The sequence below is a fragment of the Alligator mississippiensis genome, chromosome 13 (assembly GCF_030867095.1).
Source record: "Alligator mississippiensis isolate rAllMis1 chromosome 13, rAllMis1, whole genome shotgun sequence".
NCBI lineage: Eukaryota > Metazoa > Chordata > Crocodylia > Alligatoridae > Alligator > Alligator mississippiensis.
In genome coordinates, this window is record NC_081836.1 from 53,182,066 (window position 1) to 53,290,567 (window position 108,502).

At 52.2% G+C, this 108,502-nt stretch overlaps 2 protein-coding genes and 1 long non-coding RNA gene across 4 annotated transcripts; all 3 read right to left on the reverse strand.

Moving 5' to 3' along the window:
- Positions 1 to 23,405: 23,405 nt before the first annotated feature.
- FBXL18 (F-box and leucine rich repeat protein 18) lies at positions 23,406 to 73,801 on the reverse strand. 2 transcript variants are annotated; one of them, XM_059716449.1, is made up of 5 exons: positions 73,665 to 73,801; positions 72,785 to 72,985; positions 64,968 to 66,511; positions 62,610 to 62,828; positions 23,406 to 24,882 (listed from the first exon to the last, which is right to left on the reverse strand). In XM_059716449.1, the coding sequence occupies exons 1-5, from the start codon at positions 73,680 to 73,682 to the stop codon at positions 24,858 to 24,860; spliced, it is 2,007 nt and encodes a 668-aa protein (XP_059572432.1). In that variant the 5' UTR covers positions 73,683 to 73,801; the 3' UTR covers positions 23,406 to 24,857. The 2 variants fall into 2 exon arrangements, with proteins under 2 accessions (XP_059572432.1, XP_006266033.2); XM_006265971.4 differs by lacking the exon at positions 23,406 to 24,882 and adding an exon at positions 44,596 to 50,853 and having other exon boundaries at positions 73,665 to 73,800.
- Positions 73,802 to 79,815: 6,014 nt separating this feature from the next.
- Positions 79,816 to 84,944, reverse strand: ACTB (actin beta). Its single transcript, XM_014610638.3, has 6 exons — positions 84,837 to 84,944; positions 83,022 to 83,154; positions 82,483 to 82,722; positions 81,448 to 81,886; positions 80,944 to 81,125; positions 79,816 to 80,558 (listed from the first exon to the last, which is right to left on the reverse strand). Exons 2-6 carry the CDS (start codon positions 83,142 to 83,144, stop codon positions 80,415 to 80,417), a joined length of 1,128 nt encoding a protein of 375 aa, XP_014466124.2. The 5' UTR covers positions 83,145 to 83,154; positions 84,837 to 84,944; the 3' UTR covers positions 79,816 to 80,414.
- A 10,947-nt stretch (positions 84,945 to 95,891) lies between these two features.
- On the reverse strand, positions 95,892 to 101,834 carry LOC109284884 (uncharacterized). Its single transcript, XR_002092492.2, has 2 exons — positions 100,888 to 101,834; positions 95,892 to 96,411 (listed from the first exon to the last, which is right to left on the reverse strand). It is a non-coding gene; the product is annotated as an uncharacterized LOC109284884 (long non-coding RNA).
- Between the last annotated feature and the right edge of the window lie 6,668 nt (positions 101,835 to 108,502).

Sequence of the window (108,502 nt, forward strand, 5' to 3'; positions counted from 1 at the left end):
GCCCAGGATGGACACAGGAGCAATGATAAAAGTCAGGACCAAAGTACTTTCTCAAGCTGACAGAAGGAGCAGAATCGGACTAATGCAGCCATCCCCAATCCCGACAGGGAGGAAAAGGCCCCTTTGCACAAGCTCATGCCATGGGGATGAGGGAAAAGGCAGCGGAGAGGCATAGGTAGGGGCAGGAGCCCCAGACGCAGGCTGCCGGGGTTTATTACTGCTGCTAAGCTGCTTTCTCGGCACTGACCATTTTTTTTGACATCTTCCAAATCACCACCTCTGTCAAAAGTGCAGTAATTGTGCTTGTTGCAACAACCCCTGAGACAACCCGGCAATCAATAGTGCAAATATTAAAAACCATAAATCTACCCAACCTTCGACACTGGGCTGCGGTTTGCCGATCTAACCCCACAGCCGCGATTTTTCATCTGGGGAGTAATGCAAGGGGTTACCGACGACCTCGAGATTAAAGGGTCAATTTATTTTAACACTGCTTTTTCCCGGCAATCTTAGCTGCCCCCTTTGCACCCCCCTTCCCCTCCCTCCCCATCCCCCTCGCAGCCCTGTGTTTTCATCTCGTGTTTTCATTTTGGCATTTGATTTTCTGAACGGGAGAATCAATCAGGAGGGATTGAGTAAGGAAAAAAAAAAGGAAGAAAAAGCTCTGGCAGGGCCCCAGCACACTCAGATACCAAATTATGGGGGAAAGCTGTCATGTGAAAAGAATGCATGCAGGCAAGGATGGGAGGCGGATCGCGTATCAGCTCCAGAACCGCCCTGTAACCAGACTTATGTAGTTGGAACAATCACAGCAACACAAAGCTACAGAAAATATTCCCTTCCCCAGCTCGCCTGGAACAAAAATATGCTGCTGCATCAATACTGAGGCTGCACAGACATCACTGTTCTGCAGGGGGCTGGGGTTGCCGGAGCCTGGAGAGGGGACCCAAAAAGGCAGAAGGAGAAAGATGCCCCAGAGACTTCTGTGGGACTTTTTCTTTTCAAATTAAACTTTTTTTTTTTTTTAAATAGACATGATGTTTCTCCCCCCGCCGTTTATTTTTTCCTACAGGTTCTGACCATCTCCGTGCGTTTGTGCGGAGCTATCCAGTCGTATCTGCTGGGGCAGCGCAGCTTTAACAAAGGCTTCCTTTATCCAAAGTGTCGATTGGTTATTTGACTTAAATGTTAATTAAAAAAAACAAACCCTACTGAATGGAAATGACCAGGCCCAGTTCTCCATATGGAGATGACTGATGGGAGGCCCTTAAATCTTGATTTGGACCTGATTCTTAAACCTTGATGGAAGTGGGAACGGCCAGCACTTTCTGCTCTCCGGTGGGGGACTGAGACAGGGTGTGTGCACGCACCAGGAAACAACATCTTGACCCCTTGGAGAACCAGATGAGAGCAAGACCCCCATAATAGAGGGAGGGGATTCACCCAGCTTCACCCCGCTCGTTCAAATCCAGAACAGGATGGCGATGAGCGGAAAGGGTTCCCTTCCCCAGCAGCCTGGATGCAACATAAGCAGGGGCCTTACCTTAGTGTCTCTTCACACCTCTCCTATCCTCCGAGCCCATCATCCCCCCAGCCACCTCTTCGAGGGGGGAGGACAGCTCTCCCGATACCAGCAGCAGCGCGGGGAAGTAATGATGTACTCAAGAGAACAGCAGGTCAAGGCAGAGCAGAGCTGCTTGTGTCCCGACTCTTTTCATAAGCCTCGGCATTACCTGGATTCCCCTAAAAATTAAAAGAGAATTGGCTGCAGGCCATTCAGGGGCTCTTCTGGCCATTACGTTAGGACCTGGCTTGGGTCACAAGCAGGCTGACAAGGGGCCGCGGCTGCAACCAGCCACACAAGGGCCTCCACAGTTGTATTTCCATTCTGGCTTTGCTGCTTCTATTTTCAGGGCCTTTATGCCTCTAACCACAGGATTCGGGATGTTACAAGTCTCTGAAGCTAGGATCTCCCTTCCACTCAGGCTTCCTCTCCCTCTTCCCCAGCTCCCTGCGAGACCCAAGGAAACGGGGGAGCCTCCCACCTCCGCGGTAGCAAGTGTCTCAGGATTATTAACAGGGCAGCAGCTTCCGCGGGCACCGATCCCCAATGCACCGGGCTCTGCATCAGCACGGAGGTCCCTGCCCTGAAGGGCTTACAATTTAATTAAAGACACCGATGTACAAAACAACTGGAAGGAAGGATGCCGGGGGGAGGCTTGAGAGGTAGAGGAAACACAGCTGCTCCCCCCTGGTTTGTCTCCTCTTCGGAGCGGTGAGTCCCGTGGAGTGATTGATGGTCACGGCTACCTGCATCCAAAGATCCCTGCTTTAAGCTGGACGTGGTAGAGGCATCCAAACGGCCATCTCTCTACGGTAAACCCCTCCTCTGGAAAGACCTGCCAGGCCTCCGGCCAGGGGCCCAAACAGCTTTGATGTTACCTGGCGGAAAACAACGGCCCTCTTTGGAAAGAATTTAGACCACACCTGGGGATTTCTCCAAAGCCCTGGGCAGTAAAGCAAAGCCTTTCTGTCCACTTCACAAAGCTTTGGATCAGGCGCCCGGTCCCACCGCCCTTTACTGGTGTTCAGGAGAAGAAAAAAAAGAGAACAAAACTCCAAACATTATTTGCTGGCTGCCTCTGATGTGGGAACAAGTAGGAACACGGCTGTTTGGAAGGGGGCTGCATGGGCACGGCAGAAGGCAGCGGGAAACCTTCCCCACCCGCTCTTGGATCAGCTCCTAAAGAGGGGTTTTGTTTGGTTAGAAACGGCTTTTAATAACCGCCCAAACCTGCGGTTGATCTGTATCTTTGTGACAAATTTCTCCACACTCGCGCTCTCCTTCCCCTCCGCCCCTCCAACAAGAGTCTGCTCTTGCTCCAACGAATGCTCGTCTCTGCAGGAGGCACCGATTGCTGGGAAAAAAAATCCCAAGCCCCTTTCTAGGGCTCCCGGGCCTGAGGGGTTACAAGCTGAAGCAGTTAAACATATGACCCCCTTCAAAGCCTCCCCCTCCTTCACGCTATCTCTGGTGGATCTTTAGCTAGAAATAGTTTGTGCTGTCCCTGGAACCAGGCTGCTATTTCCTCTGCTCTGTGGCTTTGCACGGACATTTGGGAGACGCTGGGGTCTGTTTCTTCCTCCTCAAATCTCTGTGTGTCAGGCGCTCTGGCTAATCTCATCCTAAAGAGGGCATGATGGATGTCAGGGAAAGGGTCCCCCAAGGAGAAGTGTTCAGGCACTTGCTGCAGTCCATCCCTCAAACATCCCATGAAGCTACAGACAAAAGCCCAGGGCACCTCTGCACTGTGCTTTTACCATCGGTGCCATGCTCAGCGTGGCTCGGGGCTAGTCCAGCGGCTCCCGTTGCTGAAGCTACTCGGGTTTCCCCACCACTTGGGGTCGGGGTGTCTGCAGCCCCTCCGGCAGTTCGGAGATCAGGCCTTCCCGCAGCCCCTTGCTCTTTCCCATGGCTGGTGCACCTAGCACAGGTCAGAGCCGCTCCTCTATTGCCTCTATGTGTGATGGGAGGATGCTGGGGCCACATGAGCCGGGCTGCACAATGCCCCTCCAAGGCGCTGGCCACCGGCTGGCTCCGTGCGCCAGCAGCATTCGCTTGCTGAAATCTCCTTCTTGCACTTTGCTTCCTGCAATTATCTCTGCGGCCGATCAGCTTGATCCCGCTCCAGGTTCTGGAAACAAATGAGGAATAACTCACGAGGTTGTTTCTTTTAACAGGTCGGGCCTCCCCCTGCATTGGAAGCCCCCAGCGTAGACAGAGGAGTGTGTGTGTGTGTGTGTGTGGGGGGGGGTATGTGTATGTGTGCACACACACACCCCGCAGCCAGTAATAAGAGCACTGAGAGCCAAAAGAGGAGTGACAACCGCATCCCCCCTGCGATGATTAGCATCTCAGCTAAGAGGCTGCTTTTAACCTGACGGCAGTACACGAAGCCTCTCCTGGAATGTCTGAAGTGGCACAAAATCCCTCCAAATTAACACGTCTTGTTGGGGGGGGGACAGTGGTTAACGAGCCAGGTTTCGATTCAGGCTGCAAGGAAGGGAAGGAATCCAAGACAAAGATGCAGATGCTTTCCCCGACACTTTGAAATGGTTTCAGCGCTGTGCGTTTGGTTAAGAGAGGCCAGGCTTTGTCTGTTGGCCACTCCAGCTCAGCTGAATTCAGATTCGCCTTCCCACCCCTCTTAAATTTCTTTTGTTTGTTTGCACTACAAATCTCCCCCCCCCCGACTTCAGGAACTTGACTGTAATCCTGCTGCGTAGGACCAGGGTCTGAGCAGGGAACGCTATTCTCCATGCCTTCTTAAGGCTTCTTGAATCCGCCCTCCCAGCTTCCTTCCTGAGCCAGGCGATGGGACAATGACTAATTTTGGTGAACCCCACGCCGCGTCCCCTATGAATCACAGGCCACGGAGATTAGCTCGCCTAACAGGCACTTTTATGCCTGTTTGCAAAGGAAACATGCTTTGCTTACAAGACTCAGAAATGAGGATCAAGCTCCCTTCCCCTCCTCGTACATATTAGGCAAGGCAAATGCTATTTACTGTCCCAGCTAGAGTTTTTAAGTAATCCTTTCACTTCTGCATCTCGCCCTACATGGGAAAGGATGAGATTTGCGAGGAAGGAATCTGAGCTCTTGCAGCGAGCTGGATTTGTAGCCTTCCCCCACTCCTCTTCAGGCCTCCCTTTTTAAACCGCTGCGGAGCACGGTCCCGGGGTTTGCGTGAACGGCTTCGGTTCGGATTCAGCATGCACTGAAACTCAGATCTGCTCCTGTCCGGCGCCCTGGGTTTAAACCTTCCACATGCTTAATATTCAAAAACAATCATTCTTCCCTCTGTCACTAAGACTTTCTATTAGTACCTCGGGCAGGATTTTTGAAATCTCCTTTCATTTCCTCCTTCGTGTGGCTTCTGTTTATTTGTGCACCGTTTCATCAGCTTGGACAGGCATAAGTACTGGAAACTCCGTTTCACTGCTGTTTAAAAGCCAGCTTCTCGGCCATTTCACTAGATCTCACACACCCATGCTACAAGGAACTGCAAATGCTGCAGGAAATCTTAAATATGTATTTTTAATGCTTCCCAATGGGGGTTTTTTATATAAAAAAACAAACCTGGGGAAACATTTTTGTTGGTCTTTGGTTTCGTAAAAATGTATTTTAAACAAGACACCTGAAATATGAGGCTTAAGCTGACCACGAACACATCTTGAAGAAACTCGCTCTCTAGAGCTGGCTTGTCCCTGGATTTCGTGGTGAAACCACTGCCTGGTTATCACTGCCCTTAGCTGGGCGAGGTATTAGCTGGGGGTTTGTACCTCTGCTGCACAGCCCGGGGCTCAACTATTGCATGGGGCGGTCTGGCATTTTGTACCCCCGCCACCATCCAGAGTTGAAATCCATTTGTGACCCAGAGACACGACTGGAATTCACTGCACAACAACCCCACCGCTCTTCGGAGGGGCAAAGGTCAGGACTTTTATTGTTTTATTTGGCATCCTCGGTGATTTGTGTGCACGGCATTTGACATCGCATCCATGCTACCTGCAGGTAAATTAGCGCCACTGCAGAAGATGGAAGTTTGCGTGGCTATTTTTCTGTCAAATTTGCATGGCAAAAGCACAGCAAACACAGAAGCAAAATCATTTCTACTTACATTCAAACAGACCCTTTTCAAATATCTTGCTGTGCTCTAATATATGTCCAGGCAAGAAAACACCATGCAAAAAAGAGAGGCAGGGAGAGAAGAAAAATACCAAAGGAGGGTAATTGGCAGGCCGCTTCATGTTTAAAAAGAACTGCAAACCGCATTCAAAGTGGGGTGAACTGGGATGAAAAATAGAAGCGGCGCCATCCCTAAGTGCAGATACTGTTCATGAAAAAAACACTTGGGTAAGGGACCTGGGCAGCATTCAGCCCAGATGTTCATTTGTCACTGGAGGGGGCAGAGAGCTGGGAAAGCCTTTAAATTAATCTTTACAACTAGAAAGGAGCTTGTAATACACACCATATGGGGAGAAAAGTCCTCTGAAACCCCCTACCAGAGCCGGGTGTTTGGAAGCTGGCTGCAGCTAGGAGATTTGCAGCTGAGTCGAGGGCTCTGTCACTCCGCCTGAATTGCGTCTCCCTCGCTTGGGTCCCATCCCTCCCATCACAGCTTTGGCCTTGGAGAAAAGAAAAACAACAGTCCAGCAAATAAGCAAAAAAAAAAAAAAGAAAGGAAACACTTGCCCTTCTCACGTTGCACAGGCACTGGGGTGGTTTCCCCTTTCATGGGATGAACCAGCTGAGCCGTGGGGCTCAGCTCAGCTTCTCCCTGTCAAGTCCCACGGGGAGCTCTCCAGCCTATATTGCTGTTGCTTTCTACACCAGAACTTCTCTCTTCACCAAAAACATAACCTCTGTCCATGGGTGATTTCTCAGCCTTCCCAGGTGTTCGCTGGGGCAGAAGCAGGGGTGTATTAATCATGATCTATTTGCATGAATTAATGGAGCCAGGTGGGAAGGCAGCGGACAGGATCACTCCAGAATGGACCAGTGTGGGAGGCTGCATCCTCGATGGATGCCCGAGCCCTGGTGAAGGTGGCCAACCGTGGGTGGGCAGATGGGCATGCCCAAGATACCGCTGCCCAAGTGCTGAAAGCCAACCAGCCTGGCCTGGTCGCTGGGAGCTGATCCCCCTGCACGCACTGGGCACAGCCTTGCCAAGCTCTGGGGCAACAACTCCCTCCTCCTGCTGCCAGCGCTCGGAGAGCCACAGGTGACTCAACTGGGCTTGGGCTTAAGGAGCTTTTGATGGTTGAAAGCCAGTGCACACATGCATGTACATACATTCATACATATACACACGCACAAACACAGGCACTTACAAGCAAATACACATACACACACGGAGTGTGGCAGGACTCAGCAGTCTCCTGGCTGCAGACGACTTTGGTTTGGAGCCTCATCCTCCCAACTTGGTCCCTTCCTAGCGACTTACAAGTGGAATTTGCTTTCTCTAATCCGCTCCTGAAACCATCCGAAGTTAAGGCTTCCTCCTTCCCTCCCTCTTTCACTGGGGGGGGAAAAAAAAAGAAAACAAAATCCTCCAGCACATTTTTGCAAGAAGCCTGTTGCTGTGGGTGCCCAGAGATGCCTGCATGTCTGCTTGATAAGGTACCAGTCAAAACAAGTTTTCTGCTCCCTTCAGCCCTGCAGGGGCTGGGGCAGGCAGCCTGGTTTCTGCTATCCCAGCCGGAGCAGAGTGGAGGGAAGGCAGGCAGCCAGCGGGACCAGGCAGGGGCCGGAGGCATGTGAGCCCAGAAAACAAAGATGCCCAGAAACGTTCTGGATGGGGGTGTTAAGTGAGCTCAATTCGGGGAGGGCTGGAAGCAAGGGTTTAAAAAGCACCTCCCTTCCTAATACCCTGAGAGCAACTCGGATAGACCCCAGGCACACGCGATGCTCTCCGGTACGTGGTAACTGCGGCAAGACCTATCCCAGGGAGCACCTGTGCCAGGCACCCTCTTGGCCTATGCACCGGGATGGCTGTTGCTCTAGGCGTGAGTCTCCACTGCTTGAGAAAACGGAGAGTTATGTTGCAGCCCTGGTGGTCCAGGAATTATGCAAGAGGCAAGGATTTCTTAGGGAAGTATCTTGTATTGGACCAACTCCAATTCTGTGCTAGCTATGGAGCTGGTTCAATAAAAGGTATCACCCCAAGGAAGGTCCCTGAAAGAAGAAAGGCAGGGTAGGGTGGCTATCCTGTGGCACGGGCAGCGTCTGTGTGTGGTACATGGCAGATCAGGGAGTAAATCTGCAGCTCACGTGGGGAGAAGAAAGCAGAGCAGCTGCCTGGGAAAGGAGCACAGGGCAGGGAGAAGAAAGGAGAGTAACCAGTCAGGCAGGGAGCAGAAAGCAGAGCAGCAGATTGGGCAAGAGAAAGGGATTGGAGACATGACCCTTCTCTACTGGGCTCACAGGCCAAGAGTTTTAAAAACCCATATCCTCTGTGGGCAAGTACAGTAGGGTGCAGAACACACAGCCATCAATATATCACCATCGGGTAATGAATAGGCCCCAGTGCACATCCATTGCTACCTCCTGCTGGGCCTACCTGACTGTGTGTCCTGGCCCCTGCACTGCCAACTGCTAATGGCCATTGTGGGTCTGAGCAGCAGGATGCAGCATCTTCCCTTTGCAAGGCTGGGGGAATCCCAAGCGGATGGCCCTGGCCTGTAGCAGGACAGTAACTGCAAGTGTCCTGGATGCAAATGTCAATACCTGAAATTCGGGTGAATTTTCTGGCGAGAGCTCGTTTTTTAAGTGGAAGTGTTTTCTTGGCAGGGTAGAGGGCAGGGGGGAAAGGTGCCAGAATGAGTCGGTCCCCTGGCTGGACGTCCTGCAGTCAGCCCAAGACCGTAAAGCCCTGCAGCAAGCAGATCTCCGAAGCTGGCGGCAGAAAGGGACCTCATCAGGCCGCACAGTCCCAATCCCTATGAGGCCAGGCCTGGTCCCGGTCACCTGTCACTAGTTTGTCCCATTCTTTCAGTCAATGGCATTCAACAGCCTCTGTTGCCAGAATAGCTGAGCACTTCACACCCTTTATTCTGCTTATCCGGCCAGCTGCCCCTTCAGGTAGGCAGTGCTGTGGTCCTGTCTTAGATGTGGAGACCGGACGCTGAGGAAAGCTGGCGTTTGGTCCTACAGGGAATTTTGGAGCCCCCGTCACTGGGCGAGCCTTCCCCTGTCCGACATACCCCACGTGACGTGGCTCCATCCGAGACAGCGGGCACCCAGCCGACCTCGTCACCTTGCTGAGCTGGGGGTAGAGCAGAGCTGAGCACGCTGCACCCCGTCTCCTACTGTCTAGAGCAACATGATAGGGAATCCCTGGCTTTTCTCTACCCACATTTTAAAGGAAGAGGAGACAGGCACCTCCTGGCTGGGAGATGACATCCAGGTGCTCCTAACATGGGGCAGTCTGCCCCCAACCTTGCTCACGGACCCGCCAGAAGACCTACATGGGTCCAGCTGGCAGGATCGTGGCCTATATCCACAGCAGATATCACTGCCTCCCTGCCCAAGGCTAGCAGAGCACCCCAAAACCAATAGGTTCAGGGATGTGACACAAGAGGATGGATCTCAATCAGCCTCGAGCACCCGGGAGGATAAAGACAGAGACAACGGCCACCAACGTGGACACTGTGGGAGTGAGGGCTGAAAGGGTGGAGGAAGAACAAGAGGAGGCAGCAGCCACGGTTACAGCCAGGGAACTGGAGTGAGATTATCTTTTACTTGCCACCTTCTGCCAGAGCAAAGGATTATGAAATATTGAGAGGCCACCTGCAATGCCAGGCCGAGAGATCAGGGAAGATCAAAGTGACGCTTGCGCTACGGGCCGGGGCCCAGTGGGACGAGCAGAGAGGAGGGTGTCTCTCGCTCGCCTCCTCAGAGGGAAGGAGCTCTGCTCTTTTGAAACCGCACATGGAAACAGATCCAGTCCGTGTCACACGAGACGAGAGGGCTTCGCAAACCAGGTCACGGGGGAGGCAGGGCCGCGGAGCAGCCAAGGTGGCAGAAAGGAGGGCATCTTGACAGCAATGAAAGTCCCCCCCGCAGAAGCATGATCCTCCCCCTCAAAGGAAGGACACTTTGAGCAGCAAAACCCAACCCTCAGCAAAGGGGTTTGCTGTCGCCCTTTTGCCCGTGGTCAGGACCCTTTTATTTTTGGGAGCTCTGCCTCACCGGGGCATTTGTTCTCAAGGAAGAAGAAAGCAGCAAGGAAGGGAACGGGACCGCAGCCTTTGCTGTGAGCCGCAGGAGTGCAGGGCACGAAGAATTCATGGCTTGTTGGCTGCTTTTGAAGCAAGTCTTCGAGATGGGGCTATTTTCCAGGAATAGATCTTGTATAGGATCTTAACTGTTTATGCAGGTGTTAGCCCCAGAATGGCTGAGTTCTTCATAATGTGCAGAAGACCGGGGCAAAGCATTCACGTCGTCCTGTGCAGCGGTTATTGTTCTGTTTTGTATCCTAAGTGGTCAATTCTGCGCTCTGCTCCATTACAGACAGCGCGGCGAGTTAAGCATGTAGGTTTAATGTGCACATACACTGAGCCTGCAGAGTGGGGCACGGGCTTTTAGCTCAGCTAGCACCAGCTTGCTCCTAGTATCTACTCTTTCTGGGCTCCTTCCTCCCCAGCTCTCCCCTATCCCAGAGATGCAGGTCAGCTGGAACGAGGCAGACTCAGGGCGCCAGGCCCGTAGCCAGGGTCAGACAATTAACACCACCTGAGAATCTGATGAGGGGTGTCGAGTTCATCCCTGGGGTAACTCTTCTGAGCTCCGTGCAGGTATGTCGGGGACGAACTTGTCCCCTGGTGTGGACACAAAAGGACACGTTACAGCCTCAAGTCAGGCATTTTACTTCCCCTCCCCATGCCACGTTGGCATAACAGCTAATTCTTGCCTATATAAAAGTATTACACTGTGGGCAAAACTGCCCATTAACTTAACGGGGGCTGGCGGCTGGTCCTGCGGGAATGCCTCCCCATGCACGCCTCACCACGCAGATGCACACAAACACACCCCACACTTAGAAGCAATCGAATCTGGGATCTCTTTGAGCTGCCCCAGAAAAGGATCCCCTGACAGCAAGGTTGACATGCTTTAAAGGGTCACATCAGCTCAGTCCCCACCAGCGGAGGTTTCTTTTTCTTAAAGGTTTTACCGAAATGACCAGGAAGGAAAGAGTTTCCATGGTTATTTGTGTTGAAGTGGAACAGGCCGTGCAGAAGCCCAAACACAACCAGCCTGCGTCGCTGCAGCAGCAGGGCAGGGTGGGAACATGTAACCGAAGGCCAGATGTGGCCCAGGGAGCCGCAAGATGAAGCCCCTGCTTTCCCAGCCTGTAAGGGTCAGGCCAGGACAAAAAGCGGTTATTACCGGGCATTTCTTTGCAATTTAAAGGCAATCAGGAGCAGGCTCCAACACTGCCCTGGGCAACCGGTCAAGTGCCCAGCCTGGCTGCTTGCCCAAGTGCACCCCAAAAAAGCCAGAGAGGCAGAGAGAAACACCAGGGAAAGGACCAGGCCGATGCTGCAGCTGTGCGCAAGAAGGGTAGGAAGCAAAGGACGTGAACTCCTGAGGAGGAGCCTGTTAGTCACATCTGTAGAGAGATTTCTTATCTCCACGGTGTCCTTTTCACCTTGTATGTTCCTTTGAACATGTCAGCTTCATGCCTCTCCTTTCAGCATCCCTGAGAGCCTCTGCGCAGGGAAGGATGCCGGGTCCTAACGCCCCGCGGCGACATGCGGGGGCACAGGCTTGCTGGGGGAGACGGCAGGGCGGATAAGCCCGGCTGGGATGTGATAAGCTACAGCCAAGTGGAGTGAGCCGGCAGAACCACCCTGACAAGGCATCTGGGGAGGTGCCGGACGTGCCTCCCCTGCCACAGATTGTTAAGGCTCATTAATCACCCTTGCCGCTTCGGGTGGGTGCAGGGGAAACAACCCAGCTTTGGAGGGAGGGGGAGGGAGGGGTGTCGCAGGACCGATCCCTATGACAGATGCACCGTGCTCCCTGAAGACTCCTCCATGCTCGAGCGTCTGGTCTAACTTGCACAGCCAGCCTGACTCAGAAAGGAGCTCCTGGGTTGGCCTCAGTTGGCTGCAACTGAGCCAAATCATCTCCCCCATCACCAGCATCCCTGACAAACCCTGCAGAGAGAGACACCTCTTTGGAGGCTCTGCTGCAAAGCAAGGAATGAGCTTGAACCAAACCCCAGACCCACCTCTCGGTCCCATCTCCCTGCCAGCCACTGCAGGCCCTATTGGCCATAGTCTTAACCCACTCTTCACTGAGAAGAGACCAAGCCTACAAGGAGGTCAGTGGGAAAGATGCTAATGACTTGAAGAGGAGGTAACCCCAATGGAAACTCCAGGGGAAAGCTATGCCACGTTTATGAGGCCAACCCAGCTTGGGGACAGAGTGAAGATCCCCCTTGGCTCCTGGCTTGTTGGCCACAGCCACGTTGAGCCTCTTCAAATTCCCACCATAGGATTGGCAAAGACCTGCCCACCTTAATGGGGTGCTTTAAGATTTCCTTCCTCCAGGGGAGGCTCAGAGGCTCCACAGAAAACAATCCCCACTCTTGGGATAACATTCACAATACCTTCTTCGCACTGGGCACACCAATTAGCTTTTAACCCCTGGGATTCCCATGATGAAGACTCCCCTAGAAAATTAACTTAACCAGCCCCTTGAGGGAAACCATTATTCCCAATCACATAGCTATTAAGCATTCATTTGCCATTAAAAAAAGGAAAAGTAACTTGATTCTTAAAGGGGAGCTGTTCAGTGCATTTCTGCTTCCCAGTTACTTATAGCATCCAAGCCCAGCTCGGCCAGTTTTAAGCAGCCATTCCAGATCAGTCCCTCTGGAAATTCCCCACCCTTGCTCCGTTTTGCTTTCCTCAACCCCATCTAGCCAAGAAGGAAAATACAAGTGGGTGCAGCTTCCCTCCGGACCTGCCCTTGACCTGCAAGCTGGGAAACCATGTTCAGTCCAGACAGATCCTCAACTGACAGAGACCAACGTCACTCCATTTAAGTCGGCCGAGTGCAGCTGGGGAGACGGGCCCACAAATGTGTGTCTGTGTGCGCATACATGAAAACAGTGTGTGAAATAATCCAATCAACCACCATTTTCTCATTTGTTGGTCTTCAATCTTCCTCCATGTCTCCAAGGATGTGCTCTTCTCCCACCAGGACCCTGCGATGGATGGAAATGGGTCTGCAGCGGGGAGGTGGTAGGCAGAGGACCAAATGAATGGTGGAGTTTGCTCAGATTTGGGTCTCTCAGTCTAAGGGATTCTGGTTCAGCTATTTCCATTCCACGGAGATTTTGCAACCTGGATTTGGATGTTTGCACACCCCAATGTTCAGGCATGTCTCACCTGAAGTTTGTTTCAGATCTATATCTGGACTAGCTTCAGGGTGGGACTTCTAAAAGCTCCCAAAGGAGTTAGGTGTCTTTCAGTAGAAGTTTGGTACCCAACTCTATTAGATGTTTTTCAAACTCTCATCCACAGCATCTATGCTTCTGTGATCCTGGTTAGAAAGGACCTAACCTGAGTGACTCCCAAGAGAAATGTCTTCTCCATGGTAGTGAGAAATCTCTCAGCTCACAGCCTCTTTACATGTGATCGTTACTGTGCACAAACTAGAGCAAAAGTTAACATTTTTTTGTTTTTCATTCATTAACTGGTCTCTTGAAGGCTGGAGAATGAAGCACAGATATGCAAGTACAGCTTTGGACCAAACCCTCGCAGCGAAGCTCAGAAGGCCAGAGGATAAGGACAATTAAGACCTATTATTAGTATTTCTATACATCCTTGCACCACTCACCAGGAACAAATCTCCCCTTTCAATACAATGATATTGTAAGCCTGATCTAGAAGACAGAGTTGCAGAAACACTGGTTTGCCCAAGCTGACAACAGTAATTCACACCAGTTAGGAACTGAGCCCAGAGTCCTCCCGAGTCCTCATCTACTCCATCAACCAGAAAACAATCCTCCATCCTTAAAAACAACTTGTTAACGACAGCGTTGAGCAAGACCCAGCACGTGATCCCTGAACGTGCCAGGGTCCGTCCTACGTCCGTGTCCGTGTCCCGTCCCGTCACAAACATGGATTTAAAAAAGAAAAACAAACCTTAAATTTTCTGCCTATATAAAACTAAAGCAACGATGATTACAGAAGGTTCTCATTTAGGGAAACGTGAAGTCAGCACTTCTTCCCAGAAGGCAATGAAGTGTTCAGAGAATATCAGTCTCTCTGTGTATTCGGGGAGAGAAGGGAGGGGAGGAGCAAAGAGCTGATGATTCAAGTCCCCAAGGAAGGAAAATAACATGTTCTTTCACCGTATCTATTACCTGCAATCTAACGCCAACGTTCAGGGGAGCACCCTTGCTCCATAGTCAGCCCCACTCGACTCAGATGCAGCTTCAGTCGCTGAACCATTTTAATGCCATTTCACTGGTCACGAACTGGGAACCAGAGTCCTTCTGCTCAGTTATGCCACACAGAACCAGTGCCCAAGCAGTCTGCTACACTGGAATATGCCCAGTGTCTGCCTCTACTCTGAAAGGTGACTGTGGGCCAACGGCACAGCCAGATCTTGGGTCTCTCCAATTTCCAAGCTAAGTCTGCTCAGTCTGTTAGTAAAAGGATGCTTTATTTCCTCTTTGCCAGCCCTGCAAGCACTAAGCTGACTCCAACTCCCAGTAAAGGTGATGGAAAGATTCCCAGTGACGCCAGTGGGGTTGGATCAGGGGACTTGCCTACATATCACAACGTTTCCTAGAATACCCAGTTGCCTTGTACTCAAGTGCTGACCTCTGGCTGGGTCCAGCTAAACTGGGTTCTTTCTTCCACTATATATATATCGTCACTGGTGATATAAATATTCTGCAGGCCAAATTAGGAGCCCCAGTTACTCTTTTGCAACACCACAGTCTTTGAATTAGGCCATGCTTGTGCAAACCCCCTGGTCATCACAGGGCCAGACTCGTGTGGCTGGCTGTAACTCAGGCCATGCATATGCTAGCAATGCTTTCCCAGTACAGCTCTGCCAGTCTGCTTTAGTCATACCAGTATGACATAGCACTACATCGGGCAAACCTTTCTCGCGTGAACATGGCATGTTGGAAAGCCAACACTCCTGTCCACTTTATTTGTTCCTAGAGCCTGGCAAAAGGGCAGTTCTGCTCGTATAACTGTGTCTACATCAGGAACAGGAGTCTGGATGACAGATCACGCCTCACCACACCCCAACCCATGCGGCTCTGTGCTGCTAGCAAAGACTATAGCATGAGTCCACAGTTCAGGGGATGATGCCCAGGCAGGGCCCACACACAGCTCACCTCTCTGCAGCCAATCTGCTGGGAACTGTCAATGGATGGAGCAACGTCAGCGCTGTACCAGCTAACACCCTAGGACAGATGCACTTATACCGGCACAAAAGTCCTTTTGTCTGGGTGGGTTTTTCTGCTTGCTGGACTGATACAAACTAAACTGGCACAAAAGCACTCTGGGGCCAGTTCAAGCTGCACGTGCTGGTGTAACTACACAGGTAAACCTTTCCTAACACAACTGTGTTGGCTCTGCAAGGTTAGCCAACCTCATCCAGGGTTAGCCAAGCCACACACAAATGGGAGCAATCTTGCCTTTGCAAAACAGATTGGCCCTCCCAGGTTCCAGCTCAAATTCATGCTAAAGTGCACCAGACCCTACCTCCCTGCACCTTGATGGGGCAGCAACTCCATGCTCGTGGCCACACGGGATTCATGCCTATCACCACGCTGCAAGCCAGAGCCACCCAGGAACTTGATGTACTGGGACAGCATTGCTAGCATAGGCATGGCCTGAGGTCTAGTCAGCCACGCCAGTCTGGCCCTGCGATGACCACGGGGTTTGCACAAGCATTTATGATTGCCCAGTTCAACAACTGTGGTGTTGCAAAGGAGTAACTGGGGCTCCTAATTTGGCCTGCAGAATATTTATATCACTAGTGGTGCTATATAGTGGAAGAAAGAACCCAGTTTAGCTCTCAGACCCAGGGAGCCGGGACGAAGCCCAGGGTCTTCTGCTCCGGAAACACGCCTGCCAAGGACTTGAGCTAAAAGCAGGTCTGTCTCAGGGTCTACCGCGCACGGCCAGGCAGCCGGGATCCCTTATATCAGGCAGTCGGGAGGCCCTCCGCACAGTAGCCAGCACATTCCACTGCAATCTCTGTGGTACGGGGTGGATAGCAATCCAGCCTCAGCGAAAAAGGCCCTTACTTTTCTTGGGCTGAGTCAGAATATAAATGCCCCCTTTGAGGTTGGCGGGCATGCCTCTTACTGCCCAGAATAGTCTCAGAGGGCTGGCCTGGTGGCAGGGTCATTTGATGGAAACTGGACCAAGCCCAGCTCCCCGCCTCTCGCTCCCCAGACTCAGGGCACGTCCCAGCCCTGCAGAGGGGAGCCTACGTCACACTACCGAGGGCCCCCCATGCAGTCCGGGATTGCTGCTGACTCTCTGGAGGAATCCTGACCCAGCCCAGAAGAAGGGCAGCTTAGAGACCCGAGCAGGCCATTTGGAGGGAAGGAGCTGTGCCCACAGCTGGGAGGATAGCGACTCCTCCACCGCCGCCGAGTAAAGAGCGATGCACACCAGCCAGATGGATTCGTGGCAGAGGTGACTGCAGCCTCGAAGGAGACATCCACGTTCCCTTCCTGAACGGGGCTGCCCGAGGGGGACTGACCCGTGCTGCCGTGTGGCAGGAATCTCGCCCAGCAAGTACCAGAGATCTCTGCCCCAGCTCTACCTGGAGGATGTCTTGGGCAGGACCCTGCAATTTCTTTAGCAAAGCAGATACCCAGGGGAAAGGGGACCCTGCCTGCCTTCTGACGGCTATTAAAGGGTCAGTGCAATACCTGCTGAAGCCAGGGGCCTGGTAACAGGCATTGCTGGCCTGCCACCACTTTGTCCCGTCCCCTCGCACCCAGGGCTTAGCACAGACATCCCTCTGCTATAACAGAGGCTGTAGTGACATCTGCTGGACTCTCCCTCTGCAAGTGCCTCTGCAACGTGGGCGAGGGCACGGGGGGAACCTGCTGCCCTGGGGCTGCTGGACAGAGGGTGCTGGGGAAAGAGGGGGGCTTTCTCCCAAATCACCCTCCAGTGACCAGCATCACCACCATCTTCAGCCAGCAGATTGATGACTGCTGCACCAGAGGTGAGCTGATGAGCACACACGCACGCACGCCAAGTACCTCCAGGCCTTAAACCAGGACCAGTTTGTCCTAGCTGGCAACCTCGGTATTGGATATAACCAGCAAGCCAGCCGGCCTTATTGACAGCGTCTCTCTGAGCCCAGGCAGCAACCTGTGTTTACTACAGATAAGCCCAGAACTGGCACCCACCTATTTGTGTTACCTTTCTTCTCACTTAGCCCTCAGCCAACCCAGGAGAGAGCCACCCCTTCTGCCCAAACCAGTCCACACACTAAGTGCCTAGGGCTAAAGGGAGAGGAGACAGAGATCGCAGCCCCAGAGAGCTTGAAATTGGCTCATTTTAGAAAACAATTCTTGTTAGGGATGGAGAATTGGGACAACTCAACGTGGCCGTTAGATATTTTACACCGGGGCAGGCTAAGAAGACATGCCATACCTAGAGTGGGCTTCACAAATACTGTCCATCCGTAGGTGGTAACTGCGGAGAAGATGGGAAGGGGATGGAGAAGCAACCAGGGGAACCGACTGAGGTCGCAGGGGGTCTGGAGGGATACAGCGTAAGTCCCAAGCCCTGCGCCATCTCCAATACACACAGTATAACCAGATGGAGGAAACATGCACCCATGCCCTCACCCAAAGCATAGCTGGCATTCAAGAGGGGAACCCCTCTGAACAAAGCCCATATGAATGGTCAGGTCCCCAATAGCTCCTCAAGGAGCCCTGAGCCCCCGGCTCCATTGCTTGTCCACCCAAAAGTGGCTGCCACTGGGACAGACAAGCCAGTTTGGTGATGCCCTGCTAAAAGGTTGGTTCAATAACGGTGATGCAGGTGGCATAGGCTTCCTGGATGTACAGTCTCCATCCTGAGCTCAGTCTGGGGTGGCACTGGGAGCCATGACAATGCTGGGATACCTGTGCTCTGAAGAAGCACCTTAGGCATCAGCATGATCTAACCTCAGAGACAGAACAAGAACAATGCAACCCTCGCTTAGACCGTGACAGTGCACCAGATCTACCTCCATCGGCACGTGTAAACGCATACCTCCTCCTTGCCCTAAAGATCACTGGCTTTAAAGGAGCTCAGATTCACTCAGAGCGTATCCAGGTATGGCAACAAACACAGTCGACAACCATTTTCCCTACTGTAGATGCCTCAACATTTAGCCATCCCCATAAAAGGTACGGTGGCGTTAGGTCTGGCCACCCTTGGTGGCTGCAGTTGTGGCCAAGGCTGGTTTGATCTGGAGTAACAGCAAGGAAAATGCTAACATCACTGCTCACGGACACTAAAAGCTGCAAACCTGCAGTTATGGCAGGTTGTAAAAACATGCAAACGCTCTCTCCCTGTCTGTACACTGGGGACTTTTCCAGATACTGAACCAGCTCCATGCTGAGACAAGCGGTGCTTGCATTAGAGGCCCGAAACCTGCTAATCAGAGTTTTGCAGGAAATTAATGTGTGTGCGCGTGTGCGTTACTGTATTTGCCATTCCTCCACCACGGCCTGCGTAAAAGCTGTGTAGATGAACACCAGCCTGTTTGAAGCGTGAAGCCGAATCCTGTAGAGGTTGATGGGACCTTTCCATTGACTGGGGGCTGGATGAGGCCCTTTAACCTGTCTCTTGAGTAACTGCCGATATAATCAATCAGGAGCCCAGGTGGCTGTGAGCACAGGGCCTGCAAGCTAGACAGGTGGCTCATCTCCCTGCTCCCTTGCCATCGCTTCTGACACTGCCGCCTTAGCCCCATGGTTGGGGTCGACGCTTAAAAAACACTTCCAGTGCTTTCCTTCAGGCAGGAGAATTGTCGAGACAGATTTTAATTCTTCCTGACAGCCAGTGGTGAGTGCTGCTCCTTTGAACCCTTCACTCTGAAACATTTAGCTCTGGTGTTATAGTTATTAAAAATGATTAATGCAGGGAACCCAGGGCGGTTGCCTCAAGCTCGCACCTTGAGTTTAGACTCGGAGCAAAGATTTCAACACCGTTTCTGGGCATCGGCGCCTGCACCTATCCCGGTGTAATCCCATAGAAAACATCCTACCCTTCAGGCCAACTTCCGAGGAGGGGAGGCAGAAGGTGTGGTCAAGTGGCGCGTCTTCTTGATGGGGAGAAGACGGTAGCCAAGACTCGGGAAGAACGGGGAGCTGGAAGATTGCATTTAATATTAGAAAATGATCAAATTAGGAGTGTGGGGGGAAGGGGGGAGTTGTTTATCTAGAGCTGATTTTGATTTTCTTCTTTCAAATATCAGCAGGATGCTGAGCCCAGCTTCATTATGCAAATAGAAGCAATTAGAGCTCACCCAGGCTCTCACCATGTGATGCAGTTTATGGTACTCTCAGAAATTCTTCCTGCTACATGAGAAGAATAACAAGGCGTTTGTGTAGCTGGGCTCCGTCTTGTTCTGTGACTCAGACGATGGTAGATGTTGCCATTTGGGAAAGTAAACACTTTTTTATTTTACTTTTTTCTTGCATAAAGAAATTCTCAGATCTTAGAAAGTCTCTTTAATCTCCATCCTTAGGGACCGTCCTTTTAAAAAAGCTTTTGAAAACACAACTTTGGGAAGAAAGTAGTACTCAGGGGAGACAACAGTCTTGCCTCAAACTCATTTTGCAAAGTTCTGGCACTAGCGAGTGGAGGTGTGCGGGGATTTTTGAATGAAAAGGAGAACGGCTCCCAAACTCATTTTATGACCATCGTGGAAACAGGGTAATTTGCCCCCCAAACACACTGTTACGCCCTGGTGCTTTCTTAACAAGCAGATTTGCACCAAAGCCAAGCTGAAATCCATGAGGTTAGCATGGAAGAAAAGTCAACTATTTTGTCTTTGAAATGAACTGAAACTTATAGGTAACTCATAGGAAAGTCCACAAGAAAGCGATGACAAATCTTGTAGGAAAGTCCAGGCTGTGTCTACACAAGACCTGCACCAGTTTAAACCAAAGGGCATGTCTACACTGCAGTCAGAGGCATAATAGTGGCATCTCACGCAGACATAGCTGAGCCAGCTTTAAATCAGGTGACTTCAAGCTGGGTATTGGTAGCATTGTAGCTGCAAATCCCCCCGCCAGAGACCATGGGTAAACACGCAGGCACTTACCCTATGAGGGGCTAGTTAGTCCCTGCTGCAGCAACGTTAACAGCAGTGTAGATGCACTCTGATTTCATGCAAAACTTGTCTGACTTTCTTCTACTACTTTAGTTTAAAACTGGTTTACATCAGATTCAGCAGCCACGCAAGTTTGCAGTGGTTTAATGAAATGAGTTTAAAACCTCAATTGCCCTTAAACCACCACAATTTTGCATTTAATCCAGGATTTAGAGATACTCGGCCATGGATTGCAGATAAAAGCTGGCGAAAGACTGACAGCAGGGTACAGAATCCTATTCTGAAGAACACATCACACTTCCATGAGTTGATCAGAAACCAGAAGACCTGCTCATCGGGGGCCCAAACTCTGATCTTAGTTATAATGGCAGAAATCTGGAGCAACTCCATTGACCTCCTCCTGATTTGCATCAGTGTAACAGATCAGGATTAGATTTGTGTTCGTGTTATTTTTACTGCAGATGACTTCAAAACGAGGAAAAATGACACCAGGTGTGCAAGAGTGGTGGTATGCAAAGTACATCCCGCAGGGTAACAATATGGTTTTACTCCTGATCTCTCTCCAAAGTGCCCTTTGGATGCTACTCGAGGTTAGCGAGTTGGTCAGGATCTGCTGCACCAAGCAAACCTTGTGGCTTGAAAGAAGAGGTTGGGTGGTTTTGTTATTTTGCCTTTGCGGGTAGTTATCTATTTGCAGTCATCGGGTGTAAAGTCGACACACAAGGCCTGCAGCTCACAGGTGCCAGGGAGCACACCAGCACAGCGTAGCACAGCACAGCAGCTCTTGTGCAGGAGACACTAGCCAGAGCCCCTTCATGCTAATCCCACCACGAACTTCAAGGTAAAAGCAGTCTTGAGATAGTCTGCTATCAGACATTGTGACACCAGGCTTGCTGGCCAGGAATGGCAGAGTGCTGCCCAGTAGACTCCTCCAACGGGATTCGAGTCACCCCAAGACGCAGTCAATACCCCCTTTTCTTAATCAGGTCAATCCATACCCACACCAATATGAGAAAACCCACTGAGCTCCAGAGCCAGCTCATATACCAGATGCACCCAACGTCTGCCAAAGCCTTAGGAGCTCAGAGGAATATCAACTCTATGCAACCTTTCCTCCCAAGAGACTCTTATTCATCTGCAGCTGAGGTCATTGCTGAATGATCTCAAAGCTGCTTTCTGGAGACAGAAGCCCTCAAAACCACGATGTCCTCAAGCATAGCTAAAAGTCACTCCTGGCTCGTTAGCAGGGCTGTGGTGGGACCCCAGGGAATGGGGGATTGCTCTCCACACCCAAAGTTCAGCAACCCATCCCCACCCACGGTTTGTACACACCACGCTTGGATCTAGCCAGACCCACAAGCTCATCAGACTCACGAAGTGCGACACCTGCCAAGATCACCCTCTTTCCCCAAGTCCGGATGGTGATGTATCTGGGTCCATGCCGCTGTGAGTCCTTATCAGAGCTGCCGATTCCTTCTCCGCTCTTCGGGAAGTAGGCGACACTGCACGCACCAAGCAGGAAGGCACTTGATGTAAACCAACTGCATGGGGGCACAGAGAGCTTTGAACTTGAGAGAAAAACCCTGGTGGATGCTGCCTTTTACAGGGGGAGAGTTCAAGGGTGAGGTAATTAGCAATCCTGCTGTTAACCCATTAAAACACACAAGTTGGGAGAATACAGCCGGCTGTTATTTCCTCTCCTGCCTGCCTTTGCAAGATCCATTGGGAAGCTTCTCATTTAAAGCAGCCTCTGTGTAGCTCCCCTTGAGTCCACAAGTGCTGGCCAGAGGGGGGATTTGGGCACTGTCCACCCTGTTTGAGTAACTATTCTTGGGATCAAAACTTTCCCCCGTGGCTTGGTTGCTCTTTAAACCGGTGGAGCTGGCATAGGTTTTACCAGTTCACCGCAGTAGGTTTGAAAGTAAAAATAGCCGCTTCCAGCGAGAGACATGCACCAGCACAAGCAGCCGGGCAGTACAGATCACCCAACGCCAGTGGACCCAGCGCCAGGCTGCCAACAAAGGGCTTTGTTTTCCTGTTTCCTTTCTATTTTTTCAGCCCTTTACTCTGAGCCACAGCCGTGTGGGACTTGCCTAGTCTTCAGCAGGGCATAAGTCAACCCTGCAATCGGTTGTGCAGCTTTGGGGCAGTCCCAGTGTGGACAGGTGGAATTCAGCATACGCGCAACTCCAAGCAGGATTGGGACGTTGGCCAGAAAACAGCACGAGATGCTAATGTAATTCTGGGTCCTGACAAGCATTCCCACTGCGGGTCAAGCACGTTCAAGCCCTCATCCCACACCTCTGACGAAAGCCGACGGGAGGAGGATCAGGCCCCCACTGACTCAACAAGTCGAGACTCGTTACGCATGTTCCTCTCCTGCAGAGCAGCTGCACTTGCAGAACAGTTAAGACACCTGGAAGGTTGAAATCTGCTTTCAGTGCAAATTTTAACCTTCTTTTGTTTTAAAGGGCACCTTTAAAGGTTAGAAAGAGCGGCAAAAAAAAAAAAGTAATTTGTCCTTCTCGGTACAAACACTGCATTTACGTGATTAAAACTGAAAGGCTTCCTAAAGCCTGATCGCCTTTTAATTACTCGTGACATTTGTCCAACCTGAACAATGTGCAAAAAAAGCAATGAAAAGCGACAAGCTGGTTTTGGTGCCTGGTTTTCTTGTCGTACACAAAAGTGCAGTGTTTGATGTGTAAACAGTACAGAAGGGGGGACTTTAAATCAAGGGAAAATGCCTCTGTTCCCTTTTTTTCCTCCCCTGAATTCCAGGGGTGCATTCCTATTAGTACCAGGCCTTATCAGCCTGTACACCGAACCTCTGTTACGGGCCCCAGCACCCTTTCACAGACACCAGGCGCAGGCGTTAGGACCCCACAAGCCAACAGAGCGGCTCCATTCATCCGGCGGGTTGAGATTCGACTCGGAAGCAGGTTAGCAGGGGCGCCTGGTGGGTCGCATCCCACCACCCGAGAGCACTGAAATCCCCGAGTCTCTAAGACCCGGCAGGAGCCTTTTCTGAAAACAGCTGATTCAGCTTCAGTAAAGTCATTCTGTGAGACAGACCATTTGGCAAGCAAAGGTTGGGAAGAAGCTATTCTTCAGCAACTGAGCTGAGCGAATAATTCATAATGAATAAATTATTCACTATGAATTTAGCCTCTCTCTGCTAGGGAGCTGTCCGTGAGCTGTTTACAATTTTTCCATATTTATTTGCTATTCAGAATTTTTAGCTAAATAATTTAGGCTAATCAGAGTCCAGGTCTGTAGATTATTGAAGAGAAGCTCAGAGAGACAGTTTAATACCTGCATTTTTTTTCCCCCTTTTTTTTTTTTTAAATCGGCTGTCGGTTACTTCTGATCGGATGCAGGACACTGTTGCTGCTGTTTAACATGTGTAGGGTGTAGTGCCAATAGCCCAGAGTCGCACAGGACCTCGTTGTGGGAGGCTCTGGGAACATGTAATAAACAGGACTGGATAACTCGCAGAATAATCAGGTTTCCAGGGCAAGCATGCATGATCACAAATTCACTTCCAGTGACTGTTCTTAAATCATCTGTTTCCCACAAAGCATTCCTGCTGATTAATGCACTCACTGGAAGATTTGCAGAGAGGACTGTCAAGGGATGAGAGCTGAAGCAAAGCAAATTCAAGTTTCCATTTGAAGGACTATCCACCAAATTGTTTTAATCATATGTAACTCTCCCTCGCTCTTGCACACACACAAAACCACTGCGTGGCAAAACCATATTCATTTGCATTAAGATGCATCTGTTGCTACTAAATCTAAAAGGTCTAATTCTATATCCTGCGTTCAATCAAGAGTGTAAAACCATAAACCTAGCTGCATAATAAACTTAAAGAAGAGTTTGGGAACATTTGCATTTCAAGTGGACTATGTGCATTCTTGCCTGAAACATGGGACCAATTTGCAAACAAAGAAGGGGATGGATGCATGAGAGCACATGCGTGGATTTTTTTTTTTTTTTGTTCCCTGGGTCTGGACAATTTAAGTCATTATATACTAAGAGAAAGAGAAAATAGGGTGGCTGGGGCCCCTTTATGGGTAGGATTGTTGAACCAACTGATACGTACAAGAAACAGAAGGCTTCACTCCTCCTATTTCCAGAGCAGAAAGGGCCTTTACAATGCCCGTTTGGCAGTAGCAGCTAAGGAGACCCAGACAGTTCGGTCAACTCTTCAATTTAAAGAGAAAATATTACGAAGTGCCAAAAAGACTTAAAACAAATACTCATTCTGAAACATCTGGTGCTGCCAACTGTCATAATTTTTTTATGGAACTTGCCATATTTGGTGCTTTTCTCAGTGCTCCAGCTCCTGTAATCGGGTGATTTTGTGCGAATCTCAGCTTTTATTTATTGCTTGAAAAAAAAAAAGGAAAAACAAAAAGTTTTCGAGCTCTCCTTGTTGCAGAGAGGAGCTTGGAAACCGAGGCCTCAACCACTGCAAAGCAGGCATGCAAATAAAAAGCATCAAAAATGTATTTGATTTTCTAACAAAAATAATACATCTTGTTATTTTAAGTCAATCTCATGATGCTGGGACCTTGCACTTCATTACCGAATGCCTGGCACTGACAGCGGGGTGCGTTCTGGCTATCGTGTCCTCTTCCAGCTGGACTCAACAGCATGCCTGTAATTTCCAGTCTGGGAAAGCAGCTTACAAGAGTAAAGCAGAGCCTGGGGCCCAGCTACTACAAGCACAGAAAGCCACAGGGCTGTAGTGTTAACTTTCCTGGCACTAAGAGAGCGCCTGCTGGAAAGCTGGGCATAATTTTCCTTCACTCTCCTGAACGCTGAATAAATAAAGTCTCACCTCTTTCTGGTGCTGCGTTCGGTTGTTATGTAGAGCTGCTGCTGAATATTGCGATGTACTGGCTGGGGAGCAAGTGCATCACCACTCTCCACGCTGTGGACTCTGAACTGCTCAACCATGTGTCCTCGTCCCTGTCCTGCAAACCATAGATGGAGATTCTCCATTAGGTCAAATGGGAAACATCCTTAGATGTTATTGAGCTCTATCCCTGGTCCTTTCAAGTGGCAACAGCACAAGCACTATCACAGAGCCTATGGCATCCAAGGCTTTATTCCAATACATCCCCTGGCTGCCTCAATCGACAAAGCAATGGGTCTTTGGAAGTACTGGTGTCACTACTGTCACCCTGTGCAGAGTGAATGAAGGGTCCTCCAGATGTACAAGCTGGATCATCTCTCAAATCTGGGAGCTGTAAGAGTTATCCCCTTCAACATTCAATGAACAGGTGTTTCCGGCAAGACGGCACCGGCTGCAAGCAACCTGGTTCCTATAGAGGCAGGGGGCTCCAGGCTGCAGGGGGTTAAAATTCAGTCAGAATAAACTAAAGAGGTGAAAAATAAGAAAAGAAAAAAGAAATCTGCGTGACTATTTCCTGACAGATGTTTCATTATACACAAAGAACCCACTTTTTTCTGCTGTATTGATATTCTGAATAATAATCACCACTTGTTCAAAATACATTCTTTTCCTTGATTTGTCAGTCGCACATAAAAAAAAAATTCATAGGACTGATCACACCAGGCCCACATTAACATGGCACATGGGGTCACTAATAGGGGCAGGGGGCACTAATAGGAGCAGGCTACTATGGGAGAGACAGATAAACAGCACTTGGGCATAGCAGGCTAGAGCAATCCACCTTCCAGAGCTACAGCAGCCTGATCCCAAACCCTGCTTAAGCCAAAGGGAGTATTTTCCATTGAGTTGAACAGGCTTTGGATGGGGATTAAAATAAGCATAAGCTCATTTGGATGGGAGATACTGATGGAGCTTAGGGGTGCATATGTAGGTGGGGGGGAGGGTGGCGGGGGCGAGCAAGGCTGGCTGGGCTGGAGTACAAAATGTTCGATACTGCAAGGAACCCCGATTGATGTGGGAACGTTCCCCAAGGCACACACCGGGAGTGCAACACCCTGCGTTCACACACATGCTTGCAGCGTCTAGATACAAGCTCCCAGCTGCGTGTCCCACAGCACCTTTCCTTAGACCCATTACCTGCAATGGCAAACAAAGGCCAGGCCAGTAGTTGGAACAGGGGACCCCTCCCAGGGATGGTGAGGTGGATTCAACGTTTGCAAAGGACCCCCTAGTCCTTGACTGGATACAAATGCAAAATACCCATTGGGACAAGCCCACAAATCCCAGCCACAGCACCCGCTGCTGCCACTTCTGCTTACTCGCACAGTTGAGTGCCAGATTCCTGTCCCAAAGAGCAACGAGGAGGGACAAACTCAGTGACAAAGGTAAGCATGGGCTGCTGTAGTGGGCACTGCAGAGGGTGGGAATGCACTGGTGTGAGATGATGCCCCAATCCCCTGTGCCACCACAGACTGGACCTGATCTCTTTGCAGGCCAGATCTGGTCCCCGGGTTATAGGCTACAGACCCCTGACCCAGGGGATCCTGAAGAACACGAACAAACTCAGCTCCCCAACAGCCCCGGGGGGCAGTGAGCCTTCCCACCATTTTACAGCTGTGCAAACAAAAGCAAAGACAGGTGAAGTGACTTGTCCAGGGTCACAGCAAAGCAGGCCCTGGACCCTGACTGCCTGCTTCCTCACCACACCTGGTATCAAGACTGCCTGGCACATGCACAGAGTCACCCTGTCCTTGTAGGGCAGAGCCCTCTTTTTTTTTGGCATCTTGGAAAAAGGAGGGGCCCAAAGTTCTTCAAACATGCATCCCTTTACGTCCACAGTGGGGACAGCATAATGGCCACAACCATCTGACAAGTAAATCCACCCAATAGTTGCTCAGTTAAGTGGAAAGAGGAGCTGACTACCAGCCACCCACTGCAGCAATCCCGAAGCGTTGGACACCTGCTAGGGATCCACACAGAATGCAAGTACTTTGCAGACGCTGGGAGCGTCTCCCTCCCTTTCCAGTTTGTCCCAGTTCGTGCTGTCAGCAGCACCGCAGGATGATCGCAGGTTCCTGAGGTCACATTACAAAGCAAGACGGGAAAAACAGAAACAGGTTCTCTGTGGCCGAGTTAAAACCAAGCCCCTGGCATTTATCACATCTGCTGCCAGTAGATGCTGGGGTGCAAGGTATGGTGGTTACCCCCTGGTGCACGTTCTCCACTTGGACAGGTACCAGCAGCACTGCCCAGGTAGGCAAGAGGGGAACTCCAAGGCTGTGCTCCTCTGTGCCCCGGGATGATGGCCGCAGAGGGCAGCTTCTCTAAAGGGATTCACAACTCCTCCTGGCCTCTCCTTGTAAAGTATCAGAGGCCTTCATACCAAAAGGAGCCTCTTTTCTATCTGCCTTCTAAGCAAGCAATGTATACATCGTCTTTGAATCTGCCCTTGGAGCTCCTGTACACGCTAAGCCCAAGTAGGGTCAGTCTAACTGAGGCTGGCACCATCTCCAGCTCTCGATTCACTGGGCCATGCTCTCTCCAGTGCTCAGGTGCTGTTAATACAGGCTCATGTTGTGAACAGTCTGCTTGGGTGGTAATGCCAGATTAACCCAGGAGCATGTCCCGGTGGTCCTCTGCCACTCCCCGACAGTAGGGTAAAACGGGCATCTCAGGTGACAACAGCAAATGCCCAGGAGAGCCTATGGAAATGCCCCCACCTATTATAGCAGCTGGGTCACATCGCCGTTGTCTTTGCACATCTGCAATGAAGGCCCTGTTTGATGGCTGCAGGGGATCCAGCCCTTTCTGCCCGCAGATTTATGCAGTCTTTGCAGTGTCACGAGGCAGAAAAACATGAGGGAAGAGGAGCATATAAAAATGACACTTCCACTGTCAGCACTTGCACTGCCTCCCATGGGGGGAATGCAATTCATTTCTCTCTAACACCTTCTCTACCAAGGGCACTGCGTGCCCACAAACAGAGCACCGAGGCACGCTCAGCAACAGCCCAGACCTCAGACTGGCACAAAGCTCGGTAGCTCACAGCATCAGGATTCCCATGCAAGAGGACAGCGAGGCACGAGGCCTTTGGCAACCACTGAAGAGATCTCCTTTCCACATGTCCCCTGTAAGTGTGCAGCTCCCTTCCAGCACCAGTAAGGCGCAGGATCTCACCTTGGGCCTGGGGCTCAAACCTGCGGTGACATTCAGGATGTGATCCGGCTTCCCAAGCAGGAGCCCAGGCCACACAACCTGGCTCCTGGTCTGGACCCTTCGACCTGTGGTTTAAGACAGGGCCCTTCTCTCATGCTGCCCAAGCCAAGCTGGGCTCATAAGCCAGGAGAGCAGCATGCACCCACCGGGGTAAACACTACTTCCCATGCATAATGAGTCCAGCGCGGAGGAATCGATACGGCTAGCCCCTTTCGCTCCATCACCATTAGGAGCCGCGCGTTCTCCTAGGGAACCGGCTGGGGAGGAATGCTCCACGTCAGCACTTAGCAAATAATAAATAATGAAGGAATCCAACATTCTTGGCCTAAAAGATTGGCCGGCGTTCCCTTAAGAGAGACAGGAAGAACTCAGGAGAGGCATGCGTCCTCCAAACCAGGCCTGGAATTATAGGCAAGGGGAGAGGTTTGTTCTTCCAAGCATTCATCCCCCCACCAGGTAGGGAATGGGGCGGCACAGAGGCCACGTGTATACCTCGGCTGTACCATACAGGCTGAATCGCCTCCGGATAACGCACTGGATGATGCGGGGGTCTTCGGGGAACTGCGATTCCAGCCCGCTTGACAGCCAGCGTCAAATGGAAACTCCATGGCCTGGACAGGATGGCCCTCTCCATCTCCGTGTTTGACCGGCTTTTTATGTCTACAGGTAGAGGAAGTCCATGTGGTTTCCCCTCCCGTCCTTTCCACGGGCTCGGCCAACTACATCCCTGGCACGAGCCGATCCTCTTTCCATTGGCACGAAGGGGATTTGACTCAACTTCTTAGCAGCACGTCCACCCCTGGGGGCACCGTGTACACTGCCAGCCGCCTCCTGCACGTGCCAGGACCAACACCTCCCTGCTCTTCCTGCCCCGGGTGGGGAGGACTCTGCAGAAATTCAGACGGGGCAAAAGGAAATGGCATTCGAGTCCGGCTACCCTACGTCCTAACCCAGCCATCCTACAAACCCCTCCGGGAAAGCGCTCACAAAAAGAACATTGTAAGCGACAACCCGGCGGATGGACCAAAAACAGCTGGGGCTTCTCCGAACAATGAGAGAGGGGGAAAGACAAGTGCGGTTAAGCCGAGGGCCTCCTATCCGTTCACAGTTGTCAGCTCTTTGCTGGGAGCGGGCTGGGAAAGGGAGGGGGAACGTTAGCCATCAGCCAGACCGAAAACCAGACAAAACTATTTCCACATGCCAATAAAACACTTCACGTGAAGGAGTTTCTGAACGGTTTGAGGCCCCCGCGCTGCATTTAAAACAAAACAGGAGGGGTGGGAAACTCACCCCAGGAACGGCTGAGGTCTGGAATGAGCCGCGGTGGTTCGGCTTGGCCTTTCTTCTCCTCCCAGAGCCCGTGGGGAGCTGGAAAGGAGTCTCCTGTCTTGCCAGGCCCTTCCTAGCCTCAATCAAATGCGATTCCTAGAAAAATAACTGTGCGGTGTCTGGGTTAGCGTGCAGCTTGGTTAGTTGGCTGGCTGCCTCTCTCCTGAGCAGCTCCACCGTGACCGGTCCCGAGAGCTGGTGGTCTCAAACACCTCTCCCTCGGGCAGGCTCAGAGTTGTGGGAGGGGAGGAAATCCCAAAGGGTTAAAAAAAAATAATCATTTTTGCTGCCTCTGAGAAGCTGAATGGCCCCGCTGGTTTCACTGGGTTGCATCCTCTGCCTCAGTTTCCTCCCAAGAATGATCATGGGTTCATGGCTCAGGGGCTTTTATTTCACCTGGCTGGTTTGCTTCTGGTAGAGTCCATGGAGGGGGCAACTGCTGGGCCAGCCAGGCTTGGTCAAATGCAGGGCAGATCATGCTGTTTGCTCCTCCTTGGCCGCCCCGTGGTGGCTCCTCTCCCTTTCCTCAGGTCAAAGAATGGAGAAAAAGGCTTTGCAGGGAACGGACAATGGGGCCAATTCAATCCTGCTCCTCTTGAAGCCAGAAGCAGCTTTGCTCTTCCCCTCCTCTCTGTCTGAAGAGTAAGGGGTGATTCCCACTCCTGGGCCAGGGGTGCAGCCTTCAGAGAAAAGCTCTGTGAAAAACCAGGGGGCTTTGTGCTAGAAATGGATCTGACTGGCTGCAAATGCCCTGGTGGCCTCAGGGTGCAGGTTTCGCGGATGGTGCGATGCTGAGCCAGGCCCTTGCACTGCCTCAGTCTCCATCCCTCCATCAAGCACAACCACGTGGTCCTGGGCCTGCCTCTCGCTCCGTGTTACTCAAGCGCTCGGCTCCAAAGGGCTCCTGAACGTGGCCGAGGTCTCTGGGTGCTTGCAGGAGACAAACGATGAATGCACGTGCGCGGGGGGCTCGTCTGCAGGGCTGCGCCGAGCGGGGCTGGTGACGGCCGACAGAGCGGGAACCTGCACCCGGCGCTGACGTGTTGAATGGCAATTTGCAGAGACAGGCATTTCCTCCCGGGGACTCGGTGCCTCGCGGCAGCTCATGTGAAATTGCGAGAGGTGACGCGGGGTGGCGAATTCCCCTCCACCCGCCATCTGGATCTTCTCACCTCTGCCACGCGGCACCTGCCAGCTCTCGCTGCTGCCTCCAAGGGATAACCGTGTCTGCCCAGAGCTGATGGCAGGGGTCTCACTAACAGCTGGAGGAAGCGTGGGGCAGTGAAAAGGGGCATGCACTGGAAGAAGCAGGAGAGCCGGGTCCGAAAGCTTGCTTAATAAATATTCTCCAACTTTTTGGGTTGGTCTAATAAAAGATATCAAATTCACCCAAGGAACCTTGTCTGCCTGGGTCCTATTTCATGCTTTTCTCTTGTTAAGCACCTTGACTGGGGGCAAGTTGCTTGACCGCTGTGTTCCTGGGAGGGATCCTCCCTTCTCTGCTCCAGCAGGATCCCTAAGGGTCCTGTGGGGCCAGTGGAGAGTCCCTGAAGTGCCACCACCCTGCTGGGGCAAAGGTATGAGGGAGATCTGAGTCCTGCCCATCTTTCTGGGCAGTTTGGGGTCTTTGCTTCACTCTTCCACAGAGCCCAATCAGCCCTGAATGCAGGGCTATAACAGGGACTTGAAGTCACCTACCCCCTTGGCAGCACCTGGGAGATCTTCTGCCTGGTGGGGATCCAGCACAAAATCCCCTCTGCTGCTTGCAATACAGAAGAGGACACAACTACCCCCTGGCTGCCCGGGGGGTCTCACCTGCTTCATTCACAGGAAACACTTCTTGATCCTCGAAACAGAAGAATCGAGATCTATCTGGCATCGCTGCTGTTATCAACAAGCCGAGGCCCGAGTGGCACCCGGTGAGACTACGAGGCAGCGGGGCCGAAGCCACCCTCCTCTTTAACAGCAAAGTCTTGCCTGCAGCAACAACCGGCATTAACACGCAGCCAAGCTGCTGGGATCCAGCTGGAGGATTGCATGCTCGAGCTGAGCCGCAGTGAGCAACAGTAGGAAAGCCTTGGCCAAAACAACCCCTGGCTTTGGAACAAAGCTTTATCCCCTCCCATGGCAGACAGATTAACAGAAGGAAAGGCCATCGGCTGCCCCAGCCCTTGGCTCCCAGGCCCCTAGTGAACGCACAGGCAGTTTACATGCAGGTAGAGGAGTGGAAAACCAGGTTGTTCAGCAGGTCCAAGTAAGGACTTGGAACAGGAAAGGGTCTTGTGTTCCTTCTAATCCAGGCTGAGCCCTGATGCACTGTGACCTTGGGCAAGTCATTTAAACTTCCCCATAGCTTAGTCAAACCAGCTGTAAAATTATGTAAAAGCAAAAGACCTTGCTGGAAAAGAAAACAGATGCTGCCCCCGAGCTCAGCAGCTATAAATTGCTGGGAAGAAAATTGAGGCCCCTACCCTGTATCTCTGTAGCAGTAAATCTCAAAAAGCATCAAGCGGAGAAACTTGTGTGCAAGCCCTGGCCCCCCTCCCAGTGTGAGCGCTGCCACCATATCACACCACAAACTCAGCTCCCACCCCATCCCATCCCGGGGAGGTGGGCCTGCTTTTCAGCGCAGCCCCATAGCACGGCAGAAAGCCCCGATGCCATTCCAGTCCCTGGGCTTCCCAGCACATCTCCAGGAGAAAAAAGATACCTGTTTAATATTTACCATGATCAAGGCTTGTTTCCTTATCAGATTGGCACAGGGTGCTCAGCACCTGTTGAGCTTCACACCACCTTGGGCATTTAGCTAACCCTCCATCTAATTGCTGCTTTAATAGACCCTGTAATGAAATGCCCCCTGCCCAGCAGGGCGATCGGAGCCAGGGGAAGCTACCCAGCTGCTGAGGGAAGGCTCCAGGCACTCGGGGCTGGGATTACACCAACTGGCAATGGTCTTCCAAAGCAAACTCCAACCCCTCCTCATACAGCTGATGTCTCTGGGAACCCGATTGCTGCCTCTCCCTCTCTCTCTCGCTGGCATTTCATCTCTTCCCCCCTCACCCACATGCGCGAGCGTCTCTTGCTGCATCCCTTCCACTCCAGCTTGGCCATGAAATATTTAAGTGTAACACAAGCGAGTTTCCTTTGCCCTTTGAAGTCATCAGGGATAAACCTGGATCAATCAACCCCGGCTCATGAGCTCCCAGGCTTCCAGGCAACAGCATACTTGAGCTTCCAGTCCAGGGCATTTTAGACACGCTGGCTCTGTCATTTCAGACCCTGGTTGTAACCCACAGGTTGCAGCTGTGACCAGGGCTCCCTGCACCAGGCACTGTCTGCACGTATTACAGATACTTGCTTCCCCAAACAGCTCACAGGCTAACCAGAGGAGGCAGACATAGGCAGAGAGCAGGAACGATCAGTGTCATGCTTATCGAGGTAGGAAACTGAGGCACAGAGCAATGAAGTGACCCACCCCAGGGAACATCAAAAACTTAGGAACAAGTACAAAACCCTCCCAGTTCTCACTTAGCATCATTATTGCCCTTTTGGGGGGTAAGGGGGCTGAGACAGTGCAGAGAAAGGCTAGGTGACTTGCCAGAGTCGCACAGCAAGTCAGTGGCAGAGTTGGGACCAGCACCTGGACCGCCTGCCTCCTCCTTGCACCTCAACAATCTCATCTTCCCCTTCTTATGTCTGGCCTGAGGCATGTCTCAGGCATGGTACATGTTCCCGCACCTCTAATTTGAACCAGAAGCCTTGCTAATCACAAGCTGCAGCTTCATCAGGTGAGGCGCCCCAGTGTCCCCGACACCTCAGGAGGGGTGTCCTCTGCCCCGGCGGTGGCAGCCAGGCTTGGGCCAGCTCAGCTGGAAGGCCCCTTTTTGCAGGCCTTCCAAACTAGCAAGTCATAACGGCTCACGACCCTTGAAAAGCTGCAATGCGCTCACCTGGCATTAGAGTAACGGGCCGCAACTCACTTTCAGCAACCACTTTCAACTGTTTCCTTGGCACGGGCACTGGGGAAGTGGGAATTTAAAGGGCTTCAGCTCCAATGGCATTTCTGAGCATCGCTTGCCATCCCCTGATCTCTCCTCAAACAAGCACCAACGTCCATCGTTCCTGGGAAGCCTCCAATTTGGGTACATTAATTAACACCCTGGAAGAAGGATAAAGTGCCTTCCCCTGCTCCGTCCCATCACTCAGCCATGGCTGGGGTGAGGTCTGAGCTCCGTGGCTCCAACCATCTGAAGCAGCCGTCCTGCACTTCCCCAGCTCGGCGATTTTTCAAATTTCATCAGAAAGCGACAAGAATTAATCTCCTTTGAAATGCTCTCCCTGTGCCTCCCCTTGCGTTCTCTCTCTTTCATTACTTCTATGCTGCTCTATTCAGGTTCCTCCGCTGTGCTCATCACCATAGTATCCGAGCGCCTTCCAGTACCGCATTAAGCAACGTGACTAACATCTGTCACATGTTTGTTTTCTCACCGTCTCCCAAGGGGGAGAAGTATGTGCAGCAGAGAGGTCTGTTGGGGAATGTAAGTGGTACGTGCGAACATAAGTGCACGCACGCACACACACACCCTGCTATACATTCACATTAGATAGGGCAATTTCAAAGAAACGTGCCTCGCGCTGGGAGAGATCAGAGGTCTGTGATGGGCCCCTGATCCCGAGAGGCTCCGTCCACATGGTAGACTTACCGCGCTCCAGAGCAGTGTCCTCAAGCAGGCCGTGCTGCTCTGCGTGGGCTCCTTCCTAAACCAGAAGCAGTGAAGTGTGTAATGTTGTGGACGGGTTAAGTAGCACCGGGGCAGGCTGACTGGTGCTGTCACTCAAGCTGTGCTCTTTAGGCTGCTTGAAGCACTGTGCAGATATGTTGATACCTCTCTGTTTGAGGGCCAGGTAAGTGTAACATGTAGGTGTAGCCAGAAAGCATAAGCCACCATCCTGGATTAGCCCCCTGAGAAAGTTGTCTCCCCGACGCAGTGAAGCTTTACCTGTGGCAGCTGGCGCAGATACTAGAGAACAGGTCCGAGAAGGTAGGGCTGCTTGTGCCATTGCATCCTGCAGTAGCTGGAGTGCCCTGAGCCTTCAACCAAGCCGTAGGCCATACACAGGCCATATGGTAGTAAAGACCTGAGGCCAGGTCCTCATCTGCTGTTAAGGAACAGTGTCTCCTCATTCACTGGAAATGACCCATTGTGCGACCTGCAGATACTGCTAGGAGAGAACAGACATCAGGGAAGAATCCCAGAGTGCTTCTAGCACCCCGGCAATCAGGACTTGTGGTAGGGGTGATATCTTTTATTAGACCGACTAGATTCTTGCAAAAAAATTGCTTTAATTGCAAGCTTTTGGGCGCAAACACCCTTCATCACGCATCAGAGAAAAGATTGCAAAAGTTCTCCCGGGTAGAAATGAAATTTCATATTTTATAGGAGTTCGCAGAGGAGTCAATAGATGGGATACTGTTCTGGGAAGGCATTTCTTATCTGTTAAGGTGTCTCTGAGCTCTGTTGGGAGGCTCTGTGATGATGTAAATGACCTTGAACAAAGGCAGGAGCAGTATCTCCGATTTCAGATGGTCAAAGTTGCTTCCTCCTTGTAAAATTATGAAGCTTTCATTTAAAAAAAAAAAAAAAATCAGCTAAACTTCGATTATCTTCCATGTGTCAGGTATCCAGGTTGTAGCCGTATTGGTCTAAAGGAAAAAGCAATCAGGACTCGTGGTAGAGGTGATATCTTTTATTAGACCAACTAGATTTTTGCAAAAAAATTGCTTTTTCCTCTAGACCAATACAGCTACAACCTGGATACCCTCTAGCAACCCAGGGTACTCCAGTGGAGATCTTCTCCCCAGTGAGACCACATTGCAGCTGCCGACTTTCCATAGCACCCTCCTCTGCCCCCCCCAGCATCACCGCTGTCTTGCTCAGATTCAGCATCAACCAGTTGCTCTGCACGCACAAGCTGACTGCACCCAAGTGTGACAGCTTGTGGAGAGGGACAGGTGGAGCTGTATCATCTGCATATTGCTGACCCTTGAGTCCATATTGTATGGCACATGATGGAAACCTCTTTGGGAAACTTCTCCGTAGAGTTTATGCAAACTTCTCAGCTGGACAGAGGAGCCCTCCCTTCTTTGAGCAAAAAAGGCAATGAATCAGCCTTTGCCTCCGAGGGCTTCACCCTGCCTGGGAGAAACATTCCAGTCCAGATTATTGACCTTTTCCCTCTTTAAACAAAAACAACCTAGGAAATTCCACTGAAATAAATCTAAGTCAAAATTGCACAATGAAGTACTTAAAGGCTGCATGCAAAACAGTAGCTCTCCCATCCACGGCATACGCGCAAGAAAAGCCTACTTGTATCATTGCGTGTTCTCTCTCAAATAACACGACACAGTTTTTAATCTGGCTTTGAAAGACGTGTCTTGTAAAACGGGGAGTGATCAAGGCAGGCTGAAGCCAGAGCCCCTACCCAGTTCGCTATGCTTTTCTGTAAGAAACTCATCACCTTGATAAACCTAGCATACACAGAGTGATACAAAGGTGCAAGTGGTATGGGCAGCTAGTCTCAAAAGAAACCTGCAGGGTGGTCTATTATTTCCAAGAAGTAGTATGTGTTTGCTAATTAAAGGCTGTATCCTAAAGCCAAGAGGCAGAGAAGGCTGCACGGGGAACCTTTACTCCAGGATTTCTTGACTTTTGAGCACTGACTTGGTGAAACCTTCGTAGCAATCACCAGGGTTCAGTAAACACAGGCAAACGAGAGCAAGAACTCAACAGCAGGTTTTATTCTGGAGCAGTAAGCAACCCCTGCAGACCCTATATCTGTCTCTGATTGACTAACAGCTACTTAACTGAAGGACCATCTTCAAATTACCAACTTCCTCTAAAGCAGAGAGTGCCTTTAAATCATAACTTTTATCACTACAACCCTTAATGTTTTCTTGCTAGGGCTGTAAACAGAGCTGGATTCGCAGAATTAACCCTATCCCTGGGCTCTGGGGCCATTCCTGCATTTTATACTGTTACCAAAACAGCTCCCCTGAATAGCTCACTCACTGCAGCCATTGTGCCAGCGGTTCTCAGCCTTTTCAGATATAAGGCAGCCCTCAGAAAATGCCAGCTCTTAGCTGCCACTCATTCTTTGGCTACAGAAAAATAATACAGCAATTCTTTCATTGCAAAGAACTGAGAAAGACCACAATAGGTTTTATTTGACACTATGGATTCCTGTTGGCAAGCTCCAGGTGTCTTGTGTGAATGACATGTAGGTGCTTGCACACTTAACAGTGCTAATATTGCACAGCACCCTTGAAAGAATCTCACAGCACCCCAGGGTGCAGCAGTATCCTGGTTGAGAATCACTGCAACGGGAGGGAAAACCGCTGTTGGTCTCTCGTATGCATCCCTCCCCAAGGGCGTGTGCCACTTGGACATATTCATATACCTCTCTAGGATCCTCTGAACGGCGTTGAAGGGAAACAGGCACGTGACCCAGTTTAATGCAGTCAAGGTGGGGGCTCTGGATAATCTCTATCCTAGAATCCTGAAGGAAGCAAGGCATGAAATTGCAGCTCTGATAGACACCAAACGTCCTTGCTAACAGGTCAGGGGAGAGGTGCTGCATTGTTGGAAAACAAAACGTAGCTCTGGTGCCTAAAGAGGAGGGGGAAAAATAATGGTTCAGAAGCATCTTGGGGAAGAGAATAAAGACCTGGAGGTAAATGGAAAAAAAGGGGTAAAATAAAATTCAGTGTGGGTATATCAAAGATTGATCCACCAATCTATCCCAAGACCTTATCTTTGGTAAGAGAATGGATTATCTAAAAAAAGACATGCAGAGGCTCCAGTCTAGCTGGATTTCAACTAAACATCAAGTGTAGCACTAGAAATCAGAGAGACAGAAACAGAGACTGGACGCACACCTTGATCCCAGCAGTCTTTCCTGCTCAGAGGAGGGAGGCTGGGCCCGATGATCTCACAAGGTCCCTTCCAGCCCTAAACTTCTGTGAATCTGTTAATTTAGCTGGAAGAGATGAAGTTTAGTAAAAGAACTGTAAAATGGTTAAGGAACTACTAGAGGGAAGATGAAATGGGTAGCATTAAAGGGTAACTACTAGATGGATGGGTGGCTAATTTAACCTAATTTAACATATTCTGATTAGTGACATTGGTGCAAAAAATAGGAGAGCACTAATGAAATATGCTGCAGACACAAAGCTGGGAGGTGTCATCAAAGCGTGGAAGTGGGATGTTACCTGGCAAGAACAAGTGACCATAAGGGCTGGTGTAATGAACACCGCCCGTGTGCACGGTTACTGTCCTGCTCCTCCTCCAGGGACTGGGCACCAGAGGTTGAAATGCCCTCGAGGTTGCTATCAGGCTCTCAGCAGATCTAAATGTGCCCAATGCTAAAAAGGGCCATTTGACAGTGAAAGATGATCGTGCCACACAAACACACCAGGCCAAAAACAAAATAATACCCTGCGCTTAGAGAGCAGGTGCCAGCTGATGGGCTTTGCTCCAAGGCATTATCACACTGATGTAAGAAACAGGCCTACAGAGGGGATGAGCCCAAAGTGGCCCAGCCAAAACTTCCTACATGCTAGTCCTGTGCCCAGCTCCCACGGCACAGTCCAGCACTGCCACGTTACACTGAACGGCATCCGAGGTGAAAGGAAACAAGGTAAGTGATAGGGCCAGGCACCAGAGCAAAGGGGTTTTCCCTCTAGCTATCAGCACATGCCGCAAACCAAGACAAAGCCGGCAACGTGGCAGCAAACACACTTAAAGGACAGCGCTGTAACGAGGGACGTGTAGGCTGAGCTGAAGCACAGGGCTAGCAAGCAGCTGGTGGGATGGGAGATTGGGCTGCAGCAATGCAAGTGCCAGCGTGACGGCACCTGCCAGTGCTGAACACGCTTTGGAAGACCCAGCCCAGATGCCCAAGGTCATGCCATCAGCCCTGCACCCCTCCCCAGAGCGCTGTGCCATCTCACGCCTGCCTGCTGTGACCCAATGCACAGCAAGAGGGGAGGGAGCAACCTGTGCCCCGACAGAAGCAACAGGCTAGACTGATCTCTGCTGACTCCAATGCAGTAATCTAGCACCGCAGCACAGCCCAGCACCCCCTCCCGGAGGGGCAGAGACCAGTGTCAGAGCTCGCTCCCTATTCAGACATAGCCATTCCTCATCCCACGTGCCACCCACTCAGCCAGCTCCCCAGTCTTCAGCTCAATCCCTTGATTTCCAAGGCACGGCTAGCTCCCACCTCCAGCACAACAGACCCCAGGATCCTCAACATCACACAGCTCGTTTAAATTGCCCCAAGACCAAAGGATTTCTTTCCAGAAGGGGCCATCACAGATCTCGTATTTATACTTCAAAACAGCTTGTTTGTGTAATTGCCAAAAAAAAAAAAAAAGAAAGAAAAAGAAAAAAAATCGCTACAATGACTAATTAGCCAGCTCCTACTTTGTACCCTGTAAACAAATGTATTTGTAACCAATTTGCAAGCACTTTGCATAAGGGGCCCAGAACACTCATGCCTGTTTGATGCATTTTGACATTAATTTGATAATAGCGGCTTAACAAGGAATCCAGGCTCCCTGGCTATAAATATGCCGCTTTTCCGTTTCCTTTTATCTGCACAGTGAAATAATGTTGTTTTTCCCCCTGCTGCAATAACAACCAGCCAGCCCTTTCATGAACGCCCTTTATGTCCTTTAGCATTTGCAAGGCATTTGTTCTGGAGATGGCAAAAGGCTTTTTGTTTTGCTTTGTTATGTTATTATTATTATTACTATTTTTTTTTTAATTCCTGAATATTTGGGGGGATGGCGGTGCTGCTCAGAGATAATGGGGCTTTTGGGATGCAGCGATGAGAGCCGTGTGTGTTCAAAGGGAAATACTTCTCCATCCATCCATCAGCGCTGTGTTGGTGCTATTAATCTCGTCTCTCCTCTCCCTCCCCACTTCTCATTTCATCCGCCTTCCTTTCTTGTTTAAGGCTCTACCTAGCACATCAGAAAGCAAACAAACAGGAGAGGACTGGGGTCTACTTTGATGGGGACTGGAACAAGAAACCAGCACATGAGAGTATGGGATGACGGGTTTATGGAAAATCGCTTTGCACGAGAGTCTCTCACACCTGGTCGATTCATCTCAGTCGCTGGAGTGCTTGAGCCTGGGGACTGGATCTATCTAGCAGATCAATAGGGAGGTGAAGTGAAGATCACTCCGCGCCGCACTGCAAGCAGAGCCCAACCATCTCTAGGGGCTTCCTGCTTCACAGCCAGGCACTAAAAGCAGCCCAAAATGAGGAGGGCACCAAACAAGGTTGTCTGTCTCCTTTCATGCTAAGCCACCGCTGGCATTTTGGTCATCGTAGGGGGTTGGAGCAAACAGCCAGCCACATCCTCCTCTCCCCAGTCTCTACTCATCCCCTTTCAATCAACCTAACCTTCAGCTGCCAACACTGTCTCTCTCTCCTGATACTTTGAGCTCGTCCCTGCGCTGGCTTCCCCTCCCCTGGTCCTCTTTGCATCGTTCTCCTGCACTACCCTTTGCTCCCTTCTATTACACAGAAAACTCCTATCTGTATAATCTAAGTGGTTCCTCAGGACTGCAACCAAAATGTGGGACCCTGTAGAAGATGCTGTCTTTGCACAGAAATAGTCCCTGCTCATGTTGGGACAGCCAGGTGGAGGGAGAAAGCAAGCGTTGCCACCTCATAGTTGATCTTCTGGTCTCATCAGAACAAGTCCCTCTAATTTGTTCATCCTAAAAAACACCTGAAATCAAAAAAAAAGGCAGATGGAGGGTGAACAGCAAAGTCTAAAGGACACAATGTAGGTGCAGTAGGAAGCTTGAAGCACAGGAACCCATTGCAGACCGTACACCGAGCTTTATCTGCACAGTCTATAACCAGGCAGGAGAATGTGGCCAGTTATTAGGGTCCAGCCAGCAGCGTTTAAGTGGTGCGTGGTGCTTTGATGCCGTGGCAATTGGCATCAGATCAAGAGGGATTCATTTACAACATAGACTTCAACACTGGGAGAGGTTGCACATACGTCCTCTCTGAAGTCAGCTCAGAAGCTCCATCTGATGTAGACCACAGCCACACGCACCCATTGCAGGGCACGAGCCAATGATGCAGAATTGCTGCAAAGGGTGAGGTCACAGGAAGCACGTGTGGGTGAGTCAGTGGATCTTGCACATAAAGCTTGCTCTCAGGTGTCTGCAGCAACTTCTGGATCCAGGTGGTGGCAAAGAACGACTGTGGTGCTGATCACCCATTCGAAGAGACCATCCTCTGAACCCGTAGTATATCACAGCTATTGATGTGAGCTGGGAAGCCCCTGCCATCAGATCCTACGTATCAACAGTACGGTCCGAATTTTGCCCAAGTGTAATTTCACTGATTTCACTGGCTTCCAACCATGGCACAGGGGCTTTCCTGGCCGGAAATCAGTGTCTGAGATACTGGACCACCAATGGTGATCCGTCAGAATACATATCTACCAGCCGTCAAGGCAGGACCCATTTGTTTCTGCTGCCCATCTAATTCTGTCTTGGTAATTTTCTGTATTATGATTTTTTGTGAATCCGCTGTGGTGAGTGACAGGCCCTACTCGGGCGTATCGCCCCTCACTTTTGTAAGCACTCCCAAACCTAGAGCACTGCTCCTCTGCAGCCGTACACACCACACGGCCTCAGTATGGTCAGAGATAGCAGAGCAGTTTCTCAGACTGCCCGCTAGACGAGTCAAACTAACTGGCCCTAGAGTCGAGGATTCGGACCCGATTGACAGAAGAAACACACATCAAACAGCCCAATCTCCTTACCAAGAAGGGCTTGTTACACAACTGTTAAGAAGCAGCTGAGCTGTGCACAGACAGGCTCACCATCATTGTTGAATGAGCGCTAGACATTTTTTTTTCCTGTCGAGGCTTTGCTGAGTTTTCCGATCTCCTGGCAACCAAACCTCTACGAATACTGCTCTTCGCATACTGACCTCCCCCTAGATCCGACAATGTAGGTTTTAAGTTACTGTATCTCTGGTAAGAGAGCCCATGTCTCAGGTAGGTGGTATTCGTCGCCCAATTAAACAAGGCAGCCCTCAACATTTGGGAGATGTTCATGCTTTGCACAAAGCAGTAATTATAAGCGAGGAGCAGAGGGGTGAGAACTGGAATGTGGGACCAGGCTGCGGTCAATCTTTGATGGGGGCACTTCAAACAGAGGAGTGAAAGTTAGTGCCCCAACCTGACCGATCCAAGATCTTCCCCTCTCTGGAGGTGCGAAAGGGGCTCCACCTTCTTCTCTCCACACTCCCTGCTGCACATGCTCCAGCTACTTTGTTTGGGGAGTGATGAAAGATTGCAGGGCCTTTGCTCCAAGTGGCTGCATATCCCAGATGCCTGTGCATTCCTCCTCTATCACCCAAAAGCAGCTTAGGCTAGCAGACAGTGAGCCAGTTGAATGCTGATCTTCAGGTGGTACCAGTACTTGGCTCCATGTTCACCTTTCCATGCCATTTTCTCCTCCCCATTTTGGCTTGGATTCAGACTCCAATAGTGAATCTGGAGCCCTGCTGGACATTTTATTCTCTGACCTAAACTGCAGAGCGTGTTTTATCCCTATCTGTTCTCCTCTTCTTCACAAATACCTCCAGTGCTCTCAGTATCTTCCTTGCCCTAACTCATCCGACTGACACTTGCACAGAGCTGGCTGGCTGGCTGGATAGCCCAGTGCTTAGAGCTCATTTCCAGTCACCGAACGCCTATGCCCTGGAAACATGGGGAAGTCCTAGGGATGAAAGGGACCTCAAGTCACATTTTCCAGGCCCCTGCAGAGATACAAGATTTGCTATTTATAACCCACCCGAGAGATGCCTGGCCAGCCTCCTCCCAAGCATCCCACCTTGCTGAAACCCTCCTAGACACTGATGAAAGGCAGGAGAGCACTACAAAATGCAAAAGCGGCTGCTTTTTTGGTCTGCATTTCAGCTTGGCGAGACTTCTTCCACTGGCCCATACACCTAATGCTAGAGTTGCAGGATAAAATGGTTCAGTTGTTTTCTCCTTAAATTCCCCTCTACGCTCAAATTATTAATGCTGAAACAATGCAGCAGCATGCCCGTGTTAACAGTTGGCATTTTGCAATGGAGTCAGAAAGCACATTCCTTCCTCAGCCTCCTCCCTGCTTATCTCTTCTCCCTCCCCCAAAAGCACATCAAGATAAAAGTTATTGGAACAATAAAATCCATAACTGAAGCATGCGAGAGCAATGGAATGGGGTGGGCCTCAGAGGTCCCATTTGGAGTCCAAATGGCAAAAGCAGCCACAGCAACAAAGAGAGTCACAGAAACCACAAGCCACTTTTGGGAGACCCAGGAGTGCGGTTCCTTAAAGCTATTCCCGACAAAAGATGTGCGATAGTCTATATTGACAAACCTCTCCTTACACCAGTCTAATTAAACTGGTTGGTACAAAACCCTGTGTCGCTTCACTTAATAAATCACCAATCTGCAGCAGTAAGAGAGACTGCTCCTGTTATATTTAGCCAAGGGAAGCCAGGGTTTTCAGCCGCTTGAGCATGCCCCTGTGCAAAGCTGCACTGAGTTTTACTAAACTGTGTTTAGAAAGAGAAAAAAATACCACGCTTTTAAATAGGTGCAACTGCATGTGAACAAGGCCTCAGGCTTCTTTGCAAAAAATTCATAGCCAGTATTCGCTACTGGAGCAATGAGAGCTGTACGTCTGGGCAGGATGCAGCACTTTTACCCCCTCTGCTCAGAAGTTACTAGTTTTGGGTTTGTTTTTTTTTATAGTAGGCAAATCCAGAGGCTGTTGCCACTGCTGCTCTTACCATACCCAAGGGCAATGCACAGCACTCCACACTCACCCTTCCAGAAGGCTTCAATATTTAATAGCACATATGCCTTTGTGAACAACACTGCATGCCCCTCACAAAATGACAAACCAAGTTTCCATCTGAAGTGGCAAAGAGGCGACGGGACCTGCCGGTGCTGATCCACGCAGCTGTGGGGAAGAACAGCCAGCACTGATTAGCCAGGATGCAGATGCTGCTTTTTGTATGTTCACCTTTTTGCAGCATACCCTGATTTTCTTTATTTATACTACTTAACCCTCTGTCCCGTCCCCCCCCCAATCTCCAGCACTGCAGTGAGATCAAGGCATAAACTTATCTGTGAAATCAGGGTCCCTGTAACTTCACCTCAGCTATTCAAATTCACATTTAACAACCTCTGTTTCAATGCTTTGCTGCCATCAGATTGGTCAGCTCCTTCTTCTGCTAGCAAGGATGCTTGCTGGGGTGCTACATTATTAAACGGGTCTTGCAAAGCAGTTCTCCCCTCCAGCCCTGGTAACCAATATGAAGGTCCCTGAAAGTCTGCATTATTTATCTGACAGTAGTGTGAAGGGCCAGCTAACTGTGACATTACTTACCATGCCCAACCATCCCCCCAAGACCTCGGGCTTAGATCCACGGTAAGCTGAGCTCCTATTTAAGCCTGCCTCAGGCTGGTGCCAGACAGACACCCAAGGGAGCACTCTCAGAATTGTGCACATGAAGCCACTGTGCGCAATACTGGTGTTTGTACAGAGCACCCATCAGCCCCAAGTCGAACAGGCCATTTCGCATACACAGAACCACAATCTTGTACGTTTTTTGCATTAGCAATTCTGAAAAATCCAGTGTAACCTTGCTGAGCAGAAGACCGGGAGTCAGATAGAGATCCCAGGCTCGGGCAAAGCAAGTGATGCTGGGGCAAGCCATTTCAGTTCTCCAAGCCTCAGTTTATTCATCTGCCAACTAGAGCTGACAGTTCCCTTATTATGAGCTTTTAGTCACCGTTCATCAAGAGCTTTGAGATGCAAGATGAAAAAAAAAAAAAAGTGATGCAACATAAATACAAGGCACTTATCCTCAGTGGACACAACGGAGCCCAGCCACGCTAACAGTATGGATAGGATTACAATCTATATCAGAATTGAGGTAGGTTAGCAGAACCTTATAGGGAAGCTTATTACACCCCCACCCACAACAGGTTTACAGACAGCCAGTCCTAAACACACCTTCCAAGGCTACCATTATAAATTCAACATAGAAGCCTATCCATCAAAAGCATGTTTCGATTTCTAGGGGTGGGGAGGAAGGACCTCAAGAAGACGGACAACAAAGCTGACTGGTTTTAAAATCAGTTTCACTCTTTATTTGAATTTTTACATGCCACAAATGTACACGAGTTGCACATCCCAACCAGGTGGTTCGTGACTAGCGACAAACAGCCAGCTGTAAACACAAGTGTAAAACAAGGGCACAGATGGGGCTGTTAAAAATTGAGGAGTTTGTCAGTCATTTGCAAACAGGTGGCATGAGTTCCTGGTGTCATTTAGCCCATTACAGGGTCACACCTTGAGATTTGGAGAGCCATTTTCTCCAATCATCCCGTAACGGGTGGAACTTGTATATGTTCTCTTCCGTATCAACACGATTCGACAGCCTAGAATGGCTTTGGTAGCAGTTATATACCAAGAGAGGAGTATGCAGAGACCAACTGGCCCTTTAATGCCTCTTTTTTTTTTTGGCAATCGCTATTCTTCTCAATGCCAGTAGTTTTTACAAGTGGTGGGGGGGACAATTCATCTCCTGTTTATATAGAAGGGAGAGGGACAGGGACTCTCATGCTGGCATTTATTTTCAAAGAAAGTTTTGATAGACAAACGTTTCCTCAGCAGCCTTGGGCAGGGAGTTGCAGCTTCCACTTCAAAGGACAAACTTCAAAAACGCATCCAGTGTCCTAATGGTTTTGTGCTACATTACTTAATTGTCATACAGCTAATTAGCCATGCCTGATTTTGCATTCTCAGTGCAGAGATGAAGTTCACACAGGAGGGGCGACTTACAAAAATAAATAAATAAAACAAGGCACCAGGCATCCCAACTCCAAGGGTACTCACATAAAAAAAACCCCACCACACACTTACCAGTTTAAAAGCTAAAATAAAAATAAATAAATAGAAAAAACAACATAGCAATTAAACCTATACTGATCCATCTTCCCTCTGATCTGGGAGCTTTGAATTTCCACGGGGCGTAGATACAGTTTTGGCTGGCGCATGGTAGGACTTTCAAAATCCTAATTATTTCCCTATCACCGAGAACGAACGGGATCAATAGATGCTGCCAACTGACCCCTTTCCTCCAGTGTCAGGGGGAAATAAAAAAAAAAAAGGGAGAGGGTGGGAGAAACGAGGGTGTCAGAGGTCAATGCCACTGGAAACAATAGATATCGATGTCTCCATTCATTTCAAACAGCAGAAAGGTCAATGTCTCCCTTGCTTCATGTTTTATGGCTGAAATCCTGCTGCTAACAGCAACAATGTTAATAGTCAGGCCCCATCCATCCATTTTTATTATTATTATTTCTAACCAGGTTGGCCATTTTGAACATTCAAAGAAAGCTGGAAAGCAGCCGTCGGGGGCGGGCAGAGGGAGCTGGCCTGGAAATTAATGGAAGAGCTGGTTTTCATTAGTTGGAAAGGCTATGTGTCCCCCTACCTGTGCTCTGCTCCGTGCTGCGGTGTCCCTCGCTGCCCCCTAAAAAATGAAAAGGGCCCGAGGCAACATCCCTTCGCTATTAATCATTATTCCCCGTACAACCTCCTGATTGGTTTCTATGGAAATGATTCTCCTGCTAGAGTGCCCCGGCTGCCTGTGCCTCCGATCGAACGGGGAGGAGACCCTGCAAAGAGAGAGAGAGAGATTTTCCTCTGCAGTAGCTCAGCACCGCTTGTAACGCTTCCTTCTCTGTGGGTTTATACTTCTCCAGGCAGGGGGGAAAAGCTTTGTCTGGACAGGGCATCAGCCAGGATCAGCATGTAGTGGGCTGAGACGCCCGTAAGCAGATCAGACAAACCTGCTGTGCTGTCTGGGACACTCATTTTTGCTAAGTGACTAGGATGTTTGTGCAGCGGGGATACCGCAGTGCGAGAGTTACGGAGGCGGCTGGATCCAGGAGGAGGTGGAAGTGGGCAGAATAGGAGGGGAGAGCACTGGTACCTGACCTCCTACGAAGGACTCCCAGGACTCCCAGCCCTCCCACCTTGGACCGGGAGAGCGAGGGGAGGATTCCCCCGGCCCTGCTCAGGGACAGCCTGCTGTTAGCGGGACACATCCCAGGAGGGGAAGATGAACAGCCCCTGCCTGGGATGCTCCCTAAGGCCCTTAGTGTTTTGCATCTCTCTCCTTCCCTCCCAAGAAAGACGAATTTCCATGCGGACGGCAGCAGGCAGTGGCAGTGCCCTCCCTCCCTGCCAGGCCAGGCTGAGCAACTGAGCCCTGCTCCCATCACCCCCCAGGACTCTACCCTAGCTGCTGCTCTCAGGCAGATCCGGCTTTCCAGCACCCTGCCCTGGGCTGATGAACATGCACCCCTATTTTACATACAGGGCAAAGCGAGGTGCAGGACTGAAACACTTGCCCCAAGTCGCACAAGAAGCCAGTGGCCCCGCAGTCTGACCACTGACCCGCGCTCTCTCACCTTCCCTTTCATCTCCTCCTCAGGTGCCAGTCTACAGGACGACAGCTGAGTCTCTCGGAGCACTGGGAACCTGGCTATGTGGAGGGTGATGGCATCACAGCACCCCATCAGGGCTGGTGCTAGGGGGCATGACGACAGCTAAGGAAAGCCCAAAAGGGAGGAGAAGCCCCGTGCAGGTTCGCGTCCCCCAGTAGGCACCTTTCCAAGCTCACTGACCCAAGCACTAGCACAATCTCTCTCGCTCTCACACACAAACCAAGTCACCTCTGACGGCTGGAGCGTGCAGGGCTGCTGGACTTTGGAGCCCCTTTGCTACACCCGCTCTGGCACAAGTGAGGTTACAAACAACTCCTTATTTCCACTTCTGCCACTTCCTTAGCGCATGTGGGCATAGAGGTATCTAAAGAAAATGGTGTTAGTGGGCTCATATCTCATCCAGACACTCCCAGAGGGCAGGGAAGGGCTGCAGGGGATGGGGAAAGGAGAGACAGAACTTGGTATTAAATAAGAACCAGGAACAAGAGGGGTGGAGTGGGGGATAAATAAATAAAACACAGGAAAAAAAAACCCAGTCCCTCTATTCTCTCCTCCCCAACGTGGCACGTTGGAACCTCTGCGCTGACACGGCTGCGAGCCCCATATACTCCTCTGTACAGAGCATATGGTGCTATGTTTAATAGCCCAGCTCTGCCAATTGGGGACTATTAGGGTGGGTTCTTTTCCCAGTGTAAATGTTGCAGAATATAAATTGTAATTAACACCGATGCCAAAATAGCACTTAGAGAAAATAAGCACATTATTAACATCTGGTGAATCCTGCCTGGAGTGCACAAGCAGCGGAAATTCTCACTTGCAGTAAGAGGATTTGTAGAGGGGATGCTGAGCACAGGGCCACAGGTTTGGGGGAGTGGGGAAGGGAGATTTTTTTTTTGGTCTCCTTACTGCTTCTTGAGGTACCGTCTTTCCTACCTGTTGCTGGTCTAGTTAGGATCGTCACTGCTGCTATTAGGAATGATGACCTGCTCCCATGAATCCGCTCGAATGACCCCTTTTCAGCAGCTGCCCCAGATCTGAACAGGATCCAGCAGGTGCCACTGAAGCCACCAACAAGAAGGACACAGGAGCTGCTGGCTCCCTCGGCACTGGAGCTCATGGAGCCATCCCTCATAGATGCACAAGTGCACATCAGAAGGGGAGATCCTGGGTCGAGGTGGGGAAGGGTTTATTTTGGAAACATTCAGGTGCCAGCAATAAGCTGATGCAGGACATCATTAGCGCATGGGATCCATCCCTTTATGCATGAAGTGGAGCTGGCTCCATACCTTTAACCCCTTTGCATTCCCTCTCCAGCAATGATATTGCAGGCAATGGGGATACAGGTAGAAAAGCATCCTTCGGCAGAGCTTCAAAAGTCCCTCCTTGCCTCTCCCCAGTAATGCATGAGCAGGAAGGAAGCAAGCCAGCAGCTGTGCAGAGATAACATGGCCTCAGCTTGACAGGGCAGTGGCTTACATCCCTTCCTAGAAGTCTACCCCATCTGGGAGTTAGGGGATGCTGCAGCTTACCTTAGAAGGCACAAAACAGATAAGAGATAGATACAGGATGGGTAGAAAAACTGGGAGTTCTGGGAGTGCTAGACAATAAACAGTGGTAGGGCACTTGGCGAAAAGGGCAGTTACTCCTTTCCATGCTCTTGCTTAACCAAAAACCAAACCACAAGTCGGAGACGGTTCGAAAGTCCTATGTAGCACTGGAGCACCCTGCTAGCAGCTTGGCTGATGCTGTGCTGCAGGACACCTGCTTGAAGCAAGGGCACAAACTCTTGACAGCATCTATTAGATGCATGGTCAGAGGCTTAACACTAGGTCCCCTTCTCTGGGCAGCTGGGCTTGAGGGGAAGGAAGATGTTAAATCCCCATTCCCCAGGGAAGGACAGGGAAAAGTCTGCAGAAAGGCTAAACTGTCCGACTGGAGCTCCTACCCATAAAGAGAAATGCAAACATGCACGTACAGGTTCATTTAGTAATGCATAGTTGCACCGTTAGGCTTCTGCTGAGAGAAGTCTGGAAGTGCTCTGCGACTGTGCCCTACTTGTAGGTATTAGCTGGGGCTGGTCCAGGATTTAACATGCAGAACAGGAGCTTCCAGACTTATTTAGCCAGATGCTGGCAAATCAGCAGGGATCCTGGTTTTCTCCGATAAAAAAAAATCCAAAATTCTCTGACTTAGCAAAAAAAATCCACATTTTCCATGATTAAAGCAAAATGCCATTATATATTATTTGGATTGACAAAAGCATTTTGTTTTAATCATGGAAATACATGGATAGGGGGAGGGGGTTAAATCAGGGAATTTGGATTTTTTTTTTTTTTAATCAGAGAAAACCAGGATCCCCAGCAATCAGAGTAGGGAAAGAGTAGCTGAGGTTTGATCCATGAAGATGAAGTCTGCTTTCAAATCTATCCCTCTGAAATGATGACACGATTCCCAGGAGCAGCTGTGCACTGGACAGCACATGCAGCTATGGCAGTACTGTGTGGGAAATACTGGCCAGGAAATGATGATGCCACCTGGAGAAATATTGGGTTTCCTTCCAGGAATGATGTCACAGCACATCTGCTTAGCTCATCATCACCAAGCATTCAAGAAACTCTGGTGGATAGCCTGTACCACAGAACTCTCCACAGAGCAGGATTTCCTATTGCCACCTGGAAAACTGACTATAAGAACGTGCATTTTGGCATCTGGCACAGCTGTCTGCTGCTTCAGAAAGTGCTGGATAAATAAGGCAACATGAAGATGTGACGCAGGCCATTACACACTCCTAATGACATTCAGTGGAGCAAGTGAGCCTATTGAAATGGCACTTGGAAAAATACTTCATAGGGTCTCTAAGCCAGCATGGACTCCAGCACACCGTGTAGAGACAGAGTAGGAACACCAGAGCCGCAGCTCCGCTGCATGGTGGAAAAGCCTTTTCACTGGGTTTAAAGCTCCGGTGACGGCCTCAGGATAGGTGGGCCCATGCCAGACACTTGCTAACACAGGGTTTGAGAAAGCAGATTTCCAAGACAAAACGAGGAATTTCTGCCGCCAAGGTCAAGCAACCGGAACACCAAAGAGCAAGGAGAATGTAACGATGGCTGCAAAACGTGAACAGTCATAATTGGTTATTAAAAACAGATTCTTTTCTCAACAGAAAATATGCCTAAATACACTTCACTGCACACGGGGCTATGTATGCATTCACAGCGCAAGAGAGGTGCTGCATTTCACCTCAACAATACACCTTGGGGTCCACTTTAACTAAAGGGACATGAATGCTCCCCTGAAATCAGTCCTCCTCCTTGCCAATAACAGACTCAAGCAAAGGACAGGCACCAAGAAAACAACAGAGCATACTGCCAAAGTACACAGACAAACGCACCAGGCAACGAGAGGTGGAGGGAAAGGGAGTCCGTTACATTAGCGTGGCTTACCTTAAACTAACACAAAGTAACAGGAATTCATTATTAACCGCAGGGAAATACACCCACATGGTTCCAGAGACCTCAAGACTGGATTTTCAGGTGTAAGCACTACCCGATACAGAGTCCAAGCTCTTTTTTGCTTTGCAATTGCACTGAGTTAAAGTGACTGTCCAGCATCCAGGCAGGCGGCCTCGAGGTCAGGAAGGGACAATGCAGGCCAACAAGAAGCTTTTTTCACAGGTTCGCTCCCACCGTCCTGCACGTGATGGCAGGGTCACCACCACAGGTTCGGAGGCTCTTCAGCCACTCTGCTTTTAAACAAGGTAATTTCGTCCAAGTGCATCATGGGGACATCTCTGATGACTTCGGTCAAGTCCTCATGGAGCAGAGGGAAAATGACGACATTTAATGCCGGGCGCTCGGCCTGGAAACTGAATCAGATACAAGCGATTAGCTGAGAGGCAGAGCTAATTCCCAATATGGCTTGCAAGGAGCTGGTACTGCAGGCACAGGGGGAAGGGGAGGCTCACTCACAGTGAAGTGGACAGCCCGAACCCAGTTCTCCCACCTACATCTCATATGTGGACGAAGCAGCCCAGGGCCCACTGCAAAATTATGCGTTTGGCTGAACAGAAAGGAGTCCTGAGCTTGAGGGGACTGAGAAACTGCACCATGCAGGTCTTTTGCTGCTTTGTCCAAGGTATCCCTCCGCCTGGGAGCAGCAATTCAAACCCTCACTGCCACCGGTGACTTTTACAGCCAGTAAAAACAAGGACAAAGCTATGCAGACAAAGCTACACAGCATTTCCTCTAAGCCTGAGCTGGGATGATGGCTTGGGGTACGGCACAGGAAGGGAGAACACTACAACTGGAGGGGGGGAAAAAGGGAGAGGCTGAGAAGTTTTCAATCTGCAGGAAGATGTAGGGCACGTTGGCACAATACACCAGCAACAGCTTCATTTCCAAAGGCCACAGAACCTGTGACAGGTGCACGCAGCCCCAGCTGGAGCAGGCACAAGCAAACCAAGACACCACTAGAATTTTGATTTCCGGCACTTTTGATGTACTACACTTTTACTACCACTTTTTACAACAATCTTTCTTTCCCCCTGTAACTCCATCCCCTTCTGCTCCCAAATATTTTGCCGCTCCACTCTACCTTCAGCAGAGGACAACCATCACAGACCTTTAAACTGAGAGCGGGTTGATGTGACAACAGGAGACAGGAGCAGCAGGGTGGCAATTACAGAACAAGAGAAGAGAACAGCAGAGTTAAAACCATATACACAATGATTGTTAAAAAAAAAAAAAATTAAAAAAAAAAGGCCGAACCCAGGCAGCAAGGGCTATGCACAACAGCTAGCCAAGGAAGAACAAGCTACGAAGGAAGGGAAATTAAGTGCTGTAAAAAGAACAATATTCATAGAGGGACAGTGAAATCTTTTAGTGCTGGGTGGACAATGGAGAAATTCATGCCATACCCACATAGTTGGTAGAACAGGTTTTAAACCACAGCTGTTGCTAGCAGGGCTGTGGCCATCTCTCTGAGGACTGCATGACCAGAGTTTACATCTTAGCTGTTTTAAACTAGACCAGACAGATCCAACTCACAGCATGAGCCCACAGAGACCGAATCTAATTCAGCCTGTGCGCCGTGTCTGAACTGTAGAGTCCACTGGAGATGAAGCTTCTTGACAGCACAATTCTGAGTTTATCAATAGCACAGGAAGAGCTCCCGTATCATAGAAAGGCAGGAAGGGAGGGCCGTAGGGCAGCCCAATGTCCAGGTACTAGTAGCAGTAAAAATTAAAATCCAGGTGCTAATAGTAATGCTATAGTAATTATGGACAATTAGAAGTTAATGCCAACAGATATCCTGCTGAAGATTGGCAAGTACCTAGCTTTTGTGGCTCTAAGATAGATCTAGCGAGCCCCTCCCATAAACAGGAGCTTGGTTATTTAGGCACTGCTTCCAGTACTACCTCGTTTACAGCCGCCTTGGGGGCCTCTACCACTACTAGCAAGCTACTTTGAGAAGCAGGTACCTCCAGGCTGCTGTGTCTAGGTTGCCTCTGCTACTTCCAAGCCGCTAGTTCACAGCCTCTGCACTGTGTCCCCCACTTCCCCAAAGAGTTATGTAAAGCACTTCTCTCAGAACCCCCTTCTGCAGTGATGCCAAGAAGACCTGAGCCAATAGCTAGCAGCTAAATAGAGAAGCATCCTGGTCAAATGAACAGTGAAAGTTAGATAAATAACTGAAAATACAATACAATAGGTGAGTACAACCTGATATTTTCCCCTACCCCTCTCCCCCCAATATAGATGTCTTCTCCAAGCCTTCACTCCTACAGAGAAAGCCATGCAAGTAGACCAATGGCACTTGGGGGCAGGGGAGAATCTGCCCATGAACTTGGTAAAATTTTGGCCTTCTGATATAAACTGCCCAAAGTATGAAAAAACATCTGCCTATTCCTAGGCAAGTGCAACACCCAGCACAGCAAATCCCCACTGAGGTCTGGGTGCTAGCATAACCACATGCAAGGTTGTCAGTCATAAGCAGCCTCTACATGCGGCAATAAAAACAGAATCTAAATGGGTTTTCGCAATAAATGTGCTACTAAGACAACTTGGGGAAAAAAAACAAACAAGCTGCTTATAAATTCCAACTGTCAGGGAAGTGATGGAGACATTTTGGAAGAGGTCTGAACGGGAGCAGCCACAAAGATGGGCAGAATTAATCTCGGCTTTTTGCAACCTTTTTTTCAAAACTGTATGGTACTGTGAGCCTTGTAAGAGACCTATCGTAGCAAGTTTACGAGCATGGGAGGAATTATCAGGCAATGAAATGCACATGGTTCTCTCTCTTTCACACACCCCCTCTCCTCCAGTGCCCATTTCAAAACTGTGTTGAACAAGCAGCTGTCATAACACTGAACTGGGATTAGCAGTCCCCCAAACAGGCTCCTCTGCAGACTATATCCGAGAACTGCAAGAGTCCTCTGCCGGAAGGCAATTCCACTCTTGCTCCACCTGTCCAGGTGAGCCAGATTAAGTGAGAAGCACTTAGTGCAGTAACAAGAAAAGACCCCAGGCACAGGATGGAGATGGAAAGCTGGGGAAAGGATTGAATTAATGAGTTGCAGAATAGCTACCATAATCTTGAAGCCTCTTTACTTAGTCCACACCTGGATGGACTTCAAAACTAGCTCTACCTCTGGAAGGGTATAATGAAAGCCTGCAGGATAGATGGGGGGGAGGATGTGGATCGGGAAAGCCCAAAAGAGTTGCAGTTCTAGACATGAATCCCCGTCTTATTCCAAGGGACACAAGCCAAAGACACATTCACGTGTTTCCTACAAGGATCTCCACGTTTAATTAATCAACAGCAAGTTTTCCATGCAGCTGACTATATTGCAGTATTCATCTTTTACTCAGGGGTGATTGCTGGGATAACAAAAGGTGGATATTTTTTGCAGTAGCCACTGGTCTAATATGTGTAACCTCAAACCAACAGAAGTCCAGTGGTTCATTTTACAAGCAGGTTTCTGAAGAGGTTGCATTTCCATATGAGCTCGTATATTTATGCTGGCTTCAGTAGCTGGCCACAGTCATCCATTGAGCTAACTGATGGGGAATGCACTTAAGGTTCATTTTGGCATCAGCAGAGGTATGACATGATGCTACAACTAGACCTACCACCCTGCAGGAGACCAAAGAAGAGGAATCGGACTTTGCCGCCTGCCCCACAACAGAATGGATGTGGACTGGGCACAGCAAGAGCATTTTCAAGGCAACAGCTTGGTAAACAACCTACCCACTGATCTCAGTTGCTTCCAATTGGGATGTCAGGATCCAATGTGTAGGTCATGGAGAAAGCCAAAGGCAGGAAAAGTTGAGAGCACATCTGTATTTCAATCAGACTGCCTTGATTTTTGTAGGACAAGAGAGTCACTACATAGAATTCATTACTTTAGGCAAATACACACGTGTGCGTTCTCAAGATGTACTTGAGAAGACGGGACCAGATGAGCCCCTTAGAACTCCACGGGCTGAAGCTGGCAAAAGGGAAACAGAGACCAGGTCCAGTTTAGATGGTATTCACCAGCAGGTTATCAATAATCCAATTCATTTATTCACGTTACAATAGCTCCCCCAAGACAATAATTAGGAAAACAGCCCTAACACACTACCTCCTCTCTCGGTTCTAAGAAAGTGCTTTGAAAGGGCAGGGTGACACCCTGAAGTGAAATGAGTCTTCTTCTTCTGGAGATCTCAGGAGGAACTTTCAGGTGATGTAACCGTCCCACTTTATGTAAGCTGGGATGGTCATCTACAGATGGTAAATTTACAGAGGATGGGAGAGGTGTGTATTGAGAAAAGTCACCAGGATTAGCACCCTCGCTGGGAATAGACCCACAAATTCAGGGCCTGGGTTGAGGGCAAGGAGAGAGAAGACCATATCTAGTTCCAGGGCTGCACCATCAAGGAGTTTTGGACCCCTCCGTGCAGAGGAAGGAGTTAGCTGTAGCAGAGAGCCAGAAGTGCCTCCATTTGGGAGCAGGTGCTGACTCCATTAAGAATGAATCCCATTCCCATGGCACAGACTTTCCTTCTCCACACCTTAGTGGGCAAGCTGCACGGCGTGGACTCTTCCACATTCACATTGCCCCTGGAGCTCTTGTCTAGAATGAACACTAACTAACCAAGAAAGGGGAACTCAGCATAGCTGTAATTCTGCCCTATATAAATTATTTCAGGTTTGTGCACTGTTCAGCCTCAACCCAACCCATTGGGCGTTCTGTTTTCATTGGAAGAGATGCTTGCGTCTTGGATTTAAACGTGGTTGAAGGCGGATGCCAACATACAAGCCCTGGCTTAGGATGTTCATGTTGCTGAAATGTGGCGTGGCAGAAGCTACAAAGAGCACCTGGAGCACTGGGGCATGCAGGAGCTGCAGCCACAGATCAGAGTGGAGCAACCAAGGGTGATGAGCTGGAACGGCAGACGTGTCAGCTTTTGACACGACGTAGATGCACGTCTTTCTTCTTTCCAACATAGTCAAACACATTCAAGAAGGTCACTTCCAGCGTAGTGCATGGGCGCTATGAATCGCAAGCATGCTTCCCTCTTCCAACATTCTCCAAAAGACACAAGGTGACAACTTGTACAGAGCCCATGGGAACCAGAGAAATACCAACGGAGGTTATTCCCGAGGTGCCTTCTTCCGGGAGACTGAGTGCTCTGCTGACATCTCCTTGAGGAGGGGTTATGAAGCTGCACTGAAGACGCTATATAAAAGCAGACCAGGTCCCCACTGCTGCTCTTGCTCCGGACCCCTGTGGGACATGAGCAATCAGCAGACTGCAACCGAGATTCCTCAACGTAACAAGCCTCCATTTTCAGGGTACCTCTCAGCTGTGGTGCTTTTCTAGCAGAGACTTTTCATACCCATGATGGCAACCTAGGGACCCCTGTTGCTTTCATCATTTTAAATTCCCTTTAAAACCTCCAGCCTGAGACTGAGAAGCATGGACAAGACTCTGGAAGTGCTGATACTTTTCCTAGGAAGGCAAGGATGGTCTGGTGTCTCGACAACACAGGGCATGGGATGCGTTATCCTCACCCCCTGAATGCAGGCAAGTGACATTGCTCAGTTTGGCCGATTCTTTGTTACTCCACGTGAGTGCTATAAGGCCTAGATGAAGAGTGCTTTGAGGATCTGAAGTGAGAGCCACTGTGCCTGCCACAGTGCATACAGAACAGCCAAGTGCACATGGCCAGCAGGAGATGAAGAGGGAAGAACAGCAGGAACGATGCCAAGCACCCAGCCCATAGGTCTTGGAGAAGTGCTCTGCCAGAACAAGCCAAAACACACTGGAAAGAGCCATTTCCTAACCGCCCCCAACAAGTGGAAAAGTTATTGCAATAATTGTTTAATTACGTTTATTTTTTTTATTTTGGAAACATATTAAAGCCATGGTTAATGGCTCAGCTCAGTCTCCTTCGCGCCCACACCCATTTACACAAAAAGAAACCAGGGCAGAGATTCCAGCAGGACTTGGCAGCTGGGAATGAGGAGATCATGCTGCGCAAGAGACGGAGATAGATCCACATTTGTGAGGAATGCATCCAAATGAGGCTATCCTCCAGGAAGGACTCCCCACCGAGTTCCTACCACGGCACACGTTCAAGTGGCGAGGAGGATGGGTTTGGGCAAGTCTCTGGAATGCGACTGAGAAGGGAATCGAGGAAATGTCCCCAAAAGAAAACAGTGAAAGTCCATCAGGAATGTACCTACACACCAAATGGATCCTCATCTCACTTGTGACTGAGGCAGGTGGGACTAATGAAGGTTCTCTCACTGCTCCCAAAACACAGTTGGATTTCACCAAACACTTCAATGAGACCTTGGGTAAGCTCACAAGGATGCACTTTGTTATTCAGCCTGGGACAGGCTGATTCAAGGGTTTCTAAGAGCAGGAAATGAGACAGACAATGAAAGCTGGAACCAGACTCTGATGATTCACTACACCAGGCTAACGATACATTAAGCCCTCTGTAATCGGAGGCAGGGGCCGAGTCCACAACATGCTTAGGCTAGTGAAGTGGGATTGGTAGCTAACGTGCCAACGCTGGGTTTGCAGAGAAAGGCGATCTACAAGGAGGTAGTTTTTCAAGGTCAGAAGGAAGGAGAGGAGGTGGGGGGGAGGCAATAAGCTGCAAGTGATAATACCAGCTTTTTGCAATGTCAGTGCAATTGTGACAGCCAGGTGGGCTGTGCGGAAGGGGGAGGGGAGGATTCGAAAGAATTCAAAGAGGATTTTGTACTAGCTTACAGCCCTCCAAATCGCCTCCCATCCCTGCCGGCTCCAAACCTCCAAGCCAGAGGTAACAGCCACAAGAAATCACTCAGAACTCAGGCCAGACTTTGAATTAAGGAAGAAGGATCCAGCAGGCCCCATCTGCACACTACGAAGCTGTTGACAAACTGGAGGCACTTTCAGAGAAGGGCGACTCTAATGGTTAACGAAGTGGAGGGCCAGCTTCCGAGCAGAGCAACAACTACACGGCTATGGCTAGACTAAGTGACAGCTAAGGGCAGAGTTGGGGGAGGGGGAATTGGATAATCGTTTAGGGGTAGTTGCCATCACAAAGAAAAATAAAAAAAAATTAGGATTAAATTAATCCCAATTAAACTGAAACACATTCATGGGAGCCGGTTGGAAAGCTATGACAGGAGTCGTTCCAAACAGGCAGCACGCCAACACCACCCTGCCCCAACAGGGATAGGAGTGAATAAGACGGTGCGTCTCTTCCCCCAACCTCCAGCTCTTGGATTTGCAGGCAAGGAAGAGAGTGGTGTTGGGAGCAGTCAAATGGCAGCACTGGCTGATGCTAACTAAAGCTGTAAACACGTGAAGTGCTACACAATCTCCACGGCCTCCCCCTGCAGATAATACAGGTCGGGAAGAGGTGGACTTGTCCAAGGTCACATGGCAAGTTAGTAGTAAAGCCAGGACGGAAAGCCAGGTGCACCTGGCCCCCACCCCTGCATTACAGCCCCTGGACCACCCTAGGGCTATTGTTGAGAATGCTTCTGTATAGCACTACTGCTACCCGGCAGCTTTCAATACAAGTAGCAAGCATCAGGGAACTGCAACAAGCACATCCTAGAGACACAGATAAGTGCCACACAGCACAGTCACCACCCTCCATCAAGTACCTCCTCACCACACTGCGGCTGCTGCCGGCGTTCCAGCCCTGCGTCTCGATTTTGATCACGTTTCTATCCACCACAACTGAACTGCATTCCTTGACATTTTTTCCTTTACACAATAAGAATCCCTGGCGATTGCTCACTGACGGAGATTTGTTACGGCTGGCTTACTTTTTTGACCTGTTTCTACGGTGACTTTTCAGGGACTTTCCACAGGTTTCCACTGTTGTGTGCCTGAAATCACTGCTGCAATAGGCACCGTGTAAATACTTAAGCTTTTAGACCACTGCTAGTTACAAAGGAATAAACTTTAAAAAAAAGAAAGAAAGAAAAAACCCTTAAGATTAATAAGATACTTGCCAAACATGTCATAACACAATCCTTCCTGCAATCTGTGCAAGCTCTATATGGTAAGGAGCTTCTCCTAGGCGTCTGTGAAGTATCATACCAACTAACAGTGCCATACAGGAGTATTATACAAGCTTTCTGGCGACGGAAGGAACAAGGCACATAGACAATCTGAATATTTAACAGGCAACCAGCAGGGACAGGGAATTGCATCTACTCTGGACCACGGTGCCATCTAGTGGACATTTATAAGAAACATGCCAGGTCCTTTCCAAAAATAAAATAAAAAAAAGCTTGAAGCAAGCAATCCCTTAACAGGATAAGATTGTCTGGCAGTGCTGGTATTTGACAAATCAGCCATGGACAACTATTTAAAAAATTTCCAGAAAGAGTCACTGAAACAAATCCAGCAGAGAAGGATTTAGGTTTCACCTCCTGAGGAAAATATATTTGTTCCATAAAAGAATTGGTTTTGCTTGGATCTAAAAGCAGAGTTTGCTCTTCACTCACCAGCAATATTGACAGTATGTTTCTAGAATTAACACATGGAGCAGTTTGTGAGGGAACATCTATTTAAGTCAATTTAAACACCCATCTGGAGTGAAATATTTCGGTAGTGTATTTACGGTCTTATTAACATGCAAGTCAATAAAGGAAAATGTAGGTCTCTCGTTAGCCTCGCTTGTTTCTTAGGTGCTTACAATGCCGCTCCCCCCCAAATCCCCCATGATCGCGGAATCAGAGCACCTCGCCTCCATTTCCCGTGGTCAGACTGCCTGGGGACCCTCCAAGGGGTTGAGAAGTATCATCTTTAAACAGATGGGGGCATAGAAAGAACATCTGTGGCAGAGCTGAGAGTCCAACCTGGGTCCCCACATCCCAAACTAGTGCCGCAAACAGCAGATGACCCTTCCCTTCCTGGGAGTGCACTGTGTGCTGGAAACTGTTACCCCCCCCACCCCCACCCTCCCCAAAACACACACATCTGCATTTGCCCACGGCTCCTCTGCAACTCACAGGATGGTCTTATGACCATGCTACTTGCCGATGAGAGTTGCAGAGCAGTCCTGCCATGCCTATGCCTTACCACTGCAGCTAATGCAGGCTGCACCAGAGGGATTTACCAGTTTAAATGCGAAAGCAACTTCCCTGAAAGCTGACGCTTGCAAAAGTTTGAAGGAGCCGCTGCAAATTCCTCTGCCTGCAGCCTCAGGAAGTTCACCACAGAGTTCATGCCAGACAAAGTTGGGCTACCTGGGGCCCAGCCTCCAGCAGTGAAAAGACTAGCAGATAAAATGATGTCTCTTTCCACAGCCAATACTGGTCTGGGCTCCCCTCTAGCCAGTCAGCTAGGGAGCTATGTTAAGAGTATCCCCATTTTATAGATGAAGAGGAAGAACGTTCAAGCACTTAACTGAGGCCTTCAGCCCAGTCTCTGGCCTCGCCTCCCTGGGCTCTCTCTGCCAGAGTGAGGGAATTCTCCAACTTCACAGCATGGAACACATTTTAGCATCTCATAGACAATAATCCTCCTCTTCTGCCTCCACTGATAATCAGCCAACAACCCCAGGGCAGAGAAGTTGCATAGCAAAGTCATATAAGGAAAGGTGTTAAAGGAAGCTCACAAATTCAGCAGCCAAAATCAGAAAAGTGGCACTAAAGGATGCCAGGTTGCCCTCCCCAGATCTTGGGTGCCTGCTACTTCTGTGGATCAATGCCTTGGGGGTGGGGGGGAAAAAAAAAATCACTGCACTAAATTATGTTTTCATACACTCCAAACTCCACAGGCTGCAGCAAGAGCCCCTCTCCAAGTTCAATACTGAGCCATAGCAGCTCTTCACTCCAAATCTTTAAAAAATGAGAAAAAATAAAGCTTGCTAGAGAGGTTGCCTCCCACATGCAAACAACCCTGGCCTGGCTCCTTCAACATGAGCAAAGTAATCTCCATAGCCAAGACAAGAAGTGGCTAATAGTGACTTAGGGCCCCAGAGGGAGGGAAGCAAACAAAGATGCTCAGCTTGGACACCCCCACTGCATCCCCACACACACTAGCCATCACATCAGCTTCTTTTGCATGTATGCGGTAAATCATTCCAAGACAAAATTAGTGTTACTCTGGAACATGGGTGTTCTGCCTTGCATATTTGCTGCCCAAGCATTTCTTGCAATATCAGGACGTTAGATTGAGGGGTACGTGACAAGCATGTCTCAGAAAGCTGCACCGCACAAACAAGCTCTCATCTAAGGTTCAGCCAGGAGCCAGCTAGCAGGAAAGCCTTCCTTTTTCATGGGTTTTACTGCCTCTCTATTTGCCCTTAGAGCAACAGATAAAATGCAGTCAAGAGAAAGTCAATTTCTGACCCCGTTTCGAGGCAAGCATGCACAAAGGGCAGGCACGAGATCGCAAGCAGTCACGTGGGTGAAGAGTTCACTGGTGTTGCGGCGCTCTGCTTACACATCATTTTCTGTATTTCGCCCATTGTATTTTATTGCTAGAGACAGTTGCATGAGAACGGGACCTTTGTTGCTTAGGAGAGCATCTGCTCCTGCTCCTTCTCCTCCTCCTGAAGTCATAATCTTATGTGACATCAAAATCATTTCCAGAGCCACCAATTATAAAGTCATAGAGGATTATGACTTCAGGTAGGGAATTAGCAACAGGAGCAGATGCTCTCCTTTTTAAAAAAAAAAAAAACCCCAAAGATCCTGTTTTCATACAAATGTCCCTAATAATAAAAAGCAAAGGACGAAAAGAAGATGACAAGCAGAATGGTTGCTAAATATAAAACATTTTTTTCATGTTTTTCCAGGAGAAAACAGCTGGTCTCTGGAAGTTTGCTGGGTTTTAATTATTAAGAGGTACAGAGCACGTGGAAAAGGCACGGGCATGGAAGAGAAAAACAGGAGGGAAAGATTTGTAAAGAGGGTGAGAAGTGCAGCACAGAAGAGTACTCAAAATTTGGCCAGAGCTGTAGTGACACCTTGAACAGGCCTGGGGAATGAGAGAAATGGGCTGGGGGGAAATTCATCGATCTCTCCAAAAAAAATCTCCACAGCACAGTGCCAAATTTGATCCCAGATGCTTTTACAAAACTGTAAAAACATATCTTTGACACATCACAGGGACTCCGATGACTCATTTACTCAGATGTTTCCAGCAACCACTATCCCGAAGGAGGAGGCAGGAATAAGCAGTCTTGTACATAGTTTGACAGGTAGCTAATACAGTCACAGGCTTCTCTGGATTTAATCCTAGGAAACAAGCCAAGTGGAATAAGTCAGTCTAAAGTGGACAAGGGGGCTGGACCAATGCCTCAGCACAGTATTAATGCTGTTGGATTTGAAATTTTTATTAGAGCCTAATAGAGGAGAGCAACAGTAGTTGACTGATGGCAGAGCAAAGGCCTGGTGGGGCAGCGTGGTGAGGAGGCAAACAAGAGACGCCGCAGAAAGACTGCTGAATGGGAAATATTTTGCAAGGTGGTCGCCACTCTGAGAAAGTTCCCAAACGCCAAGCTGAATTCAAAGCTATATTTTCCAATGCAGCTCATGGCTCTCACACAACTGTTTCCCACCATGTGGGCTACAGAATGCTGCAATGGGCGAGGCCAGGTGGCTTTAAAAATGGCCAAACATGCAAAGGCTACACCAAAAAAAAATAACCCTTAGACAATTAGAAGGCTTTGAACAGCTCTATTGGGGAACTTTCAGTTAGCAACGTTTACTTGTGATTAGAGGATGGTGAATGAATGTAGTCACTCATGGGAAAGGAGGAAAACCTCAAGGTCAAACATCCCCAGCGCTTAAAATGCCGCCAGATGTTTTGTTGACACAAAGCTGTCACTTGATTTATGATGTAACTGTATAATCAAAGCTTTGAATCCATCACGCGGGAGGAGGGGAGGAGGTTTAAACACACATACAATACCTGGCAATGTCCCACTGATTGCCTCTTGCATTAGTAGGAGGCCAGTTTGAGCTCCAAGGAGTTACATTTCACCTACTAGCTTCTCAGGACACTATGCAGGCATGAGTTCTCCAAGACTGTGCCCACATGAACAAAGGAAGTAGAGGTAAACCTCAAAGGGCCCTGGAGCACCCCCTCGTCTCCCCCACTCTCACCTCCGCACAATCGACTGCTGAAGATTTTTGCAAGCTGTAAGCGATTCCCCCGTAAACATGTGGCACATGATGACCTCAAGGCAGCTGGCCATGAATGACATCACTGCATCAGACTGCAGAGTCCCATTCCGGGAGATGATACACAGCCGCTGGAGAGAAGAACAATGACTCAATGCCTGGAAGAACTGGGCATTAGCGCTGAAGTATGGCTGCTCTAGCCTGCGGGGAAGACAAAAAACAAGCCAATGGACAGACCTGCAGACATGATGCTTTAAGCCACGAGGGGACATAGCACTCATGGGAAGCTGCAAGTGGAGCAAAGATTTTGCTGGTTCAACCACGTGCTGCTCCCTAGGGCTCGTTCTACAGTACAGACATGACATACAGGATAATTGGTGTTGGTACCACCTCACAAACCCCGGTGATGGGCCTAACTCAGTTCTCCTGCCTTTAGTGAGCTGTCAACCAATAAGCAGTTTGTGAGACAGCAACAGAGGCAGAGCCACACCCCAGCTGGCTAACTGGCACCAGCTCAGTGGACAGGTGACCGGTCCGGAGCCCAACAAAGCTAGTCCCACCAGGGTGATGGGTTAGAGCAAGTATAAATGTTCTACAATGCTCACCTGCCAGCCAACATCTTATGTCTCGTAGCTGGCAGGGTGAATACTTCCAAGTCCTCAAAAGCCAGAGCTGCTTCCCCCACCCCAGTGGATGCAGTTTTTATTCTCCCAGCCCTTTATTTTAATTACTTCATCCTGGGTGGAGAGCCGGCCTGGACTTAAGTAACGGAATTAAGCAGGCTGCAGCAAAGGAACCAGTCCAGAAAGCAACACGTCAATTGGGAGATTCACACCAAACAGGACCAAAACCAGCATCCTGCCCTGTGTTCACCCTCTGCTGTCCGTATCCAAGGTGGCAATGGCATTTGTGGGCACCAATCGGGGTCAGAAAGCTCTGGGTCTGGATTCCCGTATGATGGAAACTAGCTTCACTGCCAAAGGAGAGTGTCACAAGGAAGATGTGGCAGCTCAGGCCACATTTGTGACAGGACCTCAGCACAGCTGAAGTTCCACACCCTGGTTCAGAGCCAGCTACTGCGAGGAAGGTAATCCATTAGAGGGTAACAAGAAGCCAACCCCCAATGGGATCATCTGTCTGGGTTCCTCTAGTACGTCAGAGGATCTGAACAGCATAATCCTATCTATTCCTAAATCATGTTTTATAGAGTCCCAGCCTACAACTGCCCATCAGGTAAAGGCTGGCAGTAATGGTGCTAGTGGCAAGCCATTTTATTCAACAGTTACCCAGAGAGTCTCTCATCTAAGGTGAGCAATACCTGGCTGCCAGGGAAGATCTTGCTTCTCGCTCAGTTTTACCCAGTTAACAAAAGTCACAGGGAGATCAGAACTTTGGCTGGGTTTTCAAAGCTTGTTCACCCTACCATGAACGATTCCCCTACAGGCTGGCTCCCACCCCTCTTGATTTCCTGGATCCACCTCTTCAGTGGACAGGGAAGTGGCAGGAACGTGTGCTTGCAATACTCAGTTTTATTCACTAGGTGACAATGTTGCTTTGCAACATCACCTGACATTAGTTTTGATGGCTGGAGAAAAAGAGTACTGGGGAAGTCAGCTAAAGGCAGGCAAATCTATTGGAACTTATTTAAATGCTAGGTTTTGGATGTGTAGCAGTTCCCCCAAACACAAGCTTCTCAGAGGCCGTTAGGAAAGTTCTCTCTCAAGAAAACTCGTCTCCTGTGGCGATCCTTTTATATACAGCCTCCCCTAATACATCCTTCCAAACAGGTCCTCCTGAAGGCTGGCACCCCACAACCCAGATGTCTGGGTGCCATCCTCACTCCAGGCCAAATCCTGCTATTCCTAAAGATTACAAACAGTTCTTTAGAAGATGATTAGCTTCTGGAAAGCCAAGCTGCCCACCTCCTGGCACTGCCCAGATTGCACTGCTCCATAGGGAGTACATGCCAACCAGGAAAGTCACCAAACACAACCAGGTTGTATAAGCAAGAATGGTTCTTGGCACCCAAGTGCCCTCTACAGGGCTCATACAGTCTCTCTCAGCCATGTTTGTGGAGCTCCCATCATGTCACTTCTACTATTACTGTTCAATTACAGTAATGTCTCAGGGGAGAGATAGAGAGAGACCTCCAGGATAACACAGAACATTCCCACCCTCCACAATCCTGCTGCTCGGGAGAAACTGAATCTCAGCCTTCCCAGGGAGCTGCCTGCCTTTGGAGGGAAAGCTCCCATCTTGTAATTTCCCTGTAGGTTCCCTTAAATTACAAACGTCATTAGACACCTATGAACGCACTGAAGAGGATATGCAGCCCCTCACCTGAGATCCCTTAAGTGCTTGCAGTACTTCAGCATGTCCATGAAGGCAGACAGATAGACCACCTTCCCCATCATGCCCAAGTTGGCCAAGGAGAGCGTCCGCAGATGCTGGCACTGTGCTCCAATCCTAATGAGCCCAGACCCAGTGAGGATGTTGGGCAGCTGGGCTAAGGTGAGGTTTCGCAAATAGGTCAACTGGCTAATGGCAGCTACCTCTGCATCCCCCACGTGCCGAGCCCGGCTGCAGGCAGGGAGCGAGTTCCGAATGGCCGGCTCATTCCGGGGCATGGCAGAGGAGAAGTTGGACCCAATCAGTTCCAAGCTTTCCAAAAGCAGCAGGCTCTCCAGCAGAGTCCAAAACACCGAGGTCTGCGGCTTTGTGTGGCCCTGCTCCACACTCCTGGAGTAAGTCTGCACCCCAACACGGGCTTTCTTCCCAAACCCTTGGGGCAACATATTAGTCACCGACTGCATGGGCGGTTTGTCCGCATTTGCGGTCCCATCTGTGATGGAGCACACTGGCAGTGCCAAAGACAGCAGGCGTTTCAGTCGTGCCAGGAGCTGGCACAAATGCTTGCCCAGGTTCTCTGAGCTGTGATGGTGAGCAGCAGAAAGGTTCAGGTGTCTCAGATTGCAGCAAGACACCACCAGACTTTCCAGGATGCTGCTGTCAATATCGTCTTCTGCTTTGCGGAAAAAGGAGTCCGGAGCCAGACAGTGAATGCAGCCGCTGAGATTCAGACTGGTCAAGCTTTTGAGGTCCTTCCCACCATTAATGACTTTCTGAACCAGATAACTACCAGAGAGGGTACAGCGGCTGAAGCTGAAGTAGAAAGGGTTGTTGAACTTCACGTGCTGTAGGAGGCTGAAGCCGTTAAGCCAGGATTTGGGCAGTTGCAAGGCATCTAGACAAACATTTCGAGCCATGGAGTCCAAGAGATTTTTGGTGGCTCCAGTCTCTGCAAAACTGCCAGGAGCAGAAATGAGGAAGACATGAAGGTTCTCCGGAGTCCTGTCGCTTAACACTGCCAGGTACAGCCTCACCACCTCCTGATTGACATAGCCAGGAGCCAGCCTAGCATAGAAGACACGGAGGTTCTGGTAATGGGGGACGTTGCTCTCACCCACCATCAGCTGGCCAGACAGAATAAACCCTTCTCGGGATCGGTCCAGGATCTCGAAATAGAGCAGCAGCTTCTCAAGGCTGGTGCAGCAGGGGACCACACCATATGAAGGCGTGTACAGGGTCTGCTTGAGCTCCAAGACCCGGCTGAGCGTGGCTTTGCATTCAGTGCTCAGCTGACTGGCATCAAAACCAGGGTTCACGTCAATCGCCAGTGAGCGCAGGTTCTGGAGGACAGAGAGCATCTTGGAGAGGCGGAGGGAGGTCAGGTGGCACCCAGACAAGTTCAGTTTCACCAGGTTTTTGCAGCGTAGCACATGGTCAATAGTGGAGCTGGGCAGCCAGTAACAACCAGCCATGTTCAGCTGGAGGATCTCCTTCCCAATCTCCTTCAGTAGCTGCTTCACTTTGTCTTTGCTCACCTGCATTCAAGCAAAACCAACCTCAGGAATATTCTACTGCATGCTTAATTATACCTACTTATTTCTACCCCAGGGTCTCCCACCTCAGAATGGGGATAATGGCACTTGCCTCTGCTAGAGTTTTCTGAGGCCTCTGGATGAACACAAACAGTACAGCCCTTTCTCTATAAGCCCTGCCTACTTGCCCCTGCTCAGATACTCAATAGACAGCAACTGGCAATAGTAGGTGGCTTGGGAACAGCCTGAAGCAGACCTGCACCAGAGACAAAGCATGAGCTCTGATGTATTACACTGTTATTACTGCTGGCAGTCTGCTTTACCCACCACGCTTTGGCTATAGAAGGTGATCATTCATTCAGCGTTCAGCTGATCTGAGTCTGCATTGCTGATTCTGGGGCTGAATTTAAAGGTGCTGGGTGACAGTGACCTCAGTAGAAGTGGAGGGTATTCACCATTCCTAAGCATGAACCTCTTCTCCCTGTGCACCTCTGCAGCAGGTTGGTGCATCTGTGCAAGGGCTTGGACTGATTAAGGAACAGCTACTACCACTTGGCAGATCATTTCAAATGAGATATACTGTGCCTTTCCCCCCTCGCCTACAGACAGAGTCAACTGAAAAGCCAACTTCATCTGCAGGCTGTTCTTTAGCTTTATGATCTATTGTTACAGCACTTGAGAAAGTTTCTCACTAAGTGTCTGCCGTGGTCTAGATCTGTGCACGACAGCATCTCCTGTATATTTTCCTGTTTGGATAGGCCTTTTCATGAAGCAAAGGAAAAACTGTTTCACAGCAATGATCACAGGCTGGCAGAGGCAATCAAAGCTATGTTTTCGCTGTCAGTTTCCATCCCGTCACTGTCCTTTTTGTCTCTCACCTCCTGATATTTTATAAGATCTAGGGTACCTTTTTTTCCAACTAAGCGCTCTGGTACACAGCTGATCAGTGATGATACAAAAGAGCCCTATTGCTATTTCTAGTTAAGGATATAAAACACTGCTATCCATGAAGTCAAACGGAAAGCCAGTGTCATGACACTGCCTCTCTGCACTACTTCCTGAACCACAGGACACTAGATATCCAGAGCAGCCTTACTCACCACCTTAGCTCTGAAAAAAAGCTTAGGACCAGTGGGATAACACTACATCTATGCCTTTCAGTTCATAAATGGCAAAGTCAGTCTGTCTTCATACCATACGGATGTTGCCCAGTCTGGCAACGTGATAGTGTTCTCATGCCCTCCACAAACTGAGCACCAAGAAGCCTTCTCTTCCACCTGCTACTGCCCAGTCTGACCATCAAGAAAAGCTTCCCCCACCTGCTATACCGCCCAGTCTGACCATCAAGAAAGCTTCCCCCGCCTGCTATACCGCCCAGTCTGACCATCAAGAAAGCTTCCCCCGCCTGCTATACCGCCCAGTCTGACCATCAAGAAAGCTTCCCCCGCCTGCTATACCGCCCAGTCTGACCATCAAGAAAGCTTCCCCCGCCTGCTATACCGCCCAGTCTGACCATCAAGAAAGCTTCCCCCGCCTGCTATACCGCCCAGTCTGACCATCAAGAAAGCTTCCCCCGCCTGCTATACCGCCCAGTCTGACCATCAAAAAAAGCTTCCCCCGCCTGCTATACCCCCCAGTCTGACCATCAAAAAAAGCTTCCCCCGCCTGCTATACCCCCCAGTCTGACCATCAAAAAAAGCTTCCCCCGCCTGCTATACCGCCCAGTCTGACCATCAAAAAAAGCTTCCCCCACCTGCTATACCGCCCAGTCTGACCATCAAAAAAAGCTTCCCCCGCCTGCTATACCGCCCAGTCTGACCATCAAGAAAGCTTCCCCCGCCTGCTATACTGCCCAGTCTGACCATCAAGAAAGCTTCCCCCGCCTGCTATACTGCCCAGTCTGACCATCAAGAAAGCTTCCCCCACCTGCTATACCCCCCAGTCTGACCATCAAAAAAGCTTCCCCCGCCTGCTATACCGCCCAATCTGATCATCAAAAAAAGCTTCCCCCGCCTGCTATACCGCCCAGTCTGACCATCAAAAAAGCTTCCCCCACCTGCTATACCACCCAGTCTGACCATCAAAAAAAGCTTCCCCCACCTGCTATACCGCCCAGTCTGACCATCAAGAAAGCTTCCCCCGCCTGCTATACCGCCCAGTCTGACCATCAAGGAAGCTTCCCCCGCCTGCTATACCACCCAGTCTGACCATCAAGGAAGCTTCCCCCGCCTGCTATACCGCCCAGTCTGACCATCAAGGAAGCTTCCCCCGCCTGCTATACCGCCCAGTCTGACCATCAAAAAAAGCTTCCCCCACCTGCTATACCGCCCAGTCTGACCATCAAAAAAAGCTTCCCCCACCTGCTATACCGCCCAGTCTGACCATCAAAAAAAAGCTTCCCCCACCTGCTATACCGCCCAGTCTGACCATCAAAAAAAGCTTCCCCCACCTGCTATACCGCCCAGTCTGACCATCAAAAAAAGCTTCCCCCGCCTGCTATACCGCCCAGTCTGACCATCAAAAAAAGCTTCCCCCGCCTGCTATACCGCCCAGTCTGACCATCAAGAAAGCTTCCCCCGCCTGCTATACTGCCCAGTCTGACCATCAAGAAAGCTTCCCCCGCCTGCTATACCCCCCAGTCTGACCATCAAAAAAGCTTCCCCCGCCTGCTATACCGCCCAGTCTGATCATCAAAAAAAGCTTCCCCCGCCTGCTATACCGCCCAGTCTGACCATCAAAAAAGCTTCCCCCACCTGCTATACCACCCAGTCTGACCATCAAAAAAAGCTTCCCCCGCCTGCTATACCGCCCAGTCTGACCATCAAGAAAGCTTCCCCCGCCTGCTATACTGCCCAGTCTGACCATCAAGAAAGCTTCCCCTGCCTGCTATACCGCCCAGTCTGACCATCAAGAAAGCTTCCCCCGCCTGCTATACCGCCCAGTCTGACCATCAAGGAAGCTTCCCCCGCCTGCTATACCGCCCAGTCTGACCATCAAAAAAAGCTTCCCCCACCTGCTATACCGCCCAGTCTGACCATCAAGAAAGCTTCCCCCGCCTGCTATACCGCCCAGTCTGACCATCAAGAAAGCTTCCCCCGCCTGCTATACCGCCCAGTCTGACCATCAAGGAAGCTTCCCCCGCCTGCTATACCGCCCAGTCTGACCATCAAGAAAGCTTCCCCCGCCTGCTATACCGCCCAGTCTGACCATCAAAAAAAGCTTCCCCCGCCTGCTATACCCCCCAGTCTGACCATCAAAAAAAGCTTCCCCCGCCTGCTATACCCCCCAGTCTGACCATCAAAAAAAGCTTCCCCCGCCTGCTATACCCCCCAGTCTGACCATCAAAAAAAGCTTCCCCCGCCTGCTATACCCCCCAGTCTGACCATCAAAAAAAGCTTCCCCCGCCTGCTATACCCCCCAGTCTGACCATCAAAAAAAGCTTCCCCCGCCTGCTATACCCCCCAGTCTGACCATCAAAAAAAGCTTCCCCCGCCTGCTATACCGCCCAGTCTGACCATCAAAAAAAGCTTCCCCCACCTGCTATACCGCCCAGTCTGACCATCAAAAAAAGCTTCCCCCACCTGCTATACCGCCCAGTCTGACCATCAAGAAAGCTTCCCCCGCCTGCTATACTGCCCAGTCTGACCATCAAGAAAGCTTCCCCCGCCTGCTATACTGCCCAGTCTGACCATCAAGAAAGCTTCCCCCACCTGCTATACCCCCCAGTCTGACCATCAAAAAAGCTTCCCCCGCCTGCTATACCGCCCAATCTGATCATCAAAAAAAGCTTCCCCCGCCTGCTATACCGCCCAGTCTGACCATCAAAAAAGCTTCCCCCACCTGCTATACCACCCAGTCTGACCATCAAAAAAAGCTTCCCCCACCTGCTATACCGCCCAGTCTGACCATCAAGAAAGCTTCCCCCGCCTGCTATACCGCCCAGTCTGACCATCAAGGAAGCTTCCCCCGCCTGCTATACCACCCAGTCTGACCATCAAGGAAGCTTCCCCCGCCTGCTATACCGCCCAGTCTGACCATCAAGGAAGCTTCCCCCGCCTGCTATACCGCCCAGTCTGACCATCAAAAAAAGCTTCCCCCACCTGCTATACCGCCCAGTCTGACCATCAAAAAAAGCTTCCCCCACCTGCTATACCGCCCAGTCTGACCATCAAAAAAAGCTTCCCCCACCTGCTATACCGCCCAGTCTGACCATCAAAAAAAGCTTCCCCCACCTGCTATACCGCCCAGTCTGACCATCAAAAAAAGCTTCCCCCACCTGCTATACCGCCCAGTCTGACCATCAAAAAAAGCTTCCCCCGCCTGCTATACCGCCCAGTCTGACCATCAAAAAAAGCTTCCCCCGCCTGCTATACCGCCCAGTCTGACCATCAAGAAAGCTTCCCCCGCCTGCTATACTGCCCAGTCTGACCATCAAGAAAGCTTCCCCCGCCTGCTATACCCCCCAGTCTGACCATCAAAAAAGCTTCCCCCGCCTGCTATACCGCCCAGTCTGACCATCAAAAAAAGCTTCCCCCACCTGCTATACCGCCCAGTCTGACCATCAAAAAAAGCTTCCCCCACCTGCTATACCGCCCAGTCTGACCATCAAAAAAAGCTTCCCCCGCCTGCTATACCGCCCAGTCTGACCATCAAAAAAAGCTTCCCCCGCCTGCTATACCGCCCAGTCTGACCATCAAAAAAAGCTTCCCCCGCCTGCTATACCGCCCAGTCTGACCATCAAAAAAAGCTTCCCCCGCCTGCTATACCGCCCAGTCTGACCATCAAGAAAGCTTCCCCCGCCTGCTATACTGCCCAGTCTGACCATCAAGAAAGCTTCCCCCGCCTGCTATACCCCCCAGTCTGACCATCAAAAAAGCTTCCCCCGCCTGCTATACCGCCCAGTCTGACCATCAAAAAAAGCTTCCCCCACCTGCTATACCGCCCAGTCTGACCATCAAAAAAAGCTTCCCCCACCTGCTATACCGCCCAGTCTGACCATCAAAAAAAGCTTCCCCCGCCTGCTATACCGCCCAGTCTGACCATCAAAAAAAGCTTCCCCCGCCTGCTATACCGCCCAGTCTGACCATCAAAAAAAGCTTCCCCCGCCTGCTATACCGCCCAGTCTGACCATCAAGAAAGCTTCCCCCGCCTGCTATACTGCCCAGTCTGACCATCAAGAAAGCTTCCCCCGCCTGCTATACCCCCCAGTCTGACCATCAAAAAAGCTTCCCCCGCCTGCTATACCGCCCAGTCTGATCATCAAAAAAAGCTTCCCCCGCCTGCTATACCGCCCAGTCTGACCATCAAAAAAGCTTCCCCCACCTGCTATACCACCCAGTCTGACCATCAAAAAAAGCTTCCCCCGCCTGCTATACCGCCCAGTCTGACCATCAAGAAAGCTTCCCCTGCCTGCTATACCGCCCAGTCTGACCATCAAGAAAGCTTCCCCCGCCTGCTATACCGCCCAGTCTGACCATCAAAAAAAGCTTCCCCCACCTGCTATACCGCCCAGTCTGACCATCAAAAAAAGCTTCCCCCGCCTGCTATACCGCCCAGTCTGACCATCAAAAAAAGCTTCCCCCGCCTGCTATACCGCCCAGTCTGACCATCAAAAAAAGCTTCCCCCGCCTGCTATACCGCCCAGTCTGACCATCAAGAAAGCTTCCCCCGCCTGCTATACTGCCCAGTCTGACCATCAAGAAAGCTTCCCCCGCCTGCTATACCCCCCAGTCTGACCATCAAAAAAGCTTCCCCCGCCTGCTATACCGCCCAGTCTGATCATCAAAAAAAGCTTCCCCCGCCTGCTATACCGCCCAGTCTGACCATCAAAAAAGCTTCCCCCACCTGCTATACCACCCAGTCTGACCATCAAAAAAAGCTTCCCCCGCCTGCTATACCGCCCAGTCTGACCATCAAGAAAGCTTCCCCTGCCTGCTATACTGCCCAGTCTGACCATCAAGAAAGCTTCCCCTGCCTGCTATACCGCCCAGTCTGACCATCAAGAAAGCTTCCCCCGCCTGCTATACCGCCCAGTCTGACCATCAAGGAAGCTTCCCCCGCCTGCTATACCGCCCAGTCTGACCATCAAAAAAAGCTTCCCCCACCTGCTATACCGCCCAGTCTGACCATCAAGAAAGCTTCCCCCGCCTGCTATACTGCCCAGTCTGACCATCAAGAAAGCTTCCCCCGCCTGCTATACTGCCCAGTCTGACCATCAAGAAAGCTTCCCCCGCCTGCTATACTGCCCAGTCTGACCATCAAGGAAGCTTCCCCCACCTGATAGTCCTTGTGCAGCACCACGGTGTGGGTTAGACTCTTATCAAGGCAAAGCATCGCGAGCTTCCTGCAGGCTCTCTTGACATTGAGGACGAGGTCTGTGCTAGGGACATAGCTTAGGATATGCAGAAGAATCTCGTCGGAGAACCCCATCAGGTCCATGACATGGCAGTCCTCCCCGCTCTCCTCGCCCAGGATGTCCTGAAAGCAAAAAGGAGCAACTTGACTTGGAAACACCTGGCGGAGTCAGAGAAGAGCGGGGACAGACCCCGTCCGACCGCGAGGAGCGGGCATACGGCTCCTCAGGCACCGAGCTGCGCGCTCCAGCCGCCCGCACAGTTACGCTTCCCTCTAGATCAGCGGTTCCCAAACCGCGGTACGCAGACAACCTGTCAGTGACGCGCGTTAACAGATTTATTATCCTTTCTTTATAGGGCAGTAATTTGGGGGGTACCTAAGGTGGTATCGTTTTAAATCGGCGCCGCGCAACCCGCCAGAGTTCGGGAACCGCTGCCCGAGATGGGGTGCTGCCTCTCCCCCTCCCCCTCGTCAGCACCCGGCCTCTCCCTCACCGAATTCAACCCACTAGTTTCGACTTAAAAATAAGGGGAGCGCTCTTCACGTTGCTTGCTCGAGAGCTCGCCGCCGCTTCAGAAAGAGCCTCCCCTCACCTGCGCGCCCCCGCCCCAGAGGCTGCAGCCTCTCCACCCGCCATCCATTTCCAAGGGCCAAGATTTCCCCCGCCCGCTCTCGATTACACCTTCAACAGACCTTTTGTCTACCCCAACCCCTGGGACAGGCGCCCCTCGCCCCACCCCCTGGGCCAGGCCCCTGGTCTGAGGGGGAGAACCGACCCGGGGGTGCCGGGGCCCCGCGTTACCTCCCTGGGGCGGGACATGGCCCCCGCGGCCGCGCTCCGAGGCCGCTTGAACCAGCCGCGTCCCCGGCCGGTCGCACTCCCAGCCGGCTCAGGGCCCACGCTGCGCTTCCGGCGCCCCTCTGACCTCACTTCCGGCGCCATCTTGAGGGAGGTGCGCGGCGGCCATGTTGGGAGGGGCACGCGTGCGCCTGGGCGGGTGCCGCCATGTTGGGAGGGGCACACGCGCTGCTGGACGGGCGGCGCCATCTTGGGCGCGGCGAGCAGGTGCCATCTTGGGTGTGGCAGGGGGCTCCACTGCACAAAGCCAGCTGCAGACTAGCTGGGACAGCCAGCTCTTAGCTGTGTAGCCAGGGTCACTTTGATCCCTGGTGCAGACGTGGCTAGTCTTCACGTATTAGTCAGTTCGTTGAATAATAGATGTAACATGTCCTCCTTCCTCGCCCCCCATGTCATCCCAGGGCTGGGGGTCATGAGGCTGGGAACGGCCAACGAGCAACACAGCGGCTGCATTGTCCCGGGACTCCTGGAGCTGGGGCTTTACCAAGGGAGATGCCAGCTGATTCCCGGCAGCTCTCCGGCCTCTCCCATGTGTCCTCATCTCTTACATAACACGGCGTCTTGCTGGCATCACTGAAACCCCGGGGCTGGGGGGGCGAGAAGCCGCTGACAAGCGACCGCTGCCCACCCCGCAGCACGACACCTGCTCCGTCATGGGGGGGCCGCGTGTTCCTGACTCCTCCGAACCCGCTAGTGTTGCCAGAGGACCACCGAAGGCTTTGCTGAGGACCTCCGTGCCGTGCTTTCCCAAAGCGCTCAGATGCTTCCCACCAGTGTGTGCTTTTGGGAAATCATAGAAACGAAGGGCTGGAAGGGACCTCGAAAGATCGTGCAGTCCAACCCCGCTGATCTGGGCAGGAAGACCGCGGAGATGAAACGATCCCAGCTGCCCGGTGTTTGCGCAGCCTCGTCTCGGAGACGTCCAAGGTTGGGGACTGCACCACCTCCTCGGGAAGTCTCTTCCAGATTGTTTGTGGGAAGGAGCACAAAGGCCTCCCCGCTCCTGTGTCTCCTTCCAGCCCCAACAAAGAGGCTTGCAAAGGGGCAAGCCTCAGCGCAGCTGCCTGGTAGGGATGCACCCGGAGGCACTGTGCATGGCATGCTGCCACGTCTTAACAGCGATCAGGTCACTTGCAGTGGCCGTAAGCTTCTTGCGGTCTTAGCTCGTGTATCTTCTAGCTCTGGCGGTGAAGGCATTGCTCTGATACGTGCAGGGTTCAATGGCACTGCCGATGACTGGCCCCAGGTTAAAGCTTCAAGCTGCATCTTTTCTCATCAGCGCAAGGGTGAGCTCTGCTGAGTGAGGAAGCTGCCTGGGTTGGGTGTACACTTTGGAGGATAAAAGCTTCCTCAGAGGAGACCTGCAAAGGGCACAGAATAAAGCACTGCCCTCCTCTTGTTCCTTGTCTTACCTGATTTTACAGACTGCATCCCTGGAAGGACCCACAGGTGTGGACTGGGAGCTCTCCCCTCCCTGGACTAAGAAGAGGTGGAGTTTGGATCTTTAATCTCACAGGTTGCCAAGTGTTTTGAGTTAGAGGCCAACAAGAGCAAACCAAAAGGACATTTTGACAATCTGAATTTAAAAGGTTACATATATCTCAGGCAGGTCTGATCGGCCCGATAGCTGCGATCTGTAATGTTGTAGACAACACATGTCTTTCCAATGGGGAACACAGTAAATAAATCAATTGGCAGGGCCAGCGTGATAGGAGAAACAGCCCTGCCTCAGAACAAGGGCAGGTAGGCTGCGAGGGATGTACAAGTAATTGGTGTAAGAACAGTAAAGGTTTTGGGTACAATCTGGGCAGCCTGGAGGCTGCTCTACATTACAGCAGTCTCCCTGGTAGTATGCATGCTATGAAAGGCAAAATAACCATGGAGGTGAGACAGGTGCTTTAAACCAGCCCTTAACCCCCAGGCAGAGCCAACACAGCAGAGCGAGTCAAAACACAATTCTTCCTCTGGTGACTGCAGAGCGCAAGCTCTTTGCAAGAAACCGAAATCACCAGCAGCTTCGATAACAGACCTGTTTTTCTGAATATCTCCAACCAATTTCAACAACTGAATCCCAGTATAATCCTTTTCCCTAGAGAAAGCATGTAATACATTGACACCACAGGAGACCTTAGCTTGCTTGATTGAATATATACCTGCAAACATCAACTCTGCACCTTCATGGGTGATAGACAACTTCCAAAGGAACAACTAACAAGCATCGCCTCACCTTTAGTGGCCAGACTTTGTCAAGGAAGCTTATAAAGCAATGTGTGACAGCAACTATCATAGGGTTGGAAGATGAGTGGAAAAGGAGGTGATGATCCATTGTCTCCCAAGAGAAACACAAGTCTCCTCTACCAAGGACACCATTAATCTGTGTTGGTAGCTTCATTCCATAAGCTGATCAGAGAGGTGACTTTCTAGCCCACCGGGCAGTTGCAGGTGAATTACTAGAGTCTGTCTCTACCACTAGAATAAATCGGGCACTCTCAGGAGACAAAAAAACCCTGATGAATTCACGCCTAATTAATCCCTTTCTGTCATCCCATGAAGTGTGGCATTACCGTAGTAGGGAACATGAGTGAAGACTAGGTGGAGAGGGACCAAGCCCATATCACAGTGTCCCAAAGATGGTGGCAGAAGAGAAGCAAAGACATATGGGCATCCTCAGGCCTTTCAGAAACAGAAAGGTCTCCTAAACCTTGCCTGTGGGTGGAACGAAAACGCAAGCTCCCCTAATACCAGCCTGGTCATCAGAAATGGGTGAGAAGCAATCCCGCACCCACAGCCTTTGAGCAGGGAGTCGTCTGGCTTCTAGCTCATGGGTGTGCCGGGAGAATCCCATCGCTGTTATCTGATTTAGGTTCCACATCAGCAAGAACGTCTTCATGGTAAGGGTGGCCAGAGTCTGCAATGGGCTCCAAGGGAGGTGGTGCTGTCCCCTACCTTGGGGGTCTTCAAGAGGAGGCTGGACATGCACCTGGCTGGGGTCATTTAACCCCAGCGCTCTTTCCTGCCCAGGGCAGAGGGTCAGACTCGATGATCTACTGAGGGCTCTTCCCACCCCAGCATCTGTGAATCTGATGGACACCAGCTCACGGATCAGTGCCAGGTTCGGGACCCGGCGGCACTCAGTGTCAAACAGAGAGCAGATGCAGGAACAAGAGAAACCTGCATCTGGGATGCTGAGGGACTCGGCCAAAACACCAATGCTCTGGATGAATAAACATCCTGTTCGGAGGGCTGAGGCCCTGCCAGCCACCACGGAGGAGCTCGTGCCGTGATGCACGTTGACACTGTGCCTTTCCATAGCCTCTTTCTTCTCGGGCTCTGAAAGGACTTTACCAAGCTGCATGTTTTACAGGGCCACAGGGCAACTATGAACGTGCCCAAGGTAGGAAAAGAAACAGATAAAGGCTTCCCTGACTCCTCATCCCCTGCTCCATCCATTGTGCTATGTAGCATTGAGTACTCTAGATTAAAACCCTAGATTCCTCCCTTGGTCAGGCCATGCTGACTCAGCAGGCCTGGTGTCTCTGCAGAGATACTCCCCTACCCCACCCCACCTGCAAAAGTGGCTAGAAAATCATTCCTAGCTCAGAATCAGCATTAGGAAGCGGTCTGGTTAAAGCAGTGTCCCCTGCCCAAATCTCCCCAAGGAAGAAAGGCACCTCCAGGGGTTCCCCGATGTGTCAGAGGCTGGAGCAGCGAGCAATGTGCAGTGCTGTCCCCTGCTTGATGCACAACTCTTCTCTCCAGCACATCATGCCCAGGGGAGCTGTGATTGCCAGGCCTCGTTCAAGGAACCAGAGCAATGTCTTCGTGCTCTGCTGCCACATGGCCTTGCCAGGAAAGCTCCCTTTTTTTTTTTATTAAAGAAATGTTTCATGAAGCCTTGTTTCTAGGATACACCACAGGCATCTAAATACTGTCTCTGCCCTTGTAGGGTAGCTTGACTAACTGCTAGGCAGCCCTGCTCAGTCACAAACCCCTTCTACAGCCCTGGCCTTCCTCACATGCAGTCCCCAAGCAGGCAGCCTCCTTGCAGATTCCCCCTAGCCATATGCACATCCATCCTCTCTTCCTGGTCCAGCTCCTGTGGAAGAAGCGTGCTTGGGAGCTTGCATTCCTTCCCCCCCACCCTTATGTGCATCACGACCACTGCTCTGCAGCAAGCGGTGAGGAACAGCAGAATTGAGCACCCAGAAGCTCAACGCACAGCACTGCCCTGGTTTGAGACTGCTTTACACCAGCCCTTAACCCCCAGGCAGGAGTTTGGAAGCTGTGATCTTCCATAGGCATCTACAGCTGCTGATGTATTAGTGAGACTAGGACAGATTGAACAAAGCCCAGGAGACTCCAGAGCACAGCCATGCATCCTGTGTGGGACATGCAGCCCTGTTGTAAGGCAGTGAGGGCTCTGCAGCACAGGTGTGGGCCTCCTGGATGCTGCTCGATGCCCTGGAAGAACAGGCCAAGGATGGAAGTGAAATTCAAGCCTGAGTTCAGCCCATTTTCTGCCATTAGCCTGGTACAATCACTGCTACACAGGCAGGTGGGTGATAAGACACTTCAGAAAGACAGCGCAGACTAGTACCCTGTCATCTCACCTGGATGAGAGGGCAAGACCTGGCCTGGGACATCCTCCGTGGTCTCACAAACTGAGCTGCTGCTGCCTTCACATCTTGGCTTTCTCCAGTCCCTCAGGCTCCCTGTGCAGAAGCAAAGGTGGACGCTTATGTCTTAGGGAGAACCCAGCACATGCCGGGCACAGAGAACTGGGCAGGCCCCGGGCTGAAACTCAAGCTGGTTCTGCTCCCAGCTCTCTAACCTGGGGAAATGGCTTTGCCTTCTCTGGCTGTCTGCTCCGTTCAGACAGGCTGGATCAGGGGCTCTCACTGGGTATATGCATTAGCGAGAGTGCCTGCACTAATGGGCCCTGGTCTCAGCTGGGACTTCACGTGTTACTGGTATATAGTAATGCCCCACTCCACCCATGCATCTCTCCCTCCTCTTGACCCTCCTCCACCATCCTTCAGCCAGATGCAGCCACTGGCACCAAAAGCTCTTCAGAACAAGGACATCCATAGAAGAGTACTTGGGAACAAGGCCCAGTCCCTGTGAGACATGTCTATCACCTACATCAAAGCTAACCCATGCAGTTGAACTAGTGCCCTGGCATCATGGGCAAGCTTCCAGGCTTGTATGTGCTCCCTTATTGACAGGGCCAGGCGCCTACAGATTGCACTGGCGTCCTTCAAATCACAAGCACTCACATTTACTTCCAAGCACTGGGCACCCAGATCTTTTCAACCCAGATCTATGGGTAGTTTTGTGAGGACATTTGATCTTTCAAAAAGCCCACAACCAGAAAAGAGGAAGGGAAACCCAGAACTAGTGATTTTATTTTTTTTTTTTAAATCAGCTAAGTAGGTCTGAGAGCCATGCAGTGAAGAGCTACATCCAGTTGCTTCAAGGTGCCAAGTCAGCTCTTCCTGCCCTAGCTTTTCCAGTGTTGCTGGAGACCCGGCACTAGGATAAGGGCCAAGCCCCTACTGACTCATTGTAGCTCTGGGTGCTCAGCACTTTTGAAAACCTCCAGCTATGGAGTGGGAGTAATAATGAGAACAGAAATGCAGGCTTTGCTTGTTAAGGCAGCCCTTTGACAGATTAAAGCAACTCCCCTGTTGTTTTGGAGGGGGAGGAACCACCCACCCTCCCCAGTACTGATCTTATTTGTACCAGATACAATACCACTGTGCTGCTCTTTGCAGTAGTGGGAGAGGAATCTAGCAACTGCACAGGGCTACCAAAGCTTTTAATTACATTATGGCCCATACCTTGGTTCCTGGAGAGGCAAGATAGGCATATAAGGTCAGGACACAGCTCAGCTAGGAAAGGGGCACTTCTAGCTGTTAGCTTCCTTTGAACCACAAGCTCAAGCCCTTGGAGATGGAGCTTCACTACAGAGCAGCCAGCACAAATGCATAGCTTGCAAGGTTCTTCCCCCCCCACCAAACCCACACTCCAGGAGCTCAGCATGCAACTTTGCAGCCATTTAAAAGAAAAAAAAAAAAAGAACATGAGTCCACAGTCAAGCCTCTATTGTGTGCACTTTTATTTGAACTGGTCTTAAGTCAGTGTACAGGTAGCCCCTCCCTCCCCCACATACTGGCACCGCTTTTCACTGGACGCTCCAGGGGGACTAAAGCCTTCATTCACATCTACCACTGGGAAACACAGCCCTGCTTGCTTGACAAATCAAAAAGAGGAATCAAGTGTTTGTTTTTAAGGCGGAAGATACAAAAAAAGACACTTGTTGGGTTACATAATTTACAGACAAGCAGTTACACCTAAAAACCATCTTTAGGTACAGGCTCCTTCGAGGTGGGCTGCGGCCTTCGCAGAGGCGAGAACTTCCTGTAACAATGCATTATACAATATTTGGAATGACTATTAAAAAAACAAAACAAAAAAAAAAAAAACAAATGTACAATCAAAGTCCTCAGATGCATTGTAGAACTTTGGGGACCATCGCTCCGACACGCTAAGACTGCTGCTGTCACCTTCACCATTCCAGTTTTTAAATCCTGAGTCAAGCGCCAAAAAAAACAAATAAAGCCATGCCAATCTTGTCTTGGTTGATGCGCAGATATGGGTTCTTGTTTCGGTGTGACGTGGTAACAGTCCGGTTTAGAAGCATTTGCGGTGGACAATGGAGGGTCCAGATTCATCGTACTCCTGCTTGCTGATCCACATCTGCTGGAAGGTGGACAGGGAGGCCAGGATGGAGCCACCAATCCAGACAGAGTACTTCCGCTCAGGCGGGGCAATGATCTGCAGGAGACAGGAGAGAGGGTTAGAGTCAAGGCCTGTATGAAGTGTCTACAGTTCCCAGCTGCATCACCTACCCCAGCTGTTTCTATGGTCAGGACCAAGCTACTAGGTTTGCCATTGAAGCGAGCATCTTGTCTAACAATCCCACAAATGTTCCTGGATTTGAACTGTCATTTGGTCAGCCATTCTACCCAGAAAAAGACCACTCGTAGGACGATGCTGGCCTTGCCTAAACCAGTGCAAGTGCCAAGACCTTGTCCTACCCTTATGGCGCAAGTTACCCAGAATCTGCCAATTTCTTCTTAGGTAAATCATTAAGTCTGGGCACCACCAACCCTTGTTGGGACAGGGCAGATGTAGGAATTTGAAGACTCCAAAAATATACCTTGATTTTCATTGTGCTGGGTGCCAGGGCTGTGATCTCCTTCTGCATTCTGTCAGCAATGCCTGGGTACATGGTGGTACCACCAGACAGCACAGTGTTGGCATACAGATCTTTACGGATATCAACATCGCACTTCATGATGGAGTTGAAGGTAGTTTCATGGATACCACAGGATTCCATACCTGCCAGAAAAGACAGCCAGAAACAAGATCAGTTAAAGAATTGGTCAGCTAGCCAGTCACATACCCGAGAAAGCCTGGTGTACAGGTATAATGGAAACACCTAAGACTTCAGCAGAAGTCCTACTCTGTAAAAAGCTCTCCTCACCCCACTTCCCCACTATGAAGAGCCCCTCAGCCACTCCTGTATGGGGGAGGTACCACTGGGAAGTGACACCAAGATAGTCCTGTTATCTACTCACTTCTGGTAAGGAAGCATCGCCCACCCTCCCTCCCCAAGACCCGGGGGCTAGGAGTCTCTTGAACAGGATGGGAGTGGACTTACCCAAGAAAGAAGGCTGGAAGAGGGCTTCAGGGCACCTGAACCTCTCATTGCCAATGGTGATCACCTGACCATCAGGGAGTTCATAGCTCTTCTCCAGGGAAGAGCTGGAGGCTGCGGTGGCCATCTCCTGTTCGAAGTCCAGGGCGACATAGCACAGCTTCTCCTTGATGTCACGCACGATTTCCCTCTCGGCTGTGGTGGTGAAGCTGTAGCCTCTCTCAGTCAGGATCTTCATGAGGTAGTCCGTCAGATCACGGCCAGCCAGATCCAGACGGAGGATGGCATGGGGAAGGGCATAGCCTTCATAGATGGGCACAGTGTGGGTGACACCATCACCAGAGTCCATCACAATACCAGTGGTACGACCAGAGGCGTACAGGGACAGGACAGCCTGAATGGCTACGTACATGGCTGGGGTGTTGAAGGTCTCAAACATGATCTGGGGAAAGAGAAGAGAGGATGGTTATGCTCACGGAAGGGGTCCAAGAGGCTCGTGAGAGATTGTTTGCAAGTCATGCAAGTGTCATTTTGCTAGACCATTCCCATGTCCCCAGAGACAACAATCATGGGTCCACTGGAATGGGAGGCCATGCCAATCAGTTCTGGGCTACCACAGCAAACCCATCAACCCAAGTCCGAGTCCTGGGAAGAAGTTAAGAACATGGGCAAAAGCCCAGGTGCAACACAGCTGCTTCAGAGAGCCACATTCTCCATCACCCCCCAAAAAACTAGACAGCTACATGGCAGAAATCACTCAAGACAGGTGAACAGTTAGTGTCTAGTCAGAAACAGCAGTTAGAGGAGTTGGTAGTATCAAGGCAGCAAGAGGAAACCAGCTTAGAAGAACAAATAAAACCTGTCAAGATCCAGCAAAGAGAAGGCTCAGGTCAGGAAAGGAAAACCCTGCAAAGAATAGCAAAAAGGGGAGGGGGGGAAAAAAAGATGAAGACAGGAAGGGAGGAGGGCTGGCCAGCAGCTTCCCCACAGGCTAGAGCCAAGTGGCAGAGGGTGGGGGGCTCAGGCCACAGTACACACCTGTGTCATCTTTTCCCTGTTGGCTTTGGGGTTCAGGGGAGCCTCTGTGAGCAGCACAGGGTGCTCCTCAGGGGCAACTCTGAGCTCGTTGTAGAAGGTGTGGTGCCAGATCTTCTCCATGTCATCCCAGTTGGTGACAATGCCGTGTTCGATGGGGTACTTCAGGGTCAGGATACCTCTTTTGCTTTGGGCCTCATCACCAACATAGCTGTCTTTCTGGCCCATGCCAACCATCACACCCTGAAGAAATAATAATAATAAAAAAAGGGGCTACCATTAGTTAAACTCAAACACCCACATCCTACCACGTCTACCAGACTGGTTACTTGGGCTAGGGGCCAGCCAGCTTTTCAAGTGGCTTATAGTAGGGGGAATTGCTGGATGAACCAAGCCATCAACTGATTAAGGAAGGACGTGTCCCTAGAACGGAAATGAGTTGCTTTTTCTCCAGTCTAGGAATTGGAGTCTTTGGAGCCACTCCATTTCTTGGAAACCGTTTCCAGCGTAGAAGAGGCAGCACCCCCTCCCCTCCCACGTACCTGGTGTCTGGGGCGCCCGACGATGGATGGGAAGACGGCACGAGGGGCGTCGTCCCCAGCGAAGCCGGCCTTGCACATACCGGAGCCATTGTCCACAACGAGCGCAGCAATATCATCATCCATGGCGAACTAACTGCAAAGCAACACAAGACAATGTGAGCATGCTGGAGTTGCTGCTCTGAGTAGCTCGTGGGCACTCCTAGACCGTGGTCTGTCAGGGCTGCCAGGCACCACCGCTCATCCTGTCTTGCCAGGAGGAGGAAAGCCCCATGTGGTAAAGCTCCTGCCAAGACAGAGCTGCAGACCCGGCCGCCTACCCCACCCATTTCCTCTCTAGCTTCCTGTTTGCTCTGCGCCTCTTCTCCAGCCGGCCGCGAGGGGGAGCCCAGTGCTGCATATTTTGCCTTTGCACAGATTTGGGACAAAGGAAGTCCCTGCTCCAGTCTCATATTATTACCATAAAAGGCAATGGTGAGAGCGAGCTTTGCAAGGAGCCAGTGGCACGGCGTGGAGCCAGCTTTTGGGAGGGCCCCCGCTCGCTGCCAGCCACTCCCCTCCCTTCAAAGGAGGCCGGGCCTGGCCACTCCCTGTTCCCAGCACTGCTGTGGGGGTGTCTGTCTGGAGGCAGGCGTGACAATGGAGGAGTTGCGAAGGGCAAGTTCCCGACACCCTGCTCTGGGCTCCGGCTCCCCGCCCTGCGCAGCCCCGACTAGCGCAACTAGTCAGGCAGCCACGCACAGGTGCATTTTGTGCTCCATCAAGTGGGGCAGCAGCAGACCCGCCCTGCCAAGCTTGCCCAGCAAGTTGGCTCTGGAGCACCTCCTTTCTCCCCACGCCCCACTGAAACAGCCAGAGCGTTATTCTAGCATTACAGTCCTTGCAAGCTGGGAGGGCCCCTGGGGCACAGCCCCGGCCAGGCTCAAATGCCACCTCAGACCCAGCGGAGAGTGAACTGCCAAGCCCATTTCTACCCTCGTGTGCCAAGCAAGGGCACCAGGGAGTGGAGTCCTCCCCTGCAGCTGGGGCAGGGCGGCTGGGCATTGCCCCCGTGCCAGGGCAGCTCCCCTACAACACTGCTGGAGCAAAGGGCACCCCCCACCCCTGCCTCCCAGCCTAGGAGCCAGGCACTGGGGTGCAGAGACCCCACCCTACCCAGCGCCCGCCAGCAGCTGCGGGCAGCCCCTCCCCACGCATGGGGGGGCAGCCACCTCCCAGAGACCATCCAGACAAAGACCCTCTCCCCAGCAGTGGGAGGAGCGGCTGCTCCGCTCGCCCCATGCACCCAAGGCTGCCTTCCCCTACCCCCACCGCGTGCGCCCAGCTCCTAGCAAGGGAGCCGGGCACCTCCAGCCCTGCAGCAGGGCCAGCAGTGGGTACACCCCCTCCGTCCCAGCTCTGACCATTTCTTCCCCACCCAGCCCGGCAACAAATCCTCTTAAGAGACGCACTACAAACACCTCGCCCCCCACCACACACAGCTGGGGTACAGGAAGGGTGCTGGTGTTGCAACCCCAACCACCAGCACTCCCCTTGCACCCCCCACCATGCACAAGTGGGGTACAGGGAAGAGGTGGTGGTACACCCCCAGCACCAGCCAGTCATGCATGGTTGGGGTGCAGGTTTTGCAACCCCACCATACAACACTAGCACCCCCCACCATGCACAGTTAGGGTACAGGTTTTGCAACACCCCATGCACAGTCGGGGTACAAGGAGGTGGTGGTTTTGCAACCCCAGGAGCCTCCCAAACCATGCAACCCCGCACCCATGCCCCCCTGCAAACACCCCCCTCCCTGGGCCCGGGCCCGGCGCTCACCGGGCGGCTGCAGGCGTCGAGCGGTGCTGGGGTTGGGGCTGGCGGTGCAGGCGGGAGCAGCTCGCGGCGACAGCAGCCGGCCGCGCGCGCCGGGTTTTATAGGACCGAGCGGGCCGGGCCCCATCGCCATATAAGGCAACTTTCGGAACGGGCCGCGCTGATTGGCTGCGGCGCGCTCAGTCACCGCCGCGCGCGCACATTGCAGCAGCCCCCCCTCCCCCGCGGGCCCGGCGCCTCCCTGCGCTGCCGCGGCCGCTGCTGCACCCCGCCGGCCGGCCGGCACCCCCGGGCAGGGGGCAAGGGGCAGGGCCGGGCCGGGCCCGGAGGGTGCAGTTGCACATGCAAAACAAGCCTTGGGGTGCATTGCACGTGCAAAAAAAAAACCCCAACCCTGGGGAGCCAGCACTCAGTGCAGGGGGAGGATGAGCCCACCCTGGTACCCAGGAAAGCGCGCCCTTAACCCCCTTCCAACTGCCCAGGGTGGAAATGGATGATGTTGAGCATTGGCAGGCAGTGCCATGCCGTCCCCAGGTTTCCATTATGGGGGTGGTCGGAGCAGCAGGGATTTGGGGGGTCCTGCCAATTCCTGCTTCCTCTTCCATTCTGGTGCAAGGCCTCGTGTGGTTGTGTTTCTGCAAGTCTGCATTTCGGTATCGTACGGGAGACTCGTTTCCAAACAAAGGCAAGGTCACCCCGCGAAGAGCCAGGAGCCGAGGGGCTGCAAAGCGTTTCGCCTCTCTAGGACGCGGTGCAAACACGAACTGATTAAATCGAGTCAATGAAGCAGTGGGGGAGTGTGGGCCTCGACTTGCAGACTGCTGTCAGTTTTGCAGCGCGGGCTTCAACCTGGCAGCAAGGTTGTGCCTTGGATATTGGCTCTCAGCAAAAATAACAGCCCCTGGAAAATGGTACACATGAATTTCTAAGTGACACGGGGATGGGCAGTGTGCTGCTGAAGTGGGGCGCCAAGCTGAGCGTGCATTTGGATGAGGATGCGATGCAGTAGGGAATGGGGTTAGCAGGGCATCTGGAGTTGCGGGGGGGGGGGGGGGTGCTGTTTGATGACGGCCCAGCCCTGCCCTGCCAGCTGAGTCACAAGGAAATCAATGAGACTTGATGTGAATAAGGCCTACCTGAGTGTGTGTGTGTGTGTGCAGGACATTCATTCATATAAGGTGAAACCTGGAGGGTTTGGCCATTGAACGGTTCCTTCCTGTAAAGTGAGTCCTTTTTTGGAAGAGTTGGGGGTCAGGGCGTTATCTCCCCAGGGAAATGCGTGTCACCCTCCCTGCGCGACATGGCACAACACCGGGGAGGAGAAAGCAGCAGGGGGAACTGTGCAAATAGTTGTAGAGCACAGTTCTGCAATTACCTGGGTGGGGGTAATTGTGTGGGACTTAACAAGCCATTTATGGATGGGCCGGACTGGTTTCTCTTCCTATTGGATCCCTATGCAGAGCCCAGCTGACTTCCTCAGCAGCCCGTGTGGGGCATGTAGCCTGCCCAGCTGCCCCAGGGCTCCCAGGGGAGCTGGGAAGGGCCACGTGGGGTCTCAGGCCTTTGGCTTCTTCCTTCTCCCTGTGTTGAGGGACCCAGAAAACAGCCTGCAGGGACCAAAGGCCTCTGGAAACAGAAGTTCACCTTATAGTGGCAGGGCGAGGACAGGCTGTTCGACTCTCGGCCCTTGTTGCAAGGGGTTCATGTCTTCAGATGGGGGGTCCGCACCTGCTGCAGTCTAGTCGTTGTGCCACCTCCGACTGCAGGCGGGCACTGAGCCAAGCATTGCTTTGGGTCCTGTCTGTGAGAGGAGCATCCTGACACCGCCACGCGACTGATGATCCAGAGGGATCCCCACAGTTGTCAGTGGAGCTCGTCCAGGTAGGCACTGATGGAACCGAGAGCAGAACTTGGCCCTTTGCAAAGGGTCTACACGCACCCTGTCGGGACAGAGAGGCACGCAGCGGGTGTCCAGCCTGGTATCACGATTCACCCAAAGCAACACAAGCGGCATCTGGAAGGAGCATGGCGCACGAAGGGGCACACGCATTGCACCGGGGTGTGCTCCGAAGACCTCTGGAGGGTCCTTCCAGCCGTACTTCTTTATGGCACAAGCATAGTCTATGGAGGGGAATCCAAAGGGCCCAGTGGACCCAGTGCAGGAGCTATGCACGGGCTCTTAAAGGGCATGGCAATCGCACGCTCCTCCAAAGAGGTGCTACCCCTAAACCCATACCCCTACCGACCTGCCCTGTATCTCCTCTAGAGAACATACAAGGGCAAAAGTACCTCATCAGAAATGTCCAGCTACAGGGAAGAACACAAAGGCTTTTATAAAAACTCAAGGTTTTCTTTAACACGAGGAGAAGGCAGCCATGCGACGTGATGGGCAAAGCAGGGGGTGTGCAACCAGGAGCCCCGGAGGTAAAACCCTGCCTGCCCATGTCTGTCTCTGTGACGTGGGGCAAACCCCTCCAGCTCCGTGACTCTCAGCTTCCCTATCAGTAAAACGGGGATCATTGCAGTTAATTAGCCCGTTCCCAGAGACTTCATTAATATCCCTGCCCTTCTTTGGAAAGGCTGAGCCTTGCATATTATTAATTAGAGGATTATGTCAAATAAAAGCAACCACAAGGCCCGGGTGCGGGGTGGCTGTGCAGAGCAGCAGGGGCCGGATGAGGCAAGGGGGAAGGTTAAGTGGAAGTGTCCATCAGGGATGAGGTGGGGACAAAAAACATCCTGTGAATGCGGTGAGGCAGGGGGAAGCGCACTCCAGCCCTAGGAGAGGCTGCCATGCCGCTTCACCGCCCTTCTCCGCACAAAGGCTGAAGGGAGCAGGGACCTGAGGGAGATCAGCATTAATGAGGAGCCGGCGGTCTCAGGGGGCTTCCAGCAAAGGACAATAGGCGAGAAGCTATTGATGATCAGCAGGGCCAGATGCAATTCTGGGAAGGGGCTGAGGACCTGAGGAGAGGAGTCTCCAAAGTCTCCTTGCAGCCATCTCTGGGGACTGATGGAGAACAAGTGAGGTGGGAGAATGGCAGATGTAAGATGGTTATGTGGGGGGGAATTACCAGCCAGCTAGAATTGCCTAACCTCACAGCTACAGCAAAGAGCAAGGTACCCGAGCTGGAAATACCCCAAACACAATAATGCGTCCGCCCTGTGCCATGAGAATTTAATCTGAATGAAGATTGCAAGAACCGGCCCCTGACGAGCAGCAAGTGTCCCCGGTTCTCTCACTTCCTCCGAGGTGGAGAAAAGCCAGGATTGAAAGGCATTGACTACAAAGGGGATTTGTTCCTGAGGGTGCAGGTCACGCAGATAACCCAATCCATGTGGGGCTGTGGCTGAACAAACTCTCCAAGGCATCGCATTAATGCTCCCACTGCATAAACTCACCCAATGGCTGTGGTGGAGTGTGTATGGAGCTTGCTGGTGGGTTGTGCTACAAGTGCCTCCTAGAAAGGGGACAGGCAGAACGCCATGGACACTGTGGGTGGGAGCAGAAAGCCAGGATCTCATCACTAAACATGAATGGGGAGCGCTTGGAAAATTGGGACAATTTAGAGAAGGCCAAGAGGGAGAAAAGAAGACTGAAAGGGAGGCCTAGGGAACAATCTTTGAAAGCAAGATAAGATGGTTGTAAAGAGGATGGTGAGCAATTGTTCTCACTGTCCTCTGAGGATTACTGAGAGAGGCCGTGGAATACGTACAGGTTGAATCGGGATGTCAAGCATCCGGCCCATGGGTCAGATCCAGCTTACAGAGCCCCATCATCCAGCCCCTGGTGCTGCCCTGTTAACCCATGCACTGTGCCAGACTGACCCTGTGCAGAGTACCACGGACACGTGCCACCCATGGCACTCACTGGGACCAGGTCCCAGGCTGTGTTACAGGGGATGCACAGTTGGGCTGGCATCCCAAACCAGCCCGGGCAGGTGCTATATGCACTGGATCGGGCATGTGGGTGGGGGACGTCTGTGGGCCTGATCCAGCCAGTGGACTGGCCCGGTGCCACTCATCCAGCCCACAGGACCAGACAAGGGGCCTAATCCCTCTAGGTTAGACCGACACTAGGCTGGAAGGGTTTAGGCAGGGGTATTCCTGGCTTGAGCAAGGATTGGATTCGATGACCTCCCGAGGGACCTTCTAGCCCCTTTTCCTAGGATTCGGTGGCTCTCCTTATTCCCAGCCTCCTCGTTCCTGCCCGTTCCATGCGAGTGGAAATCACTTAATTTTGATCTGAATTGCAAACCTATCTCCATCCTGGCTTGGGGCAAAGCTGCTTGGAACTGACCTTGACCGGCCAGCCCTGTCTGCACCTGCAACAAAGCCACCCATGTTGGGGGGGAAGGACATTTTCAGTCGTCCGCCTGGGGATCTAGCACAAGCTGGACTAAGATTTGAGATCGGGGGGCGTGCGGAAAGAGGTGTCCTGAAAATGCCACATTCCAAGCTTTCCCCTTCTCCAGTTCACAACGGGGTTTTGTGATTCTTAAGCACAAGGGACTAATCTCTGTACATCCAGCCAGTCCCATGACTGAAATGCAAGCTCGGTGCAGAAAGCCAAACAGAAAACAGGCTAAAGACCAGAACCGGCTTTCCAGCAGAGAGAGAGTTGTTATAGCCAAGAGCCGTGGGGGGCAGGGACAACCTCCGGGTGAAGCCTAGAAACGAAGACCTCAGATGGGGTTTTTCAACTTTTTTTCATTGGCGGACCCCTAAACAATTTTGCATGGAGGTGAAGACCCCTTTAAATTGTAAGTGTGGGTATTTGTCCACTGTTGCTTGATCATAGTCATCTTTTGCAGACCCCTTAGGTATAGTCCGCGGACCCCTGGGGGGTCCCCGCAGACCATAGGTTGAAAACCACCGCCTTAGAGCATTTCTTTGTTTCAGTTCACTTTTCCTGGCCTCCCCTTCTCCTGCGCTGCCGAGCTCAGATCTCCCTGGTTCATGGGGAAACCATGTGTAGGAGGATTCCCTGTGCCCCGCTGTGGTTGGTACTGCTGGGGCCTGCTTCTCACTAATGATGCTGTGTGCCTCTGCCTTCATCTCTGCCTTTTGCTCTTTTTTTCTAATTCCTTCCACTCCAGGGCAGGCTCCCTCGTGGGACTCTAAGTAAACTTGGTGTGCTGTTCATCTCCCCTGTTGCCATAATCACAGCATTATTTCTCCCGTCATGTGCTTCTGCCAGCGGCCTGTTTACAGCTCCTGATCAGGCTCTTCCTCCCTTCGCTGTGCTGGCATGCCCCATTGCAGCATCTGCTCACTCCTCCTCCCTTGCCCAGCTCGAGAACCACTGAGCAGGGCTCCTGCAAAGCGCTTTCCCATCCAAGGGCTTCCTGGGGTCTCTCTCTACCAAAACTTGGGCAAGATCATTGGCAGAGGGTGCAACTGAGGGGCTGGTCCTCAAGACCCGCTTCCTAATCCCTGTGATTCATATTTCAGAGGCTTTTTCTCCATCCCTTCCCTGCCCTCCCTCCATCCCAGCCTCTAGCCGCAGGAGAGGAGCGGACACTGAGAGGACATGCAAAGAGACCCGCTGAGCTGAACATGCAGAATTTTAATAAAATCCCCATCCCCAGTGAGTTTTCTAGTGTTGGCCTTTCCCAAGGGGAACGGGAGGCAGAGGCCATGACTTCCCCTATTTCGCAGAGGCACAGGTTCACTTCCTCATCCCCTCATCCTGTGTTTGCTCAGGCAGCTCCCCCCCTCCCAGCCCACATGCTTCAGTGGGAGTTCACTTGATCTCAGTAAATGCCTCAGGATTTTCCCCGTGAACACTGGGAAGGGGAAAGAGGTCACTCGATCTGTCTCAGATCATTAGGTTGTGTTCCCCCCACCCCATAGCCTCCTTCGTAATCTCTCTCCATCCCATTGCAGAGACCTCCTGGTTCCTAATCCTGCAGCTCCTTTTGCTTCAGTATTTGCAGATTGGTGCATTGCATTGTGCTGCTCACCCCTTCCCCTATCGCTTGCTCTTTTCCCTCCTTTTCGGATGCAGGGGAGACCACGCCACCCTCCCCAGCTTTCATAGACTCGTAGATTCATAGATTGGAAGGGGCTGGAAGGGACCTTGCAAGATCATCGGGTCCAGCCCCTTGCACTAGGCAGGCAGATAACTGGGATCAGGTGACCCCAGCGAGCCATGTCAACCAGGACCGTGGTCCTCCCAGCTCTGTTTCCCACTATAGCAGCTCACCGTTAAGTGAGACCATCTAATCGCAGGGTCTTTCCTGCCTTTGCTGGCCTGGAGAGCAAGAGGCGATGAGGACTGGAGGCTGACTCTTTGGGTTTGTCTGCCTGGGGTTACCTGGCATGATTCTGCACTGGTGTCACTCCCATGGACTACTTTGGTCCCTGTTGCTTAGAGCCCACCCAGAAGAGGGATAAGACCAGCTGCCCATAGACCCTTATTCCACAGTTGGAGCGACCACACCAAGCGTGACACTGGCTGACATATCCAGACAAGGCTCATCTGGAGTTTTAGGGGATATCCCTTCCAGCTCAGAACAGGAGCAGAGCGCTAACCAGAGCAGCCAACAGGCCAGGTTCCCTTTGACATACATCAGCCCAGGAACCATGAATCACCCGGCAAGTCAGCTTGAAAACTAGAAACCCACAAACCAGGGGAAAACAAAACACCATGAGCAGCATCATGAGCGCCTGGGGGCTTTCCTGTACTGGCTCTTCTCCATGGATGTGCTAGGAAGCCCTTGCAGAGACCAGCACGGGTGTTAAATGGGTAGTATCACCCTGCCCAGTACACTGATATCCATTACGAATTACTTTCCCCATCTGTTTTCCCCTGCAGTGCTGTGGAGTTGGGAAGACAGCCGAGAGCAACTCACCAAAGCCTAATACCAGGGAATGAAATGGGTTTTGGGGCGGTCAAGCCCTCGCAGGAATTCAGACGGATCCCGTCTCAACTCTGTTCACGGTAATGCGGCTGGTAGCACCTTCCAGCCAAGGGTCACCAGGCCCTTTGCAAAGAGGATTGAGCTTTGCAATGCTCCGAAAAGCAGGATCCTAATTTCACACATGGGAAGGCTGAGGTCACTATTTTAAAACATATGTCAAGGCTGGTCAGAGCAGGGACCAGTTACTGCTGTAAAGTGCCCACAAGAGATGTAGAAGTGCTGAATACTGTCAGGATTTAGGGTTTTTAACCCTCCATTACTGAGGGCGTGATTGCCAAGTGGTTAGTGCAGAGGCTGGGGACTCAAGAGACCTGCCCTCTCTTCCTAGCTTGCCACTGGCTTTTGGCAAGCCCCCCCGCCAATACACTCAGATGCGAACACCCACGATTAGGCAGTAAACCCACCTAGATACGTGACCTGCTTCCCAGAGGCGCTGCATGCTGACATGGATTGCAAGGGGAGCTAAAAGTGCTTGAGACCCTGGCCACTCAGTCACAGCCCTGCAAAACCAGCAAGTATAGTTATGCCCACTTTACAGAAGGGGAAACTAAGGCAGAGAGATAGCTTTCCAAGGCATGAGGAGTTGCCAGGTGGCTGGCTCACCCTGACAGGTGCTTCATGCCCCCTTTGAAAATCTTGTCCAAGGCAAGGAGCCAGAAGTGCAATTCTTAGTGCTCTGCTTCCCTACGTCTCTACTCCACCCCCTCGTCTGTCTGTTAAAGCAATCATTTGAGACAGGTCCATGTGCATCCACAGGGCCATCCTCTTTGGAGAACCACTGCTAATTTAATTAAGTCCTATAAGTGTCAGCGGCTTGCTTCCAATAAGCAGCATGCGCCTAGTGACAGTGCTGTTGAAGGCGGTGAGACCCTCCGCCGCTGCCAGGTGAATGGACAGCTGGAAGCCAATTCCCACCTTGCATGACCCAGTGTAGGTGAGGGGGAGTCCAGGGAAACCAGCGGAGCTGCATCATGTTAAACAGAATCAGGCCAGTGCTCTCTGTTGGTGTCACTGCTTCACCGAGATGTCAACACCAGGGCTCCAGTTGACTTCAGTGCAATCCCAGTGGGGACAGTTCTGCATTGGCATGCAATCCAGGGGGATCCAGAGGGTCTCCGAGGAAGCACACGATGCTATCCAGTCAATCTGTCCCATCACAGAGACCTCACCAGGTTTTGTTACCAGCCCAGTCCCCATCCCCAGAAGTTTCCCACTTCCACTGGCTGCACCTGAGTGCGCTTGGCTGGTTTTGTGCATTCCTTCTGGCGGGAGATAAGATCTCAGTAGAAAGTTAAACAAACCCAGTTAACACGGCGTGTTAATTGACGCTCCTAGACTGGCTAACACAACACCTCCCATTCCTCACCGGCAGGCGTATTCGTCCTGGGACAAGAAGAAAGGCCCTCGTATTCAGACAAAATGGAGGTGAGAGTGAAAGCTGGAGAAGCCCACATGGACCAACCCCATCGGGCTGGTGCGGCTAAGTCAGAGACCACTTTCTTCTGCCAATGGCACACCAGGGAGTGACACGGCCTGCATCAAGTCCATCTGCCTGCAACTCCCCACCTGGTGTAAGCAGACCAGGTGTCTGCTTGCACCTGGGTCATCTGGGGACAGGATGCAGAGCCAGGCTCAAAGTCATGACCAAGGATGCATCTCAAGGTCCCTCAGCCACCACCGTCCTGCCCAGCAGAACCTCAAACCCCACAGGCCCTGACAAACTTTACACCTTCCTCTGATGAAGGAAGCCCTGCGGTCCTGTCCGTCTACACCAGCCCCTTGCACCAGCCTCCAGTTGGGGAGGGAAGCATTGCCCAGTCACTTTTGTGTGCAGGCTTTTCTGGGCTGCTGCTTGCACGTACAGATGCCGTGACAGGCACCCGCAGATGATGGAGCGTGTCACTGGATCTGCGATGGTGGCCGACGGTACTGCTTGCACAGGTGTGAGGGAAGGTGTGTAGCCCAGGTAAGACCGCTCCAAAACCGAGGCACATGCACACGCAGGGGGAACCAGCATGAGGCCCATGCACTGCTCTCATTCTGCTTCAGCCCGGGGGCCTTTGGTCTCCGCAGCTGTCAGGGTGAGCTCATCTCCAAAGCATGTGTGCACCTCGGCTGGGCCTTGCACTCACATCTGCTGGAAATGTGAGGCTGGCTAATGAGCCAGGCCCAGGGGGAGGCACTGGCATTGTGATGATCTGTTGTAAGAGGTGTGCTCTTGCACCGGTGGACGCCTTGCTTTCAGGGCTAGCTTGGCACAGACTAAACCTCCTTACCCACAAGACAGCCGCAGTGGGGTGCCTAGCTCATGAGTCCCGGAGTGCCTCCTTCCAAGAGGCCTCGGTACAGCTCTCAGGAGGGAGCCCATGGTCCTTCCCTGACCTGGACTGATGCCCTGGGGGTGAGCTGTGGATGGGCCTGGAGATGGCAGCCCCAGCTACGAACAAACCCGGGCTCAAACCCCGGGCTCTGAAATGCACTGACCAGAGGCAGCACCTGCCCTGGTTCCACAGGCCCAGCCTCTCCCTCCAAGAGTGGGTCCTGCACCTCCTGGGGTATGCCACGTGGTTGCCACCCCCTCGAGTCACTGCCCTTGGGTGCCTCTGCTCTGCAGGGTGAAGTCAGCCTCTCCTCCGGCTAGGACGGATGCCAGAATCAGGTCAAGGGAAGGTATGTGCTCTCCCATCACCCTCCCTCCCCCTGCTTCACGGGAGACCTGCAGGCTGTGGAAATGCCTGGCTGGCCTCTCCCGGTGTCCTAGGGCACAGATGGCTAATGCCAGCGATGCCGCTGATGAAGCTGACCAGCGAGAGGAGGCAGCAAGGTCCTGGTATCACGTGGAGAAAGATCAGCCTGGTGCTGAGCAGGGCTGGGGACTTTAGCTGCTGGGAACCTCCCCGCAACCCTGTGATGCAACAGCCCCTATCTCAGCCTCATGGCTTGAGAAACCATGGGACAGTGACGGGGGGGGAGGGCGGGCGGAGGCTAGCAAGTGCGCTGGCATCCACGGGCACGGGCACTGCCGGCCAAGGTCAACAGAGCCTGCGGGCAGCACGGAGAGGCCGGTGCCAGTTTGGCAGGCTCACAATGCACCTTTCAGCCTCTCAGGACTGCCCGTTCGCTGCCTGTGACTCCCTCTTCTGTTCTTCATTTGTTTTAAGATTAAGGTGGGGGGGGGGAACTCTTTCCAGCAGGCAAGGCTGGTCAGCAGTAGGGTGGCGTTAAGCAGCTCTGTTGGATGGCACTGCCAGCCAGGGTTGCTGTGAGCAGGGATGGCACTGCTCTGGTTGCTGTGGGTGTTGGATGGCACTGCTCCGGTTGCTGTGAGCAGGGGGCAGCCGTGCCCCAAATCTCCCTGGGGCCTCCCCCATTGCAACATGCCCTGGGCTTGCACTATGCCATCCTCCGCACTGCCTGTATAGGACCACTGCCCTCCCCTACACCACCATGCGCCTGCAGGGCAGCCCTCAGCCCTCGGCAGGAGGTCCTGTGGAAGGTCCTGAGCCAGGATGTGGGGCCCGAGGGAAGCACAGTGCCATGGGCCATGCCTGCACAGGGGGCTGTGCTGAGATGCCCCTACCGGCTGTGCAGGGTGTGTGATACCAAGGAATACCAAGTTGACTTGAGCCTGCCTCATTTTAGAGCAGCCCAGTGCCTTTGCTCTCAGTGGAGCACAGTGGCTTAGTTATTCCCTGGGGTATTACTGCATCTAATGGCCCCCATCCCCTGCCCCGAAGGGCTGCGAGCAGCACGTGATTGGGCCTATGTGGGATACCGACCCTGCTGCCTCCTTGCTCCCCTTCCTTCCCATCCTTAGCCATGTTACCCAGGCCTAATTCAAGCCTGGCTACTCAGCGTTAGCTTGGGGTGAAGGCCAGTGGCACAGGGCTCCAGGAAGATCACCCAAACTTAATATCCTGCGTGTGGGCATCTCAACCCCCCTGGCCCAGCGCCTATCTCTGCCCAGCGCCCGGGCTCCAGAACGTCTTAGACAAGCAAAGCTTTGTCTTGCTGCATTTTGCAAAGTTAAGGAAGCGGGCGGGGGCAGGGGGGGGTCTATGCCTTTCCAACAGCTCATCACCAAAGACAATAAATCCCCTCCCCCATTTTTCCTTAATGAGATCCAGAAAGAAGCAGTCAGCAATTCCTCCTCTTCGATGTGCTAAGAAGCAAGTTCTGGGCTCTTAACTGAAAAGGAAGGTCTCTTTGCTTTGAACCAAGTGGCCTCCATCAGCTGGGTTTCCACTGAGCTGTCACCGGTGATGTGCCTGAGCTGCAGCTCTTAGCACAGCCTGAAGCCGGTGTCCTATCGAGTCTGGGAAATAAGCCTTAAATGGCAAAACCTAGTCGTCGTCCTGCTTAGCCAATAAAGTCTGATGCTGAGCTCTGCTCTGAGCACAGACCAGCGGAAACAGGAAACCAGAGCAGCAGAGGCTTGCATCCCTCTTCTTGCTAAGTCTGTACGTTGAAAATGTTTTTGCTCCTCCTTTCCCCATCTCAGAAAGGGCCGGTGGATTCCCCCATCCATGCATGGCTGCATAATATGGGCATGCTCTGGCTGCCCGGAGGGTTCGCCGTGGCTCCCAGCACATCGATGGAGGAAGGGGTCGTTCTCTCCTGGGTCTGTCAGCTCACACGCTCCATGTTTGAGGCTGGCAGGGAGAAACAACGGCAAAAAATGGGTGCTTTCTGGTGTGCTAAGTCCACAGAGGGCAATGGGGAAGGAAATGCTGCACGGCTATCAGGGCTGTGCTTCATTTCAGGGTAACTACATGCTCAGCAATTAATATTACCCAGTTATTTCAAGCCATCCCCATACTGTGACCCCTTTTTAGGACTGATTGGGACCACCTGTCTCCAGCAGGCCCTATGTCCCTTCCATTCAGCAACAAGGTGCTAGCAAGCCTTTGACCTCTCTTTACAACCTCGCTTCCCTCAGCCCCGTGGTCCGATCAAAAACCTCGACAGCAGCCCATGAGAGCCCCAGGCCCTGGGAAAGATGGCCGGCAGAACAAATGGCCACCCTTTTTGTCCCTCCGGACCGCACGGTCTGACCAGCTTCTCATTTCTCCTTACCAGGAAACAATAATTGCTGGTGAAAGGCAGGAAGAGGCCGAACTTGAAGTTTTATGAGGTGGTGGAGGACTTGCCACCCAGCTCACACCTGCTACACCTGGATTTTGCTGCTTGATGCCGAACAAAATCTACATGAGCATCCAGGATGCAGAAGGTGTCCTCAGTCTATTGTATCAGTTGGAACAAGAGGTGGATCAAGACACCGCCAGAGAAGAACCACCCGAGCCGGGTTTCCTGGATCTGAGCACGTGGGCACAATGGTCTCTTGAAGCCAGGAGCCAGATGCAAACAAGGGATGGGGGAGTGGATTCATGAAGCTAACTGGGCACCTGTTCTCTCTCACAAATTTCCTGCATTTATTCAAATCACTGCTTCAACACGGTCACTAAATATTCCCCCACAGGCTGTTAGCAAGCAGATCATTGCAAATATTGAGTATTTGCAAACCAGGCTCTTTAGACTGAAGGCATGCATGATATTGCTTCTGCTCCCTGATTCGGCGAAGGTAACTCTCAGGCAGGTGTCCAGGACACAAACCTACGATGCCAAAGTGGAAATGTGAGCTGCAAACGCTCTCCAACCTGTTGCGTCTGCAAGCATGCCTGCCAGGGTGCCGATTCCCAGCACCACGGTAGCAAAGCAAGTGTGCAAAGGTACACCATGCTGCTCAAAACCAATGCGCTCGCCAGGGAGATGAAACATTTTTGGAATGTCTTTTGGTCTGTGGGAGACGGTGGTGGAGCTGGGGGAAGGGAAAAGGGGTTGTGAGAAATGAGACAGGACCTGCCTGCTAAAGGATCTGGACTCGGCCCATTTCCTTGGCTAGAAAAGTGCAAAGGGAAATTCTTGGGGGGGATAACGAGGAATGAAAAAACACAATAAAGCAGAGATCATTTAAAAGCCACTCAGATAAATGACCCGTGGCAGACTGTTGCCTCCCTGCAGATCTCATTCAATCTGGAGATAACACGGACCTGTCACGTTACTGTGCACGGACAGGCCTGTGTTCAGGCAGCCTCTTCTCAAACTGCACGGGGAGCAGTGCTGCCGTCACCTCTGTTCTCTATCCTGGAGCCTCTCCTGGCTCTGGGAATAGGGAAGGTGAAGCTGGAGTGGTGTCACGTCACCTGGGCCTGGGAGCATTTTATTGCTGCAGACCAGTCGGCCGGACGACTTGGAGATGGGCTGCGGATTGGCTTAACCCCACCCTGTTTCCTCCTCTGAGAACTTCCCCCTGGTTCTTCAGAAGTTACTTTTACTTCTACATAAAAAGAAATATTCAGGGGTTAGTCATATTCCTTGGTCTGAGAGGGTACCTTTGCTGGAAAGTATTCTAAGCGTCCTCTTAAAAAAGTATACCCTTTAGGACAGATGGTGGATGAGCCTGACAGCCCCAAGACTGGGACTCTAGGGATGCTTCTGACATGAATAAAACACAGGAAAGGGGCGACGGCCGAGCCAGGAGCAGGAGACCAAAGCTTCAGCTCCAGCTAAAGTAGTTTCAGGATAAAGGGCTGCATGCATGCCCGCTGGGATGGGTGTTAGGATAGCTTGTTAGCTATTTTCCCTTGATATCCCCAGTGAGAAATGCCAGGTAAAGCTGGGCAGAGAGAGCCCATGTCTGATTCAGCATTCACATTCGATCACGGCTGCAAAACTGAGTAAGATGTCAAACCATGCGTGCAGGGAACAGGCAGGTCCCCGGGTCCCCAACACCCACAGACAAAGACATCTTTGCACTTGCAATGCAAGCCCACAGCCACATTTCCAGACACAGCCAGTGGCACGCGAGACATCGGAGACCGGGGCAGAGGACGTGCTCCATAATTTACCACTTACGAGCAAACAATGGAGCCATTAATTGGAAAGCTTCATATGCAAGACCAAAAGGCCTCCTTCTACCCCCTCCCTTCTCGCAGGGAATTCAAGCCTGTCATACACAGTGACTAATAGCTAATTTGTCTTGGCCTTATTTGCTTTTGGTAGCTGCCAGCAGCTGCTCTGAAGTGCGCAAGGCTGGGCCATATTTCCCTTGCTGCCCCATCCGGTTTTTTGACCCGAGGTTAGCCAGCCCCCACCCTGAAGCTCAACGCTAACCTCAACCGCTCTCTGTTTGTGCAGGTGCAAATGAAGGTGCTTGGCGATTGCCTGGTGCCCTTTTCTCTGCCAGACCTTTCCCATAATCCCCAACATGAGCAGCCCTCAGCTCCGAGCAGGTGGAGCAGTGCCTCAGAGGAGTGGATTAGGCAGGCACACCCAGACAAAGCCATTAAGGAAAGAGGCCCAGTGCATATATGATTAGCATGGGGTAATTACTAGGGCTTATAGCACCTTTTCCGTGTTTGCATCAGGCCGTTGCTCTGCGCTGCCTGGGAATGCCGTGGGAATCCCAGCACCACCGTCCAGCCAGGGGAGACCTGGCTGTCAGGGCTGGGAGAGAGAGGCCTAAATGAGAAGCCCCAATCCAAGCTCCCCCAAAAGTGAAACAGCCAAAACCAAACCCAGTGACTCCCCATTTCTGTCCCGGGGAGCCGGTTCTCCTCTCGGTCACCCCAGAAGGGTATGTTCCCGGCTGGTAGCTTGGCCCAGGGGCATGCGCTCCAGTCTGACACCAGCACATGGGGGCGAAGAATCAGCCTCCGAGATGGTAACCAGGGGCAGTCCCCCTGCATTAAGGGCTCTAACTCAACGCAGCTACACTGGTCCCAGTCATGCCCGTGGGGGGGGGTTGCACTGGAGCAGCTGGTAACCAAAATCCCAAGGTGCCAAAGGCCTCAGTGGATGTGCTTCTCGTCACCCCTCTTTTTTTTTTTTTAAATGTAATTTGTAGGCCAAATTAGCCCAGACTAATTCCAAATCCAAGAATCCATAACCATAAGTGGTCCTACTACCGGCAAACATCCTCCACCCGTGCTTGGAGCTTCAGATGTTTCCAAAACCTTTGGCAGGCATCCTGCTTGCAGGTCATCCCTCACAAGCATCCCTGGGTAAGTCCTGGACAGTGATGAGGAGCCTCCGAGACATTTCTGAACCCTTTTTGTCAGCCCGCTCTGCAGTCCTGGTGAGCTCTCCAGGTCAGCTCCCATTAGCAATACCCCTGGGGATGTATTATAAGTCAAGGGAAACTCTGCCCGCTCCAAGCTGTTGCTAAAACATCACAGTGCCTGGATACGATGGGAGTGAATCACTCTTATAATGAGGCAGATGAATCAGGGGGTGTTTCGTCATGCAGAGTCAATTTTGATTCATCTTCTCCCGGCCCCATCCTCCCCGCCCCCCGCCACGGCCGTGGGCTCTGATTTCACCTTCCCTTCCTCTCCCGCAGCTCATCTACTGGGGACCCTTGGGGAAATCTGCACCGTGGCTTGGGGTCACTGACCCTGGGGGAGTGTTAAAGGAGCTGACCTGGAATTGCCTTGCACAAAACGTGCTGAGTTCAACTAAAAGATAAGCCAGGACCTAGCTGCTGTTTCCAGGCTATCAGGTCCCGTTCCAGGCCAGGCTATATCAAGAAGCCCAGGTCCTTTTCTTTACTCCCAGTCCTAGCACGTGCTTCCTCTGGGATCAATAGAGCCACACAGCGACCTCTAGTCAGCATGGATAAGGTGGGCCGACTGCGCTGCTGGGAACGGTGCCCTGGTCCTGCACAGATCAGGGAGCCCAGGCCACCCAGAAGGATGGAGTCTGTGCTCCAGTGTGTACAAGGGGGAAAGGAGGTGTCCACGTGCCGGGTGTCAGACTCCCACCCTGCATGTCCCTGCGGCTTGTAGGAGCGGGCGTGGATTTGGAGTCACCCTTTGGCTCAGTATCTAATCTCCTTTTTATTGCTGGAGATAAAATCCCAGGAAGGCAAACCCTGGGGTGCAGCTCACATCAAAGAGCACTGGAGTCCCCTCCTGCAGGAGGGGCCTGCCTGGTGGGTCCATTGTTTCCCCCAGTCCGGCTCCCCCAGGTCCCTAGACCCCTGCCCACCCTCCCTCCAGTTCCCCCAGCCTCCCCAGTGCCCCCTGCCCCCTCCCTGCTCCCCCCTAACCCTGCCCACTTGACCTCACCTCCTGTCCATAAATGGCGAGGTTTGTGAGAGCTTCCCGGGCTGGGGGAAGGGAGGGGAATGCCAGGAATGCAGCACGCAGCCCAGCGCCGGACAGGAGGGTTCGGTTTGTCCACCAGGCCTGAAGGGAGGCTGCCCCTTCCCCGTCCCGCTCTCTCTTGCCAGGCTGGGGTGCCCCAAGCGGGGACAGGCCAGGCGGCTGGCTCTAGCGCTCTCCCCTCTCCCTGTCCCTGCAATGTTGCCTGCGTGCAGGAGCCAGGCCCCGGGAACCTTCCTCCCTCCTGCTCCAGCTCCAGGGACTGCTGGGCTCTGGACGGGGGAATGCCTGGGTGGGAGACCCGGGGTCAGCTCCGCCACGTGCTGCACGGACAGCAGCACAGGGCACTAGGAAAGCTACCTGCCACCTTTTGCTCATTGCAGGAGCTCTGGGTGGGGGTCTGGGCAAAGGCCAGTGTGTTGTCCACAATAGCCCTCACAAGGGCATGGCACCGGCACACTGCAAAGAGGACCGTGGTCTTCCACCACGCACCCTGGGTGCTGGAGATGGACAGCACAGTGCCCATTGTACTGATGGGAACACTGAGGCATGCAGCTAACAGGCCAGATGGCGATACATGTCCACCGTGATCTGTGCCCTTCACATTTGTGTTGGATGAGACAGAGGTTCCTGCAGTATCTGGGCAAAGATGTAGCAGAAGCAGCCCCTCCAAGGCTACGTTGCTGCTTGATGCGAGAGGCTCTGGGACTGAATCAGAGCTTCCCTCTGCTCTGCCTCCGTAGGAGGGTGTCAGTGCCCTACCCAGGGCCTGCCCCAGCGGTGCAGGGAGTTGGCCCTTTGCTGGAGGAAAGCAGAAGATAGCTCAGTGACCAGGGGACAGAGGAGTCATCAGGGCCCAGTCCTACTTGCCTTCCTCACTTAGGGGCTGATCTTGCAATCAGAGTGGTGGTGGCGGGGGGAGGGTTAGGGTTAGGGTTGGGGGGCTGTAGGACTCAGCCCTGACAAGTAAGGGGAGGTAAGGGGAAGTGAGACATGGCCCCTGCATCGTCCACTCGCCCCGCACCCGCGGCCGGGCTCGCAGTGTGGCAGGGACTTCCCTGAGCAAGAAGGGCAGGAAATGGCTGCGTTGGACCTGTCTCCAGCCTGGCCCCATGAATGAAGGGCATTGTGCAGTGAATGGAGGCCGGAGGGTGTTCGGTGCCAGCGCTCTGCTCCTCAAAACAGAAAGTGAAAATGCTGGCAAAGCACCTTGGCCAGGGGCTGGGGCCAGCTGAGTATGTGGGGCATTCCCCATCCCCGGGCAGGGGCTTCCTTTGAGGGACAACTGGCCCCGCAGGAGACCCGCCACGCTCCCACGCTCCTCCCGAACTCGGCTGTGCCCCAGCTCCTGTCAGAAAGGCACACACGCTTGCACACACACGTGCCCGTGAGCACACACAGAGACGTGCCCCGCCGCCCCTAGACACCCACATGTGCGCACTCCCACCTTCCCCGGGCCCTCTTGCCCTCCCACCCCTGACATGCATGCACACGCACACCCACCGCTCACGCTCACTCCGAAGTGACACGTCCCCGCACACCGCATGTGCAGAGAGCCCCACCCCTTCTCTATCTCTAGCCGTCCTTGAGCCCAGGGTGCGGAGGCCGGGTGCCGAATGGCAGGGCTCCCTTCTGCTTCTCGAGGAGGCTGCCTCCCTGCAGTGGCTCCCTCAAGTCCTCCATAAAAGGCAAAACGGCTGCAGGTAGCACTGCCAAACTTAGTCATCCCGGCGGCCAGCGCACAGCTCAGTCAGCAGCAATTTCCTCCCCAACTTCCCTTTTCGAAGGGGGGGTGGCAGGGAGGTGTGGCCCGGGCTCTTTCGAAATGTCTCTTCGGTTCTCAGAAAGCTGAGTTCATCTTTCTGCTTGGCTGGGGATGCTGGAGCCGCCTGGGTTTTAGGGGAACCGAGGGTTGGTTGCAGGAGGGCCGGGGCTTTTGCACAGGCAGGGGCTTTGGTACATGAGTTGCTGGCAGGGTGGAGGTGTCTCTCACCTGGATGCTCCCAGGCTTTGGGGCAATTCTGGTCTGCGTCCATGTGCAGCTCAGGGTTGCAGCTGGACAGTAACAAGGAGCGACCAAGGACTCTGGGGCCCGAGCCCTGGGCATCCTGGCACTCCAGGGGCTTTGCTCATGTACACAATGGGGGTCTTGATACTTGCTTTGTGTGGGAAGAGTGGTGGGGAGGCAAATGCACAGGGCCAGGCCCCACCCTGCTGAGGCCGGAGGATTTCAAGCTATTCTTTATGCTCAGAAATAGTGCAGGGTCTAAGAAGGACCTCAGTTCCCCACATGCCCACACCCCCGCGATGCCAGCACTGTTTCCTCCATTAGGCCCTGGTGCAGGGGGTGATTTGGGGGAAGGGGCGCCGGCTGGGGACCTGCGGCCCAGCAGTTCAGTGCTCCTGCATGCTGGCCAGGGTAGCCAAAGCCAAGTCAGCATCTGCAGCACGTGGAAAGGGGAAGGGCGAACTCCCCCCTCCATCCCTGCACCAGCAGAGGTTGAATCAGAGCCAGTGGAGGCTGCGGTGCCAGGGGGCCAGGCTGTGCTCCCTTCCTGGCTCACAGACACAGTACAACCAGGTTGCTCACATCCCCTCCCAGGACCCAGTGTGCCCGATCCTGCTCAACTACACCCTACCTCGTCCATCCCTGCCGGGAACTGCCAGAGCAGCAACAGCAGCGCGCTGTCTACATCGCAGCCTCTGGCTGTGGTCTCGGACACGTCTCACCTGTTTCCCTGGGAGCAAAATGAGGACCATCGTTCCCTCCCCACCCCCAGGCTGCTTAGTCAGCACCTGAGAGGCCTTCAAAGGCGAGCCACGTTTCGTGTTATTGCTGCCGCCAGGGTTGGCGGTGCCAGAACCACCTGTGTAAGCGGCGTGGCCCGGGAGCACATGCCTGAGACAGCAGTGTTAGCCACGCTGCCCACGGCGTGGAGGCTGGCTGGGGGAGGCAGGAGGAGGGAGACAGCCTCAGACTCCCTGGCGTCAAGGCCCTCCTTCAGCGCAAGCCAAACAGGCAGCAACCCTGATTATCACCGGTAGCAGCCCAAAGCTCGGGCCGTGTGCCAGCGCCGGGTAGACCAGGGAGCCAGCGAGCCCCTGGCTGGGGCTGAGCTCACATCTGAGTGCGGCGGAGGCCCCGAGGCTCCGCGCTGCCAACGGTGATGGATAATCCCAGAGAAGCAGCAGACGGGCGGCCTGCCCCGAGCACCAGCCATCTGCACTCGGCGCCCCCCGGTTCCTGCTCCCGCTGATTGCTTGGCAATTAACCCTGGAGTGAACCTGGGGCTGAGGCTGGCTCCTGGGAGAGGGGGTGCACTCAGCCGCTCCGCACGCAGCGTGGGGCGCTCGGCTCTGCCAGGCATGGTGTAGGAAAGCCTCGGGCATTGGTGGCACTTCCGGGAACCCACTTTGGAGGGGTGGGGTTGGCCGTGCAAGTCCCCCTCGTGTCATTCACCCACAGGGCTTTCTCCTCCAGGAAAGTCCCAGAGCAGGGGATGAAGCGGTCCAGATGCTGCAGTGTGGGTGGAGAGCGAGAGCGCGTGGTTGTACAGACTTGGAGCTGATGGGCGCTACAAGGGAACGCGCGGAGGTGAAGGGCATGCAAGGGAAGAGGGGCGCAGCAGCAGGCCCGGGAGCACGGGCAGGACCGGGTGCGGTAAATGAGGGTGGGGAGTTACAGCCCCTCAGCTGATCCATGGGAAGTGCCCGTGTGCCCACTCCTCTGCTGGAGGACGCCGAGGGAGCCTGCCCACGGAGCTACCCGACAGGTGCCACAAGCGAAGGGTGCCATGCGCTGCAAGTTCACATGCTAGCTCGCACCACAGGGTAGGGCAGCACGTAGGTCAGACACGGTGCCCAGCAGTGAAACCCTGGCGCGGCTGAAGTCAGCGGCAAAGTTCCCATTACCATCACTGGGACCAGGATCTCACTCCACCCAGTGCTCAGAGCGCTCCCCTCATCAAGCACCCCTTCCCATCTACGCTAACTGGCTCGGGCCCCTCGTGGCAGGAGCAGACCCCACTTTGGTAACACGTCCGAGTCAGAGGCCCCGTGAGGAGACACAGTTCGGACTCACGAGCAAGCGCTGCCCGGCGCCCCACAAGCCACTTGCAAAGCACAGTTCTGGGCAGGAGGGTTGCTAAACACTGTTCCAGGTCACTGATTAGCCCCCCGCCGCTCCAGTTGTGTTGAGCCACCCTTATATTTTATTAGGGCTGTTCTCGCAAGCCCTTGCCCAGCCCTGATAAAGGGTCCCCATTGATAAGGACAATGTAGGAAATGACTCCGATTGTATCTGATTGCATCTGGCACCAGCAAAGGCCTTGGAGTCGATGGGGGGTCCCGCCAGCTTTATCCCAGGGTGTTGTAACTGCGCATTGTTTTGCAATCTGCTGAGGGAAAGGTGGCACCCGGCCTGTGAGTAATGGCAGGACACTGGAGACGTGCGTCCTGATAAGGTCGGTGCCATTCCACAACCAGCCCCACGGGAGGTCATCATCGCCTCCCTGCAGCCCAGAGAGGATCGGCAAGCGGGGGACAGCTGGATGGAGCCTCTCAGAGGTCTTGGGGAGAGGACTCAGGAGCGAGGAGAGGAAGGGTAAGATGTTGCCCTTGTGTACAGGGGTAGCTGAGCACAGTTTGGACTTGGCCATCCTCATAAGCATGCAAAACAAAGGCCCTTATCCCCCAAGTCTGTTCCCATCACGTCTTGGGCCTCTGTTTCCCAAGCAGGGGCACATGTGTCAGACCCGGCGCTCACTTCCAGAGAGGCAGAGAGAGAGAGAGGGATCCTCAGACCCATTATACCACTCCAGGCTGATCCCCGGGCACAGACAGGGCTGGCTTAGTGGATACAAACTGCTCCCCAATTCGGAGTGTCCCTCTCCAGCCAGGCCCATCCCCTAGCATGCGCCGGAGGTGATGGCTGTGTCTCGAGTGCTGCCAGGAAGGACAGGAACGGATGGAAATCCCGGGGAAGCCTGGTGCCCCTTTCCCAGGGGATGCACCGGGGAGAGGGGCCCCGTGCTCCCATGTAAACAGGCCGCGCTGGGCAGGAAGCCACCCGGCGCACGGTGTCTGCCTACCCGGGCACGCAGCTGTACAAACACCGTGCGCGCACCCCCGCCAGGCTGCCAGGCTGCTGCACCAGGCTGGGCCTCCCAGGCAGGCAGCCAGCCACCTCCCATGACACATCGCAGCAAGGAGTCGGAAGTGCACCCAGCTCAGCCTGTGCCGTTGCCAGGGCCCGAGGCGGGGAAAGAAAACCTAAATGAACCAGGGCAACTTGGGCTCCTTGGCAACCCTCACGGGGCTGCCCTGCCCTGCCAGGAACCAGTTTCTCTCCCAGCTGATGACACTGGGCCCAGCTGGGTGGAAGCATATCGATGTGGAGCCGAGGGAAATGCAGAAGCTGTGACTCAGTGATGTGGTTTCTGGGGTCGGTCTGACCGCATCTGCGGGCAGGCAGTACTTTACACACTGACCCGTGGCCCATCAAGGTCTCTTTCTCCTGAACAAAGAGGCCATGATCCCCATCGGTCCCTGCCCTCCATCAGGCACAGTGGTTTTGTTTGCAGCAATCGGGTTGGGCTGACTGAGCAGGGTCACGCACGCCTTGGGCACGGTGCAGAGCTGGGCCTCCGACCGGCGTGACTAGGGCTGGAGGAGTGAGCCGGGCACACTGGTCAGCACAGCAAGCCGGGCCCCTGGGTGGTGATCCCCTGTAGGGAGGGCAGAAACAGCCAAGCAAAGCCTGTGCCCCAGCCTGCAGGGAGGTGAGACAGAAAAAGTGTTAGCTTCGGAGATGAGAAAGGAGCTGCCCCTTCCCAATGCTGCAGGGGAGAATCCAGTGCACCACAGGGCAGCACTTCATCCTAGGGACCTGGACCAAAATCTCCAGACACCCTCTCCATGTGTCCACACCAGGCTTGGCACCCACCTGGGCTCACAGCCCTTTCAGCCGCAGCAGACATTGCCCGCAAACCAGAGCATCCACGAGTCGCATGCAACCACTAGATCAACTAGAAAAACAAGAGCTGGAGCTGTCTCCTGAACCGATGCCCAAGTCCCACCTTGCAGGGGGTGGCAGTCGCTCCCTGCTGCCCACCTGGTGAGGCCGTGTCCCCTTTGCCCTAAGCCCTACCTGCTGCACCTGCCCACCTGCACAGCTCCATTGCACCAGCATGGCCGTGCACATCCAGACCAGAGCCAGGTCCCTCTCCACCAGGCCGAGCCAACAGCCTCCTCCGGCTGCACGTGGGGCCGTGGACTCCTATCCGTGCAAGCCGGTCTCCACCAGGGGGCCTTGCCAGCACAGTGTTCATGAAGCGCAGGCCTCCAGCTTCCCTGTCTGTGCAATGGGGGCAAGGCAGCAGATGCTCCAGCCGAGCCCTTGGGGACCTGCTGACACTGGAGCCTGTTTGTTCCCCGGGTGATGTTTTGTGGGGCAGGAAAGGGTCCGGTGTTTTGCATTGCAATCCCTCCCCCATGTTTCCTTCGGAAGGTAAAGGGACTCCAGCCAATTTGCCACTGTCATCTCCAGAAGCCGCAGGAAACCCATCTCCTGGAAAACAATCAGAGGCGCTAATGGGCAACCCATTTAAATGCTAATTCAGTGTATCCAGCAGACTCAGCTGGCAGATCTCCTCGGCCTGGCAGGCTGGACGGGGGAGGCAGGCTGCCTTTGTTCCCCAGGTGCCAGCGCTGGGCAGAGGCAGGGCGCTGCAAGCCACGCTTCCTTCGCTGGCTCTCGGGCCCCTGAAGGAAGCAGCAGGTCCCCAGCAAGCCCATCTAGGGGGGTCACTGGGATAAGGGAGCGGCTCTGCTTCCTCCAGGGCCTGGAAAACAGCTGGCGGCAGCCAAGACAGCCAGGCTCGTCTCCTTCCTGCCCTTTGGCCAAGCCGCCTTCCAGTTCCAGGTTTCGCTCCCATTGTTCCCTGCTCCTGCCGCCTCCGACCTCTGCAGATCTAGGGATCAGGACCTGCCTCCGCAGCCACTAAACTGGAGCCTGGGAAGAGCATCACAGGGACTTGCTGGCCCGGGCCCAGGCTCTTGTGGCTCACCCTTCCTAGCAGTAGCTCCTCAAGCAAGCAAAAAGGTGAAGGGACCTCTGCAAGGCTGTACAAGGCATCTATAATGCCAGGTGCCCCCGCAGCCTGAAGCCTCAACTGCTGCTGTGCTGGGGGCAAGTGTTGGCACTGCCTAGGACACATGGGGTCCAACCATTCCCTCCAATGCGGAGCATGCTGGGTGGGTCCTGTCTGGGGATCCCATCTGAGGGCATTTCCTTCCCTTCACAGCAGTGATGTCCTGGGGCGGCCGCAGAGTCCCACGAGGAAGGGCGATGATCTGCTTGATCTGAGCAGAGGAGCCCTGGGGGGCTGACCCTCAACCGCCACGTAGCAGATCTGAGCCACGAAGGCAAGCAAGGGGCAGGGGAAGCCTTATCTTAGCCAGGGATGAAAGCTCAGCTGGAAGCTGCTGCTCGGAGGCAGCCTGGCACAGCATGGCGAGGTCTGCAAGGAGGGCAGCCTGTATTGTCCACGTGCATTGATTGCACCGAAGGAGCCTGCGC

Excerpts from the sequence above, each read along its gene's own strand:
- FBXL18 (XM_006265971.4), bottom strand. Across the intron at positions 62,829-64,967 it reads AAGCACTTAAGGGATCTCAG|GCTAGAGCAGCCATACTTCA; the intron begins GTGAGGGGCTGC and ends TCTTCCCCGCAG. Across the intron at positions 50,854-62,609 it reads CAGCAGTCGATTGTGCGGAG|TTTCCAGGCCGAGCGCCCGG; the intron begins GTGAGAGTGGGG and ends TATCTGATTCAG.
- ACTB (XM_014610638.3), bottom strand. The coding sequence starts at position 83,144 with ATGGATGATGATATTGCTGCGCTCGTTGTGGACAATGGCTCCGGTATG. Across the intron at positions 81,887-82,482 it reads ACAGGGAAAAGATGACACAG|ATCATGTTTGAGACCTTCAA; the intron begins GTGTGTACTGTG and ends CTCTTTCCCCAG. Across the intron at positions 80,559-80,943 it reads CCAGCACAATGAAAATCAAG|ATCATTGCCCCGCCTGAGCG; the intron begins GTATATTTTTGG and ends TGTCTCCTGCAG.